Source organism: Meriones unguiculatus, chromosome 7 (assembly GCF_030254825.1).
Source record: "Meriones unguiculatus strain TT.TT164.6M chromosome 7, Bangor_MerUng_6.1, whole genome shotgun sequence".
Classification (NCBI taxonomy): Eukaryota; Metazoa; Chordata; class Mammalia; order Rodentia; family Muridae; genus Meriones; species Meriones unguiculatus.
In genome coordinates, this window is record NC_083355.1 from 83788329 (window position 1) to 83931788 (window position 143460).

A 143460-nucleotide genomic window follows, 5' to 3' on the forward strand; every position below is an offset into this window, starting at 1 on the left:
TGGGGGCTGGGAGCCCCACCCAGGTCCTCCACAGCATCACCAAGGGCTCTTTACCACGGAGCCATCACACCACTCCAGCCCCATAAGGATTTAAACGATGTCTGCATCTGATGATGATCAGAATCAACTCGAGCATGCATGAGTATATTTGTGGCATGTTCCTTCCAACATGTTGTTTTTCTTCTTGAGGCCCTTCATCGCTTTGTTATAGATGGCTGCTTGTCATCTTTTGGGCCTCAGCTTAAAGCCATGTGCTCAGAAAGGCCTGGGCCAACTGTGAAATCTAATTAGAATTTTATTCATCCTGTCATTCTGAGCATCTCATAGACACTTATTTTCTTTCATTTATAATTTTTTTAAAAATTATTTTTTTTCATGTGTGTGCCTGTGTTTATTTGTGCTCTCTCTCTCTCTCTTTTAAATTCTGGTTAGTTTCCTCTTTTTTGTTTGCCTGTTTGTCTTCTAAAGAGAGAGAGAAAGTTGTAGTGTTGGGCGGATAGGGAGATGGGGAGAATTTGGGTGAGGGGAAACTGTGATCAGAGTATACTGCTTGAAAGAATTCTTTTCAATAAAAATATATAGAAAAGAGTAACACTAAAAATAATGTGCATGGATATTTTGCCTGCATGTGTAGTTTTGCATTTTGTCTGTTGAGGCCAAAGAGGGTGTTGGATCCCCTGGAACGGGAATGGCAGGTGGTTGTAAGTCTTCAGATGGGTACTCAGAATCGAAGTCAGGTCCTCTGGACGAGCAGCCCGTGCTTTTAACTGCTGAGCCACCTCTCCAGGCCTGACCATCATTTTCTGTCATACCATAATTGGAAGTCTTCAAATAATTTGTGTTCATTTATTTAACTGTCTCCTCTAAAATGAAATTCAGATGCATTCTAAGGGAAGGGACCTTGTAATTTTCCTGACTTTTGTATTCCTGCATTTTACTACAGTACAAGTGTTAAGTGCTCCATAAATATTTGTTGACTATTTCCTTGGCTGTTACATTTACACTCATTCTTCCACGGTGTTTTAGTTTCTGCCATGGCATTGTAGCCCTCAAGGGTTACGAGAAAATCACACTGCTCCCCTCTCTGTCTCTGAGTACTGAGATCTGCAATTCTGCTCATTTACTGACAAGCTCAGGCGTCTCCTAAGGGTGTCAAGGACCCAAAGGTGCACGGTAATTCTATTTAAATTACCGTGGCTGCAACAATCAAGAGAGATGTCAGAAACGCTTTTCAAGTTACATTCCTTGGGTTCCTGAGCAGCTGAAATCGCAAACTACTGCTACAATTAGTTGAGAGCAAAACGCTGGAAGTTTTCTTTTTATATTATTTGCAAAACGAACTGAGGCATCCCACGCATGCTTTCTTGCGCTCCAGGAAGCTGAGCTCTTGCAGCAGCTCATCCGCCCAATGGGGGGCGGCAGTATCCCAGTAACTTCTTGAAGATGTGTAGGTGGGAGGAGAGATTCGCGTTCAAAATCTTTTTGACTCCACCCACTCTCCGTAGCGCCTTAGCCCGCTCGAGTTTCAATGCGCGTTGTTGCTGTACGAAGCTGAGTCCTATACAGCGCCCGCAGCTCTCCCGATCATGGCTTCTTCGAGTTCCTTCACCTACTATTGTCCTCCATCTTCCTCCCCTGTCTGGTCAGAACCTCTGTACAGTCTGAGACCTGAGCACGCGCGGGAGCGGTTGCAAGACGACTCAGTGGAAACAGTCACGTCCATTGAACAGGTGAGGTGGCAGGACTGGGCGAGGCGCCCGCGCGGGGCCTTCTGGGAGCAGGAGTCCCATTTGTAGCCCCATCTGGGTGCAAAACTCTCCGTAGAACTACAACTCCCATCGTGCAGTGCGTCCCCACCCCGGACCCCGAGCTCCAGGCTCCCAGACCAGGGCTTCGGAGTGTCATGTTTGTGGGGCTGGCTTAGGTAGGAAAGGGTTGTTGTCAGGGTTGGGCTTAGAGGACAGGACAGTGCCTCTGTCCTCTCTGCTTCAGAAGGTGTAAAGGATCGTGTTCTCTGTCTGGAGTCCACAGAAGCCTGGGCGGACCAGGTAGCCCGCTCCATTCTGTCTAGATGTCTTGAGATTCTAGGACCGCCGCTCCGTTTCCCTCACATGCTTCCAGTTTGCGGACATTTGGGCGACTGAACAGCCGTAATAGTCCCGCTATCCCCAAATCGGTTTAATCTCTGACCTGCTAGGTCAGGTTGAGGCCTACCTCGCGGTGGGTAATCATTTGAGTGCCTGCTGTTTGAACGGTGGAAATACAGAAAAAGAAAACACAGCCCATAGGCAGGAGCCTGACTGGCTGGAAAACTGTATAGTTGGGAACGAACAGAAAAGTGTGGAGTTTGAACTGCTTGTGATTCACTAAGGCCTAGGGTGTACCGGACGTGCCATTTTGAACAGTGTTTAAGGTGTGAGTAGTAAATTATAGTTTTCATTTTTTCTCACTCTCCGTTTGGAATTGTTCCCAAATTGGTTGTTGTAGAGCTGTTTACCCATCTGTTACTAGAAGTGGTCAGGCTGAGGCTTGACAGCGCCAAGAAATAGGCACCCAGCCACTTAACCAAATTAAGATCTTGCTAAGATCAGTACTGAGGCTTAGCCATGGAGGGACCTGCTTCATCTTTCATATCTAAAGCTGAGAGGCTGTATTTAGGCAAAATTAGTAGCAATAATGACTATATAAATTTTACAGTTGTGACTAAATACACATTTGTTTTAATTTTTATGTGTGTGAATGTGTGTACGGCATGTTTGAGGTTACTGGTGCCGAGCCATAGCTTTACCCACTGAGCCATCTCGCTTGCCCTAAATAAAATCTATAACAAAACAAGGGATTGAACACATGGTTGTTCTCATAGTAGCAGAGGGAATATTTTAATCTTTGAGTCAAAGCCTCCTGGGCTTTCGGGTAATAAAGGAAACTTGCTTTTTTAATCTAGCCCTCCTAGTTAACTTGTGCAAAACATTGCAAAGACATCTTTCCTCGTTGACTAAACCTACGGAATCTTTGCGGTGTTTAAAATGATTTTTGTTTTTTGTTTTTGTTTTGAGACAGGGTTTCTCCGTGTAGCTTTGACTGTCCTGGAACTCACTCTGTAGACCAGGCTGGCCTCGAACTCATGGAGGTCCACCTGCCTCTGCCTCCCAAGTGCTTGGAGGGATTAAAGGAGTGCATCACCACCACCATCACCACCTAGCTAGAGTGATATTTCTGTAGCTGGTTAGACTACGGCAAGCCTTTTTTCTTTTGAAGTCACATGTCTTCCTCCCTCCCATCTTTTATACCTGTAACTGAACTGACTTTAACCCACTGCTGTGATCCTCTAATGTGGTTCCCCGTGCTGTGGTGACCCCAACCACAAACCTGTTTTCATTGCTACTTCATAACGGTAATTTTGCTCCTGTTATGAATCATAATGTAAACACCTCATGTTTTCTGGCAGTCTTACAGCAACCCCTGTGGAAGGGTCTCCATGACCCGCAGCTTCAGAAGTGCTGACTTAGCAGATCAGGGGTTACAGGATGCTAATGAGGGAAAGAGAATCGGAGACGATCTGTCACTTTACAGAAATGTCTATGCTTTAGAGAGGGAACAGGGACATTAGTGAGGAGTTTCCGGCTATCTTTTTTTGTGTAGTGCTGTATTCTTTTCAGTAGACCACTGAAGTTCCTGCCTGCTCTGTTCCTGTAAGGAAAACAATTTAAGTTCTGAGTAGGCCTAACGAGCAATACGAAAATGGACCCAAGATGCTCTGAGAAGGGGTGGGCCAAGGTCAGGGCTGGGGCAGATGCAGGGTCCCGATAGGTTGGTGTAGTCTTTCAGATAACAAGCCTAATGGTATGATAGAGTCATATATTTCATGTCGTGCTGCAGCTCCCACTTTAAAAGTCTAGGTAGAAGAGTTGTGGTTAGTAGGAAGGGAATGTGATACTTCATTCTTATGACTTCAGTAATTGCCACAGTGACCATTCATTTGGTTCCAGCTGAGCGCTAAATGTTCTCCAGCCATTGTGTCACTCAGTCCTTACACATTCTGACGGAGAAGGCAGAGGCTGAGAGAACTCTCAGGTTGGTGGTTAAGGTAGTGCAATCATCAGAAATAGCATTGCTGGGCGGAATTGCTCACGGAGGATTCTGTTTGAATCTTTTGGTTTTGACTGAAGCTTCCTCAGGGATTTACTGACAGCTCAATTTTGTGTCTTGGCAGTTTTGTGTAAGCCACCTCGTGGGGTCCTGGGGATTGAACCCAGGTCCTCTGGAAGAGCAGCCAGGGCTTTCAACCAGTGAGCCATCACTCTAGCCTTCAAGAACTTCCTGAAAGACAATAACAGAAGGTCTCACAAAGCGTTCCTTCCACTGTTTTACAGTTTTAACTCCTGTTATTAAACTATTAAATTATTGTCTAACAAATGAAGCTTCCGAATAATGAGCTAGGAAGCAAATGGCAAGCATTAATCTACTGTCACGACGCAAAACTGAGCTGCCAGTAAATCCCTGAGGAAGCTTCAGTCTCAGGACATCTGATGTCCTGTCCTGGCTTGCAGGATCCCTTTGTCATGCGGTACACACCCATACACCCAAAGTATTAAAACAAAAAAATTAAAAAAGAGAATCTTTTAGGTCCTAGGCACTGTTCAGACAGTTGGCACGAGTCAGCGAACAAAGGAAGTGGATTTGATGTTTTTAAGGATTTTTTTTTCTCTCTCCACACCAGGGGAGTCAGCTAATTAAGAAAAGAGAAGCATCAGGAATGGGGGTGTATCTCACTGGTAGAGCATGTCCATAGCATGTGCAGTTCGGGATCCACCACCAGAGCCACAAGGAAGGGAGGATAAAAAGAATCAGTCTAAACATTTAAGACATGCCAAGGGTGTCACGTGTGATCTGAAGTATGTGAGAGAACAGGTCATGAGTGCACCCTGTGGATGCACGTTCTGGGCAGGGAAAGGGTGTACAAAGGACCTGAGGTGGGAACGTGCCAGGTGAGGAAAGAGGCCAGTAGACAGGACAGTGCATGAGATGGACTCACATACGGCCTGTGGCTGTTGTGTTAGCGAGGGCCAATTGAAACGGCAAGCCATCTGGCTGGAGAGTTCACATTTACCAACCAGATCTACCACGCTCCCTTCTACCTCGATCTTTAGATTTGCCTCAGGAAGTAGCTCTGTACTGACAGGCTCCCTTGCCTAGGGTGCTGGGCTTGAGCCATGAAATATTGCTAGGAGACAAGAGGGTGAAAGATAAGATCAGCAGATTTCCTCACTCTCACAGTGGTGTGAACTGACATTTTCCCAGACTTAAGGTCATACCTTCTCAGGTGCCTTCTCCACAGAGACCCAGACTCTCTCTCCACTCCTCCCCTTCCTACCTTTAGACCTGTTAGCTGCCAGCACTCAGCAGTGACACAGTCTGAACGACACTTTAACAGGCTCCTCAGGTTCCCGTCAGGAATTATGTGGGGAGGCTGGAGAGATGGCCAAGCTTTTGTGAGCGCTGTCTTTCCAGAGGACCAGACTTTGGGTCCCAGCACACACAGGGCAGCTACAGCCTTGTGACACCCTACTCCAGGAGTATCTGAAGCCTCTGATCTCCAAGGGCACCCACACTCCGATGAACCGCCTCCCCCCCCCGTGTGTGTGTGTGTGTGTGTGTGTGTATATGTATGTAGATGAGGGTGGAGGTAAGAGGCAAAGGTTGAGAGGCCACTGTACTGTTCTGGGTGAGAAACGACAGCTGCTTACAGAGTGGCCGTTGTGCTCTGAGAAGGAACGGTCAGCTTCTTGACAGGTTTTGAAGGCCCTGTCCCTTGATAAGAATTTTGCCAGTGGATGTGATGCGAAGGCCTTTTATAAGTAGACAGCAATGTGAGGTTGTGCTGTTAGTGTCCACCTTCATCAGTACGTTGCCACCGGAATCACCCTATTGCCAACTATTTATTTAATATTAAATAAATTAACACGGGGATAGTCTCAGTCCCAGTGGTGGCCTTGCCAGTGCTTGCTTATAATATATACTATTGCTGTTTTTTTTTTTTCTTTCAATTTACCCTTGAACAGACACCAAAACATCTCCACTTGATTTTTTTTTTTTCTTTTTTCTTTTTTTGAGACAGGGTTTCTCTGTCCTGGAACTCACTCTGTAGATCAAGCTGGTCTTGAACTTGGAGATCCACCTGCCTTTGCCTCCCGAGTGCTGGGACCACAGGGGTGTGCCACCACTGCCACACAGCTGCGTCTTCCACTTGAAATGCCGGCGATGTCACCAGTCAGACCGCTCTAGGGGGAGCGTTAGAGAGTAGGATTTCAACGTCAAGTTTCTGTGAATCCACAAGGGAGGGTGAGGCCGGGCCTGGTGGTGCATCCCTGTAGTCCCGGCGCTTAGAGGAGGAGACATGGAAACCAGTTAGAGGCCAGCCGGTGATACATAGCAAGACCCTATCTATGAAAAACAAACAGATGAATAAACACAAAAATAAAACCAGCCTGAACAGGTAGCTCAGTGCCGATGCGCCTGCAGTATAAGGTTCAACCCCCAGGTCTATGAAAGAAAAAAAGGTTCACAGACATTTCTGGTTGGGATGAAATACCTGTACTTTTAGACTTTCAGCTTGGCAGTGAACAAACCAAGTGCCTACTGAGAACATTTACATTTGAATTTAGCTGACTGTGGGCCTTGGGATGTGGCTTGGCTGTAGAGAGAGCACTTCCTAGCCTATGTGAGGCCCTAAATTCAACCCTTACACACAAATATAATAACTTGTATTTCTTACTTTACATAACACTGATTTAGAAATGCCAGTTTTTCTTCTCTTATCCACCAGGCAATTCTCTTGAAATTCTTCATGTGTCTTTTTATTATCACCAGTTCTTGAGCAAGCAAATATGCTTTTCTAGATAATATGAGTAAGATAATTATCATTATATATTTTATTCCAGGTTTTTTTGTTTTTATTTATTTTTTGTTTTGTTTTCTTTCCCAAGATAGAGTTTCTCTGCGTAGCCCTGGCTTGTCCTGGACTCTCTTTGTAGACCAGACTGGCCTGGAACTCAGAGCTCCACCTGTCTCTGCCTCCCCTGCCACCATGCCCAGCTTCTTTTCCCAGGTTTAAGATTGTCCCAGCCTTAGTAGAACAGGTTTATATTTATAATCCTGTTTGCTTTGGGGTGGGGGTGGAGGGTGAGGCAGGAGTATGGTAAGTTCAAGGCCAGCCTGCATTACATAGTGAGTTCAAGGACAGCTTGGGCAAATGAGTGAGACCCTGTCTCAGAGAGTAAAATCGTTGGAGCGACTGTGAGGTGCCTTGGTGGGTAAAGTGTCTTATAAGTCTGATGACGTTTGTTTTCCCCATGGGAATGTGGTAGAGAACCAACTCCACAAAGCTGTCCTCTGCTGTTCTCACATGCACCATGGCTCACGAACACCCTCAAGTACATTACACACACACACACACACACACACACACACTGATAATAAAATGAATATTAAAAAGGAAAGTTTCTTTTTATTAGTTTGAGCCCTCCATGTCAAAAGAGACAAGCAAAGGAAACTACGTTTTTCGCATGCATCTCACTGCTACCCAGAGAAGTTAGTAAGTCTCTAAGAGGTGACGTAGGGCTTTGGCTTAACTACTGTCTTCAGCTGCCCTGCCAGGAAGTGTGAGCAGGAAGAACACAGAAATCGGTAGTAAGGTTTGTTGTGCAGATTTACACTGTGCTCTGTGGAGAAGTCTGGAGCTGTCTTTCATGTTGAGAGGAGGGGTGGGTAGTGGAGGGGAGAGGAGGGTGCGGAGGAGAGAGAGAGAAAAGTGAAGTCTTCCTTTAGAGATAGAATCTTCCTCTTCTAAAGGAGCAATTTCTGTGGTTTTTGAAGCTGTGTCTATTGTTGCTCAAAATAATTAGCTCAAGATAATCCTCATGCCAAAGATGCTTATTGCAAGTGCTTGTCTCCTTCAGTCTTACTGTGACGGGTTCTGATCTACAGCCTTATTTTGGGGTGGCATATTCTCACCTCTTTTCCTCAAATATTAAGTTATTTGTTTAGGGAAATGCTTTGCTTCTTAAACACTAGAAAATGTTTCGTTGCCCTTTTAGTTGAAGAGGAGGATAGGCTGGTGGTTTAAAAGACAAAACAGTAATGGTCAGGTATGAGGGTGCATGCCTTTCATCCCAGCCTCTGGGGAAGTAGAGGCAGGTAGGTGGATTTCTGTTGGCCTGGTCTACAAATTGGGTCCAGGGGCTGTGTTACACAGAGAGACCCTGTCTTGAAAAAACAAAACCGCAGTAACATTTATGAATGAAGACAGTACTTTATCTCTTCTGAAAACCTTTTGTGGCTGGGAAGATAGTCACAGAAGCCTAAGGACCTGAGAGCAGATCCCCAGCACCCATGTGTAAGTACCTACACTGGAGGAACTGAGGCAGGAGGGTCCCTGGCGCCCACTGGGCAGCCGGGATAACCAGTTGGTAATCGTCATGTTCAGGGAGAGACCCTGACCCTGGACTCATAGGTTCTGAGTGTGTGGATCTGTTACTGAGAATGTGGGAGCTTGCGGTTCTGACAGACAGGCTGGTTCCCAGCTCCTGGGATGTTTGTTTTCTACCCTGTTCACACTGGGAGGCCTCTTTCTGCTTTCCCTTTTCATGCTCATGTTTAAAAAGTGTGGGTGAGCAAAAGGCAAGCTCTGGGGTGGAAATTCTTGTCTCTTTTGTTCAGGAATGTATTCTAGACACCTATAATACAGAAGGAAGATGACAGTATTATTAAGAAAAGTAGTTCCTTTTTTTTTTTTCTTTTGATGTGGACATAGGTTCACTCACTCTAAATGCACCCATGGGGCCAGAGATCAGTCAGATGCCTTCTGCCGTCTTCCACCATGTCACTGTTGGATTGCTGGGAAGAGACACCATGACCATGGAAACTCTCATGAAAGCGTTTAATTGAGACTGGCTTACAGTTTCAGAGGTTTAGTCCAATATCATATGGTGGGCAGCATGGCAGCATGCAGGCTGGCCCACAGTAGCCATGGGCTACCCCAGGGACACAGTTCTCCAACAAAGCCACACCTCTTAATCCTAATCTTTTCAAATAGTTCCCTTCTCTGTTGAACGAGCAAATATATGAGCCTTTGGGTGTTGACATATTTTTTATTTAAATTTTTAATATCTCTTTGTCCCCACTCCACCCCAATCTCTCCCAACACTCCCAATACCAGGTAGGAGAGAGAAAGGGTTAGTGGGAGAGGGGGTGCTGTTCTCTTAGCTGCTTCCTGCTGGTTATGGTTGTTGGGTTCCTTGGAGCTGTCCAATCCTTGTTTCAGGAGATCTCCAACTTCTTGTCTTACTGCACCAACAGCAACTGGGAGCTGCGGGGGTCGGGGGGGGGAGAAGCAGCAGCCTTGTCTTTCTCGGAGCTCCTCCACACTCTCTCTGCTCTGGCATTTATTCTCTTTCCAGAGTCCTCAAATTTAAACTATCTGCAGCTGGCAAAAAGAGTCCCTCCCAGAGCTGGCATGAGGCAAATAGTTTGCTGCTGTGGACTATCTGAATCAGCCCAACATCCCACCCCTGGGATTAAAACAAAAACATGTCTCTATCCACAACATTTGGGGACCATTCTTATTCAGCCATCACACACTGTATATTTTCTGCCACTTTGGCTACAGTGGCTGGCCAGAGTCCCCAGCATGTGCTTGTTTCAGTTCCCCAGAGCTAGAGCTATAGACGTGCCTCTATACCGTACTCTTATGTTGGTGCTGGGGACACAGCCTCAAGTTCTTATGCTTCTGTGGCATGCTCTTTACTGAGTGAGCCATCTCCCCAGCCTGAGAAAATATTTTACTGCTTTTTGAGACATGGTCTCACAGTGAACTATCCTAGAAGTTAGTCTGTAGACCAGGCTGGCCTCAAACTCACAGAGATTCACCTGCCTCTGCCTCCTCAGTACTGAATTAAAGGTGTGCACCACCACACTCCATGCTCAGTGAAAGTATTTCTTCATAATAAAATATGAAATTTTAAATATAGCAAAGTTGAAAGAATTTTATGATGAAAACCAATATACTCACCCTCTAGATTCTTTTGTTATAATTTTCTGTATTTTTAGGGGGACAGCGTAGGGTGAAAGAGTTGAGACAGGATCTCATAGCTTAGGCTGGCTGTACATTCCTAGGCCTTCTGTATCTGACCCCTGTGTGCCAGAATTACAGGCACGAGGCACCACTGTGTCTGGAACCTTTTTCCATTCCCTTCTCTCTTGTGGAATTGGGGTTCAGCTCAAGACCCACACTCAACATGGATCCGAAACCCAGCCTGTCTTTTATTTTCCATTTGTTTGTTTGAGATACTCACTGTATCTCAAACTGTACAGATACTCACTGTATCTCAGGCTGCCTTGAACGTGTAATCTTCCCGTCTAAGCTTCCCCAGTGCTCGGGTTACAGGCATGCACCACCACGCCTGGCTTCTACCCATCTTAGTGGATTTCAAAGTAAGTTGCAGATGTCAAGACAATTTCTTAAATATTCATTAAGTGAAATTAAATATTAGCACATAGTTCTCGCAAGATGTAATTTATACAGAGTGAAATCCGCATATAATAATAACATTCACACATGTATTTAGTTTGGAAGGTGCTCGTTCCTGTGTACCCAAGCCCTTGTCAAGATTTAAGACATCACCATCAAACCAAAGCATCCCATAATACTTCTTCCCAGTCAGTGTCCACTCCTGACCCCAACCTTAAAGGTAACTGATGTTTGATCTAAAAGAAAAGATAAATACATTCATTTAGCCTCTTCTAGAGTTTTATCTTTTCCTAGACAAGGTTTCATTATGTAGACCAGGCTGGCCTGGAATTCTGTCTCTTGAATGCTTATGTTTAAGGTGTGCATCACCACACCCAGCTATTGTATTTTTAAAATGTGTTGTTTACCCTCTCTCTCTAAGTATGTGAGTGGGTGTGAGGGAGTGTGAGTGTGAGAGCTTGTACATGGCAGAGTACTCCCGTGGAGCGCTCGGGACAGCTGGCTGGAGTAGGATCTCTCCTAGGAGCTTGCTCTGGCAGGGAGGCTCTCACGGTCTCTCGTGTTTCTGCACTGAGCCCTCCAGGCTAGCTGGCTCGTGAGCCACCAGGCAGCTTGCCTGTCTGCCTCTCTTCTCAATTACAGATGCATGCCACAGAACCCAGTTCTGAGGATTGAGTTCGGTTGTCAGGCTTGTGTGGCAAACACTTTCAGCCACTGCAAAGCCCTTGCTGTTATGTAGCCAGAATGGCCTTGAACTCCAGGGCCTCCTTCCTCACTCTCTCAGGCATGCCATCATACAAGACCAGGAGTACTTTTGTTTTGTTTTGTTTTTCGAGATGGTCTCACTACTTAGCTCTGGCTGTCTTGGAACTCACTGCGTTGACCTGAAACTCACAGAGCTCTGTCTACTTTTGCCTCCTGAGTGCTGGGATTAAAGGTTTGCAGCACTGTACCTGGCTAAGAGTAAATTTTCAAAAGAGGCTAAAATATCACTCATAGAGGTAGAAAAAGAACCATGTTGAAGATGTTCTTTTAACTATTAGGTAAAGAAAGAACTGTTAATGTGTTCAGACTGGCTGGGAAACTTCAAGTCTCATCCAGTTAGAGTCACATAAGGCGTGAGCTGAATTTACAAATTAATGCAAATTGTAACTGGACCCAAATCTGGGCTGCCTGTGCTTGAAAGCCAATTCTCAGGGACTGGAGTTTGTAGGAAGGCATTGGTTTATTCAAGGGTCATCATCTTGAGATGGGGGAGTTATGGTCTTCAGATCTCTATCTCAGGTGTTCAGATATATAGTGATGATGCAGCCACAGAGGGATGGCACCCATGCCAAGGGGTACCTCCCTGAGGAATTATGCCATGCAACAGATCTGGTATAAAGGAGGTTTATTGGTGGGGGGAAGGGGAAAGGAAGAGGGCCTGGGGAAGAGGTAGGGACAGTGAGGGAGCCATGAAAGCAGAGAGGGGGAAAAGAGGGAGAGAAAGGGAGAAACAGTGGGAACAGAGAGAGAAACTAGGAGAGAGAAAGAGGAGGGCGATTGCTGGGGGTGGAGGGCAGTCCTTTTACGGCTGGTCACATATACCTTGCACATCTGATGGTGGCAGCAGGTGATGATGTTAGACATTGCTGGGTCCCTGAGGGAGGCAGCAGAATCGCCTGTATGCTAACATGAGGTAATTCAGGAGCATGGTGGGCTTTTACAGGGAGGGAAGGGCTATGTAGGGAGACAGTATCCAGAAAGGCCATGTCCTGTATACAGCCTTCCTAAAAGGTAACTTTAAGAAAACACAGGAAGTGGCCCCAGAAGGCTGAGGTCTAGACGTTCACCCTCTAAGGGAAAAGGGATGCCTGGATGATGAAGCCTGGATGATGATGCCTGGATGATGGTGTTTGAAGATCTCCAGGTGTTCTGTATTCTTAAATCTGAAGATTATTTAACATCTTAATCATTTAGGTGTTGAACTCAGGTGGTCAGGATGGGTAGCGAGTGCCATTACCCATTGAAGCATCTACTAGCCCATGTTTTTTTTTTTTTTTTTTTTTAACAGCCTTTGATTATGTGTTTAAATTGGATCCAGTAAAAGCTCACTTATTTGGGCCTAATCTTAATTAAAGATCTGGGCAATGGTGTTGCATACCTTTAATCCCTGCTCGGTGGAAGCAGAGGCAGGTGGGTCTCTGTAGCCTGGCCTACAGAGCGAGTTCCAGGACAGCCAGGGCTACACAGAGAAACCCTGTCTTGGGAAAAACAAAACAAAACAAAACAAAAAAACCTTGTCTTTGTTAATTAATCTTCCGTTCCTGATCCTGGCCTTTCTTGTAACCTTGTCATATGGCGGAGTTTGTAAAGTAGAGCAGATATTCTGGGCTCCATCCTTTTCCTGAAAGAAGCAGCTCACGTTCATTTTCATGGTTATGAGTGGGGTGCCCTGTGCTCTGGAGAGACAGCCTATGGGCCCTTTGCTCTTTATGAAAAAGAAAAGGATCTGTTGCTATGGAGCTCTTGTACAGCCTTTCTGTCCAATGGGGATTTTTATGTAGAAAGGAGAGATTAAATTGAATAGTGGGATTGAAAGGAAGCAAGGAAATTACAAGGTTCCCATGGTTTATTACACAAAAAAGACAGGTGTATGTATGAGAATGTGTTCATCTGGGCAGCAACCAGATCTTGGGGGACAGTAATCAGCATTAGAATACACGGCATCAGACCAAGCCTCAGCACAGCTCCTCAGTGCCCTCACTGGAGTGAAGGAGAGAACAGTCATGTGTCTCGTTTGAGGCTCTATGACTAGGATCCAATTGACTTCCCAACCACAGACTAACAAGAGAGAAACGGAAGTTTTGTTTTTTTTTTTAATAGGTTCTTACTATGTTGCCCAGGCTGGTCTTGATCTTGTTATGTAGCTGAAGCTGGGTCAAACGCCCAGCCTCTCTACTGACACCATTCCAGTCACAAATACAACTTTATTAACATATGTGAACATACACACACATGACTATCCAGCGAGGAGTAACCCAGTGGGGTGGTTAGAACCTGAGGTAAACAAAGGAAAAGTAGTTTGCACAGACAGGAGACAGATGCTGAGGTCTATAAATGTGTTGCCTCAGTTTCTCCGTATTACAGAGAAACAAGGAAACAATTAGTAAAGGAAAATGGGTTTATTTACAGTCTCTCCCAGAACTGTAAATTCTGGGAGAGAAAAGTCCTTAGGTTCTGCCTGCCTTTGATGTAGCAGTGTTCCAGCTTAGCTGTGCTGGCTTAGCTGTGAGGTGAGGTAGCAGAGCCCAGCAGTCCTTCCTTGGGGACGAGGCCTCCTCCTCTGGTCCCCCTTCACCCTGTTCTTTCCCAGCAAGGGATTCCTGCAGAAACTGTAGCTCTCTAGGGTCCCTTGTTTCAGGGTCTCTGTTTCACTGCAGTTCCCCGTCTTTTTCTTGTTCATTCTTCAATCTTGAGGATTTGGGATGCTCTGTTATATGTTGGTGGCTTGGTGTGAAACATTCTTGAAATTTGCACTTGCCTGCGCCTGAAATCAGAATGCCAGAGTAGGAAGACATTCAGTTAGTGTCAGATCACCATCATAAGATCCCCTTTGCTAAAACCCCTGGGCCTCAGTGATTCTTGAATTCACTGGGGACTTCATTTTGGCTGACATTATTGATAAACATGCTTGAAGTGGCGATATGAGCTAGAGCAAGATGAGTTAAAGTATATAAATGCAGGGTTTTTGGAAGCAGCTCTTGGCCATCATGCAGGGGAAAAGAGGGAGGAAGGAAGGGAGAAGAGAGAGAGAAGAATGAGAGAAGAGAGGGCAGAAAGAGAGATGAGAGTGAGAGGAGTGAGGGAGGGCACCAAAATATCCCAAGTATATAGTGAAGGGAGAGGGGAAGCCCCTGCCCCTGGCCTGGAGAGTTCAGGGTAGAAGTCAGGGTAGGCTAGCCACACCCTGCAGCAGGTAGGGACCAAGGGATGCTGGGAGAACCTGGGAGGCCAGGTCCACTTTGGTATGTTAAATATACACCTCAGCAGCTTGTCAGGGGTCTGAAACCCAACAATTATGCCCCTTGCCTTGGAACAGTTCCTCTCTGAAGACATGGCAACTAAGATCTTGTGGTTTGCTTTTAATTCTTCCTCCTAGGTTCAGTGAGGCCTTTGGCCTTTGATCTGCTCTATGTTGGGGGGTGGGAAAGGAAGAAGTATGGCAGGCAGGCAGGAAGACAGCACCAATGGCCTCTTTTCTTGACCAAATGTAAGAAGGCCAGCTGTTCAGAAGGAAAGGCTCCTAGGCTGGTTTTACCTGGAGCCTCCTGAAATTTTATGAGTGCCGAGTCATGCTTCATTATGCCTTTTCCTTTACAGTTTGTAAGCTGAAAGCTTTTCCTTATCTTTCATGTATATGAAGATTATATATACTAAAGATCTATCGATTGATTAGAATTTGGGGGTGGGTGAAACAGGTCTTTCTATAGCCCTGGCTGTCCTGGAACTCACTCTGTAGACCAACTCACAGAGCCCTGCCTGCCTCTTCCTGCCAAGTGCTGCTATTAAAGGATATGCCACCACACTCAGCTAAAGATGTATTGTGGTGTGTGCGTGCACACCGTGTGTGTGTGTATGTGTGTGTGTGTGTGCAGGAGTCTACAGAGGTCAAACGAGGCAGATCTTTTGGAACTGATCTTACATCCAGGAGATCTTAGATCTTCTGGAACTGTACTTGAGTTGTGAGCTACCACGTGGGTCCTCTGCAAGAGCAGTAAGTACTCTTAACCATTGAGCCGTCTCTCCAGTGTCTGTAGTAAAATATTTCCTACCACAGCAAACTGATGCTTGGCCACCTCTGTTATGATCTGTAAAGATGAGGTCTACCCCCTGCGGAATTACAGCATACAACAGATCTGGTATAAAGGAGGTTTATTGTGAGATGGGGGGAAGGGTCTTGGAGAAGGGACAGAGACAGTGAGTGGGCCATGAGGTAGAGAGAGAGGACAGGGAGGGAGAGAAAGGGGGCTCCCAGGACTGAGACACACACACAGAGTCCTGGCGCACCTAGCCATGGCAGCAGGTGATGATGTAAGATGTTGCTAGGTCCCTGATGGCAGCCAGCAGAATCGCCTGTATGCGTTCTCTATATATGAAACAAATGTCAAAACATTACATTTGGATTTTTGTATGTATTCACTTTCCAAATATATTTAAAACCATGCATTTTGATTAACAAAGCCTTTTTGTTTTGTTTTGAGAGCTAGAGCCCAGGTTGGCATTGAACTCACTATTCTCCCTGCGTTAGCCTCCTTGGTGCTGAGATTATGGGCACGTGCCACTGCTCCTGTCAAAAAACACGTAACTACTTAAGAAGCAGTGAAATATGTTTTCATTTTTATAAACAGCTGACCCACGTGGTGTTCATTAGAATTCATAACTTGAATGATTGGCTGCTGACTGCATTGAAATGAAAAGGTGCGCTTAGAAAACCCAAAGATAAATGGCGGTGCGTTGGGAATGTTTTTATCATCTCCCCCTGAGCACTGTGGCACATCCCCGTGTCTGTGTCGGGTATTTTAGTGTAGAGATAAATTTCCATTCCGCTGTTCGGTATTTGGCTGTTTAAGTTGCCCAAGTAGGAGCAGAAGCAAATCTCAACGGTTTTCTCCCCTGGCATCCAAGTGGCAGAGTTCCAGGAGAGGACTGATGCCTCTGACAGCACCCGAGCATTCTATGATTTGAATAGGCTTGTGTTAGCTGGGAGTTTCTGCCAGTGGGCTTCTTTCTTTGAGGATTTGTCTTCTCAGGTACACAGCGGCACGGCGCAGGCAGGCCTCGGTTCAGCGTTCTGGCTGACATGTGCCCTGTGCCTATCTTCCCAGCTCGTTCAGTTTACAGCTTAGGGCAGCACGGCAGGGACACTGTCTGTGCCCTGTGTGCTCTGCTGCTTTGCATTAGTCCAGGCTGAGTTTCTGGAGCGCAGAAAGAATTGTAAGGAGCCTGGGACAGTGGCCTGCTTTTCCTAAGTCCTGTTTTATGCTGACCTTGGTCTGTTACTTGCAGTATTAAAATTTTTAAGCACTTCATCCCTTAAACTCATGTTCAAATAGAAATACCAGAACATATCCTAATACCAAATAAAAGTAAGTTTTAGGTGATCACCACTCTCCTCACTAATGCAAGTAAGTTTTGCACATTTGTCAATGTGCATGTGTTTTAAGTTTCCCAGAGAGAGCTGGAGGAGTACAGCTCAGAGATAGAACACTTACCTAGCATTCTCAAGGCTCTAGTTCCATCCTCTGCATTGCAAAAAAAGGGGGGGGGGGGACATTGCCTAGGAACAAGATCATTATATATTTTACAATGTCAAGGAGAATTCACTATTAACATGAAGAATGTGGAGACCCTGGGTATGGTGGTGTATGCTTGTGGTCATAGCACTCTTGGGAGGTGGACACAGGATCAGGAGTTGAAGGTCTTCCCCAGCTACTTCGTGAGTTCCAGACAGCCTGGGCTACATGAGACCCCGTCTCAAACACAAAACAATAGAGAGCGGTTAGGAACAGATACTGCGCTTAGGACCCAAGTCCAGTTCCCAGCACCCATGCCGATCAGTTCACAGCTGCCTGGAACTCCAGCTCCAGGAAATCCAGCCCACTGTCTTCTCTTTTGGCCTCTACAGCCATTGCACACACGTGTACCACACACACACACACACACACACTTTAAAACAAAATCTAAAAAATAAAACCCAGTAAATGAGTGAGAGAGAAAGAAAGAAGAAAGGCAGAAGGAGGGATATCTGTGTCTTCTTCGGTGAGCTGATTTTTTTCGAGATTCTTCACTGTGTGAGAGACTGTAGATATGTATGTGACAGAGAACCAGATTTTCTGATTCCTTGGTATTTTAGCAGTTGGTATCCTAATAAATTTTTTAGATGATTTTCATTGTTTTACTTTATTTAAACTTCAACCTGACAATAACATGCAGTCTTTCTTAGGAACTAATTGTGTGTCTGATTGACAATTTTATAGAACAAGGAGAATAAGTCAGAGCTGGGAGTATAACTAGGTGGTGAGTGCTTCCCGCCGAGCACAAGGCTCTGGGTTTGATCCCCAGCAGAGAGAAAGAAGGATTAAAAAACCAAAACAGAGGCAGCGGAGAGATGGCTAGTGGTTAAGAACACTGCCTGTCTTCAAGAGGACCTGGGTTCAATTCATAGCATCCACATGATGGCTCATATCTGTCCATAACTCTATTTCCAGGGGATCTGATGCCCTCTTCTGTCTTTCATGGCCACCGAGTGTGTAAGTGGTGTACAGACATACATTCAGGCAAAACACCTTCCCCTTAAAAAAATAAAAAGAAGAAAAAAGTAAGGGGAGATTTCCTCTTCTTCTTCTTCTTCTTCTTCTTCTTCTTCTTCTTCTTCTTCTTCTTCTTCTTCTTCTTCTTCTTCTTTTTTCTGAGATCTGTATAACGAAAGAAAATAAATTTGTTAACATATATACATGAAGATACTTGGGGAGAAATGTTTGAGAATACAAGCTTATATAACATCTTCCACCAGCAACAAAGGATGGTGTGTGTGTGTTTGTAAAGGTGGCCAGGAAAAATAAAACAAAAGGAAGGTTTGTGTAGATTTACAGAGGTGCCTTTTCCATGCATTGGCGCTCTATGTATGTGTGTGAGAGAGAGGAGGGGGGAGGAGTGGGAGGAGGAGGGAGAAGAAGAGGGAGCTATTTAGTCCTTTTTCTCCCCCTCATACCGAGGGTAACATTCTTAGAAACAGTATTTTCTGCATAGATACCAAAGGGCATCTAGTGGAGCTCTCATAAGCAGCCTCGTGGCAGAAAGCAGAGTGAGGGGCTTCAGCAGAGGAGTGTGAAAGCCTGAACAGTCTAGGAAAGCATATCAGGCTTTGGCAAGTATCCAAAAGAAAGAACAAGTGAAAAGGAGAAGTGCTTTTTGGAGTAAGTTGGATTAGCAGGACCTAAGCAGAGCCCCATGGCAAAGTTCCGTAAGAAACCCTACTGAAATTGGGGATTTGGGGAAGGGAATGTACATTATTCCTTAAAGGGGTAATTATTCCCCCCATCTTTTTAGCACAGCTGAAAGTATATAAGCCTTCTTGAGGGATGGTCTCCACCAGGTGATTGACAGGTCCAGCTGGATTAGCTTTTACATTTTGGGTAGTTTGGAATGTTAGATCTTAACCCAAGGCCAGACCTAGATTCCATTCTTTTCACCAGGAGGAAATAGCTTTCCTTTAATGGGCCTCCCCAAAACCGTGATCAAGACTATGACATTCCCACCTCTGAAGATATAATCTAAAAATCATTTAGGAATGGGCTGAAATTTGGGAGTAAGCATAACCTTCATTTCCACCATGAAAGTCTAGAGAGCCAGTTATGTTTACCAGAAAGAATGAATGCCTGGACTGGAGTTTTATTTCCACCTTCTTGTATAGCCTATGTTGGCTAGTTATTGTCAGCTAGACTTATGTGGGAAGAGGAACTCCATTTGAGAAATGCCTCCATTCAGATTGCAGGTAGCAAGTCTATGGGGCATTTTCTTCTCTCTCTTTTGGATATTTGAGACAGGGTTTCTTTGTGTAGCCCTGGCTCACTCTGTAGGCCAGGATGCCCTCAAACTCAGAGATCCACCTGCCTCTGCCTCCCTAGTGCTGGGGTTAAGAATCTTCTTGATTAGTGATTGATATGGGGTAAGGTGGGAGTGACGCCATCCTGGGCAGGTAGTTCTGAGTTCTGTACTAATGACTGAGTGAAGCACGGGGAGCAAGCCAATAAGCAGTGTTCCTCCTTGACCTCTGCTTCAGTTCTTGCCTCCGGGTTCCTGCCCTGACTTTCCTCAGTAATTAGAGTTGTGGCTTGAGAATTGTGAAATGAAATAAACCTGCCAGGCAGTGGTGGTTCGAGCCTTTAATCCCAGCACTTGGGAGTTAGAGGCAGGCAGATCTCTTTCAGTTGGAGGCCAACCTGATCTACAAGAGCGAGTTCTAGGACAGCCAGGGCTACACAGAGAAACCCTGTCCTGAAAAACAAAACAAACGAAGAAACTGAAGTTGCCTTTGGTCACAGCATTTCATCAAAGCAATAGAAACCCTGACTAAGTCAAGCCTCCAGGAAAGGTGCTCATTTGGGAGACTAGAAACCAGAACCTTTCTCCTCACTGCTCCCCCCTGCCCCATGTCTGGCATTACTGGCTAGAAAACCAAGGACATTTCTGGAATAATTGTTTTTGCAGTCCCCGTCTCCAGTTACTGTCTCCTACCATGCTACAGAGCCTCCAAATCTCTTTGCAGCACAGAACTGTGTTGAAAAACTTTAGGCACTAGACATTTGTGGCAATAGGAAGGAAAAGTCGATAGCATCTCATCTATGTGTGTTTTCTCTTCCATGTCCTGCTGTCTTATCAGGCCAAAGTAGAAGAGAAGATCCAGCAAGTGTTCAGTTCTTACAAGTTTAACCACCTTGTACCAAGGTAAGCTTGGGGCCCTTAAGGGAACCTTTTAACTTTCCTCTGTGCCTGTACTTAACCCCCAACCAGCTGAACTAAATCTCTAATTATATTGTGAACCACCCGATGTGGGTTCTGGAAACCAAACTCATGTCCTCTGGAAGACCAGCACGCACTCTTTAACTGTGAAGCCATTTCTCAACTCCCTAGAATAGCTCTTTTTGACACTATCCAAATGAAATTTGGGGAGAGACCAGTTGATCCACTCTCATGTAAGATGCTATATGGTCTGAAGTCCAGCCTCACCTTGCTTACCATGTCTATTGACACACACACACACACACACACACACACACACACACGGCCTCTTTCTCCTCCTTCCCTTCTTTTTGTTTTTAGTAACTTATTTTTTTATTTATTACAGTATATTCACTTTGTATCCCAGCTGTAGCCCCCTCCCTCATCCCCTCCCAATCCTATCCTTCCTCCCTCTTCTCCACCCATGCCCCTTCCCTAGTCCACTGATAGGGGAGGTCCTCCTCCCCTTCCATCTGACCCTAGCCTATCAGGTCTCATCAGGACTAGCTGCATTGTCTTCCTCTGTGGCCTGGTAAGGCTGCTCCCCACTCAGGGGGAGGTGATCAAAGAGCCAGCCCCTGTTCCCCCTACTAGGGAACCTACTTGGAGACTGAGCTGACATGGGCTATATCTGTGCAGGGTTCTAGGTTATCTCCATGCATGGTCCTTGGTTGGAATATCAAAAAAAGAGAACTTCAGACCTATCTTATGAATGTTGATGCAAAAATACTCAGTAAAATACTTGCAAATTGAATTCAAGAACACATAAAAGATACCATCCACCATGACCAAAGTAGGCTTCATCCCAGGCATGCAGGGGTGGTTCAATATATGGAAATCCATCAGCATGATCCACCATATAAACAAACTGAAGGAGAAAAACCACATGATAACCTCCTTAGATACTGAAAAATCATTTGATAAAATCCAACGTTCGTTTATGTTTAAAGCCCTGGAGAGATCAGGGATACAAGGCACTTACCTAAACATAGTAAAGGCAATATACAGCAAGCCTATAGCCAACATCAAACTAAATGGAGAGAAACTTAAATCAATCCCACTGAAATCAGGGACAAGGCAAGGCTGCCCACTCTCTCCATATCTCTTCAACATAGTACTTGAAGTCCTAGCTAGAACAATAAGACAACTAAAGGAGAGCAAGGGAATACAAACAGAAAGAAAGAAGTCAAAGTATCACTATTTGCAGATGATATGATAGTATACATGAGTGACCCCATAAATTCAACCAGAGAACCCCTTCAGCTGATAAACACCTTCAGCAAAGTGGCTGAATACAAAACTTTCTGTGTTTTGAGACGGTTTTTCTGTATAACCCTGTTCTAGATCCACCTGCCTCTGCCTCCCCAGTGCTGGGACTAAAGGTGTGTGCTACTGTGCCTGTTGGCTGACTTCTTAAGACAATTTTTAATTAAGACTCTGGGGACTTTTTCTTTTTAGACACTTGGTCAAAATATATTTCTACAGCCAAGGAGGCCCAAGAGGTAGAAATTCATTCTCTCATTTGCCTTGCAATGCTGGGGTTTGAACTCAGGGCCTCACACACACACACCCCCACCCCCACCCTAGAATTAACCCTTCCATGCTTAGTATGGGCAATCTTTTGAATTCTCCGTAGTCCTTGGTCCAAGTACATCAAAGTCATGTGAGACTGGTTCATCAGGAACCTGGGCTGACCGCTGTCGAGGCCTGTCTGTACTCTGTGGGTGAGAAGCGCCTGTTGCACTGACCTTATGACAACGGGCTGGGCACTTGTTACTGAAAATTTACATATGGCTCTAGCCTTGTTACCTTCGAGCCTTTGTTCCCTCTCTAATTAGCCACTGCAGAAAACAGCTGGAAAAAGTGGCATTTGCAAGGAAGGGCATGTGAGAAGGCGAAGGTCCTCATCCCTCCTTGGAAAGGCAAGGGGGAAAGTGTGGGTCAGCTACAAGAGTCTTTCCCTAGCCTGCCAGGCTGCAGAAGCCTCTGCATTACCTAACCTCAGTCCCAGGAACTATTCCTTTTGTCATGAGCCACAGCAGGAGCTCAATGAATGACATTTATGTCAACAGCTCAGGGGAGCAGCCACCCCTCCTGCCGCCTCCACACAAACCTGCTCCAGCTTCACTCCTCAGTGGTTGGACCTGGTGCTAAAGGACATTTTGGAGGGCCTTGCTGTTAGCCATCGCGTCCACAGATGACTCACCTGACTGAGCTCTGACTCACTGTCTTCTGCCTGGGCCCCTGTGGACACACAACACATCCTCTTGTTCCCACGCAACGGACCTGTGACACCTGACATTCTCTCTTCATTCCCCATCCAAACAGAGCCTTTGGACTCTTGTTCTTGAGGAGAGACGAGGAAGGCTGAGGGGCTGCAGTCTGGACGGGTTTGGGGGAGTGGCTGTAGAGACCCCGCCCCCAGTTCATAGATCTTAGGTCAGGTGTGCTGGAAAACAAATGTGCTTCTTGGGCTTGGAACTTTCCAGAGACAGAATATGTCAGGTTTCTGGGTCTATTTCAGGAATCATAGCTTTCAATTTTTATCCTTTTTTTCTCTTTTTAAAATTTTCTTTTCTTTTGTATTTCTTTGTTTCAATTTTTGTCATTTTTGCCTATGAAAATGAGTGTCTTAAAGGATAATTGGCATGTTAGTTGATGTTAGAGATAATAAACACTTTTGCTGAATAGCTGAGTATGTAAATCAGAATATCAGTATAAAGCTGAATACCACAGATGAGCCTCTATGGTATAAGGATCAGTCTGGGTTATGGTTCAGTTCGGTAAAGTACTTGCCATAATGCACCAGGCTTCAATGCCCAGAACCCCCCCCCCCCCACCACCACCAAGGAATTTTAAATTATTATAAATTTAACGCTTCGGTAGCCACAGTTTAAGTCTTGGCTAGGAGGTACACTGAAATGGTGGAGTAGTTGTCTAGCAGGTGTGAGTCCCAGAGTCACACCACAGAAAACAAACAAAACAAAAACAAAAACAAAGCAACATACTGCAAATCAAAGAACCGAAGTCACCCGTCAGACTTCGACAGCTCGGTTCGGGAACAGATTTCATGGCTCAGCGCTATGCATAGCCAGCTGTTGGCAGTCCACCCAGGTGACACGGCTTGTTTGTGTTCCTAAGGCCATGATGCTGATGAGGTGTGACATGCTGCCAGGACCGCTGGCTGTGCACGGGTCCAGGAATGCCTGCTGTGATGCTGAGGCAGGCAGTTGCTATTCAGGCTGCCAGAGCCAGGAAGCACATGCGGCTGGCGGTCAAGGCCAAAGCTGAATGGTGCTGCATTCTACAGCTAATCCCCTTCTGTCAGGAGTGGTGTTATATGCCTGTAATCCCAGTGCTTTGGGTAGGGGAGTAACGGCAGGAAGAGCAGGACTTCAAAGTTTTCCTTAGACATGAGTTCAAGACCAAGACTAGCCTGGATTACAGGAGACCTTATCTCAAAAAAAAGATAAGATTTCCCTCTGTGAAGTGTGCATCTGTTTTAGAGTGAGGTAGCCAGTATCAAGAGGCCCTTCTTTTTCTTCTTTTTTCTTTTTATGGTGCTGGGGCTTAGATTTAGGACCCTCTCTGCTACTAGGTGCTCTACCAATGCCCTGTATCCTCAACCCTTGACCTCAGGTCATCAGACTCATTGGCAAGTTCCTCTACCCACTGAGCCATCTTCCTAGCCTTATTGTTGTTGTTTTGGAGTATTTTGTTCTTTGCTTTGGTTTTGGCTTTGTGTTTTTGAAAGGGGTTCTCTTGTTTTCCAGAGAGATACATAACTTAGCATGACCTTGAACTTGATCTTCTCCACCATCTCCCAGATGCTTTGGTCTTAAGTGTATGTACACCATGATGCCACATTGCATCCTGCTTTTTAAATTTTTTAATGAAAGTCAGTATTTTCTGTTAGAAACCCAGGACAAATGGCTAACTGTGGTGCCTGTTTAAAACGGGACTTTCTTTGGACCACCAGCTCCCGAATAATGACACAGAGACTTATATTTATGGTCAGCTTAGGCACTATAGCTGGGCAGATTCTCGGTTCTTCTAACCTGACAATACTGGCACCTGACAATATTGGCCTGGCGCATGTCCCGCCATGTACAGGCTACCTCTCGATCTTAGTCCTAGCACTTGTTTCTTCCTCTGTGCCCAGTTGCTGACTTCTGCACCTCAGCTTTCTTCCCAGAGTTCCCTTCTCTCCTTGCCTCAGCTATTGGCTGGATCAGCTCTTTATTTAACCAATACAGGAGGTGCTGGAGAACAATGTTTACAAAATACTGAGGCGGGTGATGCTTCATAAAAATGATAACACCAAAGTCCAGCCTGTACTCAACTCTCTGGGTACAGAAATCAGCATTTGAATAATACAAGGGAAATCTTTACACAGTGCATGAAAAGATCACCCCAGCACTGGTTAGCACACCAAAGCAGACTCAGGCTAGAGTCCTGGCACTTCTCACCCTTGCCCCTTCTAAACCTCTCCAGTCCCTGAGCTTACCCACCTTCTCCCAGCTTTTCGTTCCTATCTATATAACTCAACCAATTAGGCTATGTGCTGTCTTGGTTCTTTTTGCCCTTTTGGTCTTCTTCTGTCTCTCTTCTTCCTCTCTCCCCCTCTCTTCTCAAGGCCTAGTCTGTTCTGCTCCCCATGTTCAGCCTGGACTCTTCCAGATGCCTCTGGCTCTTCCTCATATCCTTAGTAAACCTAGGGTCTCAACTATACCTCATAGTCATTCATTTTTCTCTTCACTTTTTTTTTTTTCTGGCCATTGAGGTCAGACCCAGGGCCTCACACATGCTGTGCAGTCGAACCAGCCTCTCCACGGGCATTCTTGTTCTGCCCCTTATGAATGGGTAGTTTTCCAGTCCAGCACCTTAACTACTTGGTCATCATAGTCCTGTTTACTTTTTCAGTTCATTTCATACTTAATGTGAAACCTAAAATGTGTGACTTGTGCATGCACAGACAAACACACACAAACACAGAGACACACATGTACACACATACAGAGACACACCCTCACAGACACACACATATACATAGACACACAGACACCACACACCCACCCACCCACACCCACGCACACACACCCCCCACACACACATGTTTAAAACTGTTTTTTCCAGGGCAGAAGTGACCTGTGTGCTCCTTAGTAGGAAGCCATGCTGGCAGTGCACTTGAGGTTTTCCCTGGAGGGTAACTGTTGCAGTGGTTCTGAAGCCAGCACTAAGTCCTCAAAACTTGACCTCTGTCTTCCACTATTCCCGCATAGAAAACCTGAGGAACTGGGAGACATACTCCTTAGGCTGCATTTTCTATACTCAGTGTCTACCGTGTCACAGTTGGCCACAGGACACTCGGGTGGTCCAGGGGAAGTATGTTTATTTGATTTTACTCTGCCTGTTCTCTTGAAGTCTTTTAGGTTTTTGCCCCCACTCATTCTGCACCAGTATTTGAAGAGTCTCCAAAGAGCCGGATATTCTGTAGGGCTTGGAAAGCAGCCTGAACAAGACAGGCCCTGGTCTGATCTTAATTCCCTTCCCACTCCAGTTCCCATCCCCCTCTGCTGGTGACATGAGTGTCCTTATCCACTGTCGTTCTGAACCCTTGCATCATCCCTGTCCTTCCACTCCAGCCTCTGTTTTTTTTTTCCCTGCCCTTCTTGGCTTTGAGGCTGAGCTCTTGGTGGTGGGAGGAGCTTTGGCTTTCAACTTCCCACACAGAACGAAAGGGGACTGTGCTGAAAAGGGAGTGAGTCAGCCTGGGCTGTGGTGACCAAGCGCACACTGGGTGCTCTGAAACCCAGGAACTTAAGAGCTTTAAGATGTTGGAAATCCAAGATCAAGATGCTAGCAGGCCTGGTTTCTCCTCAGGCCTTTCTCCAGGATTTGCAGTTAGCTGCCTGGCTGTCCTCACAAGGCCTTTTGTTTGTGCTCAGACTCCCTAGAGTCTCCCCTCCACCCCCAGCCCCTTCAGGGCCTTTGTGCTTGCTGGGAGTGCAGTCTACATTGAGCTATACCCTAGTGTTCTTCTGCTTGCTGGAAGCACCTGTCTTATTGGATAGGGCCTCATTTAATCTTAGGATCTCATTTAACCTTAAATTCTTCCTTAAAGGTCTAGTGCCTAAACCCTGTCACACTATGGGTTTAGATTGCAACGTTGATTGTGAGGGGGTAGGGCACAATTTAGCTCCTAGCAGTAGCCTTTCAGTGCAGTGATTTACCAAAATAAACTGAACACCTCAACCTAGCAATCCATTCATACATATGCTTATGGTTAAATGGATGAAAAAGAAGCAGGAAGTTGGCTTGGGGAAATGGTCATTGGAAATAATCTCTCCCCAAATCCCGTAACCCTACCTTTTGCCTCCAGCTTATGTGGTTGAAGTTTTTCAGATAGACCCAGCTAAACAAACTCAGCAGCCCCCACTTTCAGCAGGGCTCCTGGGGCCTGGCTGTCTGTGGGTGAAGCCCAAGGTTGAGGGGAGCATTTTAGGAGGGTGCTTGTCATTGGCTGACTCAGGTTCTTTCTCTAGGGAGCAACCTGAGGTAGAGGAGTTGCTGATGGAGGTTTCATTCTATTACTGTTCCTGAGCAATGGGGTTCAGGCAGTTCCTGCCTCTTAAGCAAGCCAATCTTTTGCCCTTTGGAGGCCAAAAGCTTTGGCCTTGGAGCACGTGGATTTCTTAGTGTCTGAAAAGTCCCTAGTCAAATAAAAGGATTGTTGAAAAGACAAGAAGACTTTTCACTTTCACTCGCTTGTTATTACTGTCCATATGTGTGTCTGGTGCATGGGTAGGCCCACGCACGTGGAGGTCAGAGGACAGCTGGAATTGATTGTCCTTCTGCCTCCTTCTGCTGTTACACGGGTTTCTGGGCTCAAACTCTGGTCCTCAGGCTTGCACAGGCAAGTGCTTTCCCAGCCCAGGAAGTCTGGAACTCCCTGGTCTTGGACTCGCCGTCTCCCTGCACCAGCCTCCTGAATGCTGGGATCACAGGTACACACCACCACATCCGGCTTTGTTTCTTTTTAAAAGAAAGGAACAAAAAAACCCGTTTTTTTTTTCATATTTATTTTTGAAGAAAATAACTTAGTGAAACATAATTCATACATAATTCATTAGAGTTTCAGTGTTTGAAAAAACACTGTGTGTGTGTGGTATGGGGCACTTGCATAGTATGGTGCTTGGAGGTCAGAGGACAACTTATAGGACTCAGTTCCGTCCTCCCACCATGTGGGTTCCAGGGATTGAACTCAGGTCATCAGGCCATGGTGGCAGGTGTTCTTTCTTGCTGAGCTGTCTCACTGAGCTCCGTTTTTGTACTTTTGGAGGATTTATTTAGTTGTTTAAGTCAGCTTGGTAAAAATGCCATGTGTGGTGGCACCTGCCTATAATCCCAGCAGAAGCAGAAGCAGGTGGATCTCTGAGTTATAGGCCAGCCTGTTCTACAAAATGAGTTCCATGGAAGCCAGGGCTACATAGAGGAACCCTGTCTCAAAAAATAAAAACAAATACTGTGCTTGATTTTGTGTGGCTTGTGTTTCTCCAGTCACTGCTGGTCAGTCCTTATAAATGGTCTTGCTCGCTCTTGTCATAGGCCCGTGCTGGCCTGTGTTTCCATCCTGCTCAGTCTGAGCCAGGACACATGAGCTATTTCAGAAATCTGCTTCCCAGCTTCCCTCACTCCCCTGCCTAGTCTGCTCTTCCTCTCATCCCACTGCTGTTTCCTAAATAGTCCCAGCAAGGAAGCCAGGTATGGGAGCACACAAGTGTAACATAAGCCCTCCGGCTGAGGCAGAAAGATTTTGAGTTTGAGGCCAACCTGGACTACACAGTGAGACTCTGTCTTTAAAAAACAAAACAACAACAACAAAAAATACTTCTGAGTTCAAGGCCAGCCTGGTCTGCAGACCTTGAGTTCCAAGACAATGAAGGCTACATAGAGAAACCCTGTCTCAAAAAAAAAAAAAAAAAAAAAAAAAGATTAAAAAAAACAAAACAAATCAAGAAGCCACTTGGAAATGTTGGCTGACTGGCTTCACTAATTTTTTTTTTTTATATTCCTTGGCTTCCAGTCCCTTTCTTCATCTCATGTATTCTCTAACGCCCTCGCCACAGCAGCCAGTCTATAGCTTCTGTGATCTGGGTTCCTCATTCCTGAGAAATCACAGGCTGCCATCCCACATGCTTTCCTCTGTCTGTTCGTCCCCGCTTCAAGCCCCTAGACTTGGCTGGCGTCACACATCCGCTCATCACCTCCTTTCTGTCTCTGAGAATATGGAATTCTTCCTTACCGGAGGTTCACAGCACTGGCTGCCTAAGCCACGTCAGTAACTCCCTTTAAAATCACTTTCACTCGCTTGTTATTACTGTCCATATGTGTGTCTGGTGCATGGGTAGGCCCACGCACGTGGAGGTCCGAGGACAGCTGGAATTGATTGTCCTTCTGCCTCCTTCTGCTGTTACACGGGTTTCTGGGCTCAAATTCTGGTCCTCAGGCTTGCACAGGCAAGTGCTTTCCCAGCCCAGGAAGTCTGGAACTCCCTGGTCTTGGACTCGCCGTCTCCCTGCACCAGCCTCCTGAACGCTGGGATCACAGGTACACACCACCACATCTGGCTTTGTTTCTTTTTAAAAGAAAGGAACAAAAAACCCGTTTTTTTTTCATATTTATTTTTGAAGAAAATAACTTAGTGAAACATAATTCATACATAATTCATCGAGTTCAAATATATCATTCATCAGTTTGAGTACATTCACAGAGTTGTATAGCTGTTATAGTTAATTTTTGAGCATTTCGTCATCCCTTAGAAGGACACCCTTGGTCATCACTCTCAGCTCATCCATCTTTCTAAACTCTAGACAACCAACTAATCTACGTACCGTCTCTAAGGAAAATCCCTCTGTAGACATTTCATATAAATAGAACCATACAGTATGTGGTATTTTACAAGTGGCTTCTTTCACTTAGCATGTTTTTGGGGTCATCCTTATTGTATTTCAGGCTCTCGTCTGCTCTTAGGTTTTACTTGTTTTGCTTTGGAGACAAGTTCTCAGGATGGCCTGGAACGCTGTGTAGACTGGACTGGCCTTGAGCTGACAGCATTCCTCTTGCGTCTAGGCTTTCTGAGTACTGGATTTACGGGCTTGGGCTCCTATACCCAGCTTTGCTTTTAGGATTTTTTTTTTTTTCTTTTGTTTTGACACTTTGTAGCCCTGGCTAGCCAGGAACTTGCTATATAGCCCAAGGCGGCCTGGAACTCACAAAGATTTACCAAGTGCTAGGATTAAAGGCGCGCACACCACCATGCCCAGCCTGCTTTTAGGCTTTAAACAACTCCCTCAATGAACCTACAAGTCCTGCTCCTCTCCAGTCTGACTTCTCTCTGTCTACTCCCTTGTACTTTGGCTCCAGCTTCTGAACTAAATTAGTAAATTAGGTAAAATATGCCATGGTATCCTCTTCGGTTTTGGCCTGGCCATTTCATGCTGCACCCTGCTCTCGGTAGGAGAGGATATTTCTGACTTCCTTTCCCTTCTCATGAACTCAGAGCCTACTGCTCTTACCAGCTCAGAGCAATAACTGGACAGAGCTCTGCTTGCTTTTACTTGTCTGAACCATAGCTGTAGGGAACAGCCATCCTGGACCTCCTTGCAAGACATTGCCTATACAGGAGTCCTGACCATTGGACCCCCCTGAAAAAGAAACGGAGTCTGGCTGTTTTCTCTTCCTCCTTTTTGTTTTTTGAGACAGAATCTTATGTAGCTCAGGCTGGCCTTGAACTTGTTATATAGCAGAAGAAGACCTTGAACCCCTGATCTTTCTGCCTCTAGCACTAGGATCAGAGTCCTGGGACACCACATGTAGCACCTGTTTTCTGTCTCTATAGTCTGTTCTGACCTCTGCCCTGAGTGCTGAGGTCACTGACTGCTGTCGTTGGTCTTCTTTTCTCCAGTCTTCCTACATCATCTGCCACCTTGGACAATAGATAAACATTCCCATCTCTATATGTGCCTGTCTGCATCTCCTATTGCATCAGCCCCTTTTCTGTTGCCTAAACTGGGAAAAATTCTTATACAAATATGTCTTACAGTGCATTCTGCTTAGCGATTCTGGAGGCTGTGAAGCCGAGGAGCCTGGCAGCATCTACTTGGCTTCTGTGAGGGCCTTTGCTCTGTTTCGGCTCAGAAGGCAAGAGGGTGAATGAGGAAGAAACACAGTGAGGAGCAGCCTCGCTGTGTAACCGACTGTTGGAAGCCACCCACTCGTTTGAGAAAGGCATTACAAACCCTCTCAGTGACTTAATGAACACTTCTTCAGATGCCCGCCATCTCCTAGTGCCACTCTGATTTTTTTTTCTTTCTGAGAAGGGTCTGGTTATGTAGGCTGGTCTTGAACTTGTAGCCCTCCTGCCTTCTGAGTGTTAGCATTACAACAGGTGCATGCCACCGCCATTCCTTTCTAATTTATTTCATTGAGACAGCATTTCTGTTCCTGCGGTACGAGAGGCGTCCGAGGTAGAGAGCACATGAGTGATGTGTTCTGAGCACAGAACAGTGGGAGTTATAGAAACAATTGTTTATTGACTACCTAGAAGAGAATGGTTCTCTTTCCTGTTATTGCTGTAGTCAGCAGGCTCAGTGACCGTCTGGACATTCTTTCCTTTTTTTTTCTTTCTTCCATAACCACATTAGGCCATTTTCTCACACTAAGCAAGAAGTCCCGCCTCTCTCTTTGCCCTTGCAGGTGGCCACGGGCAGCACATTCCATCTTAAAGCCAGTATTGCTGACCCCAGTGCCACGGGTGTGACTGGCTGCGCAATGCAAAAAGCATCCTCTGGCCAGGGCTGTGGGTCAGCATGTGGGAGGTGGAATTTTGGAGCCAGAGTAACAGATGGACAACCAAGGGGTAGGCAGGGGACAAAGTACAGATCTCAGTCAAGTGGTCCCAGAAGAAATGACTGAAGGGACAGTGACGGTGGGAGCAGCAAGGTTCTCAGTTAGATTGCTTGCAGCATGGGCAGTTCCTAGGAGCTGGAAGAGCTTTCTGAGTAGACTATTAGTGCCCAGGAGAGCAGGAGAGTGTGCCCAGTGCAGGGCAGTCACCTCCTTCACAGAGTGCTTTCTGTCAGACACCTGCCAGGACAGTGTGCTGGCACTCGGAGACCTCAGATGCACGCCTCTTTTCTCTGGTGTAGTCACCATTTGTGCCAACTTAAGTTACTAAGCATCCACTTAGTGATTGTGTGAGGGTGTGTGTGTGTGTGTGTATGCGTGTGTGTGTAGCGGGAATGGGAGCTATTAGGAGGGCTTACAGGCTCTTTGTCTTTCCAGGCTCATTTTGCAGAGGGAGAAGCACTTCCATTATCTGAAAAGAGGCCTTCGACAGCTGACAGATGCCTACGAGGTAAAACCCTGCCCTGGAACTTCCTGTCAAGCACCGGGCTGTGCTCCTCTTTGAACACAAAGGCTGTTGGTTTTCGCTTGCAGCAGATGCGCCCATCCAACCACATGGCTCTGGCAGGAACCAGGCTGATGTTTCAGAGCCGGACTCTTAATAAAGTCTCCTCCAGCAAGGAGGTGATGGCGCACGCCTTTAATCCCAGCCCTGGGAAAGCAGAGGCAGGCAGGTGAATCTCTTGAGTTCGAGGCCAGCCTGGTCTACAGAGCTGGTTCTAGGACAGCCAGGATTACGCAGAGAAACCCTGTCTTGGAAAAAAAAAAGTCTTCTCCAGCTCTGTTGGCCCTAGAGCTAGTAGAACACCATAGATGGGCTGGGACACTCCTTCATCATCTGATCACAGCATGCTTTCTCCTGACTCCCTTTACACGTAGCTAAAAGTCAGTTTTACCTTGTGGTCCTCACACTGTGACCCTGGGGGCTGATCCAGTGTCTCTCTTGGCCAGAGGACCAGTACCTAAATTCCAGAGGGCACGTGAATCTTAAGGCATGATTCTGAGCGCTATGAGATTCATCAAAGAGTCTCAGAACTGTGGTGGGGTAGAAACGGCTGTGACCAGCAGGGCCCCCGTCTCCCTGCCTCCCTTCACAAAGGTAGTGCTGCCTTTAACGGGCTGTCATTTTAGAGTTCTATATGTGATGGGGGGGCAGGGGAGGGGTTTTCCAAGTTTCATAGTTAACCTGAGTAACACAGCCTACACCCCAACTCTGACATTTACTTCTTTTATAACTTGGAAAAAAATGAGTCTCCGTAGACCTCGTTTATATTCTTTAAACCTGAAGAACTGATAACTGGTACTGCTCTGCCAAGCTTGTGATACTCACGTTTGACTTGAATCAGGATGGAGGTCTGTCCACACCTCACCTTCAAAAGACTTTGCCCAGTCTCCCAACACTCACCCTCCTCCAGGTGCTCAAAGCACTTACCAGGTGTATGTACACGTATTTACCTTGTTCCAGAAAGACATGGGGTAACTTACGCTCGTGTGTCTGCTGCCTCTCCCTCTAAGATAGCCACACTGCTATTCTATGTGCTGAGCACCCCGTGACTCAGAATCAACGTCCATCATTCCATGCCCCCAAAGTCTGTAATATTTGGCACAAGTAGATACCACATATTTGCCAAATCTGTGAATGAGTGAATTCAAGAGATGTCTTTTCGAGATTATGTTTCCTTGGGTCTGCACTGGGAAAACATCAGCGGAGGTTAACTTCCAGTCTGAATGTGCTCTGCTTGGACACCTGCAAGGAAGGGACCAAGACTCCTTTCCTATTGTCCTTTTGTCACAGTTGAGAGCATCTTCATTTACTGATTGTTGTCCAAGCCAAGATGCCTCCTCCCCTCGCTGGGCTTCAGGAACTAAGACAGATGTAGCCTTGTCACGGGATCTTAGAATGGCTGAATAAAGGGTGTGTTTTCTCCTCATCCCTCCCAGTGTCTGGACGCCAGCCGCCCCTGGCTCTGCTACTGGATCCTGCACAGCCTGGAACTCCTCGATGAACCCATCCCCCAAGTAGTGGCCACAGAGTGAGTTCTGGCTCTGGGGAGCCTGGGGTGTCCTCTAGAATCACGTCCTGGCTTTGAAATTCCTTCTGTTCCTGCTTTACTTGTTGTAAATGGAGAGGAAAGAAACCCTTGCCCTTCCTTTGACCTCCAGCAACTTCCAGAAACTCCTCCACTCAGAAGCCCTATTGTAAGGTGGTGGGTAGAACAACTCTTTGAACATCCAGAGGAGCTGTTTTTTTTCCTGTGGTTTTCTCTCTCTCCCTCTCCTCATTCCTTCTTCCCTTCTTCCCCCCCTTCCCCTCCTCTGTCTCTCTCTTTCTCCTCCTTTTTTTAATTTTTAATTTTTTTTTTTTTAATAAAGACAAGACCTCTACAGGTGGTGGTAGTATAAACCTTTAGTCCCAGCTTTTGGGAGGCAGAGGCAGGCAGATCTTTATGAGTTCAAGGCCAACCTACTCTACATAGAGCCAGGGCTACATGGGGAAACCCTGCTCGAAAACAAACAAGCAAACAAACATTCCAGTTCTCTGTGTAGCCCTGGCTGTCTTAGACTCCCTATGTAAAACTGGCCTTGAACTCACAGTGATCCACCTGCCTTCTGCCATCCATGTACTCTGGCCCTGATCTTTGAGAAGTCTTCACCATCCTCTGTGACAGTCATGATGAAGTGCCATGGAAAGCACGTACCACTCTATGAATCCTAACATACCTCCACAGAGGTGTGGTCCTGGGGACAGCCCAGCTTTTGCCCGGACTAGATGGGTAACTGCTTAGATGCACTAATGCTGTGACTCAGTTTTCAATGACCTCTGACTGATGACAATGCATGTAAGCAACCTAGATGTTTCCCCAACTGCTGGTGCAGATGGCACTTGTAAGGTGGCTCCTTGTGCTCATCTTAAGAAAAACAGCAAACAAACACCAAAACTGACCATGCCTTCAGCCTTGGAAAGACCTGGGGTAGGAAAGGTGGGCCAGGAACTGAACCTAAGGGGTTTATGGAGAGCATGGTTTCTTGGCTTGTGTGCTTCCATTCCCTTGTACTCCAGAGGGTGAGGAGTTTGGGATGCAAGGGTCCTGAGCCAGGTTTGGTTTTACGCAGCAGAAGGTGGCAACTGTGCCAAGATGGGTGGAGGCTAGCTGGAGCCCTCCCTAGTCCCAGAGACCCTGCCTTGTCACATTGTCAGGTCAGAAGAACAGAACTTACATTGTCTCATTCATTCTCTCTTAACAATAACCTCTCATTCTTGCCTTCCTGGGAAGGGTGTCTTGTGATGAATGTGGATGGAGAAGATAATGAAGAATTAAGCCATTAACCCTTAGAATTCATAGTTTGGAGGCAGAGGGAAAATATGCATGGTTTTTATAAGCCGGACATTGAAACAGCCTGCGTGCTTCCAGCACTGGAAGTAGAGCTGGACACAGTTTCTGCAGTAAAAGGAATGCAATTGTCAAAATAAAGGCCCATGTGTTTTTGAAATACCAGTTGGGGGTTGACGGTCGTTTGGGAAGCCCCCCCACCGACACCTACACTGTCAGGATGTGTGCTAGAATAGGAAAGATGCCTATGAGAGAAGCGAGGGGAGGAGGGATTCTGTGAGAGACAAGAGGGCATAGACCCTGTAAAGTGCAGCGACCAGGGAGGGGGCTGGGGTACCTGCAGTGGAAAAGCTCCAGTCACTGTCAGGTTTTTTTTGTTATTGTTGTTTGGTTGGTTGGGTTTTTTTTTTTTTGTTTGTTTGTTTTTTTTTTTTGGTTGCATAGGTGCTCTGTTTGCACTGTCACTTATCTGAGGAAGTCACTGTCACAGTTGCTTTTTGATAATATGAGATAGGAAGAGGGGTGAGGTGAGATGGCATGGCAGACACCTGTCTTGACGTGTGATGACCTGTGTCTGACCCGGGACACACAAGGTGGAAGGAGGGAGCCGGATGGCAAGAGAGGCCTCCTTAAAGGGCTTCTCACAGCCGACAGCATCAGTCTAAGACCTAACATTTACAGAGTAGCTGGGCATGGTGGTACACGCCTTTAATCAGGCGGGCAGATCTCTGAGTTTGAGGCCAGCTTGGTCTACAGGGTTCCAGGACAGCTGGGGCTGCACAGAAAAACACAGTCTCAAAAAATAAAACAGAACAACAATGACAAAAATTAAAGTTTAAGTGAATTAATTGCAGCATAGTACATACGGTGAAATATGCAGCCGTTTAAAGTTGTTTAATATTTGTTTATTTGCGTAGAAGAATGTATGTACGAAGGGATCCAGCACTCAGAAGGCTGAGGTAGGAGTGTCCAGAGTCTGAGGTCAGACAGAAAAGGGCAGGGGCTGTAGGTCAGTGGTTCAGAGTTTGCCTTGCATGGTAGAGGCCCTGAGTTTGATCTTCTGCAGTACCCGCCTACCCCCATACCAAGAGAAAAACAAACAAAACAAAACAAACAAACAAAAAGTACTGATGGCTATCCATAGAAAAGCAAAGCAACCAAAACCCACAGAAGGTTGCAAGTACGTATGCTACAGTTCAGTCGGGATATAGTTTTTAGGGTGTGGTAGTGTACACATTTAATCCCAACACTCCGCAGGTAAGAGGCAGGCAGATAACTGTCTATGTAGGCCAGCCTGGTCTACATAGTGAGTTCTGGGACAGCCAGAGCTACACAGTGAGACCCTGTCACATATATATATTTCTAAGCTTATTTACATTTTCTACAATTTCTACAGTAAACCTTCATTATTTTGTAAGTAAAATGATGTTTTATCCAGGCATGTTTTCAATACCAGCACTCAAGGAGGTAGAGGCAAGCAGATTGACGTGAGTCTTGAGGCTAGCCTGGACTGCATCGGGAGTTCTAGGCTAGCCAAAGCTACATAGTGAGATCCTGTTGTTTCTTCCCTACAAAAGAAGGAATTTTGAAAATAAAGAGCCAGTTTAATAATCAATGGCTTTGGGCTTGTTTTACAACTGACTTGAAAGCATTTATTTATAGTTCCCCTGAGCGTTGATTTAATAAACCTTATTTTTATTTTTTTAAAGATTTATTTAGTTTCTCTATATGAGTACTCTATCTGCATGTACACATGAATGCCAGAAGAAGGCATCAGATGCCAGTATAGATGATTGCAAGCCACTGAGTGGTTGCTGGGAATTAAACTCAGGACCTCTGGAAGAACAGACAGTGCTCCTAACTGCCGAGCCATCTCTCCAGCCCTTATTTTTATTTATTTATTTTAAATTTTATTGCCAGTTTTAGAGACAGATCTCTCTTTGCAGACAGAAACTCACCACGTAGCCCAGGCTGGCCTCAGACTCATGGTTTCCTCCTGCCTCAATCTGCGAGTGTTGGGATTTCAGGCGTAAGCTACCCACCTGGCTGGCTTTAATGAACTTCAAATCCTGTTATTGTTTTTCAGTACTAGGGAGTGAATCAAGGGCCTTATGCATGCTGGGTAACTGTCCCCTAGCTTGCTTTAATGAATGAATGAGTGTGTGTGTGTGTGTGTGTATGTGTGTGTGTGTGTGTGAGAGAGAGAGAGAGAGATACATATCTGTGCCTATGTACAGGTCTCATGAGTCTCATAGCAAGTACTCTTACCCACCGAGCCATCTCTCCAGCCTGTCTTAACATATTTTTTTTATTTTGTTATTTTTATTGTATGTGTGTATTTTTATTGTGTCGTGTAGTCACTGGTGTGGGCATGTCTGTTCCATGGTGCGTGTGTAAAGTCAGAAGACAACTTTCGGTAGTAAGTTCTCTCCCTCTACCTTGTTCAGGGTCTTTTTCTCTGCTTCTGAAGCTTAGCATCCTCCAGGCTGGTTGGCCCAGGATTTTCCAGTTCATTCATCTATTTTATTTTTAGGCTTATCCTTTTGTTCATTAATGTACTCAAATATTAATTCCCTACATTTTGAAGGATATTTTTTATTGTTTTTGTTTTTTTGAGACGGGGCCTCTATGTAGTCCTGGCTGTCCTGGAGTTCACTGTGTAGACCAAGCCAGCCTTGACTTCATGGAGACAGATGCACCTCCTCTGTCCCCTGAATGCTGGGATGAAAGATGTGCTTGAAAGATGTATTTTTAAAATTATTTTTAGAAAAATAAAAATCAGGGAGGGAAAGATACCCTAGCCATTAAGGCCAAGGCTCATAGCTCTAACAGCAGGGTTATTTTTAACCTCAAGAGAAATGACAATCTCAGCCCATAGGACTTGCAGTTGAAGACATGGAGAGACCTTAATTTTTTTTTTTTAATTTAAAAATTTTTATTTTTTGAAATAATTCTTAAGTTTTTAGAATTAAAATATAATTACATCATTTCCCCCTTTCCTCCTTCCAGCCCCTTATCGCCTTACTCCCTTCCCTCTCACATTTGTAGCCTCTGCATTTATTTTACACAAGGAAAGGGAAAGCTTTGAAATGTGGCCTATTTTTCTTCCTACATATATTAAGGCAACCTTGTTGGCAGAGAGCCCGCTCTGGAGTTTCAGCATTTTCTCTGCCCTCATCCCCATGTCACCTGCGCTCAGCATGCACAGTCTGCACACACACAAAGGTCTCTCTCTCAGTTTTCCTATTTTGTTCTCTCTCCAGCTTTTATTTGTTCAGGAAATAACATAAGCCGGGTTCCCTCTAGTGGACAGAATGGCTTTTGTTAACTTCTGTGACGGCTGAGGGAGGCTAGCAGGGCCAGGGTAATAAATTCAGAGGTGGGAATTTGGACTGCCTCTCTTAAGAGATTATACATAAATTTATATGTATGCTTACATAAAACAAATGGGTGAATAAGTATTTTGGAGCAGAACACTTGTTTGGCTTAATGATTTTAGCACTGAAGGAAGTTCTTTAATGTGATTCTCCTTCATCACTAACAGCTACTTTAAAAACACACAGAGAACAAAGTGGAAAGGAGCCCATTGTACTGTTAAAATTAGGCTTTTATGTCCAGGATGTTGCTCGCTGGTAGAGTACTTGCCTAGCATGCAGGAAATCCTAGGTTCAACCCCCAGCATTTCATAAATTGGATGTGGTGGTGCACACCTGTAATCCCAGTCCTGAGGGGGTGGAGGCAGGAGGATCAGAAACGTAAGGTTGTCCTTAGCTACTTAATGAGTCTGAGGCCAACCCGGGCTACAAGAGATACTGACTGCAAGAAAGACCTGAACTTCTGATCTGTCTCCCTTTACCTTTCAAGTGTGAGGATTACAGGCATGTGTCACATTTTACATGCTATGGGGAGGTGGGTGAAACCCACTGTATGCTAATTAGCAAGCACTCTACCAGGTAAGGCACACCCAAGCCCCTCCTTTAAACATTTATTTTAACATATGAGTGGTCTGATTCCTAACCTTTCAGTGATGGCATCCTACCCGGTCACCTGTCTTCTGGGTGCTTTTCTGGGCTAGGTTCTGCTGGCATCTCGTGGGCACAGGCCAGGGAGACTATGAAGTACCTATAAGGGGATGTCTCAAAAGAGAAAACTGTGCAGTGCGGAGAAACCCTGCTCTCCATAACCCACTTTAAACCTGACCATGCTTCCCAAACAAATGGGCCTGTTAGCAAAGGCTCCAGGTAGCTCTGGCCTCCCGGAATCAACAGGAGATGCTGGTCACCCTTTAGCTGCTCATTGTTGGGTTCCACCTGGCTGGAGCAACGCAGCCGTTTTATAGAAGAAGCTCTGCTGGAGTTTTGTTTTGCTTTGTTGGTTGTTGTTGTTGTTGTTATTATTACTGTGATGGAGATTGTATCAGACCTTTGTGCTTGCTGGGCAACCAATCTACTACCAAGCCACACATCCTTAGACTTTTTTTTTTTTTTTTTTTAAGATTTATTTTTATGAGCATTGGTGTTCTGCCTGCATGTCTGTGAGAGGGTGCCAGATCCTCTGGAAGTGGAGTTACAGACAGTTGTGGGCTGCCATGTGAGTGCTGGGAGTTGAACCCGGGTCCTCTGGAAGAACAGCCAGTGCTCTTAACCGCTTGAGCCCTCTGTCCTGCCCCAGAAATGTTTTTAAAGTCTAAACTAAGCTGTTCTTAATACAGGCAAGCCTCACTCTTTGTTATTTGCTAGAGTTTGTGTCACGCCCTTTGAATGAAGAGGAATGTAGCTGGACCTCCTCCTCGCTGGCTTTGTCCATAATTTTAATCCTTTTAATAGTCTCTTCCCTTTCCTGCTTTAGTATTTTTTTTTATATTTACCTATTTTTAACATGTATAATCTGAGCTCTCACTTAGTTGGAAAATAGAGGCCAGAGCCAGGTGCAACTCTCAGCAGTGCCGGGTGGACACCTTTAACAAGAATGCTTTTTTGTTGATTTATCCGTAGCTCACAGGCCGCAATCACAGTCCTTTCCCTGCTGTGAGTTCCTGGTCATTTCCGAACTTGTGTGTCTATGCTTCCCTCCCCCACTCCTGACCCCCAGTGTGCTATTTACTAGTTGAACCTGTTATACTTGCTCTATTCTTAACTGGTCTCTGTTTTCCCACTTATTTTACATTATCTGCAGGATTGTGAATCCTTCGTCCCCACTAGCCACGGTTTTTTTCTCTAGGTTAGTGTAACCGTTTCTAGAAGTCCAAGCAGAGCAAGTTAGGAGGCCAACAACAGAACCCGAGTGAGGTGGCTCAGCGAATAAGGGCGCTCAGCACAAAAGCCTGATGACCTGAATTTCATCTCTGGAACCCTCGAAAAGTTGCAAGAAGGGGACCAAGGGCACAGAGTTGTGCTTTGCCTCCCATATGTCTGGTGCCCTATCATACACACACACACACACACACACACACACGTAAACATAATAAATGAAATTAAATTTAAAACACTAAAGCCAAAACCCTTTTCCCTTGAATTTGTTTCTCTCAGAAGTTTCACATTCTCTGTAGTGGTTGAATGCCAGAGAAGCAGTGTTCAATAGTCCCACAATAATGTGAAGATTCTGTGGCTGTGTGCGACCCGGCGTAGTCACTGCTAGCGAAGCACTTGAAATGTGGCCTGTGAGACTGAGGAGCTAAATTTTGTTTGTTTCGGTTTTTTTGTTTGTTTGTTTGTTTGTTTTGTTTTTTTGAGACAGGGTTTCTCTGTGTGGCTGTCCTGGACTCATTTTGTAGACGAGGCTGGCCTCAGACTCAGAGATGCGCCTGCCTCTGCCGCCTGGAGTTCTGAGATTCCAGGCATAAGCCGCCATGCCCTGCAAAGAGTTAAATTTATTATTTTAATTAAATTGAATTAAACTTTCAATTGCCCCCTGTGACTAGGGTTGCCTTGCCTGTTGGACAGGGCAGGTGTTTTCCATGGGTCTCCACAATGTGGTTGTCAGGCCAGCAGCATTATCATCACAGAAGCAGCTGAATGTGGTGGTTCATTCCTGGTTAACTCGAGGACTTAGGAGACTGAAGCCGGGGGGGGGGGGGGGGGGGGGATTGCTGCAAGTTCAAGGCTAACTCAGCCATGTAGTGAGTTGCAGGCCATCATAGGCTATCAAAGGAGGCCCTTAAAACAAAACAAACCTAAGCTGGACATGGTATCGTGCACCGATGATCCCAGCACCCAGAAGGCAAAGGCAGGCTGATCTCTCAGTTCAAGGACAGCCTGGTCTTCAGGGCACTAGGGATTACACGCATGTGCCATTGAGCCCGGCGAGCTGTTGGTTTTTTTAATAAATATTCCTCAAAGTAATTTTATATGGTGCGACAAAGTTGGATGTTGCTCGTCCTTTGTGGGTGGCCACGTCACTCGGGCCTCTGGTGATGGTTCGGACTCTTGAGCCTCAGAAGCCTAGGTCTCTATTACTCCACTGGCCCCAGTGCACATGGTTTGGGTTTGCACTCTGCAGGTCACTAATGTGCAAACTGGGACATAAAGCTCAGGCCCCTTGAATAACCTGGATGTGCATCTGAGCGCTTTCATGAATACTTGTTTTCCGTAAAGCGTCCTCTTGTTGTTTGCTCAAAGCTTCCTGGTTGCATTTTTTATCAGTTGACACTCTTTTGGTTGGTTTCTGGAATTTTTGGTCTGTAAGTGTTCCTTCCCATCCTGAGAAGTCACAGCATCGCTGACATTTTGTTTTCTAAGGTCGCTAAGACGTCTGCTAATGGCAGCTTGTCACTTCACAGCCTGTTCCTTAAGGTGCAAGTTGGAAAGGCTCAGGATCGGAATGTTCCGTAGCATGGAAGGGTGAGGCAGGAGGGAAGCCCCACCCCCAGTTCCCTCGCACAACCTCATGGCAGTCAGCTGAGGGAGGATGGCGAGGAGCCAGGACATGGAGGTGTCTGGAACATTCAGATCCCACTCCCTCCGGAGGTGAGGCTACTGGGTCAGGAGTGTTACATTCCCCTACAACATTCTATCTTAGGTGCTGGGGAAGAAATGGATACTAGGTGACTTTTTTTTTCTTTTCCTTTTATTTTATTATTATTAATAATTAATTAATTAATTTTTGAAGGTCTTACTCTTATAGCCCAGGCTAGCCTGAACTTTCTGTGTAATTCAGACGTGCCTCAAACTTATGAGCTGAGGAGAGTGGTGTACATGTGTAATTCTAGATTTGGAAGGCTGAGACAGGATTCTGAGATCGAGGTAAACCAGCCTGCGTAGTGAAACCCTCTCTCAAAAGACCAAAAAAAAAAAAAAAAAAAAAAAGAAAGAAAGAAAAAGAATTTTGTAATGCTGGGATTGAACTCAGGGCTCTGTCACTGAGCAGCTTGTATTTCCAGGTCCAGTCTGTTGAGGGTTTTTTTTTTTGTTTTGTTTTGTTGTTTAAAAAGGTTTATTTTTATTTTATGTGTATGAGTGAGTGTTTTGCTTACATGTATGTCTGTGCACCATGTGTCTGCCTGGTGCCCATAAAAGCTAGAAGAGGGCATCGGATCCCCTGGTTACAGATGGTTGTGAGCGACCATGTGGGTGCTAGGGATTGAACCCAGGTCCTCTGCAGGAAGCAGCAAGTGCCCTTAACCACTGAGCCATCTCTTCAGCCCAGCTGCTGAATTTTATTTCAGTTGAAAACCTTTTGTTTTTGTATACCAAAAGCTTCCAGTTGGCAGATGGCTTTTTGTCAGGAACTGTTCTTAGCTACTTATTTCTGGATATTTCATAAGAATTGACTATGGCTGGAAAATATATAAGAAGCAAATTCCACTTTGGAAAAATTTTCTTAAAAATGTACTCCAGAATGAACTCAGTCCTCATTTGACTAGAGATGAGCAGGGGTATGTGGGTAGGGGGCTTCGGAAGGGAGGGTGAAATAGGGAGGAGAGGAGGGAGGGGCCTCTGACTGAGATGTAAATTAAGTAAACTAATTAATTAATTAAAAATGTACTCCAGAATTGCTTTCTTCTTTGACTATAAACTCTAGTTTCAATCCTTGTGTTGCCTACCATAAAAGTTTTAGGTATAAGTAGAAGAAAATGAGGATTGTCTTAACCTGGGAAGGCTAAAATAGCCAGTCTGTTGCTGTACCTGTCTACATAACGGAAATCCTGAAATCAAAAGTAACTGTGTCTGACGGCTCACACCTGTAATCATAGCACGTGGGAGACTGTAGCCGACAGATTGCTGAGTTCATGGCCACACTGAGCTACAGAGAGAGACCTTGCCTCAAAACAAACAAACGAAACAGGCCTGGTGATGACCTGAGCGGTTAGAGTATTTGCCTAGAATACTTGAGGCTAGGGGTTTTGATCCCCAGCACCTCATAGACCACATCTGTGATCTGAGTGCGTAGGAGGAGGTGAAGGCAGGGGCATCAGAAAGTTCAGGGTCAGTCTCAGCTACTTAGCAAGCTGGAGGCCAGCCTGGGACATATGAGACCTTGCCCCACCTGCTATGTATGGCAGTGGAGTAATGAGCACAAGCCTTTGTGGAAACTAGCCTTTGTGGTCTCCCTAGCAGCAGAGAACAAGCAAGATTGAGGCGATGGGTTTCAAACTACAGGTATGCTTATCTATACATTCATGTGTAAGTCATAAAACTAGAAAGATCATGAAGGAAGGAAGAGAGCTTAAGGGAAAGGGCAAAGACGATAATGAACATGTGACCTGAAAGTAGAAGGGGGTGCTATCTGGGTGAAGAGAGGAAACCAGGCAGGCAAGGGAGGGGAGGGGATGAATTAGAACAAAGCCTAATGACACATACGTTGCAAATGCCGTAATGAAATAATCATGTTGTGTGCCAATTTTAAAAAATCAATTTACAAAACAGTTTTTTAAAATTTTTATATAACTACTTCTGTGTTGGAACTTATCCTTTAGGGCAAACTGAAACCATGCTCCTGGCCACTCATATTTGGCTCAGAATAAACTCTTTCTCATTTGAAGAGAAGAGAGAAAGAGGGTAGAGGAAATAAATAATAAAGGAGATGAAACAGCCCGGAAAGGAGGCCTTGGCAGCTAGAAAGACAGGCTTGCCGGAGGTCTCTTGGGTGGAGGTTTTCCTGACAGGAGGCTGTGACCTCAGAGTTGTAGGGGAATGATGTGATAACCTGAGCCTTCCTCATTGGGCCCTTCCTGGAATGGTCTTTTCCCATAAACTGTAGAGGACCCTATGCAAGTAAAGGCTCTCTCGATTTCACCTAGAGCACGAATGTAACTGATGCCATGCCCAACAGCAAATTCTCCAGGAACAGTTTTCCTTTGTGAGGAAACTGGAGCCTCTGTTGTTTAGCATGAAAAATTCACAGACTGAAATGCCTTCTTCTGACGAGAGTCAGCAGTGCCTGTCACGGTTACCTTTTCATCACGGTGATAAAATGCCCAGACAAAGCCACTTAAGCTGTTTCTGCTGTCCTTCCATGCACTGGAATGGAGCTCACGAATGTCCCGGCTGATGCTCAGAAAACATCAACTGTGTAGAAAAGAGAGGTGCCAAGTCCATATCAGGCTGTGCTCCAAAGTCACTGTCTGGCTGCTAGCAGTGATGATGAAGCATGGTGACTTTGGCAAGTTTGAAATCACTACTGACCTCAGAGCTGGGGAAATCGATAGAACCTCACAAGCAGGTTGAACAAGTGTGGGTGACCAGCCCCGATCTGATGTGCGGTTCAAGGGCCCAGAATGATGGCAGAACAATCCCGTCAGTTCAGTTTCACTCAACCTCTGTTGGTGTCATGGGCCATGAAGGAGCAAGATGAAAGCATACAGGAAGAAAAAACCCTGGGATTATTTTTTTAGGGATTTAAAACATGTATAAATAAGGTGCCTGGGTGGCAAGTATAAAATGAAAGAAGAGAAGGAAAAAAAAAAAAGCAGCTTGAGAAAGAGAGAGAGAGGGTTTGTCTGGGCTTATGGCTGCAGGGTTATAGTCCACCATGGCAGGAGCAGGAAGCTAGCTTTATGTGTACATTCAGAAAGCAGAGAATACACATGAAGCAGGCCTCGTTCAAGGTCCACCGAGCTTCAAGTTCTAGCTTCCTGTGAGGTTACCTCCTAAAGGTTCCACAGGGAACACCAGCAGTTGGAGAGCAAGTGTTCAACTCAGTGAGCCCACGGGTATTGGGGCATTTTACATTCAAACCACAACAGTGCCATCTTGAGCCTTCTGCTCTCCTGCCTTCCTAACAGCGGGTTGTACTGCACTCAAAATTGCCTTACTGGTGGTGGGAACAGAAAGACAGTTGCCGAAAGAGCTCAGGTGACAGTGAGTGAGATAGTGTGTTCACAGGCCCAGGAAAAGCATCTAGACCAGTGGCCGCATGTTCAGGAGCAGCTAGAGGTAGAATCCAGATGTCCTCAGAAGAGAAAAGTGTATGACTCCAGATCCAGGGTGACAAGTTTAGTGAAAAATAAGAGAAAGGTTTGGTCAAGAAGCAAGTCTGTGAAAGGTTTCCTGCCAGCCTCATGCTCTTTGTTTTATGACAAGACGAATTCTTAAATAGAAGACTCAGGAGTGTGCATAAAACTGACAGCAGCTGGGTGAAGAGTTAAGTCTTTGGGGGGCGTTGTAGTCAAGTGTCAAGGAGGGGGTTTTCACCCCTTGGAAGGTAGGGGAATGGAAAATGTTGGAATCCGAAAGGAATTTGGTATTCAGAGGTTAACGCTGTCTAACTGTTTTTCCTCTTGGCCACGCACCTAGTGTATGTCAGTTCCTGGAGCTGTGTCAAAGCCCAGAAGGTGGCTTTGGAGGAGGCCCTGGTCAGTACCCACACCTCGCACCCACATACGCAGCTGTCAACGCGCTGTGCATCATTGGCACCGAGGAAGCCTACAACGTCATTAACAGGTAAGAGCTGCGGCATTAAATATGCCATGGGAGAGATCCGGGAGGGTTCCACCTTCCCTATGGCACTGACCATCTCCTTTTCTGCCCTCGCCCCGCTGTTCTCAGAGAGAAGCTCCTTCAGTATTTGTACTCGCTAAAGCAACCCGATGGCTCTTTCCTCATGCACGTCGGAGGTGAGGTAGACGTGAGGTGAGTGGGACAGTTGCATGCATGCCTTCTGGAACGTGCCTTTCCTTAGAGCTGCTAAGCCTCAGGAGCATGGTAGACTGCTCACCCTGGCACAGTGTCACGGTCATTGCTAATACGACACCAATGTCCTCAGGTGTCACTGTCTCTTCGTTTCTTTTATGCAGATGTCAGAGTGTGGGTTGGATTTAAAAAAAAAATCAAATGCCTTAGATGTAGAAATACAGAATGCATTTGTTTGGTGTAAGATAGTTTACTATATTACATAGTGTAAAAGAATCTTCCACCTCTCTTAGAGAAGCAAGCCTAGAGTGACTCTGTAATCACTTTCTGGTTGCCTCTGAGGAAATCCTGAGGGTGCTGAGCACCTCTGCGGGGTGCCCAGGGCCTTGAGAGACGCTGTAGTGGATTTGAACCAACTGATTGGTACCTGTTGGCTCAAACTTAGTATCTGGCCGGGTATGGTGGTCTGTGATCAAGGTCTCAGCTCTTGGGAGGGGGAGGCAGAGGGATTAGGAGTTCAAGGTCATCCTTGGCTACATAATGATTTCAAGGCTAGCCTACATGACCCAGTCTTAATTAAAAAGAAGGAAAGGGGAAAATTAGATATATTAATTGCACCAGCAAGCAGCTTCCTGACCTGTAGGCAGTCTACCTATGAGGCATGTAAATATGCACTTTCTTAAGTGCAGTGGATGACTGGGGTTGTATATTATTGAGCCTGGAGAAATGTACTTTTGGGGAGGAGGTGAAGGTTTTATATCAAAATGATAGAGAAAAATTATCTTTCTTCTGTGTGTGTTTTGTCTTGTTTTGTGACAGGGTCTCACTGTGTAGCCCTGGCTTGTTATGTAGATCAGGATAGCCTTGAACTCATATAGAGCTCTGCCTGCCTCCCCCAAGTGTCTGGCCTCATGGTGGATTCTTGAGCATGTTTTTTCACAGTGGCATGCTAACTGTGTAGCTTTCGGTATAAGCGTTACGATTTTGTCATGGTTAGCATGGTGCCTTCAGGAAAGCCAGCCAGGAGCTGGTGAGATGGCTTATAAAGGCATTTACCGCACAAGCTTGAGGACCCAGGTTCAGTCCCTGATAGAAGGAGAGAACAGACTATACAGAGTTGCTCCCTCACTGCTACGCATGTGCTATAGAAGGTACACACCCCACCTGCCATCACAGACATGTGACAGTCATAACACTTTTGAAAAGAAAGTGGGCTAGCCAGAAAGGTCTTGTTTGCCTTCCTCCACAGCACCATCAGCTGAGGTCTGTAAACACAGGTCTGTTTTGGAGTCCTGAGCAGTTTCTATACCAGGACCTGAAAGGAGTTTGAGAATCAGTTCAGTGGATTTTTGATAGCTCTCACTCCACCAAGTGACGTAGTACCAGCTATGATGAGGCTCCACTACCCCTCCAGGAGAGAGCACAGTCTTTTGAATGGTCTTTGGTTTCATTTGTTTTTGTTTTGTTTTTTAAGGCAGGGTTTCTCTGTATAGCCTTTGTAGATCAGGCTGGCCTCGAACTCAGTGGCCTTTGTTGTCAATTGTTTCCTCGATACTTGAATCTTGCTGTCCATCTGCTTTGTCTGAACCAGGTGTAGAGACTTACTTACCTCCTGTCTTAGTTTAGGCCTATTGAAGAGACACTGTGACCACAGCAACTCTTATAAAGGACAACATTTAATTGGGGCTGGCTTACCGTTTCAGAGGTTTAGTCCACTAGTGTCATGGTGGGAAGCGTGGTGGTGTGTGGGCAGACGTGGTGCTGCAGAAGGAGCGGAGAGTTCTGTGTCTGGACTGGCAGGCAGCAGGAAAAGAAAGTGAGCCACTAAGCCTGGCTTAAGCTTCAAAGACCCCCAAAGCCGGCCCCCTAGTGATGAACTTTCTCCAACAAAACCATGCCCATGACAACCAGGCCACACCTCCTAATAATGCCACTCCTTCTGGACCTATGGGGGCCATTTTTATTCAAACCACCATACCTGTCTGGACGTTAGGCCTGAGCTTAGCTAGAGGGAACCCTGCCGTTAGAGAGTAGTGGTGGCTTGCAAGGCAATTTAGTTTTGAATAATTAATTGAAGGTAGGTATGGTAGCATACACAGAATATCCAGCTATCAAGAAGCTGAGCGAGCTACCCAGAGGCTATTTACCCAGAGGCTACCCAGAGCTGTGGGCTGGCTTTCCCCAGGGTCAGATGATTGTTCAAGGTTCCTGAATAAACTGCATTGAAAAATAAATAAATAAATAAATACAAATATCAACAGCATAAAAAAAAAAAAGAAGAAGCTGAGCGAGGATATAGTGAGTTCAAGGTCTGTGTGGCCTACAGAAAGAAACCCTATCTCAAAACAAGTGGGTGTAGTGGTTCTTTAGTCCCAGCCCTCCAGGCTGAGGCAGGCAGATCTTCTATGAGTTCCAGGCAAGCCAAGGTTACACAGAGACCTTGTCTCAAGAGACCAAGTGGCATCATCAACGAGAAAAAGAAACCAAAAAGAAACTGAATCAGACTAGGCACAAGCAAACCACGGCAAGGTCTCCAGCTGTTTGTTAAAATACTCATTTTAGATATTATCCTCCAATTTTCCAAAATAAAGTCTCTTTCTGTGTTCCTATTCATATATGCTAGACAAATTCAGGGCAACTTCTCCAGTCAATTTGATGTGATCCACTAAGGAGCACCAGGCCACAATCCTCCCCTCCTGAAGTCCTGGGATCAATCTGCCATTGAGCCCCTGGTTGTCATTTGTATGGCAGATGAAAAATTTGAATGACAGGTCAGACCTGTAGATTTCCTCTAGTTTTCTTGTCTGGCCTGTCTTCTAGAATGTGCATTCCATAGTTTTTCCACTCCAATTTTGTTTTGTTTTGTTTTGTTTTTCCTTGCCTAGAAGCATCTAATGCTCAGGAGAGAAAATTGGAAACCCAGGACAGTTTATCACTCAGAGAGCAGTTTACTCCAGTGCCTGGTTAGACAGAGATGGTCACTTGATCTCTGGGGCCTAGAACAACTCCTAGTAGTTTCTGAGAATGCCTTATTCTGAGAATGAGCACCTCAGAAACCTCCGATTGTTAGCTGAGGAAGGAGCCACTATTAGCTGGGCCTGGCATGGAATCTGAGACTCCTACTCAGGAAACTGAGCAGAATTGTAAATTAAAGTCTAGCCTGGCAACTTTGAGAGCATTTTAAAATAATAGTTAAAAAAAAAATTAAGGATGGACATGCAGCTCTGATTTAGAGCATTTACCTACTATATATGAGAAACTGAATTCAGTCCCTAGTACTGGAAAAACAAACATAAAAAACGGAGTCATTATTTATTCATTTTTTATTCATTATTAATTAATGAATTAAGTATGAAATTTGTAGTATTCTCTGGGGGCAGAGGAGAGTCAGCAGCTGACAGAGCAGGATGTGTTCAAGGGATGAGAAGTTAGCAAAATGCTACTGAAATGTAGGAGGCCTGGAGGCAACGGTGGGACGAATGAGCCAGCGGGCAGGCTGGGGACAGGGTGAGGACGCCCTGAACTCTCATCACAGAGGCTGGCAAATAAATTCTGACGGTTTTAAGTAGGCAGTGATATGATCGATTTGCACACTGCCAGTTCTCTGGTTGCAGAGAGTGAGTTATAGTGTTTTAGTAACTGTCCCCTGGTCTCTGGGCTGGAAGGAGGGGGACGAACAGTAGGTTGATCCCAGTGGATGATAACGACTCGGGTTTGGATGACAGCGTCGAAGGAAGAGAAAGGCAGACAGACAAGAGCTGTGATGCTGGATATGGGAAGACAGGAAGAATCTACGAGGAACGCCGTACCTTGTTCCCTCCCCATCCCTGTGTGTGGTCCAGGATTAGTGGTTTTGGTATCTGTTGTGTGACTTTTCTTGGGAGTCTGTTTCTGTCCGTCTAATTAAAGAGGGAAAATCCAAGTCCTTCTTGGTGAGCCGTTGAATTCATTAGGGTTATTCAGAGGAGCATGGGTGACTTGAGCAGCTATACCATGAAAAAGCTGGAGTGATGGCTCACAACAGCTTCGTCATTGGTGTTCCTGTCCCCAGTCAGTCTTCCACTCCCTATGTACTCTGCAGCCACATATAGCCGAGTTGGGATTGCATGCACCTGGCGGAGTCAGGAAGGAGTGAGTGGCCGGAGTTCCAGGAGAAGGTCTCAGGATCCTTCCCTGTCCTCCTCTAACAAGGAAACATTAATAGGTCTAATCTTCTGAGTGTCACGTGGGAAATCACAGATGCTCTGAATCCAAGGTGACAACAGTCATATCATGTACAGGAGGACAGAATTCCACAATGCTCCTCCCCTTCTGGTTTTTACATCCTTATATTCTCTTCTGCAGTGCTCCTTGAGCCCTGGAGTTACAGAGATGTACGATTATTTGTTAAGCACTGGGTTGCTGTGTCTCAGCAACAATATAGAATGTAGCAAGACACTTTTAGCAGTTTGACCAATTATGAGTCTCTCTAGGAGCTGCTGTCCACTGTAAAAAGTTTTTTTTTTTCCACTTAGCTTCCATAGTAGCAGTAACCTATGGATGTAAAGACAAACGTTTAGAAGGTAAATTGGTCAACATATCACAACTGTTTAACAAAACAGTAACAGTAACCTTTCAGTTTGCACAGGCTGGTTTTGTTTTTGTTTTTTTGTTTGTTTGTTTGTTTGCTTTGTTTTACAATACTAAACATGCTTTCCCTACATTAAGTACTTGGATGCAACCAAAACAGTTGTACCATTGTTTCACCAGCAGGCACATTTTGCCTCTAATGTTGATGGCCTTAACACACCTTAGTGCACAAACACGTTTGTTGGTGACAGTTTTCTCCCAGCATCCAGCATAATGTCTTGTGGCACCACAAAAACCAACCAGTCCCCAGGTTGATTCCTCCATATTCTGCAACCAGGGCATGGGCTGTTTTCAGCATAGGATATTACCATCAAGTTACATACCATTAGGATGTAACCAGTAGCAGTATAGCCTGTATAGTGGGATTTTAGCTGTCTCCCTTGCCAGTAATAACCCCATACCCTGGATACATACAAACCCTTTAACTTCTGTTTTTCTGCTCTTCTAGATACTTTTCCAAATCTGTAGAGAGCCTAGAACTTAGCATTGTGTCACGTGCATAAAGAAACCTTTTCACTAAGTAGGGGCAGGATCTCCAAATGCCCACCGCTGGCTATTCCAGGCAAGTTAGAATAGGTTTTGGGCTTTAGTGGCTAGGGGAATATTTTTAAAAAAATTGTTAGTGAGGTTCCAAAGATCCCATTGCTTTGTTTGTTTGTTTGTTTGTTTGAGACAGGGTCTCTCTATGTAGCCCTGGCTGTCCTAGAATTCACTCTACAGATCAGGCTGGCCTTGAACTCAGAGATGCCCTGCCTCTGCCTCCTGAATGCTGGGATTAAAGGCATGTGCTACCACCCCAGACTTTGATCCTGTTGCTTTTATAAGTAGTTCCTTCAAAAGAGCAATGTTGGCTGGACTGTCTCCACAGTCACTCTTCAGGAGCCAACTTAGTTCCTCATCTTGGGGTCCAGCCATAGGTTATCTGCACATATACCCAGGCCTGGTGGGCTTGATAGAACCAGCCTGTGCTGCACTGCCCAGCCTGAGGACAAGAGGGAGCAGGGCTGCACTCTTGCTTACCGCACCTGTTGCTTGAGCAGGCTTCCTGGCTTTGGCAAGCTCCGGGCCAGCACCAATCCTACCACCTTGCCACAGCTGCCTGTTCCAGGTGTCCTGGGCTAGGTGGAGACTCCATTTTCAAGGGGGAAATGTACATAGCATACTGGGGGATGATTGCCTACCCCAGCAAGATTTTCACTTACATTGCTTTATCTCTGTATCAGTCCACTGATATCCATTGTCCTTGGTGACCTTGGGGGCTGCCAGGAACTAAGGCATTCATGGCTCTAGCATCTTCCTCAGTTCAATGCGGGCCATGTAGTTGCCCTGCAAGACCCTTATGTATAAGCAGCCTTGGCCACCATGTCGGGGAAGTGGCTATGGCAGTCTAAATAACCGTCAACACTCCTTTCCTCACACGGTGGCCTCACTGGGGATCACCTGTCCTTCTGCCACCCCTATGGGGAAAGCATCTAGACCAGTGCCGTTACCCTTTAATAGAGTTCCTCTTGTTGTGGTGACCCCCCCACATACCTTAACATTATTTTCATTGCTACTTCCTAACTGTAATTTGCCATTGTAAGGAATGTAAATATCTGTGTTTTCCGATAATCTTAGGTGACCCCTGTGAAAGGGTCACTCAACCCCTGGAGGGGTTGCGACCCACAGGTTGAGAAAGACTCTTCTAGAAGCTCACAAGTAATGCTTTTGGTTTCACGTCAGCTTTTCTCTAAGAAGTCCACGTGAACACCAGTTTTGCCTCATTTGCTTTCAAATGACCTGGGCACGGACAGACTGTCTTACCTGGCTTTTCTTTTTCGAATCCCCTCTTGATGGCTTTAGCCCTTCACAGACCAGACTGACATGCCAGGCAGTCTGAGTCACTCAGATCCACCAGTGCCTCTCCTGCCTGGTGAAGATCATGACCCACCACAGGGACTGGCAAAGTCACAAAAGCCCTGTAAGCCCCACGCCAGTACCAAGGCACCTGCTGCAATAGCGTCCTGGTGACCATGGAGAACTCTGTCACACACTGCCTCCTCCTGTACTTAGTCCCTCGCTATCATTTCTACCTCCGTCTCTCTTTTTTGGTTCTGCCCGCACGTTCCAGATTCTTGGATGGCGGAAGGGGTGGATCCCACAGATCCAGTTTGCACTTCCGCTCTGTTCTCTCCAGCCATGAGCAATGGCAAGCCAGCACCTCCGTCTCATGTCTTTCTCCAGGTTTCCTGCCCTGATCAAAGGCCTACGTGGAGCACAACACCCGAATGCATTATTTCCCACTCCAGCTCCCCTCTGTGCAGACAGCTCACCCTCAGCTGCATGTCTGTCTCATCAGCCCTGGTTTTCTTGCTGTCCTGTTCCATCAGTGCGTGGAATCCATCGGGCACTGTAATGTATTTTTGAGTGTATTCTTGAGGGTGTCTCTGATACAGTCATCAAGAAGTGCCACGCCCAGCCTGTTCCGTGTCTTACATCAGTAACAGGGGAACGCACGCTCGAGGTGCCAGCACGGAGGCGCGCTTATCCGAACCACATGGGGAAAGATGGCCACATCGGAACTGCCCTCATGGAGGCTCTACCCTCGGAGCAGCACAGCCCCGGTTGCTAGCCTATTTCCCTCAGCAGAGGCCTGTAACTGCACTTCCCCCAGCTCATCTCTGGTTCCGTTCGGCCACTGTTCAGCCACTGGTTGTGTGCGCTCCTTCTGGCCGGCATATTTCTTTTCACCCTTCGTAGAGAAGGAAATAACAGACCAAAGAAACAATTTAGTAAAGATAGCTGCGTCCCTTGAGTCCTCACCCCAGCCAGCCTTCTACCTCCTATGTACCCTCTAGCACCTAAGACCGAGTACAGCTGGGTCAGGGATACATGGGCTGGTGGGAAGGCGCCCGTCTCTGAGAAGGAATGGCTGGAGTCTCCAATTAAGTGATGGCCCTCCCCCACCCTCCTCCTACACAGGAATATTAATAGACACTATCTTGTGAGGATCTCAGGCAAGTAATTACAGCTGCTCTGATCTCAAGACCACAGCAGCCATGTCACGCCCAGAGGGACAGAATTCCACAACTGCCTCCCCCGTCAGCTAGTCCACTGATGTGAGTGGCAGACCACGTTCCAGGCCTCCCTGCCTCACTGGGATTCAAGAGCCTCTGAAAAGACTGCTGAGCCTTTATGAGAGGCTCAAGGCCTGGAGGAAATTAGATCATACCTTCAAAGCTAGCATATGGTAAATGACAACATTTGGCGCCAGCACATTGACTCTTTCCTACTTTAGATGCCTGCTGGCGAAACCCAGCCTCTGCTGTGCCTTCGGTCAGTGTGAGCCTGGCTGGTCACAGTGCTGGTAGGATAATCATGCCCGTGGCCTCTGCAGAGTCTTCAGTGGGATGCCCCAGTAAGTTTGGCTTCATGTGAAGTCTATGCAAGGAATAAGATGGAAGCCAAGCTTTCTTTTCCTTCCCTTTCATGTTTTTTCTTTCTTTTTTTTTTTTTTCTGTGCTCTTAGAGAAAGGATTTGTGGGAGGAATAAAAACAAATCATTTTTGTTTGACAAATGGAGAAGATGAAAGAGTGTCCTGAGAAGAATTATGGCTGGAAGAATAGAATGGCAAGAGTATCTCAAATCAAATGGATGTATTTTGTCTTAACTTTTCATTTTCAGATAGGAACTAGAAAGATAGCTTGGTGGAAGAGAGTGTGCGTACTGTGTACAAAGTCCTGGTTAGATTCCTCGAATCGCCCTGCCCAAAAGACATGTTTCTATCTTTTTTAAAATTGTTATTTTAATTGAAACAGTGTCTCATGTATCCAAGCTGGTCTCAAACTTGCTGTGTAGCTGAGGATGACTTAGAACTTGTGATCCTCCTGTCTCTACCTCTTGAGGGTTGAGATTATGGGCACGCACCACCATGCCCAGTTTGGGGGCCACCTAGGGATCAAACCTAGGGGTTGCGCATGCTTACCAAACATCACCAGCTGAGCCACATCTTGAACACCGTTCCTACCTTTTCACTGAAAGGTGTTTCTGTGTGTGTCCGACGAAGTGCTTGAAATCAGAGCTCTCTTCACTAGAGGCATAAGGATATGTCTACTCCTGTCTTGTTCGTGTGGCCTGCTTTGAAGTGTATCTGTCAGAGGAAATGTAGAGCTAATCTTTTACACAGACCCCTAAACACAGACAGAGGTCCTGAGTCTGCAGCAGTGAGACATCTGAGTGAGCGAGGAGAACCTCAGCAATGCCAAGGAGACAGTGGGAACTCCTGTAGGTCCTCAGAAGAAGGGCTCAGTCTGTTTTCGGGATGAACTGCTGTGGCTGTTAAGTTGGATGTAGGTCACCTGTGTGGGGGCAGGGAGCCATGTTGTATGCAACTCTATCCAGACAGAATGTCACACCTCTCGGAGACCCAGGAAGAATGGCTGTGTGCCGAGAGCGAGATGGGATACGAGTGCTGCTTGCTAGGCAAAGCCAGCTATCCACCCAAGCAGTTTGCTGAGCCTGGTTCTGCCTTGTTCTTGGAGCCTAACTTGTTTGCCTGTTTCTGTTTTTCCAGGAGCGCGTACTGTGCCGCCTCGGTAGCCTCTCTCACCAACATCATCACTCCAGACCTCTTTGAAGGCACTGCCGAATGGATAGCAAGGTGGGAGAAGTCACATGGTCCCTAGTCCTTGGAGAGCAAGGGGTCAAGAAACATAAAAACGTAAAAGTCTGGAAGGGCATATAAAATTATATGAGATGTCTCAGGGGTTATATGTAGTGCCCTTTATAAATACTTGAGATTATTTTCAGACTTCCATTAATGTCGTATTGTAGTATATATTGGCACAGACCAAAACCTTTGGTGAGTAGCATTGGTGGCAGTCTAAATTGACTGAAGCAGTTTGGCAATATCTCAAAATACCCTTGCTTATGAAACCCAATTACTTCACTCCTGCAGAAGGTAGGCGTGTACATATACATAGGTACATATAAAAGACAAAGACTCATTTATAAGAGCAAAAAGCTAGAAACAGGACTGGGTGTGGTGGTTCGCAGCAGCCATACTGTAATCAGAGCATTCAGGATGTGGGAATTCAGTGCCATCTTCAGCTCTGTCTTGAGTGTCAGTCTAACCTGAGCTACAAGAGACCTTCTTAAAAATAAAAACCAAAAGGCATATATATGTGTATATGTGTATGTGTGTAAATTATAAAAATAAAAATAGTGTATTAGTAATATACATGTACATGTATGTAATAATGAACATGTGCAAATATATATACTATTTGTTGTTTACTTTTATAAAAATAGTACTTATCACCATATAAATGTAATGCAGTGACACCAGATGATATACTATGGTTATATTTTTTGTATAACTTTCATTTTCCTGGAGTTAATGTACTTATTATGAGTGGATTTAGCAGGAATTCTCCAAATTAGTCTTCAAACAGGCAAACATTTCAAATAATATTTTATTTTGTGTGTGTATTTGTGTACATGCCTGTGTGTTTATTTGTGAGGGTGTTAGTGTGTATGAGAGAGAGAGAGAGAGAGAGTGTGTGTGTGTGTGTGTGTGTGTGTGTGTGTGTGTTCTGGGTCATTCCCCCCTGGAGCCCTCACCCTTCTGTTTCGGATCTAGACAGATTGTTCTAAGCTTGCTGCACAGCAGGCATCTAGAAGCTTCCTTCCAGCATGAAATCCACTTCGTTCTCCTGCTTTGTTGGAGCCCCTGTCTTTTTTCATTATTATTCATTTTAATAGAGCATACTGTTCCAAAGGCTCTCAGAAAAGGGCACGTGGGAAATGCATTTTTAAGATCCTATGTGTTTATTTGCCAGCCTGCTTGGTAGCCTGTCTGGCTAGAGATTACCAGGTTGGCAGTGATGTAGACTGTTTGTCTGAATTTTGTAGGCACTGCTCCATTGTCTCATGACTTCCGTGTCATCGTCAGTGAATCTGATTTTCACAGTATCTAACAGTAACTGCGGACACAGTAGAATGAGGGTAGTGCTCTGAGACCGGAACTGGGCATTTCCTGGATTTGGCTCTTTTTAGTGCTCTCTTTCTCAGTTGAGATGCTCCTTCTTTTCATTCCCTCCCAGTGTGCTTTTCTTCACTCCCTGTGCAAACAGGTAATTGCCGGGTGCAGTAGCATGTGCTACTCCCTACTGTGGGAGGGTAAGGCAGAAAGAGCCACTGAGTCCAGGAATTCAAAACCAACCAGTCTCGGCAACATAGTGAGACCTGTCTCAATAGGGTGGTGTGTGTATGTGTGTATGTGTGTCGGTGGTGGCTCGGTTGTTAAGGACACTGCCTATTCTTCCAGAGAACCCAAATTCAATTCCCAGCACCCCCATGACAGCTCACAGCTGTTTGTAACTTGATTTCCAGGGGATCCAATGCCCTCTGATGGCCTCCACAGGCGTGAGGTATGTATTTGATGCACAGGCTTGCGTGTAGGCAAAACACTTATCCATATAAAGTAATAACCAAATAAAAATCGAAAAGCCCCTGTCTAGGTCTCGTCAGCATATGGGTATCTTGTAAGTCGACATGTCTCATTGTCCTGGGTGTTCGTGTGTTGTGGAATAGCTTTGGACATGGTGGTTGGAGTATGGTAGAGAATGGATTCTGTCAGATTGCTTCAAAGGATGTTTTTGTGTTCAGCAGACGAGCCATGGAGCCAGGCTCATACTGTAAACTCCAAACAGTGCTGCGCCCTGCAGCGGGTGGCGGCTCAAGTCTCAGATGGGTTTTGATTCCAAGCCGCTCAGTTTGCTTAGTGTATGTGCTTTCAAGGTAGAAACTTGAGCTGAATTTGGGTTTTTCCATCTCTGACTCTCCTGGCCTGTCCTCACTTTCTAGTAGCCCGTTTCTTCCTGCTAAAGACGGTGGCTTTCTGTGAGCGTTTTAGCTGCCCTGCCCCAAGACCCAGGCCGCCACTGCCACCACTTGAGTACTATGGCAAACGAAAAGAAAGAAAAGATAAGGGGGTATAGAAGGGAGCCGGTCCTCTGCAATTTCTGGCTCCAAATTTTAACACCCCGCTGAACTCCCTGTGTCTGTTTTGGCTGGCTGGGCCTCGCAAATGTTTTGCGTCATGTGTGAGCGTCCAGTGCCGTCTTCAGGAGGGCTCACTAGCAGGACGCTCACTGAACATGGGGATCTGCCTGAACCCAGTTTTACTATTTACCACTAGCTTCGTGCCTTGGACGAGTTATTTCATTTCTTCACGTCAGATGATGGGGTGTTAAATTGCATACAAATCCGGAACACGCAGGACTCAAGTGAGTTTGTGCGTGATGGTAACCGTTCCTGCCACCAGGCCAGGCCATCAAGAAGCGCAGTCCCACGGGGAGTTTTGTTTCGCTTTTTTTCTTCTTCCTCCATCGACACCCCGTGCGCCTGCCTTGAGACCTTGAGAACCTTTGTCGGTGCTGTTTGCAGACACCATGGTGACGGGCCTTGGTGTGGGTCAGTTTCAGCGTGTGCCGGGCCCGTGGCAGGGCTACCGTTTGGAAGCACACACATTTCGGGACCAAGAGAGTGCACTGCAGCATTTCTTTGGCAGCTTCTGCTTTGTTTTTATTTTTGAAATAAGGTCTCCCTGTGAACCCAAGGCTGACTGGCACCACCAGTCACCTTGCCTCAGTTTCCCACGTGCTAGGCTTATCGGCACGTACCGACATACTCGGCTTGCGCCTCTTACAGCACAGTGTTAACCTCGTTTTTAATGGCTTTTTGTCAAATTTGTTCTTAGGTAATTTTATACATACGAATAGTGTCTATTCTGACTTTAACCCCCACCCTCCCCTCTTCCTCCCACCTATCCCCACCCTCCCTCCAAGTCCTTTCCCACATTCATGTCCTTTTGTTTTGTTTTGTGACTCAGTGAGTTCACTTGGGGTGGTCTGTATGACCATGGCTTCGGGGGTATCCCCTGGAGCCTGGTGGGCTCCTCAGTGGGTACACAACTCAAGACCGTTCCTCCCCTAGAATCCATCAGTAGCCAGTAGTTCGGCGGGGAAGGGAAGGGCCCTGTGAGCCCCTCCCCCGGCCATAACTAACCATCAGCAGACCCCGTCTCGTGGAGGTCCGTGGCAGGCAACCACAGGTGCTGTGAGATGGTGGCCGCAATGGCTGTGCTCTGCCTGACAGACAGCATCTCACAGCCCTGTGTTCCTCTCAGCCCCCCACCCCTCAGATGGTCCCCGTGCTGCAGAGGGAGTGCTATAGTACCACTGTCCTGCCCGAGGACGAGTTCCCCACATCACTTACCCTCAGCACGTTGAGTGTTTGCATTCCCCACCATTCATCGAAGGGAAGCTTCTCTTTTAATGTTGAAGGCAGTATCTGGGGCCTCATCTGGCAGACTGACCTAATTTTTTAAAAGCCCACCAAGGGTCTGTTTTCTATCTTTTCGCTTTTTCTTTTATTTTCCAAGAGAGCCCCCTAACTATTTATCTTCTCATCCTTCTGTTGTTTTATTCCCTAATCTTATTTTTAGCTTTCCAGAGTTCGGGTTTCCCCATGAACACTTTATTTTTATGTTCTCTGCTGCTCTGCTCCGTCTTCCTCGTAACTTTCTTCACATGATATTATCTAAGATACAACTTTAAGGGGCTGAGAGTTGGCTCAACAGTTATGAGCACTGGCTGCTCTTCCAGAGGACCTGGGGTAGATTCCCAGCACCTTCATAGCAGCTCATAACCTTCTATAAATCCAGTTCCAGGTTCATCTGATGCACTTTTCTGGGCACTGCACATGGTGTATAAACATACACGAAGGCAAAACACCGATACACTAAAAAGAAAGAAATCTTTAAAACACGAAAATAAGATGCAACTGTGAGCAGTTTTCTTCTGTGCCCAGCATTTTCTCCTCCACCTTGCTTTTGAGGCTGGGTCTCTCTTTCCTACGGAGAGGTGCTCACGTTCCTAGTGCTCAGCTGCTCTGTTCACATTGAGTCCAGTACTGAAAAGCTGATGGGAGGGCATGTGCACAAACGTGACCTAGGACCACACTGTTCTCCCAGGAACTGCCGTGTATCGATATCTGGAAGGTTTTGTTCCTGAGCTTTCAGATTCCTGCTTAGGGCGTAAAGCCTGCAGGCAACCTTATGAATTAACTAGTTGGGAAAAGCTAAGGTGTTTGTGCTGCCTGGTGGCCCTCCCACTGATCGCTCCTGCTTTCCGCTGTGCTCAGAAGCTGGGGTTCAGCCCTCTGCTCCCTTCTTGTTGAATCTGTGGATGAAAGAGAGAAAAAGAGAGAGACAGAGACAGGAAAGAGACAAAGAGTGTGGGGGGGGACTAGCCTGGTATGGGCTTTCAAACCCTCAAAGCCCACCCTCTGTGACACACTACTCCAGCAAGGTCACAGCTCTGAATCTTTCTCAAATAGCGGTACTCTGGTGACCAAGCATTCAAATGTATGAGCCTATAGGGGCCATCTTATTCAAACCACCATAACAACCAAACATGGGCTTGTTCTTGGCGGCTGCAGCTTTCCCACCGCCGTGTCAGAACTGAGGAAAGTTTCTCTAACCAGCTGTTTAGGTGCAGTTGACCCCGATTTTTAGGATTTTTGTTCTCGCTCGCCTGTGTTCGTGTTGTCCGTCCCCTGCTTTCTTCATCCTGCCCATTCATGCCCTTTAAATCCTCTCATTTACGTTTTATTGGGCCCTAGGATTCAGCCCATTATGTTGTTCATTGTGTGTATGTGGGTTTGGGTGTGTTGAAGACAAGGTCTCATGCAGCCCAAGCTGGCCTTGAACTTGCTGTGTATTTGAGGCTGGCTGTGAACTCTGATCTTCTTCCACCTCTAAATATCACAGGCACGTGCCACCATGGTCATTTCCAAAGAGTTTTATTATCTGGAAAAAAAAAAAAAAAAAAAAAAAAAGCAAGGTGCAGAAGAGGGTGTATAAAAACCAAGAGAAGGTGGAGCATATGTCTATGGTATACGTGTGTAGTGTGTGTGTATAGCTTGCATGTATGTGTGTGTGTAGTGTATATGTGTATGAAGTATTGTGGGTGTGTGTAATATTTGTGTGAAAGAGACCACCGAGGCAGACTAAAGGCACGGAAACTGATGGGTCCCTGCTGGTAATAGGAACTAGGAGTCTAGAATGGGCAGGAAGCTGCTTTGCAGTGTTTACTCTTCGATGCTCTTAGAAGTTTAAACCTTTTAGTATTACCTTTTCAATTAAAACAAAATGAGTTTTATAAAGGAAACAGTTTTTTCCCGGCTAGGTATAGTCGCGCATGCCTGTAGTCCCAGCTCTTGGGGAGGCAGAGGCAAGTGAATTTCTGTGAGTTTGAGGCCAGCCTGGTCTACAGGTGAGTCCAGGACAGCCAGGGCCATACAGAGAAACCCTGACTTGAAGAAAAGAAAGAAAGAAGAGAGAGAGGCAGAGAGAGAGAAAGAAAGAGAGTGGCTCTTGAGAGTCTGGAACTTGCTATGTAAATCAAGCTGGCCTTCAACTCAGAGATCTGCCTGACTGCCTTACGTGCCTGACGCCCTTTTTTGTGCCAGGACTAAAGCTTGTGCTTACCACACCCACCTCAGATATTTTCAATATATAAAAAATTGTGACATTTAAAAATAAAGTTTATTTTTGAGCAGTCACAAGCTGGGCATAATCTTATACTTAGGGGTTTAATTGATGGTGTTTGTTTGTTTGTTTGTTTGTTTGAGACAGGATCTCACTCTGTAGCCTGGGCAAGTCTCCTGCCTCAGCCTTCTAAGTCCTAAAATTACAGGCATGAGCCATCACACCAGCTAGTTCCAGATACTTGTAAAGCTAAGGTGGAGGATAATTTGAGCCCACCTGGGAAACATAGGAAAACATAGCTCAGTTTTTTTCTCTTTTGTGTAGGGGTGTGTGTGTATATTATAGAAATTTTGAGCTAAAACAGGAGAATCCCAAAGTCAGGCCCTATCTGGGCAGCAGAGTGAGTACATGGCCTGCCTAGGCAACTTAGTGAGACCTACTCCAAAGAGCAAAGAGTGGGCTGAGATTTTCTCAGTGGTAGAGTGCTTGCTTAGCATGTGCAACACGCTGATTTAATCTCCAGCACTACCAAAACAGGTCACAAGCCAACATCAAACAAACAAACCCAACGCCTGAGGCATGGTGGCACACCTCTGTAGCCCGTCACTTGAGTCGGGTGGATGTAGGGCCAGGTGGTGGGATCAGGGAGCTTAAGGCCAGCCTGTCTTTGTGAAGTCCCACCTCAAACAAACAGAAACGGAAAGAAACGGAAAATAAGATGTGGCTCAGTGGTAGAGCACCTGCTGGCATGTAGTGAATTCCCCAGCTTGATCTCCAGAGCTAGAGTTAAAAACGGGAAACTATAAAATAAAAAGGCATTCACTAATAGACCTTGTACTCAAAGGTAAGCAGAACCAGTGGCTGTTTTTTTGTTTTGTTTTTTTTTTAAACATGATGTTTCTGCTACGTGTGGGACTTTGCAGCTCTCCCTCAGTGGGGCGGAACCAGTGCTGCTCCGTTTCTCCTATAAGCAGAGGGTTTCCAAGCTTCCAAGGCTTCCGGTTTTGTTTTCTCGGGAAAGGAATCTGCGAACATTAATACATTAGGGGCTGGGGAGATAGCGTAGCCCATCCAGTGCTTACAGTACAAGCCAGAGGATCTGAACCCAGCCCCCGTGTGAAAAGCCCAGGCATGCTCGTAATCGCAGCTCTGGGGAAGTCTGATCCCAGGTTCCAGTGGGAGACCCTGCCTCAAAAAACAAAGACGGTAGCTCTCCTGAAGAACACCCAAAGCTGACCTTCGGCCTCCACATTGCATGTGCGCGTACACATATACACACAGACACGCCAATACATCAGCACATTTCTATCCATGGTGGTAACAATTTATACTTTAATCAGAGCAAACTTATTCTCTGCCACCCAGAACATGGAGCCCGCCTTGTCCTCAATGCCTTGGTCTTCTTTCAACCTCCTAGGTGCCAGAACTGGGAAGGTGGCATTGGCGGAGTGCCAGGGATGGAAGCCCACGGCGGCTACACCTTCTGTGGCTTGGCTGCACTGGTAATCCTCAAGAAGGAACGCTCTTTGAACCTGAAGAGCTTGCTAGTGAGTGGCTGTTGCGCCATCCCCTCCCTGAGTTTGTTGATGTGACTCTGATCTGGGGCCATGGGGAGGTCTGCTGACGGGGAGGGCGGGCTGAGCTCGCGCCTTGAGCACACAGGCTTCTAGTCCCAGGATGAAGCTTCAGGTGTGGTTGCCGGTGTTCAGCACAGTTGCTCTTAGTCCCTCCTCCCTTCTCCACCTCTCCCTCTGGCCGCTTTGAAGTTTCCGCACAGATCCAGAGTGGTCTTGAGTCCCCCACCACCAGCAATGAGCCAGAGTACCTCCCCCCATACTTCCAAGAAGAATAGCTGTGGTCCTTCGGGATTCGGTATTACCACGTGCCTTAGAATCTCCTAAGAGAAAGAGCCCTGAGAAGAGCTTTGAAGCAGCTTAGGGCCAAGGATTTATTACCTGTGAAAATTCCATATCTGCATTCCAGCAAGTCTTCAGGGCAGAGCTAGGGAATCACTAATAGGAAGTCTGGGCATCTCTTCTAGACCCCCAAGCTCTTGGCCGGCGTTCAGAAAGCAGTCAGCTTAAGGGAAGCCTAGAACACACAGGGAGAATGTGTTCCCCTTGTCTTTTTGGGGGGAGGGGACATGAACTTCCCTGGCCATCATCAAAGAAAGCAAACCAGCTACAGCAGTCAGCTCTCCCTGAGAGCAGATGACAGGCCCTCACTGCTGAGCCACTGTGAGCCCTCTGTGGAGCTGCTTTTATATTTTGTGTTGGTGTAACAAGCAGCATTTTGCCCTCATTTTGAGAGAAAGCCCCTCACACTGCATACTCTATGAGGATTCTGGAAAGTTGATACCGAATGACCAACTTATGGATGGATTTTAAAAGCTGATCACCATTAAGAGGTGGAATGTAAAGTCCCATGTTGTAGACAAAAATAAGGAATGAACTAGTGCATGCCTAAGTTATAATGACAGTACTGTAGGCTTGAAGCCTGCCTCTGCTTCTCAGTCAAAAAACAAAGAAACAAGGAAAAAAAAAACTGAGCAGATTGTCTGATCTGCATTAGCTGCACTGTCTCTTTTCCTTTGGGAAAGAATAATAATCCTTATTCTTTGAGGGTTAAAGGAGAGAGCATACATAAAAAGCCTGGTAGACGGAAGGTCCTCCATAAATTAGTCCTCCCTTTCCCAGCAGCTTCTTCCCTCCTTTTGCTTTAAATAACCAATGCCCGAGCCAGGCAGTGGTGGCACACACCTTTAATCCCAGCACTCTGGAGGCAGAGACAGGCAGATCTCTTGAGTTTGAGGCCAGCCTGTTCCAGGACAGCCAGGGATACACAGAGAAGGCCTGTCTTTGAAAATAAGAGAGAGAGAGAGAGAAAGAGAGGGACAGACAGAGACAGAGAGATAGGCAGACAGAGTCGGAGACACGCAGAAGACCCCACACATGTGTGTCTGAGTGCCCTTGACTCTCTGTAGCCAAGGGAACAAAAGCGTGGCTTGAATCCACTCACATTGTGGGGTGAGTAAAAGTGCAGAGTGGCGCCCCCCCTCCCCAATATCCTCTCGACTGCTTAGCTCACCGCCACTAAATGGCAGTTCCTGAAGCACAGGGCTCATTTAAGACTGACTAGGGAGGTGAAACTCCCTAAACCCACAGGTTTTTGTCCTTTTAAGAATCTAAGACTGACTGGTGCTGCCACGACCAGGGACGTAGTGTAAATTCTGTTCTATTTGAGGGCTGTCGGGCTTCCCTCTAAAGACTCCCTCGGGCCTGCATTCGGGAACTCGGTCTTGGGGGGCTCCAGGTTCTGGGAATTCCCCACAGTTCCCTTTCAGTCCAGTGGTGCAGCTCTGTGGCCTCAGGCTGAGCGGGAAGAGAGCAGTGTATCTCTTCGACCGGTTGGTTCTGCTTACTCCTCCAAGGCTATCTTGATGGAGTGTGTTTAGAAAATATAGAGATAAGCCAGTAGTGCTGGTATCATGCGTTGCCAATACCTGACGAGTGCCAGCTTCAGAGTAAGAAGCCTGTCCCCCAGGAGAACTGGGGGCTAGACCAGGAAGTTAACATTCGGTGATTAGGCTCGATGGCTTCTATCTTCAGTCCTGGTAGGGACTTGTAGATGTTCTGGAGTTAGTGTCCTCAGGTACTGGATAAAGGCAGGACAGGCTGGATGACATCTGAGGACATCAGCCCAACACTTCCCCTTCTCTGTTCTGAACAAACTCCCCTGAGAAGTGAGGAGAAGAGGCAACTCTTGCCCTGAGTTTTCTGCCCCCAGCTGTGTTTAAGAGACCTTTCCAGGCCTTCCTTGCCAGCGACTCAGCATCACCGTCCATTGGGACCTAAGCAAAGGTAGTTGTCAGGGTGGTGGGAGCAAGAGAAGGAAACGGGATATGTGTAACATGAACTCATATGTGTAATATGTTTGGGGAAGGGAAGAGAACAAGCTGGGGAAGGGTGGAGGGGTGGCAGGAAGTGGCAATGGAGGAGAGAAAGAGCAAAATCTATATGTATGTGTATCTGTGTGTATGTGTGTATAAGAATTCAACAACGAAACCTTTTTTCGTTAACTACAATATGGTGGTTGTCTTCGAAGCTCTGAGCAGTAATCAGTGCTGATGGCTTCAAAACGGCCAGATTAAATGGTAGTGGCCATGGGGGGAGGGGAGGAGAGGAAGGGAAGCCAGAGCCACCAGACGTCTTCCCGCTGAGTGGCCCTTGGGGATGGATGTATCTCTTTGCCTCACACCGTCTTTCCTGTGCTCTCCCGCAGCAATGGGTGACCAGCCGGCAGATGCGATTTGAAGGAGGATTTCAGGGCCGCTGCAACAAGCTGGTGGATGGCTGCTACTCCTTCTGGCAGGCAGGCCTCCTGCCCCTGCTACACCGAGCCCTGCACGCCCAAGGTGAGCTCACACCGCTACAGAGGCTAGAAGCTGCGTCCTGCTCACATGCAACCCCGTGCTGGCTAGAGGGGTTGAAAAACAACTGTCCGGCTGGGGTCTGGAGAGCTGCTGTGGAGCCTCCTGCCCTCCTGGCTATCTAAGCAGAGTCTGATTTGGTTCCCATGGTTTCAGATCACTCACTGCCGTGGCAGGATGAACTTTCCTGTTTCCTGAAGGGAGCATCCCCAACCCTGCCTCAGGCCCCACAGTGACAGTGATGGGGACTGCCATCCCAGCTGGGTGTGAAGCCACAGCTGCCATTGCAGAACTGTGTTTGGTCGTGTCAGAAGGGAAAAAAACCCTCTGCACACAGTCAAAGTGGTGATAGGAAGGCAGTTAGAAAAAAGGGGCAGAGAGCCAGAACCTATGAGAAAAGCCTCATCACCTCTGGCTGAGTACTGAGCACCTGTCACCATTAGAAATGCTTTTTTTTTTTTTTTTTGAGGGCTGAGGTGGGTGGGCTAGGGGGGTCAGTAAGATGGCCCAATGTGTGAAGGCACCTGCTGGCAAGTCTGATGCCTTGAATTCAATCCCTGGGACCCACGTGGTGGAACTAGAGAACTGACTTCCCAGAGCTGTCTAACTTCCCCACGTGATTGCCCTCCCCCACGAAATAAATAAATATAATGTTTGTTTGTTTTTAAGAAATGTTCTACTTGATGAATGCCAGTGCTCGTGTCAGTGGTTTGGTTTGGTTTGGCAGAACTGGGGGTTGAAACTAGGGATGTCATGCATGCAAGACAGGTGCCCTGTCATGGGGCTGCAACCCAGCCCTAGAAATGTTTGATTCTAAAGCAGTGAGCTGACCTGTGAGTGTGTGTTCTTGAGCCAGCTGGAGCAGAGAAACCCGCATTCCTTTCTAAGGAGACGCCATGGGGCACACGGCAGCAAGCAGCGGCTGCCACAGTCCCTTTTGTCCCCTTGCCCCCTGATGATTCCAGGCTCCTTCTGGCCTGGGCGCACACGTGGGAGGGGGAGTCATGGCCACCCCGTTGCCTTCCAATCTGTTCCTGCAGGGAGATCCCTTGGCCCAGAGGGAGACTTTCCTGTGAACTCAGTGGGGTGGCTAATTGCTCAGATGTAAACGATGAGATTCCTTCCTGCTACCTGGAACACCTAAGCTTCCTTGCCCCGACTTTCTGAGCACTTTGCTTTAATTCCTTAATCTCTCTGGAGTTGTTGAGCTGCAGATGATTTTGATATTGATTAAAGTACACAGAGTCCCTGTCCTCCCTCCCCAGCCTGGAGCCATGGGGTTTAAGCCTCACAATACTGAGGCACTTAAAGGCCAGCACTCTGGCTTGATCACTGATAGGACTGTCAGGAAGTCCCTAGAGCCGTGGCTGTCAACCTGTGCGTCTTGAACCCTCTGGAGACGTGGGTCCAGTGACCCTTTCACAGGGTCGCATATCAGGTATCCTGCACATCAGATATTTAAATTATAATTTACAACGGAAGCAAAATTATAATTAGGAAGTAGTCATGAAAATAATTTTATGGTTGGAGGTCACCACAACACAAGGAACTGTATTAAAGGGTCACAGTAAATTTGGAAGGTTGAGAACCCTGCCCTAGAGGATGACTTTCCTGAAGAAATGGGCTAAGGCTTTGGCGATCTCCTTACTGGCTTATAGAGAGAGCCATAGGGGTTGCTTCTATTAGCAGCGGCAGAGATTTCCCAAGCGTTCACTATACCAGGGCGTTTCGCTTACATTTTCTCACTTGATCCCCCGAACAGCCCTATGACACCGAGACTTTTGATACTCCCATTTTGCACAGAAGGAAACAAAGTAATTGCAGTGAAGGCTTGCCTTGTTGACTGCAACCTGTAATGGCCGAGAGGTGAATGCAGCCCTGCTTCATCACTGCAGATGAACACCAATTCCACCCCTGCTCCCCACTCCTCAGAAAGCAGTATCTAGCTCGTTTATAGCTAAAAAATGTTAGCCGGGTGGTGGTGGCACACACCTCTAATTCCAGCACTCAGGAGGCAGAGGCAGGCAGTTCTCTGAGTTGGATGCCAGCCTGGTTTAGAGAGTGAGTTCCAGGACAGCCAGCTACCCAGAGAAACCCTGTCTTGAAAAACAAAACAGAAACAAAGGCATGCATGTTAGGTGCAGGAGGAGATGGCTCACTGGTTAAGAGCATGTACTTTGCTAACAGAAGGCCTGAGATTAGTTCCTAGAGCCCATGTTGGATGGCTCAAACCACCTAAACCCCAGCCCCAGGGGACCTGACTCCTTCTGGCCTCCAGGCAGGCAGAGATCTCTGTGAGTTGGAGGCCAGTCTGGTCTACATTCCTGGGCTGATTAGACCACAAGGAGCTACATAGTGAGACCCTGTCTCAAAATACTAAAAAGTAAAATACCCATTTATTAGGACAACTATTATTTGGGGTTATTCTCTTTATTACTAGTGTGTTTTCTAGTCAGAAAGTCCTGTTTCTGTCACCCTGCTAGGACTGCAGGCAGCCACCATGATGGCCCAGAGTCCACACGGTCCTGAGGGTCTGAACCTTGGTCCTCATGCTGGCACAGCAAGAGCTGTATCTCCCCAGCCCATGCATAATCTCCGGGTCAGCAGGACAGGGCCATGTCTAAGAACTGACCTTACGAAATGAGTAATAGTGCTTCCAGGAGCACACGGTAAAGAAATGTTTGCTACATTCCTATTTTTTAAGAGCAGAATGTCAGACCAACTTAAAAGTTCAGACGTGGGGGAGGAGAGGCTGATACGTAAAGTATGGTACATCTTACAACAGACTATTACCCGGTCATTTAAGTAGTGCTGCAGAGTTACGAAAATGTTTCACGTATTACACGAAACGCTAGAAAATCATGGCGCACTGTATGATTGCATTTTCAGAACTCTGGAAGAGGTTAAAAAAAGAATTAGTCTGCGGCTGGGTGCATGAGGTGGTGCATGCTGTTAGACCCAGCGCTTGGGAGGCAGAGGAAATGGGCATTTTGTCCTTGTTAGTGGACTGCAGATAGGCATTCAGTTGTAGGGCAGTGCACAGATGTCTAAGGCTTACACACGCTTAAGGTTTTAACCTGGCTGCTGCTGCTGCTGTCAGAGTTCACATGCAGAGGTATCAGCTGAGTCGAGTTTCAGTAACAAACATAAAGCGTCCATCGGAAGGGGAGAAGTTGCCCAGCCTGGCCACAAGCACACCTTTAATCCCAGCACTTCAGAGGCTGGCAGATCCCTGTGAGTTCACGGAAAGCCTGACCCACACAGTGCGTTCCAGGTCAGCCACAGCGTGAGACCCTCCCTCGACAAACAAGTACGGGTAGGTAAATGAATGATGCTCTCTCTAAATGGTAGCACATGCGATGGTCCTGTACAGAGAGCTCCCCAGGATACCACATAAAGTGTGAAAGGCCAGGCCCAGGGCAGTCATGCACACCAGCTGGGGTCCAGCGGCTTTTCCTGGCTGCATGTTCTAAACCCTTAACAATGTGTGATCTTGAGAGAAGCATAGGAGAGTAGGAGAGTGCCTTGTAAGTTCTGTATCCTAATATATATAATATTTTAATTTTTAAAAATGTATGTGTGTATATATATATGTGTATGATATGTGCAGGTGTTGTTTTATTTTATTTATTTAATCACTTTACAGCCTGATACCAGCCCCCTCCTTCCTCTCCTGCCAGTCCCACCCTCATACCCTCCTCCCCCCATTCCACCTTCTTCTCAGAGAAGGGGAAGCCCCCAAGGGGTACCAACCCACCCTTGCACCTCAAGTCATGGCAGGACTAAGTGCATCCTTTCCCACTGAGGCCAGACAAGGCAGCCCAGCTAGGGGGAAGGAATCCAAAGGCAGGGAACAGAGTCAGAGAGAGCCCCTACTCCCATTATTAGGGGACCCACATGTTGACCAAGCTGCACATCTGCTACATATGTGTAGGGGTCTGGCCCATGCAAGCTTTTTTGGTTGGTGGTTCAGTCTCTGTGAGCCCTCATGGGCCAAGGTTAGTTTACTCTGTAGGTCTTCTTGTGGTGTCCTTGACCCCTCTGGCTCCCTCAATCAAATGTGTTCAATTGTTTTGTTTTGCTTTGCTTTGCTTTTGGTTTTTTGAGACAGGGTTTCTCCATGTAGCCTTCACTGTCCTGGACCTACTTTGTAGACCAGGCTGGCCTTGAACTCACAGAGATCCGCCTGCCTCTGCCTCCCTGAGTGCTGGGATCACATGTGTTATTTTTAAACAAAAATCTCAAGTTTTCAATTTTACCAGTAAAGACTCAGGAGCCAGTTGGTAGGGTGAAAGCCTGCTAGCTCAGAGAGGCAGAGAAAGCTCCCAGCCAACCTTCCTCCTGAGCTGATGTCCCAGAAAGGGGGTCACCTTCTCCACACCATCCCAGAAACCCCTCAGGCTGAATGTTCCTCCCTTCCGCGTCCTGTGAATCTCCCTGTCTGTCCTCCTGACTTCCTCTTACTCTATGGTTTTTCCCTATGTTTACTTCCTGTCCACTGGTTGCTGGCCCTGCCTCTTGATCGAGGGTTAATTTTATATATTCCTGTTTGGCATTAAAGGTGTGTACTAGTGTTGAGCCACACCATAACTAGAAACAGCTTTTTCTAGTAAACAATACAATCGCAGGGTTCACAGTGTGATAAGATATCCTGCAAAATGTGTGTGTTTGTGTGTGTGTGTGGTATGTGAATACGTGTGAGTGGTCAGATCTCCTAGGACAGAGTTCCAGAAGGTTGTCAGTCATGTGACAGTGAGTTCTGGGAACCAAACTCATTTCCCCTGCAAGGGCAGCACTTTTCCTTGGCCACTGAGCCATCTCTCCCACTCCTTGTTACTTATATTTTTTAATAAGCAAATACACTTAATTTTTTTTTTTATGTTTGGTACTGGATACTGAGCCCAGATCCTCTAGGTTAAACACATTCACTAACGGTGAGTTATATCCATAGTCATAAACTTAAAAAAGAAGTTTATGTATTATTTACTTATTGGTGGTACACGGGTTGAACCCAGGACCTCATACATAGTAGTCTAGATTCTACCATTAAGCTCTATTACCAGCCTCCCATCATTACCTTTTAAAAATGTGATCGTGGGTCTGCAGAGATAGATCAGTGGTTAAGAGCACTGGCTGCTCTTCCAGAGGTCCTGAGTTCAATTCCCATCATCCACAGGGCAGTTTTATAATCATCTGTAACTCCAGTTCCAGGGGATCTTATACCTCTGAGGACACAGGCACTAGATGCTCATGGTAAACTTGTATATGTAGGTGAAATACCTCAAGCACATAAAGTAAAAACAGATAAATCTAATACATAATGTTTGCAGCTGAGACTACATCTCAGTGGTAGAGAGATTGCCTGGAGTCTGTGAGCCTGAGTGTGAGACCCTAGCACTGGTGTGATGGAGGAGGCAGTGATTTATTTCTAATTAAAAATGAGAAGGGAAAGCCAGGCATGGTGGCACATGCCTGTAATCCCAGCACTCGGGGAAGCAGAGGCAGGCAGATCTCTGTGAATTTGAGGCCAGCCTGGTCTACAAAGTGAGTCCAGGACAGCCAAGGGTACACAGAGAAACCCTGTCTCAAAAACCAAAAAAGAAAAGAACAGGCTCAACACAATGGAGCATGTTGTTGAAGCTGTTGCCTGCCTGCTAGTGACTACAGTAGCTCCATGGCTGTTCTCACCTGCTGAAGAAAAAACACTTGGGAATGAGTTATTAGTAACAGAGTAACAGCATCAAATGGTAGCGGCTGGAGAGATGGCTCAACAGTTAAGAGCCCTTCCTATTGCTGTTTTTCCAGGGGACCAGAGTTCTGTTCCCAGCACCCATGCTAGGTGGTTCAAAACCACTTATAACTCCAGCTCTAGGGGGATCAGAGGCCTCTGGCCTCTGAAGGCACATGGACTCACATGCACATTGCCACACAGACACAGACACAGACACACACACACACACACACACACACACACACACAAATAATTTAACATAATAAATAAGGGCTGGAGAGATGGCTCAGCAGTTAACACTGGCAGCTCTTCCATAGGACCCAGGTTCAATTCCCAGCACCCACTTAACAGCTCACAACTGTCTGTAATCCAGTTTCAGGGGATCAGACACCCTCACACAGACATGCACACAGGCAAAACTACCAGTGAAGCAAAAAAACAAAACAAAACAAAACAAAACAAAAGCAGCCTGAACTGGGTAGTGGTGGCGCACACCTTTAATCCCAGCACTCCGGAGGCAGAGGCAGGAGGATCTCTGAGTTTGAGGCCAGCCTGGTCTACAGAGTTCCAAGATGGCCAGGACTACACTGAGAAACCCTGTCTCAAACAAACAGAGCAGCCTGTGAGTGTCAATGGCTTTGCAGGGTGTGGCTGAGGGTAGCTATTAATGTGCTCCAGCACGAAATCCTAAACTCAGTTAAGATGTTATTAAATTTAAATTTTTTTGGTGATGTTTCTCTTCTTGTAACTCAGCTGTGCAGTTTCGGGGTGTGAACTTGTAGACGGCAGTGCTGTGCCACAGGGCCTGAAGCTTGGGAACAGCTGGTGATAGATGGGTGTTCTCTGGGATGTACCCTAGGCCCTGCCCACCTGCTGGTTTGAGCTACCTGCAGCAGCATCTCTCAGCCATCCCGTGGAAAGACTCTTGACTTTGTAGCTAAAAGGAACCTTTGAAATCCAAAATGGCAGTATGACGGGCATTTCCGAAAGTGACGTTCTAATGGGAATCTGTCACTGCTGTGGAGGTGGAAAGGATTTTAAAACCTGATTTCCCTGCTGGTACCATCCTGCAAACAAACAACTCCTCTCCATCTTGACAGAGTTATGCGTGTTGCTGTCCAAGGTCCCCAGGAAGTTCTTTGGATGATTGATGAGCTCTGAGCTTTCAAGTTTAAGTGATGTAGGAGGTGACAGAAACATTGTGATGTTAGCCATAGGTCACCATTTACCCGGGGATGATATAGAGTAGGACATGAGAGCATATTGTGTACAGAAGCTTTACTGCAGTTATCCTAAAGTTTAGTAAATACTCCTTTAAACATAATAGCTTGGGGCTGGAGAGATGGTTCAGTGGTTAAAAGCACTGTCTGCTCTTCCAGATGTCCTGAGTTCAATTCCCAGAAACCACATGGTAGCTCACAACCATCTATAATGTGATCTGATGCCTAATGTGATCATGATGTACATGCAGGTGTACATGCAGATAGGGCACTCATATATATAAAATAAATATTTTAAAACATTAGTGAAAAAAAAAACAAAACATAATAGTTTTATGATAGGAGATCTGTTTCACACCCATTCTTAAGGTATACAATTTAGTGTTCATAGAATTTAACTACCTTTATTATAATCAATTTATAACATTTTCTATACTTTCTACCCAAGATACATGCCAATCAAATATGATTTTTAAAACCAAAATATCACAAAGAAAATAACAACAGTAAGATTATAACTGAAGACTCAACTGTTTATTTTAACCTCATATAACAAATTGGGTAAAAAGGAGACAAGAGGTATAGCTGTATTATATAAAAAGGTAAATATAGTATAAGGTGAGAGCCATAAAATTATTGGACTTTAGAAAACAAAGGATAGACTGGAAAATCAAAGTTATAGAAAACTTGCACCCTAATTAGGAATGCAGGGCATGCAGATCATAATAAATGAGCAGATACTATTTTCTTTTACCCTTTGTTGTTTTGAGACAAAGTAGCCCAGGCTGGCCTAGAACTCACGTCAATTCTCCTGCATCAGCCTCCAAAGTGCTGGGATTACAGATAGATGTGGCTTTCTTCTTTACCTTCAAAAAAAAAAAATTACGAACTTATTTCTTCCAGGGATCAAACCCAGGACCCCACACTTGAGTTTTCGAGATGTTAAAGCCTATTTTTTTGTTGTTTGGTTTTATTCTTTTATTGCTTATGGTATTGGTGTCATGTGATAATCCATTGCCAACTCCAACGTTGTCTTAGTTAGGGTTTCCATTGCTGTGAAGAGATGCCAGGTCCACAGCAGCTCTTATAAAGGGAAACATTTAATTGTGGCTGGCTTACAATTTTAGAGATTTAGTCCATCGTCATCACAGTGAGAAGCATGGCAGCATGCAGGCAGTCATGGTGCTGGAGAAGAAGCTGAGAGTTCTACAGCTTGATCTGATGGCAGTAGGAAACTGCCTGCCACACTGACAGCTTGAGCATATAAGACCTCCACAATGACCTACTTTCTTCAACAAGGCCACTAGTGTGGCCCTATATACTATAGCCAAGCATTCAAACACATGAATCTGTGGAGGGCAGCCCTATTCAAACCACCACATTCTACTCCCTGGCCCCCACAAGTTTGTAGCTCTAGCATAATGCAGAAATGCATCAGTCCAACTTCAGAAGTCCCCATAGTCTGTAGCAGTCCCAGACTTGTTTTAAAGTCCAAAGTTGAACGTTTCTTCTGAGATTCATGCAGTCTCTTAACTATAATCCTCTTAAATCAAAATCAAAAAACAGGTCACCTACTTCTAACATATAATGGCACAGGATATACATAGGAGCACAGTGAGAAGATACTGGACCAAAGCAAGATTGAAAACCAGCCGGGCAACCTCCAAACTCTGGTCTCATGTCCCATGTCAAAGCACTCTCCAACTTCAGCACTGTTGACCGCAGCATGCTTTTCTCTCTTGGGCTGGTTCCACTCCCTACTAGCAGCTTTCCTCAGCAGGTAGCCTGTGGCTCTGACCTCTCCAACATCTTGGGGTCTCCAAGGTAAGCCAGGCTTCATCTTCACAGCTTTGCACAACAGCCTTTCTGGGCCTCCATGCAGGAACATCCCCTCCCACACACCTGGCCTTTCCTTAGCTGTGGAGGGAGATTCCACAATCCCTTTCTTCTGTCTTTGCTTCTAAAGCCAGCACTGGGTGGCTGAAGCTATCAAGTACTGCTGCTTGCTGGAGTTGGAACATGACCTCCTTGTTCAGTTACATCTTAGACCAAGCTGGCCTCAACCTCAGAGATCTACCAGCCTCTGCCTTCTGAGTGCTGGGATTAAAGGTGAATGGCACGACATACAGCTCTAAGTTTTTCTGGGTGGGGTCTTGCCCCCCCAGCAAAGGTCACCACTGCTTTTAATGTCAGGCTTTTCTTCAATCTGTTTTATCTCCCTGAAGACAAGACTTAGTTAGCTCCACTCCACTTCCTGGTGTCCTTTCCTCCTCAAATTGTACATTTTCTGTTTTTCCATGCTCAGCTTGCTCCTTTTCATTATAGTTCTTCATAGGAGTGAACACTAATAACCACGCGACAGAGTCAGTACTAGGCTGTTTTGAGATTTCCTCTGCCAACAGAATTAATCCAGATTCTTTAATTTAGCCTCAGGCAGACTTTTGGACAAGGGCAAAAGCCACATTCTTAGCCAGAAAATCACAGGAACAGCCTCTAGGCCACATACTAACATTCTTCTCCTCTGAAATGTCTTGAGCCAGGCCCCCACAGTTAAAACATCTAATTGGGGCTGGTTTATACTTTCAGAGGTTTAGTCCATTATTGTCATAGCGAGAAGCATGGCAGCACGTATACAGACATGGTGCTGGAGAAGGAGCTGAGAGTTTTGTCTTGATCCAAAGGCAGCAGGAGACTGTGTGCCACACTGGGCAGAGCTTGAGCATATAAGACCTCAAAGCCCGTCTCCACAGTGACACACTTCCTCCAGTAAGGCCACACTAATAGTGCCGCTCTCTATGGGCAAGCATTCGAACACATGAATCTCTGGGGGCTATTTCTTTTCAAACCACCACAAATGTTTTGGGAATGTATGTGTTTTCTTCCTAGAGTTTTGGTATTTAAAACCTTGGCTGTTTTTGGTCTTTCTTGATTCAGTATGAATTCTTTTTTTAAAGAAAAATTTAAGGATTGCAGAGAATATGTAGTTTTGTTTTGTTTTGCTTTTTAAAAAGACATGTTCATGTATCTGAAACTAGCCTTGAACTCAATATATAACTTAGGCTGGCCTTTAATTCCTGATTTTTCTACCTGCCTTCTGAGTGCTGAAATTACAGGTATGTGCCAATATACCCATCAAGCATTGATATATTAGCAGTCTTTATTTATGTACTGTTTCTGTTTATGTGTGTGTGCACATATGATATACATGCACACATGTGGATGGCATGGGAAGGCCAGAGGTCACTAACCAAGTATCTGCCTTAGTCACTGTCACCAATTTTGCTAGACTGGCTGGCCAACAGGCCTCGGGATCCCCCTGCCTCCACCTGTCAGCCATGGTGTTTCAAGTGTGTGCTGCCGTGCCCAGATTTTTAACCTGGGTGCTGGGCATGGAACTCAGGTCCTCACGCTTGTGCAGCAAGCACGTGATTGACTGATCTCTCTTCCAGCTCCTTGTAATTAAAAACAATTAGGCATGTTGTACTTGTCAGTGGGGAGCCATGTGTGGAAGTCAGACCTGGTTCTCTCCATCACGCTGAGTAGTAAGGGCCCTTACCTGCTGAGCCGTTTTATTGGCCCTGTTTTTATTTTCAAACTCTTCTTGTAGCTGAGGATGGCCTTGAACCTCTGATTAGTGCTGGGATCACATGTGTGTTACCATACCTGTCTTATAGTGCTGGGATTAAAGGCATGTGCCACCATGCCTAGCCTGGTTTTCTTTTTTCTTTTTTCTTTTTCTTTTCTTTTTTCTTTTTCAGTTTTTCTTAATGTTGCATTATTACTGAGGTAAGCTTCACTCCCCTTTAATACAGTTTACATCAGATCATTAGTGTTTTGTGCTTGTTGCACCTCTGCCTCTAAGATCTAGCTTGGTCTTTGTAAGAATTCTGGGTAGCTTTAAAGAATTAGTGTCCAAGGCCTGCAATGGCCCAGTGGGTAAAGGCGCCTGTCTGTCCCCAGGCTGATGGCCTGACTGTGGTAATGGACTTGCTTAGCACTCACGAGGCTCTGGGTTTAATCTTGTAGCACACATACACATATACACATGCACACGCACACGCATGCTTGTGCATGTATAGCATGAGAAGATTGGTTCGTACTACTTGACTCATTTGAGATTCTTTTCCTCGCTCCTGTACCTCCGTCAGGGGATATCAGCCTAATGTGGGGCTATACATGACCAGCATGTGTGTGGTCTTGAGTTTGGTCTCCGGCAAGGTCTGCGGGCTGGGAGGTCCGAGGTTAGAGCGCCAGCATACTCTGGCATCTGGTAGGATTGCTCTCTGCTTTCATAGCAGGCTCTGTCACTGACTCCTCTAGAGATGAGGAGAGCTGTGCTCTTATGCATCTCTTTCCCATTTTAGTTACTGGAAGCACTTTTAAAATTACATTGAGAGAGTTTCCCCCTCCTTTTCTTTCCCCCACCTTCTCCCTCTCCTGCTCAAGTGATCCTGACTTAACCTCCCAAGCAGCTGAGACAACAAGGGTGTGTCTCTTTTTAAAAAAAACAAAACAAAACAAAAACAGTACTGGAGAGGTAGCTCAGTGGTTAAGAACACTGGCTGCTCTTCCAGAAAACTCAGGTTTGTTTCGCAGCGCCCACACGGTGCCTCACAGCTGTCTAACCCCAGTTCCAGATCCAGTGCCATCATCCGGCCTCCATGACTACCAGGCACACACTGCGTGCACGCAAGAACGCACACATATAAATAAAATAAACAGGACAATTATGAAAACAAAATTATTGCCAGATGTGTGATGCACACCAGTAAGCACAGGAGGTGGAGGCAGGTGGATTAAGAGTTCAGAGTCTTCATTAGCTACATAGTGAGTTCAAAGCCAGCCTGGGCTACCTGAGACCATGTTTCAAAAAAGAGAAGAAAGTGTTTTCTGTCTGAATATCGTATAACTAAATGTGGGGTTTTCTCTTGCCGTGTGTGGTATGTGTGTCTATGTGGGTATGGATGGAGGCCAGAGGTAGATATCTGGTGTCTTTCTCAGTCGCCATCATATTTTTTGTCTTGAGATGGGGCCTCTCAGCTTGCCGGTTCAGCTAGCTGGCTGAACGGTGCGCTGCGTGTATCCCCCTGTCCCCGCTGGCCCTGGGATCACAGGCACGTACTGCTGCGCTTGCCTGTGCAGATGCTGGATCTGAACTTGGGTTCTCATGCCTGTAGAGGAGGCACTGTGCCGAGTGAGCCACTTCCTAGCTGCGCTTGTTCTGCTTATATTCTCGGCATCCACTATAGTCACTCGAGCCTTTCATAAATTTTACCTGGAGGCTTCTGTATCCGCCCCTAGTGATGTACACAGCCATATCTATGAGATTTTTGGCCCTGTTCTTTTTCTCAGTTACCTTGTGCCTCTGCTTAAAGGAGTTGTTTCACTGCTACTCAGAAAGATGGTTATGAAGATGTTGTAGCAGAACGGAAGTTGGTGCTTCTGTGTTATATGAAAAACACACAGTTACAAAATTACAATAATTGTAACTATATAGAGAAATGGATAAAAACAAGGGTGCTAAGCTCTCTCTCCTCTCCCTGCTTGGTAACTGTGAGCCGCAGAAGTCTCTCCCTGTATTGGCTGAACTTGAGAATGAAGGGGCCTAGGGCCATGTAGCTCAGGGGTGGAGAGCTTGCCCAGCATGCACAGGGCGCTGGCTTCCGTTCCTCAGCATCAAAAGAAATGAAAAGCAAAACAAAACCCAGGACTTTCACGTGACTCCCAGCATGGCTGGTTTTTGCTCATGCCATCTGTGGCGCAGAACAGTCAGCAGTGATGCTTTCAGGGACAGATGCTGGATGTTGTTTTGGACCTGGGTTTCAGGGTTAGAAAGGTCAGAATAAGCCGTTTGACTCTTAGCCCCGGGAAAGAGTTTCTTACCTGCTCAGAGTGTGACTTAATGAGTTGCAGAAGGCAGCTAGAGGAAATGCTCTCAGGAAGCAGAGGCAGTCTGGGGCCAGGCTCAACACTCCCTGCCGGGGCTTTGGTTTACGTGGTCCATGTTGACTGGTACACTCCAAGGCAAATGGAATTGCCACTTAGAACTGCTCTTTGACTCCCCCCCCCCCCCCGTGTTCTGGGGCGGGCACACGTGGTGAAGATAGCAAGTATACCAACAATGAGTGGAAGGAGACACTAACCATCGATGCCTGCCCTGCCCTTCTGACCCTGTCTTCACCAGGTGACCCTGCCCTCAGCATGAGTCACTGGATGTTCCATCAGCAGGCCCTGCAGGAGTACATCTTGATGTGCTGCCAGTGCCCAGCCGGAGGTCTGCTGGACAAACCTGGCAAGTGAGTGTCCTCTTGGAGAGGGAGGGAGGCGGAAGATGCCACCCAGGCCCACTGAGAGCCAGGCCCATCAGCCTGGGGTGGCCCTGTCCTTCAGCTGCTAAGCACCGCGCAGCGAAAATGCTGCAGTTGGGGCAACTCCTTCCTGTGCCATTGACCATTCCAGCTCTGGCTACTCATCAGAGTTCCCAGCTCAAATGTTCCTTCCTGCTTCCCCAGAGGGGCAAATGGATTTCTGACTTGGTAGCTTTCCTTTACTGGTTTGGTTTTGTTTTTTTGAACCAGGGTTTCTCTGTGTAGCCCAGGCTATGCTAGAACTAGCCTTGAACTCAGAGATCTGCCCTTCTCTGCCTCCGGAGCAAAAGGTGTGCATCATAATGCCTGGCTTTCTTTACTGCTTTGGTCTGCGCTTTTCTTGTTAAGCCCGTTTAACTAGAACAGGATAGATGGAGGTGGAGTGGCCTAGCGTATATGGCATCCTGGGGTCAGTCCTGAGCACTGTAAAATGGAACATAGCCTGGGCTATGAGCTGGGCGGTGGTGGCACACACCTTTAATCATAGCGCTTGGGAGGCAGAGGCAAGCAGATCTCTGAGTTTGAGGCCAGCCTGGTCTACAGAACAGTTCCAGGACAGCCAGGGCTACACAGAGAAACCCTGTAGCGGGGAGGGGGCAATATGGTATCAAACCAATGAGTGTTGCAAACGGATTATAATCCAGCAACTATTCTAGAGTAAATTAAATGACTCAGTGCAAACCGGAGTCCGTGTGTGGTACAGTAAACGGAAAAGGTAAATAAAATGAGATGCTGTTACGCTACACACACAGACATCTGTGCCACTGGGGAGAAGGCCTGGCCCAGCAAATTATCTAAAGGAGTGTGATCGATCTCTAGACAGTTGTGATTTTTTTCCCAAAGAAATACATTAATTTAGTACCGCCACTGGAGAGCCCTCGCCAGACAGCTGAAGAGACCAGATGACGGTTCCCATGGCTGAGGGTGTGGCTCGGCAGTGACTGTACTGGCCTGGCAAGTGGGAAGGGAAGCCCTACAGAAAAACGAAAGAAAAAACTAGAGTCTCCTTGTTGGGCAGGGCTGGAAAGTGGGACCTTCAAGCCCACTGCTGGGAACAGCCACACTTCCTTTGGGCCTCTATAGAAAAGGGTTCAAAGCACATTTGTATCACGGGCCTCCGGATTGGTGTGGCAGTGTTTGGGGGAGTTGGCCGGAAGGGGATGAGGTCTTCTCAGAGCTGTCTGTCCTTGCAGGTCCCGTGACTTCTACCACACCTGCTACTGCCTGAGTGGCTTATCCATCGCCCAGCATTTCGGAAGCGGAGCCATGCTGCACGATGTGGTCATGGGCGTGCCCGAAAATGCCCTGGTAAGGCAGGTAGGGGTGCAATGCCCCTCTTCTACAAGGTCTTCCAGGTCAGGGGGCCTAATTTCAGAGGGGCCACCTGTGTGGCTGCAGAGCTGGCCCTGTTTCCTGTGGGGGCAAGTTGGGAAACTCACAGGCCCCACCCTCCTGGCCTTTTGCAGCCCGTGAGCGAGGGTGTGAGCGGAGGAAATGCAGGGCCAGGCAAAGGCATGATTTCTGTGGCCTGCGACTGTATTCCGGCCTGCTGCTGACCACAGTTCCCTCTCCAAGGCGAACACAGTTGTGACTCCGAGCCTGGGGACCTCGGGCTTGGACAGGGTGTTCCCCTCACTGGACGGCCAGCTTCGTCTCTTGGCTTGGATGCCATCTCTTCAGAGATGAACTGTCCACATTGTCATGCTGCAGCGGCACATGTCCGTTTGCCGTGTGTTTGGTGTGTGTGTGGCAGCCCTAGGCTAGGGATGTAGCTCATGCATCGGGTCCGTGACTACGTGTGTTGGGGGCTCAGGCCCCCGCCACAGGAAAGGAGCAGGGTGCTGGCCACCATGACCTGTGCTCAGCAGGAGGAGATGCTCTGCATCTAGACATGAGCCCCAGAAAGAAATGCAGCTGAGACTCCCAAGTAACAGAGACCATGCAGACTGTCATGGCCACCCAAACGATGAAGTTCTACCTCCAACAGATATCAGTGCTGAGCCTTATCTTTTCACCTGTCTTATATGACCTTCCTTCCTTTGCGTTGGGAAATATTTCAAGCAGAAGTGAAAAGACATGACAGATAGATGAAAAAAAATCATTAATTTTTTTTTTTTTTTTTTTTTTTTTGGTTAGGGTCCCACTAGGTCACTCTGTAGCTCTGACTGGCCTGGAATTCACATTGTAGATCAAGTTGGCCTTGAACTGTGTCAGTTCTCTGCCTCCTAGGGTGGCTGGGTTTATAGCTACAGCCACTACACTGGGTTCAACCTTTAGTGGGTTCCCATGTGGGTGCACATGGAGGCCAGAGGGCAACCGTGAGTGTCGTCTTTGTTTGTGTGTTTGAGATTCATCTGCTTCTCCTCCTGAGTCCTGCTTGGTTAAAGGTGTGCCCCAGCATGTCCAGCTTCCGTCTCCCTTTCTGTCTCTCAGAATGTTGTATGGCCGAGGGCTAGGCACGTAGCTCAGCTGGTGCGGTGCTCACCTAGCATGCATCCAGCCCCCTCCCCACCAGTCCTCAGTCCTAACTACATGAACCAAGCACGGTCGTACAAGCTTGTCATCGCAGCACTTGGGAGGTGGAGGCAGGAGACCAGAAATCCAGTCATTCTTAGCTGCACTCCTCTCAGATAGAGTCCTGCCTGGGCTACATAAATAAATGAGGGGCTGGCAAGATGGCTCAGCAGGTAGGGGCGCTTGTTGCCAGGCCTCATAACCTGAGATCGCTCTGGATCCTATTCAGTAGAAGAAAACCAGCTCCACTGACCACACTGCACGTGTGAGATAGGAGCCTAAAGAAGAAAGCTTAAAATCTTTTCTGCAGTTATATCCTCCTCTTCTTCACTCACCCAGAGTGAGGGGCCCTCAGTACTGCTCTAAAATTCTGCCCTGCCTCAGATCTTAGGTTTCTTTGGAGTTTCTGTGATATAGGGAAATAATGTAAAAGAATTGAAATATGATCTGACATTCCTATCCTCAAAGGAGTTGTGGTCTGTTTTCTTTCTTTCTGTCTATCTTTCTTTGTTTTTCTTTTTTCTTTCTTTCTTTTTTTCTTTCTGAGACAGGGTTTCTCGATATAGCCTTGGCTGTCCTGGACTCGCTTTGTAGACAAGGCTGGCCTTGGATTCACAGAGATCAGCCTGCTTCTGCCTCCCTGAGTGCTGGGATGACAGGCATGTGCCACCACACCCAGCTTACAGTCAGGTTTCTTAATTATGACCATAAATACACCCTCACTGTTTTAATAACTGAAACACAAATTCGAGAATAAGAGCAAAAGTAAGTGCCATCACTGTTGCCATCTTGGTGGCTTGGCAGCCCCAGCCTGTCGTCAGCAGCTGTCAGCATGTTGTGAAAGGAGACTTGAGACGATTTTGTGCACAGCGCTTTGCTTGTGTGTTACAGGTTAAGCATCCCTGATGTGAACATTTTAAATCCAAAATGCCTTAAGAGCTAAGACTTTTCAAGTGTCATTTTAGCACTCAAAAAGTTTTTGGAGCCAGGAGTGGTTATATGCATCTGTAATTGCAGCACTGGGGAGGGATACATCCTGTCAGAAAAAAAAAGGACTCTTCATTTTTCATTCCATAAACACTGAAGTCATGTCATGTGCATGACTTCATTCATGAGGTTGGTTGCAACTGGAGCTATCACAGTAAGCAAACAGAGCAGTCTCAGGACGACAACATGGAGCTATCACAGTAAGCAAACAGAGCAGTCTCAGGACGACAACATGGAGCTAGCACAGTAAGCAAACAGAGCAGTCTCAGGACGACAACATGGAGCTAGCACAGTAAGCAAACAGAGCAGTCTCAGGACGACAACATGGAGCTAGCACAGTAAGCAAACAGAACAGTCTCAGGACGACAACATGGAGCTAGCACAGTAAGCAAACAGAGCAGTCTCAGGACGACAACATGGAGCTAGCACAGTAAGCAAACAGAGCAGTCTCAGGACGACAACATGGAGCTAGCACAGTAAGCAAACAGAGCAGTCTCAGGACGACAACATGGAGCTAGCACAGTAAGCAAACAGAGCAGTCTCAGGACGACAACATGGAGCTAGCACAGTAAGCAAACAGAGCAGTCTCAGGACGACAACATGGAGCTAGCACAGTAAGCAAACAGAGCAGTCTCAGGACGACAACATGGAGCTAGCACAGTAAGCAAACAGAGCAGTCTCAGGACGACAACACGTTTTCTCTCATTCCTGGGTCCAAGGTTATATATGGACACATAAAACACGAATGCATCTATGGCATGAAACTGTGTATGGGGCCAAAGGGAATCGAGGGGAGGGGAGGGGTGCTACAGGGGAGAAGGAACGAGAACTGTTAGCTCGAGGGACTGCTCAGCACACAGTGCTCGGAGTGCACACATGCACAAGCTTTAACTTCTAAGAAGATACGGTGTTCTTCCTCCCCTCTCATCTCCCTTCTCCTCCTCCTCCTCCTTCTCTTTCTTTCTCCTCCTCCTCCTCCTCCTCTTCTTCTCTTTCAGAGACAAGGTTTCTCTGTGTAGTCCTGGCTGCTCCAGAACGCTGTAGGCCAGGCTGGCCTTGAACTCCCAGAGATCTCTCAGCCTCTCCCTCCCCAATTGCTGAGATTAATGGGGTGGGCAGCCACCGCCCAGCCTATTTTCCTCTTTTACTTTTGATCTGAACTCCATATATGAGAGAAAATATGATCTTTCTACCGCAGAGGTCTCAGGAAGAGAAACAAAAAGGACAATGGAATGTATGTACCAGGAAGGACAAAGGGGTGGCTATTTGGGGAGAGCTGGGGGACCAGCAGAAGTGGGGGTCAGAGCATAATGACAGTATACATGAAAATGTCCCAACAAAAGGCAAATGTAGCAGTGCACACCTGTTCTCCAGCATGGAGGAGGCAAAAGCTGGGAGATCAGCAGTTCAAAGCCAGCTTACATAGCAAATTTAAGGCCAGCCTGGGGTAGAGGACACTGTTAAAAAACAGAATGAAAGAAAGAAAACGCTCTAACAAATTTGGCGCTTTGTTAATTACAAACAGATTTAGTGATAAAAATAAAAAGTTACAATGCTTAAGAAAAAGGGTTTGGAGCAAGGAGGGAGCCTTGCGGTGGAGCACGTGTTTACCATGGATAGGGTCCTGTGGAGAGTCTATGTGAATATTCCAAAATCCAACAAACTCCAAAATGTATTTCAGATGATGATAAGCACTTCCTATGTCATCAAAGTATTCGAAAGCACACATTTAAGTGGCTGTATAATATTCCCTTGGGATTGTGTTCTATGAGAGCTTTCCAGCAGGTACTGTTTTTGTCGTTGTTTGTTTGTTTGTTTGTTTTGCACATTTGGGCCTGGAATAAACCTTCGTGGTCACTCATGCTCCTTAGTCTGAGTCCTGCCAGGTGCGCTTCAGTGTAGCAAGGGCCACACCCGGGTGACGAGTTTGCGTCTGTTCTCTTTACAGCAGCCCACTCACCCTGTGTACAACATTGGACCCGACAAGGTGATCCAGGCCACCACACACTTTCTGCAGAAGCCAGTCCCGGGCTTTGAGGAATACGAAGATGAGGTGACTGCGGATCCTGCCACCGACTAGAGGACCCCGTGGCTCACCCAGCTCCCCTGTCAGACAAGGTTTCTCCATTTGGGTAGCACGCTCTGTACTACATGAGCCTTGGCCACTGTGGAGTTGTGGTTTCTTTGTCCTTTCCTGTTAAACAAAACAAAGCCATCAGCTCTCGGTTTGGAATACACAGTGGTGTGATTTTTAAAATTATTTTCATACCTATCAAACCAAAACTCTGGGAGCCCATGTAGTGGGGTTGGAGAGCAGTGCATGCTGGGAAGCAGCAGCCTCTCCCGGCAGCCAGCAGCCTGGCTTGCCACGCTGACACAGAGGCTTGTCTGAGGATCTCAGCACCCAACCACTGCTGTAACTCCCTCGTACACACCACCATTCAGCCGCCAGACAGGCACCCTCTCTGCTGTAAATGTCAGCTCTGTGCCGGGGTGGCACTGTGGGTCCTACCAACCTGAGCTCCCTGGAAAAGGCACTGGGCATGTTTCTGTTTGTCTCCCTCCCTCCAGTCGCCTGCAAAGGACAGGGGCTGGCAACACAGAAGGGTCTTAGGTTGCGCCCTCCCCGAAACCTAGGAGAACTGAGCCACGCATCTCTCTAAGGCCATGTCTGGTGCCAGCCAGGCTTGTTTCGTCATTGGTATGATGACCAGACCCAGGTAACCAATTATGAGTGGAAATCCAACCTCTAGGTCAACTGTGTGCCAGAGGAAGCAGCTTCCCCAGCCCCCGCCTCTCCGCATCATGTACCAGGAGAGGCCCTCCTCCAGCAGCGTGCAGCCCAGGCTCCTTCTAGTCCTTCTCTCCCTGTCCACCCACCCCAAGACGGGGTTGTCTTTTCTCATCTAGAGTATTAACACTACTAAGGCTTTCACCTTAACTGATGACTCAGGATTTGTTCCTGCCCTCTTCCACTCCAAGCTCACAGAAACAAAATCAAGTGCCAGGCAAGCTGGCTGCTGCGGGGACAGTAGCCGTGGGTGGTAGGGCAAGCGCTGCTGGTGTGCCGAGTCCCTGAGCGGCCTCTGCGCTGGCCCTCTCACAGTCGGTAGGGTGCTGAGTTTGGTCATTGCATCCACTGCTACAGTCACAGCAAACTTATGTCACTGTCCCGGCCTTCATGTGAACAGGCAGACGGGAACTTGGAGACGCAGCTTGAGGCTTTTCCCCAAACCACCGGCCATGTGCTGCCTCTAATCCCTATTGCTTTGCTGTCCTGGCCTATGTATTACCTCCTTGAAATAATAAAAGAGTAACATTTTCTATGCTCTCTTTATTTAAAAAAAAAAAAAAAAGTTTTTAAAATGTGTATGTGTGTGTTGGGGGGTGTGCATGTGTGAGTGTGCAGATGTCTGTATCAGATCACCTGGATCTGGAGTTACAGGCAGTTGTTATCTGGTTCAGTGTGGGTGAAGGAAATGAAATTTGGGTCCTTTGTAAGAACAGCAAGTGCTCTAGCCATTGAACTTTTTTTTTCCTTTCTTTCTTTTTTTCAAGACAGTATTTCTCTATGTAGCCTTGGCTGTCCTTGGACTCACTTTGTAGACCAGGCTGGCCTCTTAACTCAGAGACATCCACCCACCTCTGCCTTCCAGGTGCTGGGATTAAAGGCGTGTGCCGCCACCACCACCTAGCTACCGTTGAACTTTCTTCCGATCATGCTAGCTCTTCCAAGATCATTACTTGCTCTGGGGATTTCCTGCCTCCTGCATGTGACTGAAGGAAGTAGAACTTCATTTGCCCTTGCACCTCTCTTCTTCCACACATTGAATTTTGGCATCTGTTTCTGCCTCCAACCTGACCGTGCAAGGGACTGTGTTCTGGCATTGCCCAGGGCAGGTGGGTGGGCATCCTGGCCACAGGTAGGAGCTGGCATGGGTATAGCTAGAATCCTGGAGTTGCTAGAAGGGACTCTCTCACAAGAAAGGCCACAAAGGCAGCATTCTGCGGCTTGCTCCTTGCGAAAGGAGACCTGAGAGCAAACTCCATCCATGCAAATAACCCAGGGCCACATTCTGAATGCAATTCCCATCCCCTGGCTGTGCTTACCTTGCTAATAAAGGTTAGGGTTGCAAGCCAACATATTCAAGCTTACCTGTCCACCACTGACAGTAGGAGAAGGCTCAGCACCGGAGCCTAAGGCATTGAAGATAACTGTGGTCATGACTGAGGTCATGAAACCACATCAGACTGAGCTGTCTCTCTCTATACCCAGGAGCAGGACTGGGAGAAGCTGGGCTAGGGAGAGGGGAGAGGGTGCATCCCGGTCCTGATGTCTCCAGGTTTGTACTAACATTTCTCCAGAATTCCTTTTCTGGAGAACTTCCCAATTAAGCCTGGAGAGGCTGGTAGGCCTGGAGAGAAATCTCAGGTTTTATCTTATCCAACCCATAGTTACTAGATTTTATTTGATCCATATTTTATCATTTGGATCCTGAGAAGAAGACATTACTAGCATAGCCTTCAACTCCAGGAAGTATGTCCCTAAAAACAAATACCAAACTACCACAGATCTGTGTCCACGTGAGTTCCACCTGCCCTCCATTGGGGATCCTGCCAGCGCTTCCTGGCCACAGAAGGCAGGCTTCCGAGGTCAGAATACCCCTGAGGTGGGTGAGTGGCCTTCTGAAAGTGTCCTTTCACTGTAGCCCTGTTTGAGTCGATAACATCAGGTGAGCATCTAGCCAGTAGCTCTGTGCATAGAGCCAAGATCAAAGAGAGAGGGGAACTGGCCCTCCTTTTCTGTCCTTTACCCCTGCTCTGTTTTAAGACACCCCTCCCCCACAGAACTTCATCCAGAGTCTCAGGGTTGGGCTGGGGCCTCTCCAACTCCATGTTTTCTCCTCTACTGGAGATGAATTTTTAACCCTGTGATTGCTCTTGTTTATCCCAATGTCCAAGCATCTCAGGAAGACGAGTGAGGCCTGGTGTCTGGGGTCTCGGGTCAGGTCTGAGACATCTCTTTTCTTAGCTCCTGCAACTGCGCAGTTGGCATCAGCCCTACACCACCCTGGTGGCAGAGCCCACACAGCTGCCTTCAGAAAGAAGTTGCAGATGTGCAGAGCCAGAGAGCTCGCCTAAGCCACGGAACTCACACAGAAGCCCATCTTCGGGTGGTCTTCTCTTCAGATATTGTCCTTGGCTGTCCTTGGCCAGTAGTCCTGTGTCTTCTGGGTCTGAGAACTTAGGACTGCAGACCCTATTCTTGTGGATTCCTTTGAAGTACAAAACAGCAGTGTATCTTCCTGTGTCAGTACTTCAGCAACAGCATAAAGCCTGCCCAATCCACCAGGCCACGGGGGTGTTAAAGACTAAACACCCGGAAGAGGGGCCATATAGGCCCCGGATCCTGGAAGGGGGCAGGAAGATATGGTGACTCTGAGAACTGAGCTAATTTAACCAGAGCTTCCTGGGGTCAGGACAAAACAAAAGGCTGGATTGGGTTGCTGTAGAGTTTGGGTGGATGCCAGTTGCCAAGAGTCTCTTCCTGGTGATAAATTCCATAACATGTATCAAATAGAGACACTGAGGACCAGAGCATCCTCACCTAAGCTGTTCCACAGACTTTGTAGGAGGACCTTATAGGAAGCCACTTGAAGACCAAGCAAAAGCAGAGATCATAAAAGATGCTTGAATACCAGCCACCAAGCTTGGCTACCTGAATTTGATCCCCTGGGCCCCACATGGCAAAAGGAGAGAACTGACTCCTACAAACTGTCCTTTGACATCAACGTGTGTATCGTGACATGCATGTGCATTTGTGTGTGTGTATATAATCAATTTATGAAATTAATTGCATTAGTAATTAAATTTTAATAAATTGTGTTAATTAATAAATTCACAATCTGAAGAAAACTTTGGGGCCGTGGTCATGGCTCAGTGGTTAAGAGGGTTTGTTGCTCTTGCAAAGGACCTGGGTTCACTTGCCAGCAGCACACGGCGGCTCACAACCGCATGGTAACTGCAGTTCCAGGGGACCCAAAGCTCGGCTCTGGTTGTCTTGCACAGTAGGCATTACATTAGGTGCACACATACCTGAAAATACACACACCCAAATACATAAGTTTCTAAAAAGGAAACCTGGAGAGGTGGTTGGTTACATTTGTCTTATTACACTATTTCGCCAATACTGTCAATACTGTGCTTCTGGCGGGGCCTTAATAACCAGGGGTTAGAAATGGAGCTATCTGGGGCTGGAGAGATGACCCAGCGATCAAAAGCACCGGCTGCTCTTCCAGAGGACTCTGGTTCAATTCCCAGCACCCACATGGCAGTACACAACTGTCTGTAACTACTGTCCCAGGGGATCTGATACACCCACATAGACATACATGCCATCAAACACCAGTGTACATAAAATAAATGGAGCTCTCTGGGGCCAGAAATAACAGGCTAATGGGAAAGTACTTTCCCGGGATGCTCAAAGCCTGGGGTTCTGTACCCAGCATCTCAAACTAAAATGAAAAGGCAGCGGCGGCAGGTGTTCAATGGTTCGGAGGGCAGTGCGGTTGTGGTTAGAAGCAGGATTGAAGTGTTGGGTGTCTAGACAACAATGCTGACATTCCATCATGCAGATTAAAGCCCTTGTCTGTTTCCCTGGAACCACGTCTTACAGGAACATCTTCTGGGTAATGGCAGGAGCTCACCATTGCTTTCAGCTCGAGTCCAGAGAAGCAGACCAAACCCCCAGTGGGAAATGGATATGTTTATATCTGCATGCTGTCTAGACTCTCACTGTGTCCTAAAGATACAAAATCCCTGCCTGGAGCGCATTTCAGCCCGGGCACAGACTGGCACTTCTCATTTACCTCCTTCCAGGGTAAGCCTGACTCAGGAAGGTTCGCTTTTCTGCAGCTGATTGGAGGATATGACTGCTGCTTCCATCTGGGGAAAGTGGGGTGCTTCAGGGAAACTGCTTCCCCATGTCTTATTCTTTTTGTAAAGCCAGTACTTTCAGGTTTTGTGGATAACACGTTCTCTTGCAACTGCTCAACTCTCCTGTACCACAAAACCACAGGAGTGTGGCTGTGTCCCAAGCCAAGCTGTGCTTACTATGACAGGTGGTGACCCAGATGTGGCCCACGGCTGCAGTTTGTCCTGGTATATGTAGATGCTGTCTCCACTGTATTCATTTACTGTTCTGCCCTATCTTCAGGGCTGTTGACTGTGGACTATGAGACTCACGTAATGCATTTAGTTGGTAAAACTCAGGCTAAGCATTGCAGTCACTCACACACACTGCTCCGTGGCGTTCACCGCCTTGCACAAGTGTGGAGAATACACAGCTGAAGCTAAGAGTGAAACTGACAGCAGCACGTGGTGGTGCACACCTGTAATTGCAGGATTTAGGAGCAGAGGCAGAAGGAGCTCAAGTTCAAGGCTGGCCTGAGCTACACAGTGACCCGACCACCTGAGTTGGATCTCTGGACCCCAACCAAATAAAAGAACTGACTCCTACAGGTTGTCTTTTGATCCATCTCATCATGTGAACTGTGGCATGCATGTGCACACGTGCACACACATGAATAAATTAATAATCTAAAAGTTGGGGCTGAAGACTCAGAGAAAGAAAGAAAGAAAGAAAGAAAGAAAGAAAGAAAGAAAGAAAGAAAGAAAGAAAGAAAGAAGGAAGGAAAGAAAGAAAGAAGGAAAGAGGAGAGAGAGAGAGGGAGGGAGGAAGGAAGGAAAGAAGGAAGGAAGGAAGAAGGGAAGAAGGGAAGAAAGAAGGAAGGCCATGATCAGTTTCAGCTACATAGAAAGGCAGAGGTCATCCTGGGTTACCTGAGACCTGTCTCAATGACAACAACCCTCAAAAAACAGGGAAGCCCTGCTACACCCCCCCAAAAAAAAGGTGGGCACTGCCTGCCACCATGAAGTGTAGGTGGGCAGGTGCCACTACAACGAGCAGGTATATGGTGTTGAGATGGGAAAGAAAAAGAAATGAAATATTTTGTGCACTATGAAGAGAGGCCGAGCTGGAGACGCAAGTGTGGAGATGAGGAAGAGCCTGATGTGAGTAGCCTCACTGCCACCTGAGGCCATAGTGAGTGATGTCTGGACCCTTGTTGCCACTGAGGGTCATGTCTGTGTCAGTGTGAATGTTACCATCAAAGGCCATGTGGACATGTTGATCTGGGCTGCCAGCTGGAGCAATGTGGATGTCCATGGCCATGCTGAGATGGCCCCATTCCAACCTTCACCAGCTGCGGCACTCAGGAGAGCTGGCCCTGCCCCTCACCTGGGCATCCTGGGATATCTGGCCCTGGTGGTACAGGAATGGGAAAGCTGGCCCCTAAACATGGGAGAGCCACCCACACTCCTCACCAGCTGTATGGCAGTGTGGGCATGGGAGAGATGGCCCTGATGGTGAAGCAGAAACCAGAGGCCTCAAAACAGACCAATAACTCACTGCAATGAACAGTTGCAAGTAAAGCTGTTTGGGCAAAAGGGTATATTGTGTGGTACTCTGTGACATACCAAAGCTCCCATGGTGAGATGTTTTCTTTTTGGGGGGTTGGGAGGGTTACAAGGGTGGAGGACAGATGTGGAGGGACAGGGTAATGAGTGGGATTGGGGTATATGATGTGAAATTCACAAAAAAAAATCAATAAATGTTTAAAAAAAAAGTTCCAGACTATCCCAAGCCACAGGAGACTTGAGGTGATGGCCAAGAGTGGAAACAGACAAAATGGGCCAGATTGATTTAGCAAAGAGGAATGTATCACCTCTGAAAACCTGGGTCGTAGCAGCTGTATGAGCAGACTTGTGTTCCTCCCCTTTCTTTCAGGTGTCTGCATCAGTTTCAGCCTTCACCTTCCCACCTAGCAGCCATGGCTCCGTGCCCTCCACCCTCTTGGTGCCAAGGTCATCAGATGAATACCTAGGCTCTCCCAGCCTTTCTTCCCAGTGGGGACTGCTGTGCTTCAGTAGGTTTGGGCCTTTATCTTGGGTCACATGGGCAATGAGACTCTATCAAAAGCACGTTCATGAGAATGGGAGTTGGAAACCAGAGGTAGTGTTGCAAGCCTAGAATCTCAGCACTGGAGAGGTTGGAGACAGGAGATCAGAAATCCATGGCCAGCTGGTGTGGTGGCACATACCTGTAATCCTAGCATTTGGGAGGCAAAGGCAGGCAGATCTCTGTGAATTCAGGCTAGCCTGATCTTACAACAAGACAGAGACAGAGACAGAGACAGAGACAGAGACAGAGACAGAGAGAGGAAGCAACACAGTGAATTAAAAGTCACTCTGAGCTATCTGAAACCTGTCTCAAAAAAATCACCCTGCCACACCCCCCAAAAACAAACAAATAAACAAATAAAAAACCAAACTATTGGGGAAAGAATGAAGCTCTGGCTTAGTAATTTTTGTGTTGCAGTGATAAAATGTGCCCAAAGGGAACATAGAGGAGAAAGAGTTTATAGTTCCAGGGGGATAAGAGTCCATCATGACAGCGAATGACAGACACATGACAGGAAAAGGAAGACGAGAGATCTTAGCTTTAACCCAAACATAAAGCAGGGAGTGAATGGAAGCAAGAAGATGAACTCCCCAAATCTGCCCCCAGTGGCGCCCTTCCTCCAAGGCCACACCTGCTCAACCTCCCCAGGCAGCGCCACTAATACAGGACCGAATGTTCAAATACCCGAGCCTAGAGCTGGGAGCAGTGACACACGCCTTTAATCCCAGCATTTGAGAGGCAGGGGCAGGCAAATCTCTGTGACCTGGAGGCCAGCCTGGTGCTCACAGCAAGTTCTAGGACAGCCAGGGCTGCACAGGGAAACCCTGCCTCAAAGCAAACAAAAATATCCGAGCCTGTGAAGGACATTCTTATTCAGATCACCACAAGTTCCAAGTAATCACCGGGACAGTAGCCAACGTGGGAAACAGGTGCTTAGGAGGCCAGTTACCAACACTAGCCACCACGGTGGCCTGGGTGTGACAGAGACCTGGAGTGGACCGTTATTGGCCATTCCACCCAGAGCCAGTCATCTTGACCTGTCTTTGCTCAGGGTTGACAGTAACCAGGGATAAGCCAGGCAGCCTGTTTTGGCCCTGGTGGTTGATCCAGAGCCAAGAACACGACCTAAAACAGTTCAGAGAAGTCCTGGACATTGATCAGAAAACATGATTGTCCTCTCTTAATGGGACAGTGGCACACAAGGCCATTTTTCTACATAGAAGGTAGGCAGGCTGAGAAGTGAGCACATACTGCCTCCTGCAAAATGGGGAACATGCCTGAGTGCCAATCCTAAGGCCCTGTCTCTGTTTTCTTCCATTGTATGAGCCACTCTGAGTTGCATTTAGCATTACGGACAGTCCTAAGCTTACCGTGTCTTCACCTCACAGTATTATGAAAGTAACATGTGTTGAACAGGTTCCATTCTGTGCTTGGCAGGTTAGGTACAGAAAATGGGCCATACAGTCTCACTATATAACCCAGGCTGGCCTGGAACTCAAGATCCTTGTGCCTCAGCCCTCTAAGTGGTAGGAAGGTAGGTGTGTGCCACCACAGCCAGCCACCACAGCCAGCTCAGAACTACAGCTTCCACGTTGTTTTGAACTTACAGTGAGCTTATAAAAAACTGAGGTGGCTCCCAGTTGCTGCCTGAAAAACAGCACCCTTGACTGTTCTCCCCGGTAGTAACCCCTGTGACCGCCTGCCTGATGTCCTTCCCCCACTCATCTGATCCTTGACTGGGACTCACCGAGGGGGTGAGGCAGATGTACGAGCTGTTTCATAACTGGAGAAACAGGCCAGACAGCTGAGTGATTCACTAGTCTCTACTGTTGGGTGGTGCAGTCCACCTGAGCTCAGATCTGCCCTCAAACTGCCCAAAGCCCAAGTCCTCTTCCACCCTAGGTCTCTAGACGAAGAGGTACAAGAAGAGGTAAAACTGGTTTCTCCCAGGGCTGAATGACTAAGGCCCTGAATTCCTGGCCCCATCTTTCACCAGGACAAGGTAGTGACAGCAAAGAGGGAGACAGGTCTTCCCCATCCTTTTCTTTTGAAATGGTTTCTCCTATAGTCCAGGCTGGCCTTGAACTCACTCTGTAGCTGAGAATGGCCTTAAACTCCTGATCCTCATACCTTTATTCCCCACCTGATTTATGTGGTGTTGGGGAGTGAACCCAAGGCTTCATGAATGCCAGGCAAACACTGTAGTAAAGCTGTGTCCCCAGCATGGCCCTCATGCTGAGTATAGCTCATGGTAGGGAGTGACATTCTCTGAATTAAGTGTGTGCCACCCTGCTGTCACACTGTGTTACTCACAGGAAGGCTATGACATAAGTCTCTGGGAGCTGACCGCAGCCCTGGTGGCAGCTAGTCTTCTACGACCTGCCCTGGCATGTCTAACTGGTTCCTGGACACCTTCCTCATTTCCCACAAGGACAGCTCTGCCTGAGCTCTTGGCCAGCTGGTATGGGTTGGGACCAGATAGCTGAGATTCCTTCCTCCTGCCACTCTGATATATCCAAGAACAAGATCAGGTAGGGACAGAGCCTAGTTTAATGGCTGCTTTTCACAGCCCTCAGCTCCCCCCAAGGAAACAGTTTTTAAAAGCCAGCCATAGGAATAATGCAGGTTGAGACAGTACTCACGAGGCAAAAGCAGAAGAGTCAGTTCAAAGCCAGCTTTGGCTACACAGTGAGTTCCAGGCTAGCCTGGGCTATAGCAAGATCCTGCCTCCAAAAAGGAGAGAGGGGGGGGGGGAGGGAGGAAGAGAGAAAGAAGTATAGAGCAGGAAGGGGGGGGAAGAGGAGAAGCACATTTTAAAATAAAGCTTTGACTGGGAGGGTGGATCAATGATAGAAAGCTTGCATGAGGCTCTGGGTTCAAGCCCCAGCACACACATACACACACACACACACACACAGAGAGAGAGAGAAAATATCAACTGGGTGCAAACCTGTTGATGCAGGAGGATCAGGACCTAGGCCAGCCTCAGCTATATAACTAGCTTGAGGCTGTTACATGAGACTGTCTTACAAAGAAAAAAGAGTGGCTGGAGAGATGGCTCCATGTTTAAGAGCTCTCCCAGAGGACCTAGGTTTGATTCCCATACCCACATGGCTGCTTACAACGTTTAACTCCAGTTCCAGGGGCTCTGCATGCATACAGGGACTAACATACACTCAGGAGAACACACACACACACACACACACACACACATATAAAATCAGATATGCATATAGTGTGTTTGTGTTTTGTTTGAAGTAAAACAAAAAAACTTCAGTTTTAGATTGACAGAAAAAAACAAAACAAAACACAAAGCACAACGTTCCTACATAAACCTGCGAGTTTGCTTCAGTTGTCAAACATTTTACATTAAGGAGCCAGGGAGATGGCTCCATGGTTAGGAGCACTGGTTGTTACTCTTCCAGAGGACCAGGCTTCAGTTCCCAGCACTCACACAGTGGCACGTGGCTGTCTGTAACTACAGTTCCAGAGTACCCAATGCCCTCTTCTGGCCTCCACAGGCACTGCACACACATCGTGTTCACAAATGGGGTGTTTGTCACAAGGATATGGATGGATTAACTAAAGGCCACATTTCATTCAAATTCCTCTAGTTTCTGGCTAATGCCGTTTTAAATTCCGTTTGTTGACAGTGTGGATGACGTGTGCACATGACACATCACTGGTGTGACAGTAAGAGGCACGTAGGAGTCAGTTCTCTCCTCCCACCAGGGAGCTTCTGAGGATAGAACTCAGGTCATCAGAATTGGCAGCAAGTGTCTGTACCTGCTGAGCCACCTCGCCCACCACTTTAACGCCATTTTTGGTGCCAAGATACTATGTAGGATGTACTCTACTCAGCTGGTCTCCTTGGCTCCTCTAGAGTGTTTTAGAGGTTCAGGTCTGGTTATTTGCTGTCCTCAAAGTGAGACTGGCATGACACTTCTGACGGGTTACGCTTTGTGGAGGAACACCACAGAGGTAAGTCATGACAATGTTGACCTTGATCGCCAGCCCAGCTACTATGGTTGGGTGTCTCCAAAGAAGGAACTAATTACCTGCTAACCAACTAACTAATAACCGACTTCCCATGTGCCCTAGCGAGGAGCCACTATGGTTAGCCTACATTTGATCATCAGGCTCTATGATTTCAGGGAGGAGTAAATTACTCCACAGGAGTAATTTCTTTTTTTTTTAAACCACTTACTTTATTCAGCCCTTTGTGTCAGTAGTTTCAGGCCATGAATTCAGCTGAGAATCAGAAATACTAGAAAAACTGATGTTCATACTGAACATAAGCAGACCACCCCCTTCACCACACTCCCTAAGTAACACAGCTCAGCAGTTACCCACACAACATTTGCACTGTTAGATATGGTAAATAATCTAGACGTTTGGGGAAGTGGGCAGTGCTGGGGATGAAATTCGGGGTTCCATATGCTAAGCAAACACTCCTCAGCCTCAAGAGATGCATTAGGTACGTGGGCGGACTTAAGGAGGTTATACGTGGATACTATGCCACCTGACTAAGAGACCTCAGCATGCAAAGCTCTGGGTAGCTCTGAGGGGTTTGGGGCCAATCTCCAGATCTGAGGGATGGCTATTTCTATCAGTGCAGACTCCAGAATACTTTGGAGTTATGTTTAATAACTGTATGCTCTTCTACTGTAGTCTATTTTGCTGCTCAAATTATCCATACTTTGGCTACTAGAACTCATTAACTGGCTATTTCTTTCACATATCAATGTATTTTTTACATTCAATAGCAACATTATATCATCTTTTTTCTTTCTGCCAGTAAGTTGACACTAGGTTATGGGTATGTTTACCTTCAGTATACCTTTCTCTTGACCTTTGCTCATGTTAATGTTCTTGCCACCTCGGTACCTGTGATGGCCTGATGGGACAAAGGGTGTGCTGGAGCCCACAGCCATCTGTCAGAGCAGGACTCAGTCACAGCTCCTTGCCAGGAGCAGACTGCAGGGCATGGTCCCAGAGCATGATGACCAGTACCCATCATGCACTGGTGAGGCCCTGCAAGCATATCCTTGTGAGAGAGATGCTGACGGTATGTGTGATCTTCGCTGGACAACACCTCAGAAGGCTTTTTCCCTCTCCAAAGCAGTGCCTGCCAGGTGCCTGGATTCATCAGTGTGTGAGAATGGGAATGGCAATCCAACCTATATATAGGGCTAGAGGCTTTGGGTCCATCTCTTCGCCACTAACTGCAGCCACCTCATGGCGGCTACATATGATCTGTGTGGCCTGAGGCTGGACTTCCAGGGGAAGGAGGGCAAAGAGTTTGAGAAGGTCTGAGAGGCCCTCCCCTCAGCCCTGCCACTCCTTACCTGCCCCCCAAGGACCCCACTTAAAAACTGGGCATGCATGCTGGTGGCACATGTACAAGGCATATCTCTACCCATGTAAGCTTCTTCAAGGCAGGGGCCAGGCCTTCTAAGCTTAAATCTGTCCAGTGGGTGGTACAGGACAGTTCCAAGACAACACGGTGTTCAAATGCCTGCAAGCAGAAATCATGTCCCATCAAGAGACATGACTGCATACCCAGGCTTGTCCCTCTGTGCGTGTTCAATGACTTTGTAGAGACTATGACAGACCAGGCACTTGGCTAAGGCAAAGCAGAACTGCAGAACTGACTGGCCCGAGACCTCTTGGGAGCGTCTAGGCTGAAAGGCCTCCTCACATCTGCTCTCTGCATACAGGGAGAGGATGGCCTGGACTCATTTCCTGGACAGGAAATGTGCTCAGGTTGTTGGACCCAGAGCCCTTCCCCGGTCTCTCAGAGACCCTGCAGTAGGTGTCTGCTGTGGACGTGACATTCCTTTCTTAGCTGGCTGGCCTTGTTGTGGACTCTTCTAGCCTTAGATCTACTCCTGCCATGGCAGATCTACAAGGACACTAGGAGATAAGGGACCAATGACTGTCGAGCACTGTGCGTAGAGCCACACTGCCAGCTGGACTCCCTGATGTGGGAAGAGTGACCAGGTGGCTGGTGGTGGCCCCGTGAGCATTTGGTTCCTCCTGAACCACATCCTGCAAGGCGCATGCCCTGTTCCTAGGTTCCTGCAGGAACCAGCTTGTGGGCAGCAGCGTACCTCTCGAGACCGGCCAGCACCATCAGGTTTGTTGTCTTTGGCAGAAAGCTTAATCCTTGGCCACCTTTGCCACTGGAATGGAACATTCTCGCACAGCTTTCTTAATATCAGATCTTTGAGTCCTTCTTGGTTTTTTTCCTCCAGGCTTTACTTTGCTGGAGACAGATTAATAATAGAGACTGCTGGATAATTATGCCCAGAGAAGGCTGTGGTATAGAGGGCCACACCCTTCAATGAACATCAGGTAAACAATCCTGCCTGGGGCCTGGCAGTCATGGCAAGCCTGCCGGCAGCTGCCTGGTCAGCTGGTAGCACAGGCTTAGTGGAAGGGACCTGATCAGCCGCTCTGAATCCAGGACTGCCTGTTCTGCACGATTCTAGACATGCCCATCATCCTGGGTATCAGCAGCTGAGTGTCCTTGGGTCCAGCCAACAGGTTTGTCTGCCTTACCTCATCCCAAAGGAAACTTAACATTTGTCTCCTATAAGAGGCTTAAATCGTTCTTCCTGGTTAAAATGTAAAGATCAAAGAATACATCCTCTCCTTTGAAGCTCATTTAGAGGAAGCCTGAACCTCTGTGGGTGTTACTGTGGAGAACCCCTCTAACGCACCATGGGGTTACCATTGCTGTTTTAAATTGCTTTTTAGAGGTTTGGAAGCCTTGCCTCGCTCGTGCTGACTGAAATCAACAAATACACCCACCCTGGAAAAGTGTGAACTGGCAGGCAGTAAGTCACAAGTGGCCCACAAGTCACCCCAGGTCACACTAATAGGGTCATTTTTTCCACACCTTAGGAAGTAGCAAGATGTTTACATACTCAGACCACCAATAACTTCACCTTTCGTCACCTCAGTCACCCTTTCCCATACCTCAGACCAGTTTCTCCGTCCCATAAATACTCCTAAACTCTATCTCAGAGAAGGCAAGTAGGAGACCAGGGCTCCTCACCAGGAGGGGAGCCTAGTGGGCTAAACAACTGGGCTTCTCCAAAACTCAGAGCTCCAAGAATGGGCTTACTGGGGGGAGGGGGGCGGGGGCGGAGTCCAGTTTGTTTGGGTACCCCCATGAAACAGAGCTCAGGTGAGAAGGCTGAAAACGATGGCTTGCCCACACCCAAACAAGCCTCATGTGGAGGAAGCACTGGGCTGGCACACAAGGTACTTTGAAGAAACACAAGCTGCAGGCAGAGGGAGGGAGAGGTGAAGGCGCCAGCAGGCAGTCACCGTTTCTGCAGTCTGTTTGAAAGGTCTTTCTCCTCCAGAGAGCAAGCAGAGCACAGCTGCCCTTCGGGGCTCACTGTGTATCATCGTCCCCCTTTCTGGAGTATCTTTATACACCGAACTTTCATGGCAGCAGTGCGGGACAGAGCTCATTCACTCTGCATCTCAACAACACTCAGACAGCTTGAGAGCCAAGAGGCTGCTGAACTACCTGTCACGGATCTAAGCACACTTTGAGGGCATCTTACACGTGCTTCCATTATTGTCCTTGCAGGATGGCTCTGGAGACTGGCACAGCAACCAGAGGCAAATGCTGCAGCACGCAAGAGAATTTAGACATGTGGGCTCCAGCCTCTGGCCTGCGGGTAAGAATTCCTAGAAAGAAGCTATGTCTACAAAGGACGTCAGTGATATGGAGGGGCAGAAATGATGCAGGTCCAGTGCCTGTTACGATTTATCTTGAGTTATCTTTAGCCCCCTCGACAGCCATTCCTTACTTCTGTGTTGGACTTGACACCCAATGACAAACAGGTGAAATGCCTTTGGAATGTATGAGCAGAGTTCTAGTTACCACCCATCAGACTGTATCCAAGACCTACAGCAGTTTTCCCCACTGTTAGAACCCGCCTACCTGATGTACCCACCAATATATTTTCAAGTCCTTATGGGCTTCTGCTCTGTTCGTACAAAAAAGTTCTTGCAACTTTCCATACTGGAACATGGAATTTGGGATGATCAAAATCAGTGTTCTCAGCCCATGGCCATTTATAGTTGGCTCCAAAAGAAACTCTTCATCCCTTTTGAGATGGGAGTTGTTTTTGCCATCAATAAGCCTTAACTACACCGGCACTGGTTCTGCAGCTCTTCAGGTCACCTTCCCTAGCAGCTGACCAGGAAGGAGCACCGGAAGCGTCGGCACTTAGCCACAAGGTGATGGTGGGGAGTGGAGAGAAGGGAGGGATCCATCCTTCTAAAGCAGTGCAGTCCAGCCAGATTTGTCGAAGCTGCTCAGGATGCAGTAGCTGGAAACTGTGACATTTTCTTCAGACAGGGCCTCACTAGGCAACAGAGGCTAGCCTTGAACTCCAAATCTTTTTGGCTCCGTCTCCCAAGTGTTGGGATTATAGTAGAGGTGTGAACCACCATGGCCAGGGAGGGACCTGTTGCTTTTTATCCTAAGGGACTAACTAGTAAGTACTTTTGTGCATGCTCTCTCTAGGGAGAGGTGTGATACCACCTTGCAGCACAGAAGTTGGCAAATCTAGTTCCTATGTGAGTCTCCTTCGGGCCTGGAGAAACCTGAACAAGCAGTCTCCATCTTTGTGTCCCTGGGGCTTTGAACAGACTCCAAGAGGCCTGAGTCCAACCAATGTTTCAGGTACTCTACCAGGGACATCCGAAAGACGTAACGGGGTGGTCTCATAGTCTTGACGCCCCACTGGAGCAGGGGTAGCCACCGTTGGCCAACTAAACAAACCTCAGATGCATGCTAGCAGTTCAGCCCAGCTGTGACTCATTTACTCCAGGAACTTGTCTCTTGGGTTATTACACAGCATCGAGCCAAACCTGGGTGACCCAAGGACCACCTGTGAAACCAACTCACTCCAGCTGGGAGCTGGAGTGCTATAGGCCAGAGAGGCAGGAGGCCCAGAGTCTCTTCACAGGCACTCTTGGGATCAGCCTGACCTACTTGGGGCTGATGTGCAATTTCCCCGGGGTCTCTGGAGCAGAGTTAGTATTCTAGTTTGCAGAGAGGCTGCCTAACACCTCTGTGGGAACCTCTTTAGTGTTGAACAGCCTGTTAGGCTGGACCTGGGGACCCGTACTCTTTGATCCCTGAGACCTGTTAGGGCAGAGCAGGTGGTGAGAAGCATTTGGGAGATACAGAAGTTAAGCCTCACTCTGGGCAGCTGTGCTGGATGTTGTCACTGGTCACATGACCTCATCCAGTCACACAGCCACCTACACAGCTACTGCCATTAGAATGAGTCTCATTCTAGAGCTAAGCACGTGGATGCTGAGAGAAGCTACTAGTGAAAGACAGAATATTAACGCAGGCAGTCTGACTCCAGAGCCTGGGCATTAGAAATACTATCATTTTTGCCAAAAGAATTCTGCTTTAGTCCTAGCTCGTGTCTCTATCTCCTGCCACCCACCCAGTTTTGTTTCTTAAACCTGTCCCAGCTGACAGCTGTTGGGTGTGGTGACATACGTAAAATCCTAGCAAGTGGAAGACTGAGGCAAGGGGAATCTCAAATTCAATCTGGACTACCCATTAAGTTCCGGGCCAGCCTGGTCTATACAATAAGAGCAAGTGCCAAGAAAACAAAACAAAAGGTGACAGCTCTGTGAGCCTATGTGATGTGATGCTTTACAGTCTACAAGGGGACTGGCATGCCAAGAAAGCACAGGCCTATGAGGAACCAGGCCATTTTTAAACACCCTGTGCTGGGGGCAATTGCAAAAGTAGTCATACCAAGCTCAGGGCTGCAAGGAGGAAGCTGTGACTTTCAACAGGTCCCTCAGGGAAGTTACCTGCTGCAGTGACCAAGCAAACAGAAAATCAACGGGTAACCTGGGCTCTGGGTGGGTCAGCCCTGCCAGAGTAGGGACAAAAACAAAGATGCACATCAGCATCACTAGAGTAGGCCATGGTCAGATTTGTGCCCATGGGGCATACTTACAGCTCCTAAACACACATGCCAGCAAGAGCCTCAGCTGTGTCTTGTCTCCTTCAGCAAAGCACTCTCCAACCCTGGCTCTCTCTCTCTTGCTTTATTTCCTGTCCAGTCAGTGTTGCTCATGGCACCATCCTTCCTCTGTCACTCAGCATGCCAGGAAGTATAGAACTTCCCAGAGAATCCCGCTAGCCATCGCACCACTTCACATCTAACTGGTTTATGAACTCCAGGGAAGCAGCTGGGGCCTAGCTCCCAAGCTAGACCGGTCAACCAGCTTGGCTGTCTCTTCTGCTTTGCTTCCTGCCTGCTGGGTGCCTGGCACTTGCCACCTCACCAACCTGGCTTCACTGGCAGATCACCCCTAACACCCACCCTGACCAAAGCAAGTATGAGGAGCACTGATATCAGGACTGAGGTACAGATCCAAAGCACTTGTGGAAACACCAGGCTGTTTCTGCCCCTGCCTCATCTCAACTCCCCCCTGTACCTAAAACAAGAGGGCCTCTAAGAATTGTTTCCTTTCTTTTGAGGTCTGATGCTGCACCCCGTATGAACATGACTTATCCACCAATTTCCATTAAGCAGACACCATAGATTGACATCCAAGGAAATGAAACCCCAGCACTCTCTGCCATTCTAAAGCCAAGAACTTACCTGACTTTACTTCTTCCCTGGGTCTATGAAAGCAGTACTTCCTGTCAGCCAGACTGGAAAACCAAACGGAGATGCTTTCTGGCTGGAAATTCTTTTTCTTCAATGGTCAAACAGTTTTTAAGTTGGAGTTGGGTCTGCAGTAGTTAACTTGATGCTGTTATTTTTTTTTTTTTTTTTTTTTGGACATCCAGTCTTTTGGCAGCTCTTGTTTCCTCTTTGTAACTGGAACTCTCTAGAAACTGAAAAACCCTGGCCACTCCTAGCCAGCCACATCTTACACTGGACACTCATTACCAGGAGAATCAGAGCCACAGCTGAGCCATCAGTTCCTCCAGAGATTATCTGTTTAGCAGGAACTGTCGCCGCAGACTTCCCATTGCAACCTGAAAGTTGTTATTATTCACCTCTCAGGCTGAGAGACACAGGAGAAACAGGTCTGGCTACAGCTGCTCCTGCCTCTGCAGGCTCCAGTGAGAGATCGCTGCTCCTCTTTCAGCTTCCAAAGAGGCCCAGTAGCTTCCAGAAGGCTCTTCCCTCAACTATCTTGGCCATTGAGGGGCAAGAAGACACCACTACCAACAAGGATAAAATAAGTTTTTATTTATATTCTTATAGTAAAGGGGGAAGCCTTAACTTGCAAGACAATTCTTGGGCAGTATGTACAACATACTTTTTATTTCCATGGAATGGAATCAAACACAGACTGAGACTACAGAGTATACACTAGAAATCAGCAAATGCTGGCAACAGAGTAGGAAAAAGACAAAGAAATGAAGCCTAAAGACATGAAACCCTTCACTGGGATCTGTTGACCGCAGCCAGAGACAGGGCTGGATCACACAGTGGCGACAAGTTCCAGGACAGGAGGAGAGAAGTCGGGTGGGGAGGATGTATTGGGCTGCGGGTTTAGTACCAGGTAAGTCGCTCTTGGTATTTACATAAAAATAGTTGGCTCTATTTCTTAGAAATACACACAGAAAAAAAGGAAGATTTGATCATTACTTTATGAATCTGTCGCTTTACAATATGGACATCATCAGAAATAGGGGCATTTCATTCAGATTCAAATTTCAGTAGCAGGAAATAAATATCAAAACATCATCACTGGCCCTTAATACAAAACCTCTGCCCCACCTAAAACTCCCTCCCCGCCCCACCCACAAACGCCCACCCCTACCACTCCTGGGAGGTCGCTTCACTGCTGCCATCTCCTATACGTACCAGTGTCACGATGCCTCCTGTAAGGCTGGCTCTGCAGGCTTAACCAACCGAAGAGTGACACACGCCAAGGATCCTGCACATCTGTTCCCGATCTCCTCTTCTACCACACACCTCTTCGGGAATCTGGTCTTTCAAAAGGAGTGAAAGCTTTCCCAAAAAATAATCCTCACAAAGGAGAAGGGGTCAGTTCTGATTACTCCAATCAGGTCATCTTGTCAAAGCACAGCAGTTCAGAGATTCACAAAGTCCACCAAACACAGGTAACGGGGACTGGGAGGAGAGCCTAGTGGAGCAGGCGTCCTCCAGGCACATGCTCTGAGGGCTGGAGGAGCTGGTGGGGGGGTGGGGGGGGCAGGACACCGTGTACTCAGAGGTCTGGCCGGCCGTCTGTCCTCCACAGAAAGAGCTGCCAAGTTAGGGTGTTTTGGTTTAAAATTTCTGGTGGGGACAGGAACCCATGAAGGGAATACATTTAAAAATAGTGGACACAGGGAAGGGGATGAGAGCTGCTGTCCAAGAGCTTCTATGCAAAAATAACAATTAATAAAGAGAAAAGGAAAATAAAGTCTTTTCAATGGTTTCAAGGGTTCTAACGATGAACTGAAGGGAGGCTGAGACGATGGAGACGACAGTTTTATTGCTGGCCTGCCCCGCATGGCTTAGCTGGCCTCCATCCGGAGTTTCTTCCTGCTCTGGGGCTCTTCAGGCTCGGACTCTGAGCTGGAGTCTGAACCCCCATCGAAGGCAGAGATGGTGCCGCCCTTGGCGTTGGTGTAGAGGCTGTTGTCTGAGGAGGGGTAGTTGGTCTGCAGTTGGGCACTTGACCTTGCCTTCTCCAGTGCACGGACTAAAAGGCAACCAAGGGAGCATGTTACCACCTTCTGGAGATCCGGAGCAACCAAGTCTCAGACTCAGGGTCCAGCCTGTTCTTCCTAAGGGTTTGCTTGCTGGCCCCCAAGGCACAGGGTGGCTCAGAAGTCATTCCCTTCTGGTGGCTGTTCCACCTGCACATTTCCATTTCCCCCTTTTCCTTTCCCAGCTGGGCTTGGGGGCCCAGCAGACATGGCCAGCCACTGCCATGCCACCCTGAAGAGAAGGCTTGTGATGAGACACCGTCCTGCCATGGACCCAGCACAGAGACCAGAGCAAGAGTTCCCTGTTGGATTGAGCAGCGCAGCGACAGAGAGGAAAGCTAGCCCAGCATTGCTAGGCTCCATGAAGGTGTGAGGGCCCAATGACAGCAGGAAAGATGACGAAATATATTGGGTCAAAGAAAACTTTTGGCTTGGCTCTCATGAACAAAATCCACTTGGAATGACAAGCTGGACACTTGGAAGCAAGTCACCAATACACACAAAATACCTGGGCCTTTCAACAGACACCCCTACATACATGCAGGCTGCTTGGCCCATTATCCAACCCGCGGCCGCCACCCACTGCCCATCCCTTGGTTGAGCTCAGCTTGAGCCTGGAGGATTAAACCCTTCATGTTATTTATTTTATGTGAGATGTTCTAACCCAGGTGGTTACTTGCATTTCCTTTTACTTGCATCTTCCATGAGGGAGGAAGAGAAGTGAATTCCCCAGGAACAAAGAACTTGATCAGCTCTCGCTTTCCCCTGTGGTTGTAGGAAAAGGCGGGTGTGAGCATTGGAGAACAGCAGGGGCCTGGCCCATAGGCTGCCCTGATTGGACTACAGTTGACAATGGGGAGGGCTCACTGTCCCTGAACTCCTGGTGACTCTGGTACTTACATTGCACATTCTACTCCAAGGACCACAAAGCTCTGTTCAGATACCTGACACCAGGTGTGACCCTTACTGCAGGCAGAGCACCTGAGCCCCAAGGAAGGGAGAGATCAGGCCAGAAAAGATACAAGCCTTTGGATGTTCAATTCCCTAGCTCCTCCATCTCCTCACTGGAGGGTCTGGTCCTTCCTCAGGATGGCTCTAACACTCAACTTCGAAGGCCCATGGAGCAAGGCTGAGGATGCTTCTGAGGCAGGGTCCTCTGGCTCTGATCGAAGGCCCAGGTGTGAAAGCCCCAGCCTGGCCAGGGGACGGCAGGGCCAGTCGCCCCAAGAGCTTGGCTGCTCACCTTGTTGCTCCAGAAGAGCATTCTGCCGCTTGAGGTCATCGATGTCTTGCTGGTGCGTATGGTTTTTCCTTCGCATATACTGGATATACTCTGTTGCTTTGTCTAGGATTTGGGCCCGGGATGCCTGTTGCAATATGAGAAAAAAACATGGCATAAAATAAAGACCAAGTCTGAAAAGCAGAGAACCATGTCTTTCCCTGGCAACAACACAAGGAAAAGAAAGGCTGGAAATAGGAGAGTGGGCAAGACAGAAAAGGCTGAGGAGGAGTAATGGCTAGTTATAGCCTTTATCCCAAAGAGCCAAGAGATTCACAGAACTTACCCACACAGAGTCTCAGGAGCTCTATAGGAACCCAGGATACAACCACCAGCTAGACGGCCTGGGCTTAGAGTCTGACTCCTGAACTTGTACTCCTCTCATCTCCTCTGGATCTTTTTCATACAGCTTTTGTTCTTTGAAACAGGGTTTTAAGGTCAGGCAGGCCGCCTCCCAACTGTTGCGATTACAGCCATAAGCCACACTCTCAACCCTCTGGCTCTTCAGTTTGCTCTAAAGTCTTCAGCTTGCTGATGCTTTGAACTCACTACGTAGAGGACATGTACACTGTGCTAGGGCCTGGCTACAGGCAGCTGGTTCAGAATAAGAAGGTCAAGAGCTGGGGTAGACCTGGCTTGGAATGAAGGTGGGTACATTTTTTTCTCCATCAAGGTCTTCAGACTTTACCAAACCCTCAGACTACTGCTAAGTAGGCTCAACAGAACAATCACCATTTTTGTCCCCTGTCTGCGGAAGCTGTAGGCACTTGATGTCAACACAGGAAGGACATGTAGCTGAGCCATCCCAGGAAACAGCCACACCTCTACAATTATAGCAGCCAGTCTGTGCCTGGCTCATCAGGGGAACAAGTTAATAAATAAGTCAGCAAAATGGGTAACAGATCACTGTTTACTGCGCTGCTGGAGTCGAACACGCTTATTCCCACCAGGCTACGTATCTGGCCAGAGTTAAAGCCAGGTTTCCGGTCCAACACGTAAATTGGTACAAATGTAAAGCTCAAGGTAGGGCAGCATAGTAGCTCTGATGTCTAGCATTCATTCCAGAGACTGAGCACTGAAAAGCTTTGCTAGTGCTTAACAATTCTGCATTATACCCCAGTGCTCTGAAACAACCAGAAACCAGTGAGGGGGAAGGCAAAGAGCACACCAGTACTCAAGCTAGCAAATCTCAGTTTACTCATATTAAAAAAGTCCTAATGATCAATTACAGACCTTAGGTAGGCGAGGTGAGATGTGCAAGGCCTGAACTTTTACCAGTCCTTGAAAACACTAGATTCCCAAGCTTTCCTCTTATAGTACCCTCAAGGTGATCTGCTCAAGAGGGAACCATTCATATTCAATCAATCATTTTTATCTGCTAAGAGTTATGTGCAAGGCAGGCACTGTGGGGAAACAAAATGTATTAGTCACAGCTTCTTTGCCCATAAGCTTATTTACTGTCTAGTGGAGAAGATAAGTATTATCTGTAAGCAGGCAAGCCACAGGCCGTGCTGACAAGTCTAACGACTAAGAGATTACAAATGTCACTGGAGAGGCAGCTTCTGGCCAGAGCGACAACCCACTGTGTGGTAGACACTGGCCTTAGCGCTGATACTACCGCCATCCCACATGAAGCAGCGAGCTAACTGTGCTTGTGAGGAGAGGTCACAACAGCACAAGGGCATGACTGGGGGTAGTCGGGATGTTTTCTCAGCTGAGCAGCCAGCCTGTGTAAGAGGAACAGGGTGGTCCAGCAATGGGCACCTCAGTGCTTCTCACTTCTTCAGAGAGCCTTCTGAGGGCATCGCTGCCAGAACGGGGAAGGAGCAGCGCATAGTTAGCAAGGACTAATTAAAATCCTGCGCCCCTTTGACAGAAATGTAACTGCAGCTGCTTAGCAGAGAATGGCAGATGTCAGGCTGGGGATTTGTACCTGTAGACATTCCTGTCCACGGGTGCTCCTTACAACTAGAAATCCTCTACCCTCTCTATCACTGATAAATTCTCACACATATATACACCTCACTCATTCTCTGAGTCTGGATCTACTCTGAAACTGTGATCTTCCTGACTCAGTCTCCCAAGTGCCAGGATTAAAAATAAATGTGTACAATCTCTTTTTAAATCTGCCTATTTTAAAACTGTTTTCTAAAAGTTTCCAGAAGGCAGCCTTAGTTCTTATTGATGTGTGCGCATCTGAAAATGAGAGTGCTTGCAGATGGCCAGTGCTGACTGCTGCTGAGCAGCAAACCGAGCAAGGCCTGTGTGCTCCCAGTTTCTCTTGCAGGTACTTACAAGTGAAACCATGAAAGCAGAATCAAAAGGCGAAAAGTGAGTGGTGAGCACAAGCCAGAAAAGTGAACACTGTCCTCTAGGTGACAGCACTTTCCACTTCAGAGTAGGGTTCAGAAAAGACGGAATTATAAAGGCTCAAAGTAGTGATTTCGGAACAAGAGGTCCCCAAAAGGACACTGGCCTTTTTTTGATTTAAAGAATTTTTTGAGATAGGCCCTTACTATGTAGCACTGGCTATCCTGGACCTCACTCTGTAGACCAGGCTGGCCTCAAGATCCACCTGCCTCTGCCTCCAGAGTGCTGGAATTAAAAGTGTGTACCACTGCAGCTAGCTGGCTGGCCTGCCACTGTTCAAGGCATCCTTAATACTAAACACAACATAGCCCTTCCTCTAACTGCTGCTAAAAGCAAAAACTGCCCTTGCTTATGTGGGCAGAATGCCCCTGGCCAATCAACAATCCCAGAAAAAGTCCTGACCATTTCATTTTGTCCTTTTCAGGATGCCCCAAAAGCCTAAAAAGTTAAAAACATAATAGAGAAGGAAATTTACATTCACTCCGGGGGAGAAAAACGAAAGGTCAAAGTCGGAAAATGCCATATTCATCTGCAATCCACGCCTCTCAAGCCACAAGACTCCATGAGCAGCCACAACTGTATGTTGTGGGGAGGGCCCCTCCCAGCCCTTACGAGTTCATAGTACTCTCGTACAATAAACATCAAGTCCTGGGATTTATGGCGTGGACTATGGAATGGCCCTAGGCTTTCAGTTTCTGTTTTCTGAAACAGTTCTGTTTTCTAACTCAGTCAGCTGAGTCAACCGACAATGTTCGCGAGAGTCCTGTGACCACACAGAACCTGGTAAGTCAATGTGTTCACAGATCGACCACTGCCTAGTAAGCATCGGATGACTTTTTTTCTGTTTAGCTTTTAATGTTTAGAAAGCACTAACTCTGCCTTCTCAGTAGACAAGGCTCTTCTGAATAGGTTGGACAGAGCTCTGGGCCAGGACAGACTGTGGCTGCAGGGACTAAAGGGGTAGCTACAGTATGGCTATTGCAGCATGGAGAGCCACAGGCAGAAGTGGGCCAGCCTTGCAGTCCCTGTTGCAAAAGCCATGCTTAAACACAGGAGTAGGATAACCAGTGCAAGAGCAGCAGATCACAGGGAATACTGGGTGCCAGGCTCCCCACGCAGCCTTCTGTGTGAAGAAACTGATGCACAAAGCTGTATCTTTACCGATGTTAGCAAACTTGTAGGCAATAGAATTTGGACCCAAGTCTCAGATGCACTCATATTTTTCGGAACAGAACTGCAGAGATGGCATTAACATGGAGGGAAGAACTGAAGATGAGGGCAGGATCTGGGGAGAATCACTAATCTGCCTGCAAGGATGGCAATGAAAACCCCAGTAAAAGTGGTTTCTTCACAGCAGAGGCAAGGCCCAATGGTGAGCCAGCTCCACACAGACACAGGCCTGGACTGAAAAGCAATGGCCAAAGACTGGCATTTTTTGGTTAAAAAGTAAGAAGTGAAAAACAAAATCCAACAGTGACAGCAGCAGCAGCCGGCCAGCAGTGGTACGGCAGCCAAGAACACTGCTTTCCACAGGTGAGGCCTAAAGAGGCTGCTGGAACAGAAGAAATGCTGGCTGAGGCAAGAGCCTCAAGGGTTGGCTCCCACATGCTGCTGGCTTCACTGACTGCTGGAGACCCAGAAGAGGAAAAAATCCCCAAGGTACAATGAAGACTCCAGGTCTGGCAGCAGGTGGCCTGAAAAGAAGGTCAATTGCTTCCTGAGGTACACCCCTTTCTCTGAAAACAGCTAACAGAGGCAACCTACCCATGTGTCTTGGCAAAAGTTTCACATTTCAAAAAAGTACTCACAGCCTTCAAAAGAAGCTGATTCTAATCAGCCTCGTGGTTTCATATGATTCCCGAGGCTCATCAACACAGCTGTGTTCTCAACAATCTCCATACAGGGCTGGTGAGATGACACAGTGGGTGCAACTCACACAGTGGAAGAGAACCAATTCCAAAAAGCTGTCTTCAGACCCCGACCAGCGGGCCCACACACAACCAAGGCAAGAGCCCCACATTTCTAGTTCTCAGTCTTACCACACTTGCTGTTTTTGTATAAAGAGCCAAACTGGTTTAGACAATAGGGTGTGAGAGGTAAGGTAGAGACATGAAGAGATCACTACCAGGAGAAGCACCTCTGCCCCTCCCTGAGGGCCTAAAGCCACTCCAGTCAGCCGCTCGCTGGGCATGGCGGGCATGACATCTGCTGAAATGCCAATATTTAGGAGGCTGAGAAGGGAGAATGGTGAGCTCAAGGCCAGCCTGTTTTACAAAGTAAGACTCTGTCTTAAATAACCTTAAGTGGTGGGAGAGGAGGCAGGCAAAATCTGGTGAACATTTCTGTTTAATGAACCATTTTCCGGAAATGAAAATTAGCAAATCTGCACAACAAATGTGGATCTCCTCTAAACTAATTCACTCAAAAATGGAACCCATCCCTTTAGAAAGGGAGGCAAGAGGCTGTGAAGTTCCTTAAAGGCTTCATGCTCCCAGGCCCCTGGCAGGCCTGGCTGACTGTTAGGCAGAACCTAGATGACGGACCCTTCAAGACCTTGGCTTACGGGTCAAACATTATTTTCAAACCTTAAGGGCTTAACTGTGATATTGGGACCCTGATAGAAGGTGTGGCACTTCCCCCAAACTTTGTCCAAAAAGAGTAAGTACAACACACAGCTCTCTGAAGAGGAAATAGATCTAGTGACTAACAAGTGGAAAAGGATTTACTTTCAAAAGCAATAAACACAAATTTAAAAACAGTTTCTAGATTTTTTTTTTCCCTACAAAGTTAAGTCATCCTCTAAGGCCCAGTGATGGTGAAAAAGAGACAAAGTCCACAGAAAGACTCCAAAATTTATAGAGGGAATGAAAACAGTCCTCCTTGGCAACATACAGCAGTCAGTGGCTGGTACCCTTCATCCAACTCCTGAGAAGAGATTCTGAATACAGAATGGCCGCACACATCATGCTGTTCATCGATACTTTAGTGATAAAATTTAAGAAGTGTACAAACCCAAACTGGTCAACGGAAGCATCCCAATGACTAAGTATGAATGAGACATCATTTGGCGGAAAGGGAGGTCTGTAAACGCAACAAATGATTAACACTTTACCCATGGCCAGTGTGCCTAGAGGCCAGAACGGAGCATAGACTGATGCAACACATATCCCTGATTCTTAGACTTTGCCAGTTCTATGCACTGGGGGCGGGGGTGTTCTCATGTAGCTCACGATAGGTGCAAACCCATTAAGTAGTTGAGACTGACCTTGAGCTTCACCTTCCAAAAGCTGGGATTACAGGTGTGCACACCTGGTTATACAATGCTGGGGATGGAACCCAGGGCTTCAGACATGCGAGGCAAGCCTTCCACCGTTGGATCCACATCTGCACCTCTGGGTTGAAATTAAAAATAATAGCTTTTGGTGGGAGAAAAAGAAGACAAGTCTGATTAAGGTGGCGACCACTTTCAGTCATATTAGACTGGAGGGTAACACAGGGTCTAGAGCTTACTACGTAATACAGTGTGATTGCATGTTAGCCAAATGGCTAATGAACAATTGAAGGTGTTCAGTCCGAAGCGAGTGACCACAGCGAAGAACATATATATTTCAAATACTTAGTAAAATAAATAAATAGGGACCCTGCCCTTCTCAATCTGAAGAAAGAGAATGTACGAACTCTTGGTCCTCTGAAGGGAAAGCCCCGCCCCAGGCTCTGCAAGCACTCTGTGGATGTTCCTCTGGAAGTATCACCTTAGATCACAGAGTAAGTCTAGAACATGGATCCCATCCGCTTTTGCAAGCTCAGCAGGGTCAGGCTTGTAAGTACTAACAAAGAGGACAATAGCTCATGGAACCACTGGAGTCACAGGGACAAGACGTGTTTAAAGGCAAGAGAAGTGGTTCAGAGAGAGAGGACTAGAGGTGGAAACTGGCAAGGGTAGACAGAATGCATTCAGGAGACAGGGCCTGGACAAAGCCCTAGAGTCAGATATTATCTGGACCCTGAGGCTAGAGTCTGACCTTCAGAAGGACCTGAAAGTTGGCAATGGCATTTCTGGAAAAACAGAGGAAGTAGACACTCCAGTAGGAGGGTTCTTAAGAGAAAAGCAAGTAAGCAGACGGGTCCACCAAAACACTTGTAGGTAAGACACAGAAACAGTTTATAAGGAACTAAACAGAAGCTGATGCTTGCCCAAATGGGAGTTTGGCTAATGAATAAGGTGAAATGGACAGGGCTATGGTTTATATTTTATTTCAAAGACAATCTGCCAATAGCCCATCCACAGAAAAGAGGCATCTCCCAGATCCTATAACCAGGACAGACACAAGGCCCCTCCACTAACTATGCTTGAGACAGATTCCCTGCCTTTGGGGTCCTAATGATTGCACAGCACAGGCAACAGTCTTCAAAAAATCAGGCAAACACCAATACTGACACTGGGATTTGAATGTTTGCCAAGAACCATTTCATTCTTTGCCATAATGAAGCTATTTGCCTTAAAATACACCTACCTTACTAAAGAAACGAGACTTGAAGTGAAACTCTTTGCCATAACAAAGTTTTTTGACTTAAAATACATCTTATTAAGAAAACAAGACTTGAAGTGAAACAGAGATTAGCTCTGTCTTTTAAATGTTGCCCTCTTTCTCTACAAGAGGGCAAGACCCTCAAGAGTAGACATTACTTATTTGGTCTCTAGACTTTCATAGCACTCACAGGGTCTCAATTGCACTGGTACACACTCGAGAGTTGGGTACTGTTATTCTATGGGCTGTGCAAACCACAACCACAAATGAAGAATCAGCCATGTGCTGGACCGTTGTACTCTCACATCAAAGTCAAGAAATTCTGAGCTGAGTGCTAACTAGGAAACTCAAGGTTCCTTTTTGCTTGTTTGAGACAGGTTCTCATGTAGCCGAGTGATCTCAAACTCTTATGTAGCCAAGAATGATCTGGATGTCCTGATTCTCTTGCCTTCATTTCCCAATCACTTTGATCACAGGCATGTAGCACTGTGCCTAGAAAAATCCTGGGTTCCAATGCTGTATGTAAGGTTATACTCTTTGTGTGCATCTCTACCAGGAAGAAATCCAAAGCTCGAATGCCTGAGAGAATGCTACAGACAATAAACAGGCACTTTGGGGCTGGAGAGGTGGCTCAGAGGTTAAGGGCACTGGCTGCTCTTCCAGAGGTCCTGAGTTTAATTCCCAGCAACCACATGGTGGTTCACAACCATCTATCCTGGCATCTGATGCCCTCTTCCAGCACACAGGTGTACATACAGAGAACTCATATACATAAAATAAATAAATCTTAAAAAAAAGAGGAACTTCAGTTATAAAATACATATATATAAGAGGAAAACAACAACAACAAAAAACAGATTATGAAGGTCCATCTCCAAACCCAGGACTGATGACAAAGGTAAATGATCACTGACTAGAATGATTGATCTGTTTTCTGGGGCTGAGTGGAGAGACATAAAGTCTGAAAGAGACATAAAGTTTGAAAGACTCAAGGGACCCTCAGCTCTGCATTTTGGTTTAATCTGAATAAGCTACTTTAGATGAGTATTTTCATAGTTAACTCCTGTATGATACATCGCTAAGATCAATGAATCTATCTACCTCAAGAAAGCTCCCAAGAAATTACAAGATTTAAGAATTTATGAAAGACTGACTTTATTTGTTGTTTTATTCTTTCACAATCCCATATATACATATAATGAACTTTGAGCATATTTCCCACATTAAACTCCTCACCCCTTCCATCAAACCCTCTTCTTCCCCATATGTCCTCCTTTACTTTCATGCGTTTCTTTTTGTGAGCCCTACTGAATTTAACTAATGTTGCTACACCAGTAGGGGAGATTCTGTTTGCTACTCTGGGCCAACTTCAGACCTGAGGCAATCTTCCTGCCTCAGCCTTTGAGCGATATACCCCTGTGTGACTGTACCAGGTTTGATCTCTTGAAAATACCCTCAAACTGCTTATCCTCCAGGATTGCAGGAGGCAGCAGTCCCGGAGCTAGCCCTAGTTCTGGTATACACTGGGAAATGACCTTAAGCAGGCTCCTCATCTCTGATAAACTGCTAGCCCTAGTTCTGGTATACACTGGGAAATGACCTTAAGCAGGCTCCTCATCTCTGATAAACTGCAGGAACAGCAACAGTGATTGCCCAATGACAGTCAACACCCCTTTGAAAGGCTGTGTTTGAGACAGGATCTCACACAGCCCCAGGCTGGCCTAACTCACTATGTAGCTGACAATGACCCTGACTTTCTGGTCCTACAGCCTTTAGCTCTTAAATACCGGGATTACAGGTATTCAATACCACCTCCAGATTACTGGACTTTCCTTTCTTTTCTTTTTTAAAAAGATAATCATTAATTTGTTGGTTTGTTCACTTGTGTATGTGTGATTTCCCTTCGAACTGGAGCTGTAGGACATTGTAAGCCAACATGTGGATGATAGGAATTGAACCCAGGTCCCTGAAAGAGCAACACCCTGAGCTCATAGTTATCTTCCTTCAAACTCCCAAGGACTAGGATTACAAGAGTTAGGAAGACAGGCATTCCATATGATGTTTATTCTTATCATACAAATACAAGAAACAAGGACAAAATTGAGTTTGTGTCTTATATTTCAAGTTTTCTTTCTTGCCAGACATGGTGATACACTCATGTGCCAGATAGAGCACTAGAAATTCTATGTCAACCAAGACAATCCTAGGGGGGTGCAAGCTTCAGCTACGTTATGAGACCCTGCCTCAAAACAAACAGACAAATAAATAAGATGTTTCCCCTGGAGAGACGCAGTGGCATAAGCCTGTCGCCTCAGCACTTGAGAGGCTGAAGCAGAATTATGAGTTCTGATCACACTATACAGCAAAATTCCACATCAAATTTAAAAAAGACCATTTCCTCTCCACAAGTACCTTGCTTAGGATTCAATTCAATCAATGTCAATTTTTCATATATATATATATATATATAAAGGGAGAGGCAGGGGGATCTCAGTGAGTTTAAGACCAGCCTGGTCTAGATAGTGAATTCCAGGAGAGCCAGGAATAAAATAAATGAGATCAAAGTAAGATGTTCTATATATAATATATAATGCCCGTGATGAAACTCATTGCTTTGTGAATTTAAAGGCATTCACCAGGTCAGGCTTGGTGGCACAGGCCTTCAGTCCCAGCACTTGGAGGAGGCAGAGGCAAACAGATCTCTCAAGTTTGAAGCCAGCCTGGTTTACAGAATGAGTTTCATGACAGCCAGGACTACATAGTGAGACCCTGTCTCACAAAACCAGGACCCCTTACGCCCCCCCAAAAAAAACCCAAAAAAACCAAACACACATGCATGAAACAAAAAAAAGAGGCTTCACTTGACATCTCAATTCTGCAAGCCCGAAGCAGGAAGATTACTGTGAATCCAAGCCAGTTTGCGAGCCACAGACTTAAACTTTATCTCAAGAAACCAAAACTAACAAACAAAAATGTTTTTTAGAAAGGCTTGGACACATAGCACATAATCTCAGTGTTAACTCCAGAGTCACCTGTAACACAAGGATGCTGCCCTCACAGGGGTCAGATCAAAGGCTTTCCTTCCACAATCTGAGCTAAGCTCTTCAAAACTCACACAGAACACTCATTTCATGACCACTTACATGGCACAACCTTAACCATCGCAATTCAAATCAAGAGTGAGTCAATTTCCTTTGGTTCCAATACCACATTTTAAGAAGAAAATTGCAACATTTAGTGAGAAGTCAGTCTGAGAGCAAAGGGTTCCGGAAGTTAAGCCTCCCTGCACCTGTGAGACTGCTGGCAGTTACAACACAGGGCCTGGTATCATCCTCTCACCCATTCCTCAGCCACTGTGGCCTGTTCAAATTTCCTCAACTGCTCCTAAATGCTCCCCAGGTCCTGACTCAGGGCTGCTATTACACTCACCTTCCTCCTGCCGGAATGCCTAGCACCAGACAGATGGATAGTTCTTCACTTCCATGAAATCTGCCCAAAGGCCAGTGAGAGCTGTCTGTCCCAATTAAAGTTCCACCATTCCTTCCACCTTAATGGGCATGCACGCACGCGCATAGGCAAACCCCTGGCTAGCCAAGTACTTGGTACGTAGTCCAGACTAGCCTCAAACTTAAAAGATTCACCTGCCTCCGACCTTCCAAGTGCTGTGATTAAAGGCGTTTGCCAGCACCATTCTTAGCCAGTATTCATATTTTTAGTGATTACTCAATTTCTATCATCTCCTTGCTAGGATAAAAGATTTCTTTATTCTTACTAAGAACAGTGGCTGGTGTGCACAGACCTTCAACAAATATTTGCTGAATGGAGTAAGTGAAAAGGTTACAAATGACACGTTAGTTATTCCATTTGCACCCTACTAAATTCAAACCTTTAACCTCCTTGAAAAAAAAGGAGGCAACAGGATTTAGTATAAAGCCACTATACGGACTTAATTTAGACTGTAATAGCAAGGTAAGCTATCCCAAACAAGGAAGAGATACAGCTGTGAACTACCGTTTCAGTGTTTTCAAACTTTCAAACTCCTCGGAATCACCTGACTGCTTGCTGCAAGTGCATATTCCCAGGCTTACCTCCAGGAAGCTCACGTGATATTGGATGTGGGTGGTTCACAGCCCACGTTTGAGAAGCACATCCTCAGTCTGTCTTGTTACATGTGAGACTTAAGATAAAGGCAGCTCCTGCCCAAGTGGCTCACCAAAAGGCTGTTACATGACACCGTGGTGTGTGGAATGAGCACCAACTGTCAGCAGGTCAGACATGCGTAAGAGAGAAATCTTTTGCACAAAGGGCACGTCTCTCGGTCATAAAGATTTCCTTTAGCGCTCAGTGTTATACTTAGGAATGTTGTTATTCCGGAAAGTACCTTGGTTCAAGGCCATTAAGTCAAGTGCATACTAAGTGGGCTTAACCCTCGGCAAATTCTGGTTTTGTAATATTGTATTCATATGGCCTACTCTGGTTTTCCTGTAAGCTTAGACTTACTCCACACTTCAACTACACAGAAGGCACAGACAAAATATAGACAAAATATAAAGCATAGCTTTTCAACTTTTTATAACGTGAAAAATTTGATTTTGGATAAACAAACAAAGTCAGGACACTTAACACAGAACTAAAGCAGTAAAGTCACTTACAGTATACCCTAGAGTAAAGAGCGTTTTTATTAAATAGTGTTTCTTAAGCCAGGTGTAGCGGCACATGCCTGCACTGCCAACAGCCACAAGAGGCTGGACCCCAACTTCAGGACAGTCTGGCTCTACTTGATGCTCTTTCAAAAGCTGACCACGTGTGGTGGTGGACACCTGTGACCCCAGCATTTGGGAGATGGAGGCAGAAGCATCAGAAGTTCAACGACAGCCTTAGCTAACAGCCAGTTCTAGGGTAGCCTAGGCTATGTGAGACCTTGTCTCAAAAATTTTTTTTTCATTTTTTTCAGTGTGGGGGATCACCCATAGGACCTACACACAATAAGGAGGCACCCCACTATTGAGCTCTTCTCCCTTCAACATTACATCAAAAACCCTCAAATACCGCAAGTATTCTCCTTCAATTTACCATTTATTCTACTGAAGGGCTACAAAAAGCCTGCTACACGTTGTCAAGAGTAGAACTAATTGTGCAAACAAACTCTTTTTTTCTGTATTTCAAGCAGTGGCCCTAACCTATAGCTTTTGCTCAAAGTTTTTGTTTTTTGAGGCTGGAAACAGCTGGCTCCTACCTCTTCAAGGAAACCAAGTTTCCAAAGGCTACTAGGAAGAATGACAAGGATTACGTTTTATTCTCTTCCATACCAATATGACTCTTAACTCTTTTTGTTCCACAGCTTACAATGCTCTTTAAGCATCTTGGGAAGAGCAGCCGTCAGGACTAGACATCACTGGTGCCCAGGCAGGTGCCCAGACCTGCCGGCAAGTGTCGATTTACACTAGCTACTAATGCTGAACTGGACAAGAGAATTTCCCACAGACGTTTAGGGTGTTGCTGGCCTGGGGACCTTTAGTGATCCCGAACTAATTATGGACCACGTTACATACTAGGTATATAGTTATAATAATGTCGTGAATAACTCATTTATTTGCCTAGCATATACAAGGCCCTGGGTTCAATCCAAAGAGAAAAGTAATCAATTATACACATCTCCAATTTTGAAAGACCACTCCTAGGGATATCTCACAAACAGCTCTATTAGAACTGAACAAATGAACAACTGAGATGTGTGGGGAACCTCCAAAGAATCAAAAAATAAGAGAGCAGGCCACCTGACAGTATTCCTTTACAGAAGGGATATGCCGGTAGGTTCCAACTGGCTTTGTCAATAAACTCACCTTCTCTCCTTGGAGTGATGGGACTGAGTCCCGCAAACTGTGAAAGCTGTCTTTGATGTGGTCCCTACGTTTTCGTTCCAGTGCATTATGATGAGCCCGTTTGTCGGCCTAGGAGAACCAAAAGAGAGCTTGTTAGGAATGCCACTCCTTTTTCAGGTGGATGTGGTAAAGCCTGGAAGTGTGTGCAGTCAGCGCTGTCCCTGGCAAGTGGACTGGGAGAATTTGTAGAGTGAGGTGGGCAGTTAGGAGTCTCCAGAATTAGGCTCTGTTAAAGGGGAGAAAGGGGTGAACAAGGCTTGCAACAGGAACATCCAAAGTAGCACGATGGATCCAGCTCATGCACGAGTAAAATCAAAGTTATTCACAGGGACCAAGGGTGACTCTCCTGGAAGTGTCCCCAGCCTACATGATGGAGCAGTTGCCAATCCGTGGTTGGAGTGTAACTAAAGAGAGCTCCAACAGGCACAGTCATAAGATATGGCACCTCTACCATGACACCTGGGGAAGCGGGGTGCTTCTGCCCACGTGAAACCCACCATCCCGAGGCTCTGTTCTGACACCCTCCTGCTGAAGGTCACTATCACAGCCTCTCAAGTCAAACCTCTGGAAAAGCCAGTTACATCTGGTCATTATGACAGAGCTGACACACGTGCCAACTGCATTTGGGTTTCCTCTCACACAGGCTGAGCCGGAAAGGCAGTTGTTGGGTAGCAGGGCTTCTGACTCCACTGCATGCTCTCCGTAAATTGCCTCAGGCACTTGCAGCAGGTCAGGCCCACTTGGCAGTTTTCTAAATACCCTAACCAGCCTTTAACCTTTCCTGCTTGGAACCATTAACAGTCAGCTGTCAGGGTCAGGACTGTCAACCAATCACGAAGGTTAAGGAAGCAGGCCCGGGGAGCACTGCAGAGGGCCTTCATCTCCCTCTAAGCAGAACAAAACCTACTTCAGCAAGAACTTCACCACACCTGACCTTCAGGAATTACAGAGACACACTCTCTTGAAAACTGACCCTGACTACAGCAAGGAGTGCTGAACTCGCCTAAAGAGCCTATCTATACATGAAAAAGTGACCTGGTTATTAAGCCCAGACAGACTGCTGGGAATTTTGAAAATGCAGCAACAAGCATAAACTTGGTTTAATGCCCATTCCAATAGAAAATATGGGCAGAGAGAAATCAGAGCCACGAGAAGAAAAGGGTTTGAAATTCTATTATCAAATTTGAGAAGTCTGTGACTTGCTCTAGAGGAAGAGCCTGGAGCATCTGTGGCCCACACTTTCCTCCTGATCTCTCTGGTGCCTTGCCTGCAGTTCTGTTAACTGGTACAAACTCCCATCAGAGCCACTGCCCGGGGACGGGGCAGAAGCTCGGAGGACTTGTAAGATTATCCCTTCTTAAACCTCAGTTCGCTATAAAGCAAAATATTTTCTCTATTAGTTATATAGAAAATATAAAAGAGGAATCTGAAAGGCAAGTTAAGCTTGGAAAACCAGGTAAGTTGAGGTTAGAGGTGGCAGCTCTGTATTATACAGCACCAGGGCACGATAACTACAACTGTCCTCCACGAGCAGTGTAAGACAGCTTCAAGAAATGAAATCCACCAATACCCAGGTAAACAGGCCTGACACAATCAATACCTAAGGAGTACAAGAGATCCAGGACCAACATTTGACATGCATTCGCCCTCTGGTGTTAGCTCTATAATTTCCAAGATGGTCTGTTTATGCGCAAATCAATCGCTCAGCTTTGGTATTCAGCAGCAGCCCAAGATACTCCTGTTTACTAAATCACCCTAACTCCTGGCCCTCCTCCCAGCCTAAGAGCTGTGCACGGAAGCAGTGACCCCAGTTACCCACAACCCCTCCTGTTGATACAAATAAAATCCTAATTGTCTGTTTTCTTTCTGGGAGAAGCCTGAAAGTCCCAAGCACTTGGAACTAAGTTGGAGTCGGTTTCCTGTGGGGCTGTGCTGCAAGCAAGGAGCTAAGTTTAACCCAACACCAAAATCATCCCCACAAGATGCACCACCCCCTCCCACTTGCTGAGCACTGAAAGGACTGAAATGGACAACAAGTCTTTTGGTTGGAGGACTGCAGTGAACTTGGCCGTGGACCACGAGCAGAAATCTCGGCTTCTCATCTGGGGAGCCAGCCAAGTTCGAAGTTGGCTCGGCTAGGAGAGGCGGCAGGCAGTGGCCTGGTAGAAAGCCTAGGCTGGGGACTGTTGTTCTCCCAGCAGTGGATGGAATTTCTGTGGTGGTTCCAGACCCAATTTAACAGCAGAACAGTTAGCCCAGCCCCTCCTGCCATGCTTACCCCTCAGCTGCTATGCCTAAACCGAGACAGCCACAAGGATGTATTTGTTTGCCCCTTCCCCAAGCCTCATTTGCAAGCACACGTGAAAAAAACATGCAGAACTCACATGCCTAATTCCAGGCAACTCTGAATTAAGTGACATTTCTAGTGCTTACAGAGCATAGGAAAACTTGACACACCTTCACACAAGGCTGAGAGTTCTCTCTGGAAAGTATTTCTAAGCCGCAGATGAGGCTGAAACCCCTTAGCTTTGCACGGTGGGCCAGTGGGCAGGCCAGTATCCTGCCTTGTTAGCCATCTTCTCTTGTTGACAGCTCTTTCCCAAAAGGCCAGGCTTTCAGAATTGAGAAGAAAAACCAGGTGACTCTCAGCTTAAGGTGCTGGAGATCCTCCCATGAACTCTCTCTTTTTAAAGCAGCATGGCAATTAACAGCAGCGGAGCAAACAAAGCAACTCAGATCAGCGCACATTCTCTTGCCTACACTGAGGAGTGTCCGGCCGTGCAAACCCTGGGACCGGCGGTACCCTTGTGGAATAGGAGATCATAGAGGTCTTCTTGAGCTATGCCACAGATTCCCAAATGATTCCCCTATACATCCTCAGGAGCGGTGCTGGACACCGCTTGCCCTCTAACATAGGAGTTGCAGTTTCTGTCAGAAAGCCCTTCTTCATCAGCACGCCCTAGAATAAGGGAAGTACCAGGGGCTTTGTGATACCAAAGAGTAGACCACAGCTGCTCACCAGCAACTCTAGCACCAAACAGCTTCCAGCTTTCAAGTCTATGCCAGGCTTTTTACTCAGTCCTCAGTTTTAGTCCCACCACACTTTTCCACGCTGGCAGACAGAAGCAAAATCTTTACCTATAATTTGTTCACCTCTCCCACTAACAAGCATGTGTATCTGAATGCTGTCCAAAGTTGAAAGCAAGCTTAGTCACTAAACTGGCACAGAAGTTTCAGAGACCCATTCAGAATTGAGTATTTCCCTTCAACTTATTGCACAGACACTGCATCTTCATTCACAGCGTCTCAACAATCAGCAACCTAACTTCCTGCAAGACCCAGCATGAAGAAACACCTTACTGTAAAGGATGTACAAGGTTCTCCAGAACACCATTTCTTGCAAGCTGCCCAACATCTAACTGTTCCATCACAAAGGGGGAGTCTTTCCAATACCAATTCTCTCCCCATGGAGAGAATCTGTGCCGTTCTTAGCGGGTATTTAGTATATTTAGTTTCAGAAACTTAAAGGTTGCACTTTAGAAGGAAGATAGAGTCACTATTATCAAGCTACCCTTACTGAAACACTAAGAATGCTGAAAAATACAAAGGTTCCAAATTCTCATACAGTACATTTATTACTTCTGACTGATAAGAATCAGATAAAAAAAAAAAGCAATTTCTAAGCAACTTAAAAGTGCTCATTTAAATCAACACAAAAACTGCAACATGAAACAACAGGCACCTGGGCTGAGATAAACACACTAAAGTCCTTAGCAGGCAGACATTAACTCCAGTTTCCTAACTCTTCTGTTTGAAGCCGAAAGCTGATAAACACTTCTGTGAATATACTTGCTTTTGAGGCTTCTCCCATCTTTTGGTACCTGAAAGAACTTGGGAACACTACAATCCACACATGTCATTCCACTAGCCATTTAAGAAGGAGGATTTCTTGGTTAGGACACTGAAGTCAGGCCTGACAGCACAAACGTGTAAGCCCTGCACTTGACAGGCAGAGGCTGGAGAATCGCTGCAGGTCAGAGGGGAGGCCACATAGCCAAACCCCATCATAACCCTTCCTCGAACCCAATAAAGATCAAATAGGATTCCTTGATCAACTCTTTTATCCTATCAGACTCCTGACATAAAGCAGCACAACTCTTAAACACTTAACACCACCTTTTCCTGTTACAGGCACACACAGGAAGAAAACCTGTTGCTTATGTCATCAGAGCCAACACCAAACAGAAATGAAGAATATGTGCCTTGCAGCATTTCTGTCACGAAGCTGATCCCAGTTAAGACACCAAGTTTCCTGAACTCCGACATCCAACGCGGTCAAACTCCCTTCCTTTCAAATGCACGTCAATTGCCAGAGAAGCAAGAGCTGAGAAGTTGATAGTGGAATAGCACAAACCTATTTTAAACGTCCCGCCAGTATTGTAACTGCACCACGGCGAGAGTTAGGCAAACGCGAAGGACAATACAGGTGTCTTGACAAACTCAGTAATCCTACATTTCACATATACTTTCACTCTTTCCCAGAAAAATTCCCCGAACAGAAATAAAGTAAAAGAAAGCTCTTGTATAACTCAGAAACCTATCTTTTAAAATACAAGCTGCTCCTTTAAAAAAAAAAAAAAGGCAACACCAGTGAGATTCTGCAGTTATCAAATTTAGTAACTAGTGTTTAGAGTTACTTCCTCTAACAGCTCACTGTTCCCTAGAGAGGCTGCTTCCGGGTGCAGGACATTTGTCAGATCAGTTTCACTTTCTGTTAGCCTCCTTCCTAATACTGTTCTGAATGGCCTGCACTTTTCAAGGGGCTCGAGATATTACATGGACTCTATAAAATACTACCATCTTTTTATGTAAGAACCCACACAACATCTTCCGAACAACTTGCTTGTGTGTGTGTGTCAGGGTCTCACTCCGTAGGTTGGCTCAAATTTATGGTAATACTCAACATCCAGAGTTGGGATTACTGGTGAGCCACCGTACCTGGGTTCCAAATAACTTCTTAAAAGTTCTTCTGCAGTCCTAATCATGTTCAGTGCCCACATTTAGCTTTTCATTTTAGTCCACATATTTAGCTAATAGCTTTCCACATTTAAAAAAAATGCATTATTTACACTAAATTTCAGTAAGTAAACAGATGTATTCATATGGATTGGGGAAGAATCCATGTTTCCATCCTATTCATGATAGCTGTTTGATGCAGTGTCTTCAATACACCTGCTTTTTCTGTCTATACTGACTTGTGCCAGATAAAACAAAGGGTGTCAAAGGTTCAACCCCCAGCAACAAAATTTTCATTGTTTATGCCCCAAAATGAAAGAAAAAAAATCCTAAGCACATTAACAAAAAAAGTAAAAACATCTAGACGATGTAAGATCAGCCTCATGGGAATGGAGGCATTTAGTAAATTAATTTATATCACCCAGGTGGATACTTTAAAAAGCAGAAAGCCTACAATAACTGCTTATCATAAGGTAAGAAAACACCTCTCACTGAAAAGCAAATCTAATTCCAACTCAAGGATGATTCTTCAAAACAAGCTGTACCCAATCCTTGCCCTCTAACCCTGATCAAGCCCTGCAGCAGATTTTATAACTAAAGACTTGGAGGGGGGAAAAAGAAGTAGCTTTTTTTGTTGTTGTTGTCCGTGTTTTGGTAGAAGAGGCTCAAATGAAAACCACCAAGTCTGTATTATTAAGAATAACAGTACCCAGGCATGGTGGTGTCCACATTTAATCCCAGCACCTAGGAAGCTGAGGGTAGGTGGATCTGTGAGTTAGAGGCCAGTCTGAACTATACTGTGAGACTTCTCTGCCACCCTCCCCTTTTCTTTCTCTCAAAAAAGAGATAATAGTAGCTGAAAAACAGAACAACAAAAGAAATTTGACTTTCAATAGAAGTATGTGTTACCCTTCATTAAGAGATAGCATGTTATCTTCAGTGAGGAACCCTCAGAACAATCCTGAAGACCTCTGAGATAACTGCACTGAGAACCAATCAGTTCTCAATAAATAGTTTTTCTTAATGTTTAGGCAATCCGTACAATCTTTGACGCTCTAATAAAGAGCAGATACAACTGTTTTTACCCTGTGATTATCAAAGTCCTCCATCAGAGCTACTAAAACAGCATCCTGCAAACTTGCTTTATTCAGTCCTAGGGATTGAACCCAGGGCCTCCTGGAACTAAGTGTCCTGTTGAGCTATACTCCTTAGCAAGAGAGAGAAAAAAAAAGTAGAGTGCTTGTTTGTTTGAAACAGAATCTCATGCTGTAGTCTGGGCTGGAACTCATTCTGTAGTCCAGGTTGGCCGAAAACTCAGGGCAACAATTCTGCCAAAGCCTCAGAAGCACTGGGCTTACCGACTGGATCACAGCCCTGGATTCTGTGTTGTTTTGTGTTTGTATGTTGAGGCAGGGTCTCAGTGAGCTGCTGAAGCAGGATTGAATGTTCATCTTCCTACCTCAGGATCTGAGTAACGGGTTCACAGGCCTGGATAACCAAACCTAGTTGCACCCTGCAAATTCTTTGTAAGTCCCCAAACATCCATTCCACATATCATTTAAAAATCAGATTACTAGCAGCTAAAGGGAAAGCTTCATAGCCAAAACCTGATGACCCTAAGTTCAACCTCCAAGACCCACAGGTTGGAAGGAGAGAAGCAGCTCCAAGTTGTTCTCTGACCTTCACATATGAGCCATGGCACACATGTGAGCCATCCCCCCAACACACGTTATAGAAACAAATATGATTTTTAAAAGGTAATTAAGTAAGCTGAGGTTGTAGCTCCATGGCAGAGGGGTTGACTGGCATGCTTAGGTCCATAGGTTCAACTCCCAGAACAGTCAAAAATTAAATGCACATGAACACACCAGAAAAAGAATAATCTGTGTTTCTAGCATTTTAACATTTCTTATAAAGTAGGAAGTTCCAGGGAGTATAGCTCAATGCTAAAGGGTCTCATCTCAGCCCTGGAAAAAAAAAAAAAAAAAAAAAAAAAAAAAGATATGGCAATGCTGAGCTCGCTCTTGCTCATGTAACAAGCACCAGAGCTAGGCAGCTGCTCTCCTTTTAGAAGGGGTGCCTCAGTTCCCCAGTCCTCACCTCTTCCCTCTTACCTGGGCCCCACAGACAAATGCATGTTTTGGCCCTCACTCTACACCCTTCTTACCATTTCTAACTATCAAATATTACAGTTGTCTTTCTTCTCTGATTTGAGTTTATTCTGAGCCTATCCCTTTTCCCTCTCCCTCATCTATATCCACTTATTCCTAAGTCTCAGACTCCAAAGACAAGAGGTCATGGCATTAACCAAAATCCACAGAAACACCTACAAAAAAAAAATTGGTATGAAAAACCTAAGTTTTCACCGATAAAATTATATCATCACCCTTCAGCAAAGCTGTCTCTTACAGTGACACTTCTCAGGATTTTTTTTCCTTCTCAAATGGAAAGTCAGACCACAAGCAGCCAAGACACTTTCTTTTCCATTTTTGTTGTTGTTGAGAATACCATGCTTTTCTAGATTCTAGAGGTCTGCAGCAGTCACAGGACTCTGGCTAAAGGTGATTACTACATGTGCCTTTAGCTTCACAGAACTATGCAGATATTGCTTAAAGTTTACTTGCTCCTAAGTAAAACTTAACCAGTTTTCTCTGAAATAACAGCACCATTCACTTCGGAACTCGCTTTAGTCTCTCACATGCCTCGGCTGCATCTGACACTGAACAATACAGAAAAACTCAGTCCGCAGCACAGGGCTCCTCTTACTCACCTCCCTACCTGCTCACTTACACCTGAGAACCCAGAATCATGGGATTTGCAACGCCCCCACCTCCAACCCCAGCTGAACTCCACCTCACCTTAGCGGTTAAGAGGAGTTTACAAGAACATTAAAAGTAATAGAACGATCTCTTTTTCTCTCTGACTCCAAAAAGAACCAAAACTGAACGGAAATGAAAATGAAATGGAGAGTAGGAGACGTACCGCAGATTGAAACCTCGGTTGCTCTTCCTGGAATAAGAGAGAAAAAAAAAATAGAAAATATAGAAGTTATTTTTACACTTTGCATTCAATAATAAGAAAGAAAATGCCGGCGGCGGAGGAAGCAGCGGGTGGGGGAGTCAGCCCGACACCCCTCCCTCCCTCTTTCCCCTCCACTCTCTCCAGCGGGATTCCCGCAGCCTAGTGGGGGTCCCAGGCGCTGGCCCTCCTTCTGTGATCCGAACCGGACAAGAGGGGTCCCGGGCACTGTCTGCTCTCCCGGGATCCCTCTCGGGCGTCAGAGCACGCCCAGCCCCTTCACCCCAGGACCAACCGGTCACGGGAGGAGGGGGATCGTGGACCCAAGGAGCAGAGCAGAACCCGAGCGCTGGTCTCCTTGCCCAGGATCCGGACGGATAAAGGGGTCCCCCGCCAGGCAGAGTGGAGAGGGAGGCCTCGACACCCTCCTCTCCAGGAGGAGGTGGGGGGTCCCAGAGGCCGCGTGTCTGCTCCCACCTTCAGTCCCAGGAGGCCTCTCCGGACAGGACTGGAGGGGAGCGAGCCCGGAGCGCGACGCAGGCGGTCCCGGCCCCGGGGGAAGGGGACGGAGGCGGCGGCGACCCGGCCCCCTCCCGCTGTCGCCCCGCGGAGAGCCCTGGCCGCTGTCCCCGCCTGACAACCCGAACGGAAAGGAAGAAGCCCCGGGACTCACGTCGCTCTCCACCTCGATGTCATCGTTATCGCTCATTTCCTACGGCCCAGGGAGCGGCCACTGCAGCGGCGGCCGGGGAGGGGAGGGGTGGAGGGAAGGGGGAAGTCACCGACAACAACAAGCCGAGTGCCCCCACGCACACACTCACTCACTCACTCGCTCCCTCACTCACTCACTCACACACACACTCACACACACACAACACGGGCGACAACCACCTCACTGCAGCACCGGATCAACGGCGGCACGCACGCCCGATCGGCCCCCTGACACGTGACCGGGCTCACTGAGCTGGGGTAGCCGAGACTTGTAGTCCACGAGCGGCCGATGGGCGAGTCCGAAAGCGCCAGAGAAACTACAAATCCCATCAGGGGCCGCACACAGGCTTCGCCAGCACCGCTTGTTGACAGAGAGCAGGGCGCCTGCGCACCGGGTGGTGGCTGCGAGAAGTGGCGCGGTGCCCCCCGGGAGATGTAGTCCACAGACCTCGAGTTGTCAGGAGATTTTCTTCCCCGGGCGGCGGAGAGGCTGCTGGGAAGACAGGACACGTGGAGGGAGCTGGGCTCCTGGAGCCGGCCACAGTCTGAGCTCTGGGCTCCCGGCCCAAGGGATTGGGTGGAGGCTCTGGGGGAGAAACTGGCTGCCAAAATAACACTGTCTCTTCTTGGCTAGACTGCTTTTACATTGTCTCGTTTAATGCTTGAGTCGCTCCACTTGCGCCCTGGGGCGTAACCCTCCCGGGCAAGAATCACGCTGCTGACCGAGGGGGCGCGGTCCGGATGCCCATGCCGACCCTCTGGATCTGTTTTGGGATGTTAAGAGGCGTTCCGGGACAAACTAAGGAACCGACCTCGCGGGGGTATCCTTAGTCTCAAGAATCTTGCTTTCATTTGTCGGAGAGAACGGTCCTTAGTTGGCTTGAATGTTTACAAAACCTCAGGAAGGTGGAAGTAAAAGCTACCTTCTGTTTGTCTTAGCCCTTGCAGATTAGAGAGTGCCCCAGTTTAGAGAACCTTAATTAAGAAGTACGAAAAGAATCAAAACGAGAAAGTTGAGCAGCTCCCTATGCAGTTAAGGTCATATTTATACACCGCAGTATAAAGTGTAACTACATTTCATCCCACAGTATTTACTGAGCAGTCCCCTCAAAGACCTCACAGAGCTGTGGAAGCGAAGACTGGACTACCCTGCCACCATTTTCAGTGTGCTTCGGGTCCTCGACGAAAGAAAAATAACAATAAAGGCACAAATTGTTTTGAGTTAACTGATTACTGAGTGAAAATAATTTGTTCCTGACTATTGAATGCAGAAACTTGGTGGTGTGATACAATCTTTTGTGACATCTAGCCCAGGCTGGCCTTGAAAAGCCTAGTGTTGAGAACAGAGTTCTAAGTAGACACTTGACCGTGACAGGAGACACGGATTCTAAGGGAATCAAAGACAGTAGGAGAGGGAAATGGATGATCACAGCAAACAACCGTTAGATATCTACCTGCAGTGTGCAGAGCTTTATCAGACATCCTGAGCTGCAAGCTAAGTTTATTTGGGGACTTTAAAATTATCTCATGCCTGGTTCATGCCCCACCTCAAGTCAGTCAAAACCTAATTCTTTGCTAGCCAGCATGTCTTTATTCCAGCATTGGGGAGGCAGAAGCAGGAGGATCTCTGTGAGTTGAGGCCAACCTGGTCTACAAAGAGAGTTCCAGGACAGCCAGGGCTATTGTTATACAGAGAAACCCTGTCTTGAAAAAACAAAAACCAAAGACAAAAACAAAACAACAACAACAACAAAAAAAAAAAACCAAACAAACAAACCCCCCAAACTTCGTTCACATGGCTAAAACCTAGCAAGGGAGTAAATTATAAAAACACTGTAGGGAAGCAGACCTGTCAAGTAGATTGCACAACAGCGATATGAATTTATAATAGAGTGCCAGGCTCCAGGTAGCGTGGGAGGTATAGGTCAGGGTCACCTTAGGCTATGGACAAGGGCTGGGCCTACAAAGACCAGGTCAGATTTTCTTCACAAATTTTCACACGATGGAAGAAGATCTGGACAAATAGAGAGAAGGCATTCCAGGAGGAGAGACCTTAGGTGTTAACATATCTCTTCTTTGTAAATTTTGTTTGTTGCCAGGAAGGGGTCCATGAACACTGGGTCTCATCATGTGACCTAGGCTGGTCTAGAACTCACTACAAAACCTCCAACTCTCAATAATTTTCCTGTCTTAGCCAAGGCCTAGGATTACTGATGTGTGCCACCAAGTCCAGCATTTTCCTAGTAATTGACAGATTATCAAAATCTGTCAATCTGGTTAGTACTTCTGATCTAATAGGAAAACAAAAAACAAAACAAAAAAACAACCAGAAATTGAATGTTATTTTGAAACATTCGTAGAACATTTATGAGAAGTGATTGGGTTCTGAGCCATAAAATGACTCTCAGTAAGCTTTGACAGGCTGTGATCTCAGAGAATATGTTCCGAGATTTAATATTGCCAGAATGGGAATAATAATAGTAACCATTAGGAAAAAAAAAAAAAACAGAGTGAGGAGGATAAATTCCACTTGGCTGATATGCACAGGGATTTAGGTTTGACTTCTAGCATTGTAAAACAGTACTAATAACAAAAATTTAAAAACAGAAGGCGAGGTATGGTAGCACATACCTATAATCTTAGCATTGTGAAGGTGGAGGCAGGAGGATCAAAAATTCACGGTCACCTTCTGTCCTAGAAGAAGTGGATCCAAGTGGAGATTTTCACGAACAAGATGTGAGCTGAAAGAAGACCTGGGCCCAAGGGGGAGAAGCATCCTTTGTGTTTTCTTCTCAGCGTTTTCCTGATATGAATAACAGGTGTGCCTTTGGTAAAGCTTTGAAAAAGTTCAAGCCCTTGAGCTTTTCAAGACTGAGTTTGTCAGTCCCAAATATTTTGTGCTGGTCCAAGTAAACACACCAGTAGGAGGCCTCATAGAAATGCAAAAAGCTTCAACCCAGACCCAGGCGGTCACAACTCAATTATCATTGATTCCTACGCGTTTTAGAATTTGAGAAGCCCTGGTTGGGAGGATGGGAGCTATCAGCAGGGCGCGCAGGCTGACTGCCTCAGTTTCTGATCCCTCCGGAATTCAGGTTCACCTTGCCATTCAACTAAAATTCCTTTCTTTTTCTCTAGATCACTTGCTAACTCTTACAGCTAAATCCAAATCCTTATCTTACTTGTTGACTTTCTATTCTGTTTCACTGCGTCTTGTGTTTGTTTGTGGCACTGGGGAGTCCAGCCTAGGCCTTCACTTATGCGAGGATCTCAGGGTGTGGGCCCCCCGCTGTCTCTGAATTTGTGGTCTTCTTGCCTCCGCCTCCCAAATGCTGGGAATACGGTCATGAGCCATTGTACCTTGCTATGAATGCCCCTTCTATCGAGGAATTCTTATACTTTTTCTCCTACTTCCTACACTGCCTGACCCTGGTTCTCCTTGCCTAGATCTTGTGTAACTTCTGTGGTCGTTGACCTTGAATTTTAAAAACAAACAAAACAAAACTCTTATTATATGTTGTGTGTGAGACACACACACACACACATACACACACACACACACTGAACTCAGGTCTTCAGGCTTAGCAGCAGGAGCCTTTACCCATGGAGACATCTCTCCAGCCCTTAAATTCTGTTTCCATCTTCAATCTGGTAGAATCCTCTGCCTCCTGAGGCTTTGCTGACTAGCTCACTAATGGTGACCCAAGACTGAACGTCAGACAGGCAGACTGGAACACGTGTATGATCCTCGAAGTTAGAAGGCTTAGGCAGGAAGGTCAAGAGTTCAAGGCCACAGGCTGGGGGATGGCCCCGTGGGTAGAGCATGAGGGCCTGAGTGCAGATTCTTGGGGCCCCTGTGAAAGCTGGGCAGGCACAGCAGCATAGGTGTATAACTCCAGCACCAGGGGTGGGACAGATCTCAGGGACCCACTGGGCCAGCCAGCCTAGACAACAGACAAACTCCAGGTTTCAGTGAGAGTCATGTCTCAAAAAGAAAGAGACGACACTGACAGCGATGAAGAAACAGTGGCTGCTGCTCTTTACACTTGAACACACCCACATACGTGCAGGTATACACATGCATGCGCCTGTGCTCCGGCAACACACACACACACCACATACACACTAAGTAAATAAATAAAAAAAAGTTCAAGGCTAGCCTGGGGTATAATAGCAGGTTTGAGAGCCTGAATTATATGAACCCCCCCACCTCTAAATAAATTAATTATTTATATTATAATTAAATCAATTTATATTATAATTAAATAGAAAAATAATTAAATGACAATAGGAATAAAATTGAGTATATTGTGTGATATCTATAGATATATAGAGAGGTTTATATCAAACTAACAAAAATGAATGTCCTTGAAAAGTAGAAAATTCCAATGATTTTTAATTTTTCTTTTTTAAAGCATGCAGCATCATTCTCGCTAAAACAATAGAGCTATTAAAAGACAGCCCCTGTCCCCACAAGCCAGCTATCTTTCCTAAGCAGCAGACATTTCAAGCCATCGCCCTAGGAAGACAGGCCCATCCTCTCTCCCAATGTCAGCTGTGCTTGCTTTCTCTTTATTTGGGAGAGGAAATGTCACCACCAGGGTCTCTACAGGAACCTGCTGGCATGCTCAAATAAAGACCACTGAGGCTGGGGAGTAGGGGAGGAGTGAGCACATGCCTAACAAACATGAAGCCTGGGTTCAATCCTCAGCACAGTAATAATAAAGTTTAAAAAAAAAAACAAAACAACAACAACAAAAAAAAACCCTAACAACAAATGCTGGTGAGAATACGGAGAAAGAACCCTTATTTGTGAGCGTGTCAACTAGTACAGCCATTAGGGAGGTCAATATGGAAGTTTCTCAAAAAGCTAAAAATAGAACTTCCCTGTGACTCAGCTATACCAGGACATACAGTCAAAGGACTTTGCATCCTACCAGACTCTTGCAAGTCCGTGTTTACTGCTGCACTATTCACAATAGCAAGGAAATGAGCCAGCCTGGGCGCCCATCAGCAGATGAGTGAAGAATGAAAATGTGGCATACAGATAAACAGGAATTTTTTTCAACTGTAAAGAGAAAAAAATGGAGCTGGGTATGGTGGTGCCCTTCTTTAATCCAGCACTTGGGAGACAGAAGCAGGCAGATCTCTGTAAGTTCAAGGCCAGCATGGTCTATAAAGTGAGTCCAAGACAGCCAGGACTACTTAGAGAAAGCCTGTCTCAAAAAACAAACAAACAACAACAGAAAGAAAGAAAGAAAGAAAGAAAGAAAGAAAGAAAGAAAGAAAGAAAGAAAGAAAGAAAAGAAGAGAAATTTGCAGGATCGTAGGTAAATCTGGAGAGTATTAAGTACAGGCCACGTCACCAAATGCTAACTTAGACTTTGAAGGACGAGAAAGCCAATCAGGGAGCTTCATCCTTCTTTTCTGGACATGGGCCTGAAAGGGGCCCTGTCAAGGGCCTATCTGTGTTTAACCTATATCTTATTTGAAGTCCTTGAATTATTTTGACTCCTATGTCTGAAACACAATGTCCAAAGTGAACTGAAGATGTTTTGTCTGTTAACACAAAGGTGAGTTTCTTAACTTACTACAAACTGGAAGTTTGTTGATAGAAGTTGTTCTATCAATCATTCTGGCAACTAACAGTAATAGACAAGATTTTATGTTATGTGAGAGACATTTTAACATAATGGAACAATATTACACCTATAAATGTCCATCACATGGTCAAAACCAGAATCAGAAAAAATAACCATTGGAGACTGGAGAGATGGCCCAGGGGTTAAGAGCACTGGCTGTTCTTCCAGAGGATGTGGGTTCAATTCCCAGAACCCATATGGCAGCTCACACCTGTCTGTAACTCCAATTTCAGGGGACCTGACATCCTCACACAGATACACATGCAAGCAAAATGTCAATGCACATAAAATAAAAATGATTTTTAAATAAGGAAAGAAAAAGTAGACATCACAAATCTTTACTGGAGATATCTGAGGCTGAATGAGCAAACACCCTTTAAAACAACAACAAGCAAAAGCAAACAAAACAAAAACCAGCATTTCACTCTGTAGCCCAGGCTGGCTCAAATTTGTGGCAATCCTCCTACTTTAGGCAAGTACTGGAATTACAGGTATGAGCCACCATGGCCATCTGACAACTTTTATTTATTTTTAACAATGATTTGCCATCCTGTGTGTGTGTGTGTGTGTGTGTGTGTGTGTGTGTGATGGATACACGTCTGTGATAGGTATATGTGTGTGGACACACATGTACTGTGGAGCTAGTGTGGAGGTCAAAGTACAACTTTTGGGAATAGTTTCTCTCCTTTCACTATGGATTCAAGTGAATCAGGTTTGTGTAACAAGTGCTTTCACCTGTTGAGCCATCTCATTGACCGACACACACACACACACACACACACAAGTATACTCACACACACACACACATACATTGTTATGCTCAGGTCATGAGACCCCCCCAAAGACTACCAGGAATCGACTTCGCTGCAAATACATGAGGGTTTACCAAATACGTGTTCGACCCTGGGTAGAAAACTTCCTGTGGAAGCAGGAAAGGAATGTGGCCCCTCGATCTAGGGGGACAAGGTTTTTAAAGGGAAAAAAAATGCAAGCAGGGAATTACATGCCTTGGCATTACGTGATTGGGTAAGGGAAATTGACTTTTGAAATGACTGGTTTACTTTAGGTGCCAAGACCATACCCGTTTCTGGCCTGGCATCTAGGCTGGTTTCCTAGCAACTGTATATCTAGTGGGCAGGAAAAGAATGCAGTAAAGCTAGTTCCTTTCCCCAGGTGGCTGGATATGTCTACACCTAGCTGGCCTTCACTCAGGCCTGTGCTCCAAACCCCAAATACACAAAAAACAATTTTCAATTATTTGGTCTCTCAATGTATATATTGAGACAGGGTTTGGTTTTTCGAGACAGAGTTTCTGTCTCTGTCCTATAGACCAGACTGGCCTCTAACTCACAGCCATCCACCTCCCTCTGCTTCCCTGAGTACTGGGATTACACCACCACACCTGACTACTGACCAACAGATTGTATTCAAAATTTGAAAAACAAAACAAAACAAAAAAAACAGAACTGGGAATATAGCTCCATGACAGGGTGCTTACTTGGCATGTGTGAGACCCTAAGTTCAATTTCCAACAAGGGAGGAAAAAAAAAAATCATTCAGGGTTTTCATTCTGATTGACGGTCTCCAAAAGACAAAGTAGAAGTCACTGCTGAGAGCCGTTAGAGAGAGCTTTCTACAGCAAGGACATTTTTACCTGGAATCCTGTGCCCGCCTCAAACTCACCAAATAGCCCAGACTAACCTGGAGCTCCCAGTCCTCTTGTTTGCCGCTCCCAAGCCCTGAGATTATTGGCATAAACCACACCAATAGCCTTTGCTTGTTTGTTTGCTTGTTTCCCTGGTGCTGCAGGTTGAACCCAGGGCACCGAGCACACTCAGCACCACGCCCTTAGCCTCCCGAGTTGTGCTTATTTCATAGGAATACGCCCTGGGGTACTCAGGTTCTTTAAGGAATCTGGAAGGAAGGTGACTCACAGAGGCTTCTTGCAAGTTACACTCTCATCATTAAACCTTTCATTAACAAACTGATTTATCAATTTTTCTACCCACTACTAAGTTGCCCAGGCTAGCCTTGAACTTACTCTGTAGTTCCAGCAGGCCTTGAAATTCTGATCCCCCTGTCTAAGTCTCCCACGTAGCTGGTATTACAGGCATGTGACTATTTTTCGAGACTATTTTTCAATTTCTCTGGTGCTATTCAAAGTAAAGACTTAAATTAAGAACACGTATTTCTCTTTCAGAGGACCCGAGTTCCATCCCCAGCATCCACAGGGAGTGACTGGCAGCCACTTGTAACTCCAGCCCCAGGGAATCCAGTGCCCTCTGGTCTGCTTGGTCACTGCACTCACGTATTAATACCCACACACAGTCACACAAGTATACACACAACTAAAAATAAAAATAAATCTTAAAAGAAAAGAAAAGAAAAAAAAAGAAAGCCGAGGCCAGAGGTAGTTGCACACACTTTTAATCTCAACATTCGAGAAGGAGGCAGATCTCTGTGAATTTGACTACACACCTGGAACACATAGCAAGTATAGCAAGTTCTTTCTAGACCACCTAAGGCTATCCAGTGAGACTTGGTCTCAAAGATAAACTAACAAGCAAACAAACAAGCAGAACCCCCAATAAATCCCATAAAACTCCCCACAAAATCCCTACAAACAATAAGATCAACAACAACAATAACAAAATACCCTAAAATAGACATTCATGAGAATGAAAAAAAAAAAAAAAGATGGGAGAAAAAAACTCAACTGCAGTGCCAGCATCTTAGAATGTCCCACGTAAGCAGGGTGGAAGTAGTTCTGCCACACATAGTAATATTTCATTCGGCGGTGGAATGGGCTACACCTGCAATGGTAGACCCAGTACGATTATGATGGAGCTCACAGATACCTCTCAGCAAAATACACCGCTGTTGCAACGCCATAGTACAATGTGTCATTCACATGTTATGGCTATGCTGGCATGAACAAGCTGACTGCTCTTCCGGTGCATAAAGTATGTATAGTTATATGCTGTACATAACAGTTAATAATGTGATCTATGTATTTACTATGCTTTTATACATTACAGTGTATTTACACACACACACACACACACACACACATATATATAAATTCTCTGTGAACAGTTTATCCAGTTAAGCAGCAGCCCTGTCATCTGTGTTTACCATGTCTCCATCAGAGGCCATGTCACATGACTCACCTCTCTACCGTCTAGATTTGTGTGACACTCCCTGATGTTCACGCAATGACAGAATTGCCCAAGGATGCGTTGTTGGGTTACATCTTCCTCCTTGAGGACAAATGGCTGTAGTTTCAGGTAAGGGGCCTGAGGTAGGGAGGTCCTATTCTGCTGGAGTTTTGCTCTGCTCTACAAGCTGTAGCCTCCCACAGTATCAAGGAGAGCGTCTGCCTTAGATAATGCAGAGACAGGGATACAAGTGGTCAAAACCACAGCTATATTTTATTTGGTGGTGTGTGGACGGAGGTGTAATTTACATCAAATCACACTTAGGGAACATTTCTGCCAAATTTTAAGAATGCAGATTTGTGCAACCTGGTACCACAACTGAGATATAGAATAGGCCATCTATGGTCTAAAATGTTCTAAAGGGTCGAAAATGGTCTAAAATGGTCTTCAGGCCCCGTTTCTACTTCTGCCACCTCTGATCTATCTTCTGCAGAGCTTTGACCTGTTATAAGATAAGTTTTTTAAAAAAAATTTTTAAGGGCTGAAGAGATGGTTCAGTGGGTTAGAGCACTGACTATTTTGGGGGAGAACCTGGGTTCAGTTCCCAGCACCCACACGTGTAACTCCAGGGTCCAACAACCTCACATAGACATACATACAGGCAAAGCACTAATGCACATAAAATATAATAAATAAATAAATAAATAAATAAATAAATAAATAGGGTCTTTGGGGAAATTTAAAAAATTTTTATTGATAATGTTGATGTGTGTGTGTGTTTGTGTTTATTTGTGTGTGTGTGTGTGTGTGTGTGTGTGTGTGTATATGCGCGCGCATGCGTACATGCCATGGTGCAGATGTGGGAGTCAAAAATACCTTTTAGGAGTCAGTTATCTTCTTCCACTATCAGCTCCAAGGACAGAGCTTAGGTTGTCAGGCCTATGCAGCAAGCCCCTTTACCCGCTGAGCCATCTGTCCCAGAATGATCCATTTCTTTTTTGTGTGACACTGGGGTTTGAACCTAGGACTTTGCACATACAAGGCAAGCACTCTACCCCTGAACTATATATACTCCCAGCTTTTATATATATATATATATATATATATATATATATATATATATAATATATATAATTTTAGAAGCCATTTCTTTAAAAATTTTTCAAAGATTTATTTTATTATTTATGTGTATGCGTGCTTTGTCTGCATCAGTCTGTGCAGTATGTGCATGTCTGATGCATGAAAGGGTCAGAAGGGGGCTTCGGGTCCTCTTGGATGGAGTTATAGATAGATACAAGCTGTCATGTGAGCGCTGGAGATTGAACCTAGATCCTCTGCCAGAGCAACAAGTGCTTTTAACCGCTAAGCCAACTTTTCAGTTGAATACAATTCATTTTGTAAAAATTTAAATCTGTGTGTGTGTGTGTGTGTGTGTGTGTGTGTGTGTGTGCGTGCGTGCTCGCGTGCACGTGCTCGCGTGCTTGCAGGCGCCCTTGGAGTCTGGAAGAAGGAGTCAGATACCCAGGTGGTTTGGAGCCACCCAGTGTGGATGTGAGTGCTGGAAACTGGTCAACTCCTCTGCAAGGACAGCAGGAGCTCTGAAGGGCTGACTCATCTCTCCAGCCTCAGTAAGATGCTTAATAGTGATAATGCCTGTAATCCCAGAAGCCAAGAGGTGGAGGCAGGAGGATCAGAAGTTCAAGGTCATACTGAGCTACACTGGGTTGGAAAGCAGACCGAGCTAAAATAAACAAGCAAATAAAATAATGGGGACAATGAGAACGCAGCAGGGCATACCTCTAATCTCAGCATTTGGGAGGTAGAGGCAGCACGAACAGGAGTTCAGAGTCATGCTCAGCTCACAGTGAGTTCAAGACTACCCCGAGCTATGTGAGACCATGTCATAAACGGCAAATAGCAACAAAACCCACAAAACAAAACAAACAGAATTTCCCTGTCATCACTTAGATAGCAAGTGCAAAGAGCCCAATGCTAGAGCCCAAGTTTCTCTGATGTCACAGTGCCTGCTCCTCACCACACCTCTGCTGCTTTGACCTCTGAACGAGAAGGGCTCTTGGAAACGACCTACCCACAGGCACCCTCGCTACTGCTTCTGATCAGACTAGGCACACACAGTCTCATCAACATGCATAACCTCCTTGCCAACTCCAGTTTGATCCTTCTGTGAATCAAAGGCCCCCACGTTATCGGCGCATTCTGAAGTTGCCAGTCACTGGACTGGGGTGGAAGTTCAGGGAGTGTTGGGGGAATGAAGGGCAGGGTCTCTGAAGTAGACACTTGGGTGCTTAGAGCATTCAGGTATTCTTTCTAAGAATGCCCCCAGAGCTATCATGTCACTTTCCAAAATTCAGCTGTCACTTCCAACTGCTCATGTTGCTCTAGAATTCCATCCTGGGGCTGGTAGGAATGGCAGTGCCTGGCAAAGCCTGTCTGCTTCCTGGAAACCGCATAACTATCTCCACTGCTGCTAGATGCTTAACTGACCCTGAAGGAGCTTCACGAGGACTCCAAACTTCAAAGCGCTTGGTCAAAATAAGAAAAAGAGAAAAGAAACAGAAATAATGTGTGAACACAAGCTCTGTACATTTAGGAATATTTTCTTCAAGGCTGCAACCTTCTCCAATATTTCCTAACCCCTTAGGTAAAATTAGAGTCCGAATGCCACAGCCATTCAAGAAAATGGGAGGAAATATGCTTTGAAATAGGAGGAGAAGCTGACCTAGCTGGTTTGGTAACAGGTCCAAAGAACATAGTGTTCTTTGGGCAAAGATAGCCACTCGCATGTCTGTTCCTGTAGGTCAGGCCAATCCTCCAGGCACTTGACTCATGGCAACTGGAGATCGTCACAATATTTATGGAAAATCCACTGCATCCTTGACAGTTACTGAGAAAAGACGGAATGATGCTCAGGAGAAAAGGTGATGCGAAGTGGTGATGCTTGCTTGGAATGCCGGCACTAGGGAGGATGATGAGACAGGAGGATTCTGGAGTTTCGGAGCAGCCTATGATACAAAGGGAGACTCTCTCAAAACAAGCAAACAACAAATATATATATATGTATACCTACATACACATATTGTATATATTTATTGTATATATTTAAATTTGAAAGAGCCAGCTGTTCTTTTTGTTGGTTGGTTGTCTTTCGAAACAGGGTCATATCAAAGCCCATGTTGGCCTTAAACTTCCAAAGTAGCTGAGGATGGTTTTGAACTCCCAATCCTCTTGCCAGGCGTGGTGATGCACATCTGTAATTTCAGTACTCTAGAATCTAGGTAGGAGGAGCATGCATACATACAATGCCAGCCTGACTACATTGGTCGGCAACATAGTCAGATTCTGCTGCAAGCAAGTAAGCAAACAAACAAACAGAACTAAAAACCTTTGCCTAATCCAGTGGGTCTCAACTTTTCTAATGGTGCGACCCTTTAATACAGTTGTGGGTGAGCCCTCAACCATTAAATTATTTTGTTGTTACTTTATAACTGTAATTTTGCCACAGTTACACATTATAATGTAATTATAATTTATATGTAAATGTCTGATTCGTGACCCACAGGTTAAGAACCAATCCAAGATAGTCAATATATTTTTTTTTCCTTTCTTTCCTCCCTTTCGTCCTCCTTCTCTTTTATTTCTTTCTAAGACAGGATAATGCTGTGTAGCCCTCACTAACCTGGTTCTTTCTACGAATGCTAAGATGTTCTTGTGCTTTCCACCCTGGAAAGTTTGGGTTACAGTCATGTCCCATCACACTGTGATTTTTCTCGTGTCTGTGTTTTAGAATTTTAGTCTTAGTTTGTTATAGTACGAGAACAGCCACACAAACCACTCAGACGCTGATCTCAGTCAGATATTGATGGTTTATTGATCACACACTCCAAGGCTGGTCATGAGCAGGGACACAGTGGACTCTGGAGCCCGAACTGTGACTCCAAGTGTTTTCAGAGTGAGTTTTAAAAGGGAAAAGACCATAACCAAGCAGGAATAATCAATTCTATAACCAGGTACATTGAGTCTAGGTAGCTAGACAAAGTGTTTTAAGCTGACTGGCTGGGAAATAGGGTAAGAGAACTTTTGGGGACTTTCCAGTTCCCCACTGTTCCAGGAGAAAGGAGCATAGCAGGGTATTTTGGTTTTGTTTAAGTAGAACACACATTTTAAGTAAAAGGCTATTCTTATGCCAGGCAAGCAGAGCCTGAGAACTCAGTTTCACCTTAATGATCAAAATGGAGACTAAAGACAAATGGCTTCAGTTAAAGATGAAAACAGATATCAACAGAGGAGCTACAGTTATGCTAAAAACTAAAGTAGGCCTCAATAGAGGGGCTGTAGTTATGCAGAAAGTCAAAGCAGGCCTCAACAAGTGCTAGAGCTTAGGTCTATGATTCATTTTCAGTTAATTTTTTTGTGACAGCTTTATCGATATGTAATTTCTATCCCACAAACCAAAAGCATTTAATGTGTATAATAAAATCTATGGTTTTTACTGTGTTTACAGAGTTGTGTGATCATTGCTGTGATCTGGCTTTGAAGATTTTCATCAACTCTAAAAGAAACCTCATACTCATTAGCAGTGGCTCACAGTTCTCCTCCTGTCTCTTCCGTGCTAGGCAACCACTCATCTGCTTCCCGTTTCTATAGATTGGCCTATCAAATTAATTTATATGCAGGGTACAGGTAAAGATAAAGAGATATTTTTTAAAAAACTGTATGTCTAATTGTTCCAGAACTACCATTTGTCAAAAAGACAATATTTGCTAAGTTTGGTGGTACATGTCTATAACCCCAGCACCCAGGAGGCAGAAGCAGGAGAATTGCCACAAGTTTAAGGCCAGCCTGTTCTGCCTAGTTAGTTCTAGTTCAGCAAGGGCTTCCTGGTAAAAAGGAAGCCTGTTGAGATCCTTCTTTTCTTTGTATTTATTTTTTTTAAGATTTAATCAAGTAATATATCCCTAACTGTTCAAGCTACATTCTCACCCTGTGTGCTGAAATTTTGATTGGGACTGCTTTGAATATATATCCTGATTCATGAACATAGTATACCTCTGTGGAAGTCAGAAGATGGCATGTAGAGGTTTGTTCTTTCCTTCTATCAAGGGTTCCAGGGATCAAACTCAGATCATTAGGCTTGGCGGCAGGCACCCTTACCTGATGAGTCATCTCACTGGCTTCCTACATCTTTTTAAAATTTCAGTTTTTAGGTTTTGTTGTTAATATCTAGAAATGCCTTTTGTATATCGATCTTATATTCTATAATTTTATTAAATCCATTATTAGTTCTATTAATAAATTTGCATATTATTAGGATTATTTTCCTTATTTGTTTGCTTTTGAGATACAGTCTTGTTCTGAAGCCCAGACTGGCTTCTGTCTCCTGGATTCTGGAACAGCAGGCACCTACCCTACACTATGTCTGGCTGGTAATTTTTTACATATATGAAAACATTTTTCTCTTTCCTTTTCTAAACTGTATGCCTTTCCTTTCCTTCCTTCTTCCTTCTTTTCTTCCAACAAGATTTTTTTATAATTAAAAGATAATTATAACATTTTTCCCTTTCCTTTTCTTCTTTCAACCTCTTCATGTCCCGTTACTCATTTGCTTCCTCTCAAGTTCATGGCCTATTTTTTTTCTAATTGTTATTGTTCTACTCATACACACACACATGCACACACACAGATACATAAATGTATAAATGCAACTTGCTCAGTTTATTTAGTGTTGCTTGTAGGTATATGGTTTTATTTGTATTGGATATCCAATTGGGAAGATTGTTTCTCCCACTCCCAGCATTCTTTATTTGCTTAACCTTCTGTGGCTAAGGGTGAGGACCTGTGAGATTTCCCTCTTCCACATTAGTGTGTCTATTGGTGTTGTGCTTGTTTGGGTCTTGTTTTTGCAGCCGTACTGTTGCAGTTTCATGGGTGATACTTCCCTGACTGGGCTCCCACAATTTCTGCACCCCCTCTTCTCTGATGTTCCCTGATGTTTTGGTGCAGGAGTTATATTGTACATGTATCAATTGGGGTTGATACATGATCAGTTGGTCAGCGCATTTTGACCAGTGTGGTTTTCTGAATCGGTCTCCATCTCTTGCAAAGAGATAGATGTTTCTTTGATGAGAGGGGATACTCTTTATCAGTGGGCATAAGCTGAGAATGCACTTGGAAATTATGCAGGTTTAGCCAAACAGTGGTATAATCTTTCCCTCCAAGATCTATTTGCTCATTAGCCCTGGGAAGTTGGGTAGGTTTCCAGTATCTGCCATGATTTCTCTCTTGTTCTGTGGGCCTTGAGTCCAACTGGCAGCTGTTGGTTACCGCCAGGATATGCATGCCACTCACTATTACACCCTTGGAGATGCCTCGCCAAGGTCATCACTGTTGTGGCTCATAGGTGTCATAGCTGAGTGCTGGTTGCTCCCCTCTCCTGGAAGGTTGCATCGCCCCAGAAGGCACTGTGACGGCTAGTCCTCAGGGAGGAGGCTTCCAAGTCTGATCTAGCTTCAGTCCTCTGAGTCCAGCGTCCAAAGAGCTGGTATCTTCAGCAATACAGACTTATCTGAACCTCTGGAAGGCAACCAGGGACAATGGCAAGAGCCTATGTTGTTCTGTGAGTCGGATAGGACCCTCCGGCCAACAACTCGAAAGGGGGTTTCTCACTCCTCATGTTAGTCTATGGCTCTCGTTGCTTTCAGGAGGGGGGGCAGCCCCATCTGGTGAAATTTCACTTAAACTATACACATACACACTTGTATGTTTTATTTGTAATTTTAGGTTAATAAAAAAATAATTCCTTATAATTTTCAACTCCCCTCTTGGTGTTTCTTTCTTTGTAGTATTGGGAACTGAACCCAGGTAAGTGCTCTACATCCATATTTGCCAATGGGCGATACTTTTAGCATTTTTTATTTTTAAATTCTATTTTACTTATTGTTGTTGTTGTTTGCGTCTGTGTGAGCTTATATGTCTAAATGCCAGAGGACAACTTTCAGAACCCAGTTCTCTTGTTCTACTGGATTTCAGGGTGCCAGGCTTGAGTGGCAAGTGCTTTTACCTTCAGAACCTTCTTGCAAGCCCCTTTTATTTCTTGTCTTGTCCAGAGTACCAACACGGGGTACCAGTTCAGACTGGATAGAAGGAGTGAGCATAAGCAGCCTACTATGTTCTCAATTGGGGGAAACTATTGATTTTTTTTCTTAAGTAATCATGATGTTACCAGTTTAAGAACATTCTTTTCTATTCCTGGTTACCCAAGTTATTTTATCATAAAAACATGCCAGATTTTGGCAGGTTTTGTTTCTTTTGCTTTTCTTATCTATTCAGGTGATTAAATGGATTTTTTTGTTGCTGTTATTAAAATGATTACTTAGAGGTTTTATTTTTTATTTTGTAAAATATTTTATTATGTATACAATGTTCTGTCCATGTACATCTGCAGGGCAGAAGAGGACACCAGATCTCATTATAGATGGTTGTGAGCCACCACGTGGTTGCTGGGAATTGAACTCAGGACCTCTGGAAGAGCAGCCAGTGCTTTTAACCTCTGAGCCATCTCTCCAGCCCTAAGGTTTTATTTTTAATGTTGAATCAATTTTACATTTCTGGGATAAATCATTTGGTCATTATGTATCATGCTCCTTTTCTATATTTATGTATTTAGTTTATTGATATTTTGTTTAAAATTCTTATTCTGAGGGCTGGTGAGATGACTCGGTGGTTAACAGCTCTGGATGATCTTCCTGATGAGCCAGGTTCAATTCCCAGAGCCCACATGGTGGCTCACAACCACCTGTAACTTCAGTTCCAGAAAAATTAACACTCACTTCTGGCCTCTGAGAGCACTAACCAGGCAAGTGGTGCACAGACATAAATAGGCAAAACACCCACATAATAATAATAATAATAATAATAATAATAATAATAATAATAATAAAACTGGACCAAGGGTGTAATTAGTCAAGAATCCTTGTCTATTATGACCAATGTCCTAGGGTTGTCTTATTTACATTAATGAGGGTTTAAAAAATTTTAAATTTTTATGTAAGTTGGGCGAAGTGGTGCACACCTGTAATCCCAGCACTCTGGGAGGCAGAGGCAGGTGGATCGATGTGAGTTCAAGGCCAGCCTGGTCTACAAAGTGAGTCCAGGACATCCAAGGGCTACACAGAGAAACCCTGTATCAAAAACAAACAAACAAACAAACAAACCATT

The 143460-nt window shown here is 46.2% G+C and overlaps 2 protein-coding genes across 5 annotated transcripts; one reads left to right on the plus strand and one right to left on the minus strand.

Annotated features, from left to right (window-relative positions):
- Nucleotides 1-1482: 1482 nt before the first annotated feature.
- On the plus strand, nucleotides 1483-85175 carry Fntb (farnesyltransferase, CAAX box, beta). The gene is made up of 12 exons (XM_021635530.2): nucleotides 1483-1730; nucleotides 19953-20017; nucleotides 31418-31490; nucleotides 32981-33072; nucleotides 45105-45251; nucleotides 45357-45440; nucleotides 54623-54709; nucleotides 62022-62151; nucleotides 64886-65018; nucleotides 78169-78280; nucleotides 79546-79660; nucleotides 83802-85175. Exons 1-12 carry the CDS (start codon nucleotides 1587-1589, stop codon nucleotides 83931-83933), a joined length of 1314 nt encoding a protein of 437 aa, XP_021491205.1. The 5' UTR covers nucleotides 1483-1586; the 3' UTR covers nucleotides 83934-85175.
- A 16947-nt stretch (nucleotides 85176-102122) lies between these two features.
- Max (MYC associated factor X) lies at nucleotides 102123-126668 on the minus strand. 4 transcript variants are annotated; one of them, XR_009593002.1, is made up of 6 exons: nucleotides 126388-126668; nucleotides 125679-125705; nucleotides 117642-117749; nucleotides 104864-104987; nucleotides 104301-104385; nucleotides 103475-103613 (listed from the first exon to the last, which is right to left on the minus strand). XR_009593002.1 is itself a non-coding variant. In XM_021635542.2 (5 exons), the coding sequence occupies exons 1-5, from the start codon at nucleotides 126421-126423 to the stop codon at nucleotides 103426-103428; spliced, it is 483 nt and encodes a 160-aa protein (XP_021491217.1). In that variant the 5' UTR covers nucleotides 126424-126663; the 3' UTR covers nucleotides 102123-103425. The 4 variants fall into 4 exon arrangements, 2 of the variants coding, with proteins under 2 accessions (XP_021491217.1, XP_021491218.1); XR_009593003.1 differs by having other exon boundaries at nucleotides 103476-103613; nucleotides 104285-104385; XM_021635542.2 differs by lacking the exon at nucleotides 104301-104385 and having other exon boundaries at nucleotides 102123-103613; nucleotides 126388-126663.
- Between the last annotated feature and the right edge of the window lie 16792 nt (nucleotides 126669-143460).

Bases quoted from the DNA above. Each gene is read 5' to 3' on its own strand.
- Fntb (XM_021635530.2), top strand. From the start codon at position 1,587: ATGGCTTCTTCGAGTTCCTTCACCTACTATTGTCCTCCATCTTCCTCC. The intron at 1,731-19,952 runs GTGAGGTGGCAG...CTGTCTTATCAG, and splicing joins CAGTCACGTCCATTGAACAG to GCCAAAGTAGAAGAGAAGAT. The intron at 45,441-54,622 runs GTGAGTGGGACA...CTGTTTTTCCAG, and splicing joins GGAGGTGAGGTAGACGTGAG to GAGCGCGTACTGTGCCGCCT.
- Max (XM_021635542.2), bottom strand. From the start codon at position 126,423: ATGAGCGATAACGATGACATCGAGGTGGAGAGCGAC. The intron at 125,706-126,387 runs GTGAGTCCCGGG...CTCTTATTCCAG, and splicing joins ACATCGAGGTGGAGAGCGAC to GAAGAGCAACCGAGGTTTCA. The intron at 117,750-125,678 runs GTACGTCTCCTA...TGGTTCTCCTAG, and splicing joins AACCGAGGTTTCAATCTGCG to GCCGACAAACGGGCTCATCA.